Genomic DNA, 144179 nt, shown 5'->3' with positions numbered 1-144179 from the left:
AGGTGTGATAACAGGCAACAGACGTCTTTTAGAGAAGACAAACAGTCGATGTTGCTCAAGAGAGATGGACCTCATCAGGGACAGGAAGGTGTAGATGATGACCCGGCTCAGAGTCTCTAACCCCGTTACAACAGGTCAGTGACCTTCCACCGGTCAAATCGATGGTCAGCAGATAAAGACAGGATGGAGAGGAAGATGGAAGGTGAGGTTAACAAGGTTTGCGGAAGGACACAGTGAGGTAGAAAAAACAAAACAGAAGGATGAAAGTATTAATGCTATTTTAACATTTAACACAGGGACTAATGGTTGCAGTCCAGTGTGGCCCGTCCACTAACAAACACTTACTTACAAATGAAAGCAAACAGAAGGCCAGGATCAAAATAAAACTCTTATCTTAGCAACAAGATTATATTCCAGATAAATGGAGCACACAGAAGACAGCTCTGGAACCTAGTGACCTTCCTTAATACCCTGAAGCAGAAAAGCAGGTTACTGTAATCAGTCCTGTGTGTGTGTGTGTGTGTGTGTGTGTGTGTGTGTGTGTGTGTGTGTGTGTGTGTGTGTGTGTGTGTGTGTGTGTGTCAATGAGCAAGATAACTTAAAAAAAATGCCAAGATGGATTTTCACCACACTTGGTGGTGATATTAACTGAGCAGATATCTCGAGATGATTAACATTTGGAGAGGAGTGGACAAAGGTAAAGGTCAACAAAAACAATGTGTCGAAAACATATTTCTGCAACGAACACGGCTGGAGAGATTATCTAAAGGTTATATTGATCAGCAAGGTGGCTTCGTGGTTTGCACTGTTGCTTCACAGCAAGAAGGTCATGAGAGGCCTCCACACAGAGGCTTGTGGCCTTTCTGTGTGGCGTTTGCATGTTCTCCCCATGTCTGCGTGGCTTCCCTCCAGGTGCTCTGGCTTCAGGTTAGGTGGATTGAGAACTTTAAGTTGTGCGTGTGGGTGCAAATGTGTTTGTTTGTTTGCCTATATGTGGCCCTGCGACAGACTGGTGTCCTGTCCAGGGTGCACCCCCCCGGGACCCTTAATTGGAGCAAGTGGTTGAATATGAGTGAGTGATAAATAAATAAAACTACATAAATGGCACACAACTTTCCCTGTTCCTGCAAACACAAAGAGTCAAGGCATCACAAATGGGTATAATCAGGAGAAGTTTCCATAATCTCGCTCCATTTTTTTTAACCACTCTAATCAAATCAAATCAAATCAATTTTATTTATATAGCACCAAATCACAACAAACAGTTGCCCCCAAGGCGCTTTATATTGTAAGGCAAGGCCATACAATAATTACAGAAAAACCCCAACGGTCAAAACGACCCCCTGTGAGCAAGCACTTGGCGACAGTGGGAAGGAAAAACTCCCTTTTAACAGGAAGAAACCTCCAGCAGAACCAGGCTCAGGGAGGGGCAGTCTTCTGCTGGGACTGGTTGGGGCTGAGGGAGAGAGAATCAGGAAAAAGACATGCTGTGGAAGAGAGCAGAGATCAATCACTAATGATTAAATGCAGAGTGGTGCATACAGAGCAAAAAGAGGTGAATAAAAAGAAACACAGTGCATCATGGGAACCCCCCAGCAGTCTAAGTCTATAGCAGCATAACTAAGGGATGGTTCACTCTACAACTCTTTGCTTAGGAGCAGGCTTGAATATGGACAAGTGATATAGGGTTCATCGTACACTGGAGTTATAACCAAACTGGAGGGGGTTCAGAGAAGAGCAACAAAACAAATGGGTTTTAAAAATAGTCATACCAGGAAAGGCTAAAAAACTTATATTACTTATATTGGTTGGTAGACACAAAAGAGGGGATATGATTGAGGTTTATAAAACTTTAAATAATATAATATTTTTGACAGTGAATGTACTTTGGATTTTCCATTATCAGAAGATACCAAAAGGAGCACAGCAAGAAATTATTTAAAAGAAGTTTATGCTTGATATTGAAGAAATTTTTGTTTACAGTGAGAGTGGTGGATCCATGGAACAGCCTGCCAGAGGATGTAGCAACAGCACTGAGTGATGATAGTGAATATACAGTAATATGGACAACATGACATAATTCATAAAAGTCCATGTATATTAGATCTGGATCCTACAGCAACTTAACTTAACTTGGAAAAAAGTGTTTTAAGGTGGTAAAAAGTGGAACATTTAAATTATACTGTAGCTGGAAAGTATTCACTGCGCTTCAGTTTTTCCACATTTTGTTAAGTTACATCCTTATTCAAAAATTGAGTATTTTTTCCCTCAAAATTCTACTCACAACACCACATAATGACATCAAAAAAGATTTTTTTTTAAATTTTTACATATTTATTAAAAAACAAACGAAAAACTAAAAGTTTTTTCACTTTTACGTAAGTATTCACACCCTTTGCTCAATACTTTGTTGATGCACCTTTGGCAGCAATTACAGCCTCAAGTCTTCTTGAATACGATGCCACAAGCCTGGCGTCCCTATCTTTGGGCAGGTTTGTCCATTCCTCTTTTGAAGCACCTCTCAGGCTCCATCAGGTTGGATGGGGTGCACAGCCATTTTCAGATCTCTCCAGAGATGTTCAATTGAATTCAGGTCTGGGCTCTGGCTGGACCACTCAAGGACATTCACAGAGTTGTCCTGAAGCCACTCCTTTGATATCATGGCTGTGTGTTTAGGGTCATTGTCCTGCTGAAAGATGAACCGTTGCCCCAGTCTGAGGTCAAGAGCACTCTGGAGCAGGTTTTCATCAAGGATGTCTCTGTACATTGCTGCATTCATCTTTCCCTCAATCCTGACTCGTCTCCCAGTTCCTTCCTCTGAAGAACATCCCCCCCACAGCATGATGCTGCCACCACCATGCTTCACTGTAGGGATGATGCCTGGTTTCCTCCAAACATGATGTCTGGCATTCACACCAAAGAGTTCAAATCTTTGTCTCATCAGACCAGAGAATTTTGTTTCTCACTGTCTGAGAGTCCTTCAGGTGCTTTTTGGCAAACTCCAAGTGGGCTGGAATGTGCCTTTTATTAAGGTGTGGCTTCCATCTGGTCACTCTATCATGCAGGCCTGATTGGTGGATTGCTGCAGAGATGGTTGTCGTTCTGGAAGGTCTTTCTCTCTCAATTCAATTTATTTCATTTATATAGCACCAAATCACAACAAAGTTGCCTCAAGGCACTTCACACAAGTAAGGTCTAACCTTACCAACCTCTAGGGCAAGCACATGGGCGACAGCGGTAAGGAAAAACTCCCTCTGAGGAATGCTGGAGCTCTGACAGAGTGACCATCAAGTTCTTGGTCACCTCCCTGACTAAGGCCCTTCTCCCCCAGTCGCTCAGTTTAGATGGGCAGCCAGCTCTAGGAAGAGTCCTGGTGGATCCAAGCTTCTTCCATTTACAGGTGATTGAGGCCACTGTGCTCATTGGGACCTTCAAAGCAACGGAAATGTTTCTGTACCCTTCCCAAGATTTGTGCCTCAAGACAATCCTGTCTTGCAGATCTACAGCCAATTCCTTTGACCTCATGCTTGGTTTGTGCTCTGACATGTACTGTCAGCTGTGGGACCTTATGTGTAGACAGGTGTGTGCGTTTCCAAATCATGTCCAGTCGACTGAATTTACCCCAGCTGGACTCCTATTAAGCAACTCGAGGATGATAAGTGGAAACAGGATGCACCTGAGCTCAATTTTGAGCTCCATGGCAAAGACTGTGAATACTTATGTTCATGTGATTTCTTAGTTTTTAAATTTTTAATAAATTTGCAAGAAGTTTTTTTTCACATTGTCCTTATGGGGTATTGTGTGTAGAATTTTGAGGAAAAAAAATTAATTTCATTTATTTTGGAATAAGGCTGTAACATAACAAAATGTGGAAAAAGTGAAGCACTGTAAATACTTTCTGGATGCACTGTGTACTTACAGTGCCATTTCATTTCTTCAAGAAGAAGAAGAAGAAGAAGAAAAATAATACTTTGTCTGATATTGACCTTGAGACCTTTTAGTGTCAGTGTTAATCCCCGAATCCATAGTGAGTAACACATGGGAGTTTATGCCTGTGTCTCAATTCAGAGGTTGTATCCTTTGAAGGTTGCATTCTACAAAGATTTAGCCTTCCAAGACCTCAGAGATCGAACCACCCATTCTACAATGAGGTCCCACCCACTGAGCATATGGCCATCGGGTATTGTGAAGATGTACTGCCCATCCGTCTGTCCGTCTGCCTGTCTGTGTTCAGCATAAATCCAGTTCTATTACTGCCACAGTCTTCCAATTCACAGGGAACATTCTTGGGATACGGACCTTGGACAAGTTCAAAGATGGCTAACCTTGACATATCTTAAGAGGTATTTTAAGAGGTTAAAAAGTCACATTCTGTTTAAATCTGTTCTGTTTTGTTTTTGAGTGGTGGAGGGATGACAGCCAATCAGAGTAGAGCTGCACCGTGACGTCAGTGGCTGGTCTCATCAAAACCGCTTTGCTTTGCATTTATATGCATGTCCCTCATATATCATGTAAAAGCTAGCAAGAAATAAACACTCCTAAAACCGAAAACACCATTTTTGGAACCTAATAACTCCTCTGAACTTATTTTGAGAACGTTAGCATGGTGACGTCACAGGCTGGTAGCTCGCTGCAAAACTCTTTCGTTTTTGTGTAAATATATCCTCTTTGTCATATATTATGTGAAAGATAGCAAGAAATAAATACTTCTAAAACAGAAAACGCTCTGTTAGTAACCTGATAACACATTTTGTGGCGTTAGCATGCATGCTAACTTCCGCTAACTCAAAGCTAACTTCCTATGGAGTTAAATTTGTCTCATCAATACCAGCAAATGCACAGAGAGTGATCTACAAATACTCCTTGATTTGCAGAACGTCCGCTTTTGTCAAAAGCTCATGTACACACACACGCAAAGCCTCAAGCAGATGCTGTTGAAACGTAAATATTGTATTTGATTGACTGATTAATAGAGGGGCTTCATTGAACATGTACAAATTGTACGTAAGACAACAGGATCTTAATAATTAATTAAACAACTGCAAATCATAAAGAACACAAGGCCCATATGGCCGAGGGTATTTTAGCATTGCATTATATTTTAATATCTATTTATACTATACAGTCTTACAGACTTGGATTCTTTGCAGTGACCGAAGGGAGAGCATGCGCATTGTGTTCTGTGTTTGTCTGTTTATAATCTTCTCGCCCAGAAGAAAAAAGAGTGTTTACACAGGAGAGAAAAGTAAGAAAATGTTAATGCCTGTTTGAGAAAACTGTATAAAGTGTGTAGTGAGGGGTTTTACAGCCTTAAAACATCTATAATAATTAGAAAAAAATAACGCTGACTACTTTGCGGATTTTGCTTATTGCGGGTTATTTTTAGAACATAACTCCCGCGAAAAACGAGGGACCACTGTACTTATAAATGATGAATATGGCCCCTAAATTGAGACAGCCTATGACTCACCTTCAACATGACACCAGTCCAAGTGAGGGTACTTTCCCGACCAAGGATGGTTTCCATTTACAGCTAGGTGGACTGGGACAATGAAGATGCAGTATCTTGTCTAGGGAATCAGACAGACTGACTGACTGGAAATCAAACCCAGGTCTGCCTATTGGTAGATCAACTCCTTATATCAGTGATCTAACTGCTCTACAAACCATGAATCATGAAGGCCACATTAAATAACATACTGAACCAGAATTTGTATCGTCAGAGTTAACATTCATTAAACACAAGATCTCAAAGTCATTAAAATGGTAATAATTTGCCATTTAATTTTTTTTCTACAGTTAAATGTGGTAGGAATTACATGTTAAACACCTAGTCTAACAAGTATGTGCATGACTTTCAGCAGTAATTCAGCATTTGTCCAACTACAAGAACACCGTGGACCTGAAACAGGTCGTTTTGGACCTCTGTGACGTATGTCTCCACTCCTGCTTCCTCTGTGAGATACACCCAATGAGTCAGTCTGTGCGGAGTGCGTCTCACATGCACTGACAGAAAGCGAGACATGCCTTCTTTCTGACTCTATAAGTGGAGTGGGAAGCAGCAGTTTCTTTCCAGTTAAAGTGACAGACACACAAACAGCTGGTGGATTAGAGACCTGAAAACTGGTTCTGTTAAAGTTGCACAGCGTCTCTTTCTATGGGGTATTTTAGATGAATACTTGCTGAAAACGTGAATAATGCTTTGAACACAAAGTGCATTTAAGTATGACACCTGGGGCCTCATGTACAAAGCGTGCTTACGCACAAAGACCTGGCATATGTCCGTCCACGCCAACGATCAGGTGTATCAAAAGTGATGTGGGCGTGGAAATGTGTGGTGAATCATGCAAAAATCCTGGCTGGCGTACGCACGTTTCCACAGCTATTGTTCCTCCATGGACATGTAAAGGTGATGCTGGGAACCGTTAATAGTGTGAAAACAAGAAGTCATCAAAGTGATGTGCACATCAGAGATGCAGGGATGAGCAGTTAACGCAACCACATGTTTGCAATCATATAGATCGATATAAAAGCATGTGCAAAGTGATGCGTAAAATGGCACTAACAGTGGTTGCATTAGCGTTGTTAAAGCACCTTCCAAATGATGCAATCCGACGTGAGCATGTACTCAGGGAATTGGCTCATAAACCGATTTTGATTATCAAGACCACTGTTACTGGAGTTGCGCACAGAACGCGGCCGGCGAGGAGCCAGGGGTTGTCTGTGGCCACACAGGTGGTGACCACGCTGGGCATCTTGGCATCAGGGGCATTCCAATGTGAGCTGGCTGATCGGTCAGGTGTGTGCCAGTCAACATTGCACAGAGCCACCAGCTGTGCATAACGCAATCACCCGAATCATCCAAGTACATTCCAACATTACAGTGCATTTTGCAGCAAGAGCTGGTTTCCCAAATTTAATCGGAGCTATTAACTGCACACATATTGCTTTGAAGGCACATCACGAGTTTGTTTCTGTTAATAGGAAACACTTTGATTCCATCAATGTACAAATCGTGTGGTGCGCAAATGCACATCAGGCTGGAGGCTGCACAGTGCACGATGGGGGGTTGCTTAGTGGTTAAATAATTTATCTGTGTAATTGTTCCCAACGAAAACCATTTGGGCATGTGCACATTCAAATGTTTTTTTTTATCATTAATATGTTTTCTTTTTCGTGATGGTGGAATGTGTACATGACGCCCCAGGTCTCCTTTGCAAAAGAGGTCTTGACCTCAATGAGACTAACCTGGTTAAACAAGGATTAAATTAAATAAGGCATATACCTGTAAGTAGCTGATTTAACTTAATTTTGTGTTTACAGCCATTAACCCTCTGGGGTCCGAGGGCATTTTTTGGACAGTTCACTCGCCTGGCATAAATGTTTTATTATTGCTGTTAACAGCTCTCCCTGCATCCCACAATCAAGTTTTACATCTCTTTTTTTCAGGACAACCTGTTCTTTCATAATATATATGCTTTTCTTGTGTTTTATAAGTGTAATAAAGGTTTACAATCAAAAATAAAGTAAAAAGTAAAGCGAAAAACAATGTTCCATACACATTTATTCAAAACACACAGCAAAGTATAATAAACTGTTTTGACACTTTATAAAGGTAATTTGAGGTCTTGTGTGAAAGACTGTACAACAAAAAAGTTCAAACAATAAACACAAATGCACATTTTGAACAATATATACAAAATGGTCTATGCGTTTATGTTCCAGTCTGAGGAGCGGCCCCTCTCCCTCACCTCATTGATATGGTAAATATTGCTTTATGCTAGAGGGCGAGAGCCACAGAGTAATCCAGTAACATTCAAATGCAAACTAGTGGAGCAATCCTGACAGTTACACACTCTTTGTTTGAGCATGTGAGATTGTAATGCGAGGCTCTCCGTCTGCTTTCACTTTCGCTGTGCGTAATGGCGCAGGGCGCATTGGAGGAGTTAGGGGCTATTCAAATGGGCCAACTAGTAAGATATCACTCCTGAAAACCATCTTTGGTTTATCACGTGAGGTAAATGTTGGGTATTTTCTCCTCCAAACATTTTTAAACCTTTAACAAGACAAACAGAGTCAAGAAACACCAGTGAGACAGAAAGTCAAATATTACGCGCGGAGTGCGGCCAGGCTGTACACCAAGGCTACACTAAAGTCTGGCCTGCTTTTCCGCTCTTTTTATTAAGAGACGCCCTCATCACATAAACAAAAAACTTGTCCTAAGGGTGGGGGTGATGACGCAAGACAAGTTTCTTCCCGTAACATAAACGCATACGTCAATAAGTGCAGCTGTAAGGAAGGACACTTTCTTTTACACAGGTCAGCACATCTCGTTCGTCTGTTGCAGTTATCAGCTGTTCTGCATCTGCCTGAAGTGTCCTGTCCTTCACACTCCTTCACACTAAGCACCACATCACAACAGTCAAAACGTTCTCTTACTCCCAGTCGTTAAGAGGCTGCGAAAACAAAGTTATATTATAATAATAAGTACATCCAGCCCTTCATTCCCAGCTCAGATTGACCCCAGAGTGCTAAAACAAAATTGAATTCTCAGGCTTGGTTAAGACAGGTGCAAAACAGCACAACACCGTTCTCATGAGAAAGAAGACAAAGCTAAAACAAGGTTGAATAACACATACATTCTCAGGGTGAAGTGCAAACAGCACAACACCGTTTTCATAAGACAGAAGACGAAGGTACAAATGTTTAACAGTGATAACATATATATATATATATATAAAATCCTTAACAGTAAATCTGTCCTATGATTAGATTTTGGAAAACCAAGTGACGGTGAACCAATTCCGATTGGACACTCACATTGCGCACGTCATCACACAGCTTCTATGAGGAGTACAAAGATGGCCGACGGTGGATCAAAAGTCCACGGAGTTAACTTTTCAGCAAAAAAAAAAAAAAAGTATGTTTCTATCTCATATCATTAAAAAGTAATTTCGAATTTAGTAAAGCTTGGTCCCAGCCGTTGTATACAACAGCGCTGGCCCCAGAGGGTTAATGTGCAAAATCCTAATTTTACACACTGCTCCCTACATCACATTACAACCTGCTATCTGTTGTCTAGCTCATCTAAGTAAATCACCTGCAAAACTGTCTCCACCCCAATGTCCAAAAGTTTGGATTGTTCATGCAATTTTATGTGGGATCTTAGTAAAACAGGCCCCTAATTTGCATTGTCTCAGTCCACCCAGCTGTAAATGGATACCAGCCATGCATGTGATAGATTGGTATCTCATCCAGCGGGAGTCCCTCATAATCCAGATATAAGCACTAACGGGCCTCATGGCAACCTGTATATAGGACTTTCTTCTTCTTTAAGGCAAACATACATCTGACCTGCTTTAGGATCAGCATATGATGACACACCCAGCTGTCCCCACACTTTCACTGGCGGCCTGCTGGCACTGTGGAGAAATGTCACATGCATTACAGACATGTCTGGCATTCCTACCTCCACAAACCACAAACCGCGGTGAGCCCAGACTACAGCACAGGTGCTGGCGCAATCAGAAAGGCTTCATATCCAGGACAGGACAGCGATGACGGCTGCAACTGTGAGATAAGTGAGAAATAACAATAAAGACTCTATGATGAGACTGCGGTAAACTACCATTCCAGCAGCGCTTCTGCAGCCAAACAGGAACATCCGATCTCTCAACATAATTTTCATATCGTTTAACAGCAGCAGCAGCAGTTTAGAGGCTGAAATATAAGACTAAGAGCTTCACCACTTGGAAACAATGCACAAATGATGGTTAACAGATCAGATTTTAGCAGCACAACAGTCCTTTGAGCAGCCCCACATTCTCACTAACAGACCCGTGGCTGGATTTCATAAACCGATATTTCAAGTGACTCCAGTAAATGTAATTCTCGTACCGTGTGAAGATAAATTAGTTGTTGAAGTTGTCAGATTGTTGGCAGGCCTTTGTGTGCTCTCAGAGTGAATGGTTTGTTCTCTGTGCCGTCAGTCACCTGTTGCTCATTTCCGCAGACATGCCGGGTAGACGGAGGAGACCGAGGCAACTACAAGTGTTTCTATTTAAATATCCTCACCGCAGCTTTAACACTCGAGGCTTGTTTTACACCAATGCTTCATTCTGACGGAACTGTTGGGCCTCTTCCAGCATCCTCTTCTGGTGCTCCCTTGAAGACTGACAGTTTGCTCAGTTTTCACTGGAATCTTGTCTTACTACGACATATCATTTGGTGGATAATGTGACTGAGAGGCAGCCTGTTTGGGGAAAATTCAATATTGCTGTGAACACACATTGCTGCAGCAGGGGGAGAAGTGTCCAGATTAAATAAAATTAGGTTTTTAAATAAAGCTGTATGATCTGTTGACATCTACAAAAGATAAATGGTCTCAAACAAAGCGAGAAATGAACAATTATGACATTATAGGCTGTTACTATCATCTTTCTGACTGGGTTACTTGGAAATTACTTGCCTTAACTTGGTACTTGGATGTGAAGAGCGACCTGTTTTGGACTTGGATTGGACTTGACAAAGATGGAATTGACTGGACTTGGAACTATGGACTCGGAGCTAAGTCTGTGGGACATGGGTGACCATATACAGTAATACTGCATGCAGAGTCATTTTTGCTCAAATACACATAAAAACAAACCGTTTTCATGTTTTACAGGGCAGCGTGATGGCTAGTTTGTGTGCCTGCTTCTAAAGCAGAAGGTTCTTGCCTCCAGACCACCCTGCCCACTCTCCATGTAATGTGGACTTGCATGAGGAAGGGCGTGCAGTGTAAAATGTGTCAAACCAACATGAAGAATTCATACTGGATCTGCTGTGGTGACCCCAAGTTTAAAAGGGAGATGTCAAAAGGGCTTACTTTTTTATGTTCTAACTCAGCCACATGGGGTGTGCAGCCAGTACATTCTGAGTGCCGGTCCCAAGCCCGGATAAATGAGGAGGGTTGCATCAGGAAGGGCATCCGGCGTAAAACAAGCCAACCGAACTATGCAGACTCAGAATCGAATTCCCATACCGGATCGGTCGCGGCCCGGGTTAACAACGTCCGCCACCGGTGCTATTGCCCAACAGGGTGCCGGTGGAAATTGGGCTACTGCTGGGCGAAGACGACGAAGAAGAGGAGGAAAACGTTGCCACGAACAGCGGGAGAAGAAGAAAACTAGAAGGGTGGAAATGAGAGTGGGGACTTTGAATGTTGGTAGTATGACTGGTAAAGGGAGAGAGCTGGCTGATATGATGGAGAGGAGAAAGGTAGACATATTGTGTGTGCAAGAGACCAAGTGGAAGGGAAGTAAGAGCAGGAGCATCGGCGGTGGGTACAAGTTGTTGTACCATGGTGAGGACAGGAAGAGAAATGGTCTTGGGGTCATTTTAAAGGAAGAGTATGGTAAAAGTGTGTTGGAGGTTAAGCGAGTGTCTGACAGGGTGATGAGTGTGAAGTTGGAAATTGAAGGGGTGATGATGAATATCATCAGTGCATATGCCCCACAGGTTGGTTGTGAGATGAAGGAGAAAGAAGATTTCTGGAGTGTGTTAGATGAGGTGGTGGAGAGTGTGCCCAAGCATGAAAGAGTGGTGATAGGAGCAGAATTCAATGGGCATGTTGGTGAAGGGAACAGAGGTGATGAGGAAGTAATGGGTAGATATGGTATCAAGGACAGGAATGGGGAAGGACAGATGGTAGTTGATTTTGCAAAAAGGATGGAAATGGCTGTGGTGAATACCTACTTTAAGAAAAGGGAGGAGCACAGGGTAACATATAAGAGTGGAGGAAGGTGCACACAGGTGGACTACATTCTTTATAGGAGATGCAAGCTAAAATAAATCACAGACTGTAAGGTGGTAGCAGGAGAGAGTGTCACTAGACAGCACAGGATGGTTGTTTGTAGGATGACTTTAGAGGTAAAGAAGAAGAAGAGAGTGAGAGCTCAACAAAGGATCAGATGGTGGAAGCTGAAGGAGGAAGACTGTTGTGTGAAATTTAGCGAGCAGGTGAGAGAAGCACTGGTTGGAGGGGAAGCAAATTTTGGACAACTGGAAAAGTACTGCAGATGTGGTGAGGGAGACAGCTAGGACAGTACTGGGTATGACATCTGGACAGTGGAAGGAAGACAAGGAGACTTGGTGGTGGAATGAAGAGGTCCAGGAAAGCATAAGGAGAAAGAGGTTGGCGAAAAAGTTTTGGGATAGTCGGAGAGATGAAGAAAGTAGACAGGAGTACAAGGAGATGCGGCGTAAGGTGAAAAGAGAAGTGGCAAAAGCAAAGGAAAAGGCATATTGCGAGCTGTACAAGAAGTTGAACAGTAAGGAAGGAGAAAAGGACTTGTACCGATTGGCCAGACAAAGGGACAGAGCTGGAAAGGATGTGCAGCAGGTTAGGGTGGTAAAAGATGCACATGGTAATGTGCTGACAAGTGAGGAGTGTGTGCTGAGAAGGTGGAGGGAATATTTTGCAGAGTTGATGAATAAAGAAAATGAGCGAGAGAAAAGGCTGGATGATGTGGTGAGAGTAAATCAGGAAGTACAAGAGATTAGCAAGGAAGAAGTGAGGGTTGCTATGAAGAGGATGAAGAGTGTCGGTCCAGATGACATTCCAGTGGAGGCATGGAAATGTCTAGGAGAGATGGCAGTAGAGTTTCTAACCAGATTGTTTAATAAAATCTTGGAAAGTGAGAGCATACCTGAGGAGTGGAGACGAAGTGTGCTGGTTCCTATTTTCAAGAACAAGGGTGATGTGCAGAGCTGCAGTAACTACAGAGGCATAAAGCTGATCAGCCACAGCATGAAGTTATGGGAAAGAGTAGTAGAAGCTAGGCTTAGAAAACAGGTGAAGATCTGTGAGCAGCAATATGGTTTCATGCCAAGAAAGAGCACTACAGATGCAATGTTTGCTCTGAGAATACTGTTGGAAAAGTACAGAGAAGGACAGAAAGAGTTACATTGTGTGTTTGTGGACTTAGAAAAAGCTTATGATAGGGTGCCAAGAGAAGAGTTGTGGTATTGTATGAGGAAGTCTGGAGTGGCAGAGAAGTATGTTAGGGTAATGCAGGACATGTACAAGAATAGTGTGACAGCGGTGAGATGCGCAGTCGGAATGACAGACTCATTCAAGGTGGAGGTGGGATTACACCAAGGATCAGCTCTGAGTCCTTTCTTGTTTGCAGTGGTGATGGACAGGTTGACGGATGAGATCAGACAGGAGTCCACATGGACTATGATGTTTGCAGATGACATTGTGATCTGTAGTGAGAGTAGAGCGCAAGTTGAGTCTAGTCTGGAGAAGTGGAGATATGCTTTGGAGAGAAGGGGAATGAAAGTCAGTAGAAGCAAGACTGAGTACATGTGTGTGAATGAGAGGGAGCCCAGTGGAATAGTGCAGTTACAAGGAGTAGAAGTGGTGAAAGTAGATGAGTTTAAATATTTGGGGTCAACTGTTCAAAGTAATGGAGAGTGTGGTAGAGAGGTGAAGAAGAGAGTGCAGGCAGGGTGGAGTGGCTGGAGAAAGGTGGCAGGAGTGATTTGTGACCGAAGAATATCAGCAAGGGTGAAGGGAAAAGTTTACAAAACAGTAGTGAGACCAGCTATGTTGTATGGTTTAGAGACAGTGGCACTAACAAAAAGACAGGAGGCAGAGCTGGAGGTGGCAAAGCTGAAGATGTTGAGATTCTCTTTGGGAGTGACAAGAATGGACAAGATTAGGAATGAACATATCAGAGGGACAGCTCAGGTGGGACGGTTTGGAGACAAAGTCAGAGAGGCGAGATTGAGATGGTTTGGACATGTGCAGAGGAGGGACCCAGTGTATATAGGGAGAAGGATGCTGAGGATGGAGCCACCAGGCAGGAGGAGAAGAGGGAGACCAAAGAGGAGGTTCATGGATGTGCTGAGAGAGGACATGCAGGTGGTTGGTGTGACAGAGGATGATACAGAGGACAGGGTGAGATGGAAACGATTGATCTGCTGTGGCAACCCCTAACGGGAACAGCCGAAAGACAAAGAAGAAGATGTTTTTAAGACAACTAAGTCATCACATCTAAACCCACTCTCCCCTCAAACAAGTCAGAGGATGGATGCATGAACATTTCCAAGTCTCAGATACTGCATGTCTTCTGTGGAGAAGTGTTGATGGACCACTTGTCTGCCTGTGCAGTGTTGTTACCCAGGACAAAAACAAGTTCCATAAAGTGGCGAAGGCACCAATGTGGTCTACACGGAGCAGGCAGATCTCAAAAATTCACTGACCATGGAAGAAGAAGACCTGTGAGAGAAGCCTCCATGGCACCCAAGACAAATCTGAAGGTGTTAAATGAGCCTATCTTAGTGTGAAGCATGATTTGGTGCATGTTTACACCTCTTTACTGTTTAATCTGAGAACACTTGATAAACCCAGTGTGCAAAGGACTTGCATTTAGTAAATTTATTATGGGTGTATTTTGGGTAAAACATAAATTAAACCAATCAGAACGACATTTGCCATTGCCTTTAAGAGCACTGTGCACTCAGAACTGGTGCATCGCTATTTATAGGGTGGGCTCAGGTGGAAGGTTTTTTGGTAAAGAACTGGGTCTGCACACAAAGCTTTAAAGTGCACAAGAAGATCATACAAGGAAGCATCCACCAAAGCTCCCTGAAGTGAAACAGTAGGGCACCTCATTCCTGCAACAGCTCTTTGGAAGTAGGAATGGAGGCAGAGCATTTATCAGATGACTCAGTTCACATGATTGCAGATTATTTCACATGATTCCATTCCCTGGTACAGACTACTGGTTTGTATTGCAGTGAGGAGTTATGATAGTATCTTATTACGAGCACACAGTCAGCTTTGTTGGTACACATTTCTGCTGAAATTCTTTGAAAATCAAAAGTAACACAACATTGGCTCCATTAAATATTTGGCCTGTGGTTAGAATGTAGTAATAAAAAAATACAAATCAATACATGATCAGCTCAAATGTGTTTCGTCCATTCTTCTCATTTCATACCAACAAACAATGTATTGCAGTTTTGTCCTTTACACCATTAAAATGCTGGTCTTTGATTTCAGTTCTCTTTTTATCTTTCACAGTTAACAATAGAATAGAATAGAAAAATGAATGTTTGAGTACAATGGTAGAATAATTATCAGTTGAAAGATGGAAGATACCATTCAGTGAGGTGCAACCAAGTTAAATAAATCATTTGATTTTCCAGTGAATGAAAATATCCTTTCTGTTGCACAAATGGAAAGCATTCATTGTTTCATATGACATGTAAATAGATCCACATCATTTGATATTATGCTTAAAATTAGACAGGTGTTTCTTCTTGTTGCAGGAAGCGGAGAGCCGTGGGACATGACGTTGTCTTTGGATTACCAGCAGTTCACCCTGCAAGCGACCAAGGTTGGGTAGGATTACTTTGAAAGAATACATGTGGATTACATGTGTCTATGTACATACATTTGGATTACTTGTAATCTGATTACTTTTGGATTACATTTGAAAGTAATCCTACCCAACCTTGCAAGCGACTCGCTGGCACACCACTGAGCTCAGTGAACGCTACTGAAGAGTTTAGCTGTGTGTGCGGAGCACAAGTCTGCTTTCTTCAATCCAGTGAAAAATCTCAATGAGAAATAGTATGTTGCATAGGTTCTACCAGGAAGACTACTTTTCAACCTTTAATTCAGATTTGCCTGATCAGTAACAGCAGTATCGCTAATAGGAAGCATCTGGTCCACATTTTAGTAATCAATTCACAACCAATATACACTCACCTTTCTGCTGTTTGCAGTTGCTGGCAAGAAACATGACCTCTTCCACCCCAACAACCACCAGTTGGCTCCTCTCTGTTGCCAAAGGTACGCTCCATCTCTGCCTTCTGCTGATGGCAGGATTCAAGATCAATGTACTCCTTCGCAGTCAAGACCAGGACCTCCCCCAAAACCTGTCCTAATAATTTGCACAATAACTCTTTGAATTAAATGTTTAACAGCTTCTCATCTTAATGCCAGAACTTGCCCAATTCTTCATCTGACAGTGCATCTACAGCCATTTAAGATGTCCCAATGAACACTGTGGATACTGGATTTAGCTTCCTCAAATTATGGGAGCATTTTTACAAAAAGCTAATGGAGTCATTCAATAAAGCAAACCATGTGGGACAACAAATGCATGACAAGAACCAAAATACATGGTACATGATGTCACTCATACAATGGGTCAGTTAACGAATGTCACATGACATACAATCCATCAATCAGGTGACAAGGATCTCCTTTGGTGTCATATAAAATAGAATAGAACAGAACAGCCATACTGAATCATGCTGAGGCACGCATGACTAAATAAATACTTAAAAGTAAAAGCACACTTCTCATCCAAACACCTATCCATTTCCTCTGTCTGTCTATCCCATCTGATATCTGCTGACTCAGTGAGGTCATCTGGAACTGAATCAACAGGTGGCTTTGAATGGAGGCTGTCAGCGGTGCAGGGGGCCCCGCTCGGAGCCTCCGGGGCCTCCCTTCTCCTTAGCCACTCAAGGAATCTATCTCAGCTTTATTCTTATTGCTGTCTCCTTTTGCCATTTCCTCTGCGGTTCCTTTAATTCTCACAATAGCCTTTAGGCTGACTGTCACACGATATGGAAGTCCAAGAGGAAGGAGGCGCCTTGAGCAGTGGGTCATTCTACATGGGTGAGCAAATGGGAACATCTGCCACTCTGGCTTGACCCGTGCCTCCAATAAAAAAAAGAAAAAGGGAGGTGGGGTCTGAGAATAGGAGTACGTTTCAGCTCAGGGCACTGGAATGCTGTGATAATGTTGTGATAAGGAGCTGGATGAATGGTGCAGTGCATCTATTCTGCTTTTATTTTTTTTTTCCGGAAAGTACTGATCTGAAGATCAGTACTTTCCAAAGACAGGTCATCCTCCACAGTGCTACAGAGGGAGGAGAGATGGAAGAGGAGGAGGCTTTGAGGAATTGTTCCAGGACTGAGTCATATTTTGAATCCAAGGTTAGGTAAACTCCTAAATCACTGAGCTATAAATGGAAATGTTTTAATTAAGAAAAAAATATGGGCACAGACACACTGACAAGTCACTCTTTAGGAAAATACTAGCAAATTTTATATTTCAGCTCAATATACATCCACTGCGCTACTGAACCACATTGGGACAACAGGTAGGTGACACAGACTGCCGTCAGACAGCCATAGAAGGTGCTGCAGACTGCCTGAGGTCCAAACGTCTGGATGGCAAATACGAGACTGGAGCGCTGTGTTCCTCCCTTTGCACAGTCCCTGCTGGTACTAGACCGGACTCACGCCATATGTGTCAAAGTTGGCATGGTGCGACACTCACTCAGTCATGCAATCACATATGTGTTCGTCCTCCACTTCCCAGCGCTACTGACCTCCCGTGCGTGTGCATATGTGCGTAGAGCAGTGGTGCTGGACTGATGACATGACCACTGGGTGTGTGTGTGTGTGTGTGTGGTCACAATGGCTGAATGAGCAACTATGTGTGCACATGTGGACATGTGTGCGAGGGGCGCACGCGCGTGCCATTTCCAGCTGCTGGACACTGCTGGCAGTGGGCCATGCTGTCCCATGTGTCAGTCGCAGCCTTTCCAGGGATCTTTAACATCTTTTTTGTGTGTTTTGGCTCACTTCAGCAGCATAACACAACTCTGGACACTGCAATGGTTGGATGGTTGATTTATTTTTGTGTGGTTGATTCCAGCACACAGCAGCCAGGTGAGAGGATTTTAACCACAAGCTGTGCTGTGGCTCCACGTCCGTGCTGTGAAACACTCCTGGGCCGCTGTTGGAGGTGAGATTCATGTTTATTAATGCTGTCACGACCTGGCACAACAGTTCCATGTCATATCTCCTACAGAGTTAGAAGGTAATCATATATTACAGCAGTGAGATCTGCGTGCAACAATGCGTTGCTGCGCATGAGACCATGGAACCATGGACGCCTGTGTTATATACACATATGATGGAGACAATAGTTCATGTTATGTCCCCCATGGGAAGGTATGGAAAAATATCTGTACTGTAAGGTCTATTGTGGATATAACGGCCTGTTCAGATTTGCGGCGGCGTGTGCGCAGTAGCGCACGGTGCTTTTGGTTTGATAGATGCTGTTCACATTCGCTGTACATGATGAAGTGTGCCACATACATATCAACAGTTCATTTGCACTCCGGGGGGAGACATAGGATAGTGATCATTATTATATGTGGCACGTGCAGGTCATACCTCAGGCTTTGCCGCAACAGCTCCATCTCAAGGTTCCCTCGTACGTGCTCAAATCATTTCAGATACTGTTTTGCTGCATCAGAATATGTAAATTGTGGTCAGATTGGCCTGAGATTGCACATGGTGTCCCATCTCAGCAGCGCCCAGAGGGTTTTGAACATGTGCATCACACTCTGGGCTGTCGGCCAATTGGGACCAACTGTGTGGACTCTCGCAGATGGCTGTCAGAACATTTTTGAACTGCAACTGGACACTTTTCGGATGTGGGCCGAATCGTCATTCTGACGCCATTCTGCCTCATTATGGCTATATATGACGGGGGTATTAATTTCTCAAAAAATAATATTCCTCTCAAATTATAACTGGAGTCCTTCACTTTAAACAGATCCTGGACATGTTGTGGCAACAGTTTATTTTTTTTTAACTTTATACATAATTTGTATTGTGATGTAATCAACCAAGTCCCAGAATCCCAGAATTTTAGAATATGTAAACAGGCAAATTCGTTTCACCATATGATTTGTTACAGATAATTCTTATAGCTTTCTTTTGCAACAAAAACACTGCATTAGTATTGGATTTATATGTATTTCCCCAAACCTCAATATAATAGGTCATATATGGAATGAGCAATGAATGATATAAAATAGTTAATGAGTGTTGGGAAATGAAATCTTGTGCTTTAGGCAAAATTGCAATGGCTTTTGACATTTTAACAAAATTAATATGTGTTTTCCAGCTCAGTTTATCATCAACAGCAACACCAAGTGGAGCAATAATTTGTTTGACTCAAACTATTGTTTAAACTTCTGTAGATCCTTCTCCATCATGTCCAAGGTCTGTCTCAAATGATCCACACTACAAAACACCATCGTATCATCAGCAAACAAAATACAACACACACAACAACGGTCCCAGAACTGAACCCTGAACCCAATAAAAAAGGGGTGGGGAACGGGCATCAGACTTTATTTTTATTATAACTCTGGGATGCCTAAAATATTTGCACAGTACTGCAAGTTAATGTATATATTTAGATTTTTTTTTACTATAATAATAAAAATCAAGTCACATAACAGTCACACCCATGTTACTTGCTATTTATATTCCTGTTCTAGAAGGTCCAATATTCCCCGATAACTGTGTGGAAACGAGTCTCCATGCAACACCATGTTAGCATGCAACCTGAGCCACTCCATGCACGCAAAAGGATTGTGAGACACTGAAATCATCTATGGGAACAAGGTATTTTGTGGTTTAACTTGTTATATGTTGGTTTAGATGTTTACAGTACAGTACGTACCTCATTAAAGCCTGTGGAAAACAACCAATTTAAAGCCTGCTGCACCTTGTGCAACAAAACACTCAAATTACGGTCATTGAATATAAAGGTATCAACGTCACAGCAGAACTCATAAACACATAAAGCTGTCATAATCAGCAGACACCTGCCATCATGTAATATTGTTCAGAAATCACAGTGGGAACATCAACAAAGTTCAGTGGCAGAATGACCCACTCTGCACTATGGAACGACTAGTTGTAATAGTCGACCACGACTAGCTAACATCCGACTAGTCAACAATTTTTAATTCGACGACTGTTCGAAACCCATTTATTGAGTTCATTTTACCCTTAAAAGAATAGACCTGCTGGAGCCGCCACCGCTCACATCACTCAGTGGAAGAAAGTGTGTGAACCTCAGCAGTTTCACCATGAAGATTGGAAATTGGCTTAATTCATCCCATGTCAAATTTACTCACTGACTAGTCGACTAATGATTTTCATTAATTGTCCCAGCCCCACTCTGCACTAACATCAGCATCTCCGGCAACTCTGTCTCATATGGTTGTAAGACGTGGACACTAGACAGTGACCTCAGGCAACGAGCGGATGTATTTGGTACTTGATCTCTTCAGAGGATCCTTGGGGACCACTGGAATGACTTTATGTCAAACGAACGGTTACTTCGGGAGACTCGGATAAGGAGTATCACTTGAGTTGTGAAGTAGCATCAGCTGTGGTATTTTGGGCATGTGGTAGGTTTCTCTTATCATGATCCAGCACACAAATGCACTCAAAAAAAAAAAAAAACTTACTCAATGAACATAAGAAAATTATGTAACTTTGCTGTGTTGGATCAGCACAATTTATGCAGATCCATCTTGGATTTGCTGTGCAAACAAGCAAGCAGCCAAAGGGACTTACTGTTTTTTTTGTGTTACATTTACCTTTACTAATCTATTTGGCCTGAACCATGGTAATTAAGTAACAGTAACGCAAATTCATCATGTTGACCCAACAAATTTATATTTAGGTTGCTCAGAAAAATTGTTTCTGGCTATGTTAACGCATTTTACTTGGGTGGCAATACTATACTTTAATACTATAATTTTATTATGTTCACTGGGCAAGTTAGATTTTAAGTTGTTGCTTGTTATGTTAAAACTACATGATTTGAATGTGTTCACCCATAAAAGTTGATTTTATATTGTAGACGCTACATGTTAGACTTAGGTTCATGTAACTTAAAAAACCAACAACACCCATGTTATTTTTTTTTCAGTGTGCCAAGTCCAAGGGGACATCTACCTTTCACCTTGCTGTGACCAATAGATATGTATACTCAAAAAACTGATTCACTGGATTGGATTTCCATGTAATAAATATATGTAGTCCCAACTAAATTAAATTAAATTATCTTACATGGATGTGCTTTATTTGAGTTGGGGCTACATATATTTATTACATGGAAATCCTGCACATAATTGAATTGAGTTCATCCAATTAGTCATTTTTTGAGTGCACTTTGGAGGGGTGGGGATGGAACATGTGGCACCAGCGTATGCCCCCAGACTTGACCTGGCACACTAAAAAAAAACAAAAAAAACAACTCATTGAATGAACTCAGTTCAATTATACGCAGGATTTCCATCTACACTCAACAAAAATATAAACGCAACACTTTTGGTTTTGCTCCCATTTTGTATGAGATGAACTCAAAGATGTAAAACTTTGTCCACATACACAATATCACCATTTCCCTCAAATATTGTTCATAAACCAGTCTAAATCTGTGATAGTGAGCACTTCTCCTTTGCTGAGATAATCCATCCCACCTCACAGGTGTGCCATATCAAGATGCTGATTAGACACCATGATTAGTGCACAGGTGTGCCTTAGACTGCCCACAATAAAAGGCCACTCTGAAAGGTGCAGTTTTATCACACAGCACAATGCCACAGATGTCGCAACATTTGAGGGAGCATGCAGTTGGCATGCTGACAGCAGGAATGTCAACCAGAGCTGTTGCTCGTGTATTGAATGTTCATTTCTCTACCATAAACCGTCTCCAAAGTCGTTTCAGAGAATTTGGCAGTACATCCAACCAGCCTCACAACCGCAGACCACGTGTAACCACACCAGCCCAGGACCTCCACATCCAGCATGTTCACCTCCAAGATCGTCTGAGACCAGCCACTCGGACAGCTGCCGGAACAGTCGGTTTGCATAACCAAAGAATTTCTGCACAAACTGTCAGAAACCGTCTCAGGGAAGCTCATCTGCATGCTCGTCGTCCTCATCGGGGTCTCGACCTGACTCCAGTTCGTCGTCGTAACCGACTTGAGTGGGCAAATGCTCACATTCGCTGGCGTTTGGCACGTTGGAGAGGTGTTCTCTTCACGGATGATGCGAAGGAGATGTGTTGCACTGCATGAGGCAAATGGTGGTCACACCAGATACTGACTGGTTTCCCCCCCCAATAAAACAAAACTGCACCTTTCAGAGTGGCCTTTTATTGTGGGCAGTCTAAGGCACACCTGTGCACTAATCATGGTGTCTAATCAGCATCTTGATATGGCACACCTGTGAGGTGGGATGGATTATCTCAGCAACGGAAAAGTGCTCACTATCACAGATTTAGACTGGTTTGTGAACAATATTTGAGGGAAATGGTGATATTGTGTATGTGGAAAAAGTTTTAGATCTTTGAGTTCATCTCATACAAAATGGGAGCAAAACCAAAAATGTTGCGTTTATATTTTTGTTGAGTATAATAACTCAACTCAAAAAAGCACATCCATGCATGAAAATTTATTTTTATTTAGTTGGGACCATGTATATTCATTAGATGGAAATCCAATCCAATGAATCAGTTTTTTGAGTGTAGAATTAATGATGAATATTTTATCAGCAGCCGTATATGTGTCGCTGAAAATGTCAGTGCTGTAAAACCTGTCACAGCAGTCTTTAGTAAGCATGCATTCTATGTTTTATAACAGTTAATCTGACATCTCATGAGTCTGTGTTTAACGAAAAATGTTTTTTTTTCCCCTTTCCAATGTCTGTCCACGTTTAAAATCTCATTCCATATAAATGTTCTGCTGTGACTCATGAGGTCAGAGCTCCAGTTTATACTGGTTTACTGTTCATAACACATTATCAGTGAACCGCTCGGTGAATTTGTTTTCAGGGAAACATTGTGGTTTTAGTAAAAATTTCACAATGTGTTATTTTGAGTATCTGAACGTCATAATAGGAAATCACTGCAGAGGGGCGAAAATACTTTTTCATGTACACCTTTGAAGTAATCATTACAAAAATTACACTACATAAAATATGAAACGTTGACATTGAAATATTTCACGGCATAAAAAAAAATGTGTCAGTTTGAGCTTAGCGTCAGCTGTCGCGGGATGTTTCCCTTCAGCCTCTTAAGCTGTTTGAAATACAAATGACCGCACTGAAACAAAGCTCACATGGTGGTTTATATTACAGCTCAACACGGAGCTCACACACACCCTCCAGCTTCCCGACTGCTCAATAAGCACACCAACACCGCAACCACATAACCACCAATCTGTGTGTATATTAAATATACAGATTACATATGCACACTTTGTATGTTGATTCAGTTAAATCCAGCTGCCGTGTAGATTCCACCGTGACTGATGACAACTAAAGGGCACAGGCAATGTGCCCAATGTGAAATGAGTGATGTCTCTTTTTTGTTCTTAAATTAGTTTTGGAAGGACTAAATGAGAGCCATAGGCCAGGTGTTACCAAAAACCCATCATAAACTCTAAATATCAATATAACAACCAGTGATGCCGGTAACGCGTTACTCTAATCTGACCACTTTTTTTAGTAACGAGTAATCTAACGCGTTAATCTTTCCAAATCAGTAATCACATTAAAGTTACTTCTCCAAGTCACTGTGCGTTACTATTATTTTTGCATTGTGGGTCAATAGCAGCATTAAACTTGGTCCGTGGGCAGGAGGTCGGGGTTCGACTGAACTGCCCACTTTAAGTGAGCTGTGAGCTTTTCATCTGCGGTTTTCTACAGCAGCTACGACTCATCCTCACCTCTTAAAATGCGGTGACAACAGCACACCTGCACTGAGCTTTACAAAGACATTTTTATGCTTTTTTCTCCTTTATTTAGAATTCTGAGCTGAGCCGCTCTGCATCTGCTCACTAAAAACAGCTGATCCTCTGTGACGCGTCAACAACTAACACCATTTTCCACTCAAATGCACCTAAACTCTCTTTCTGAGGACCACATGATGTGAAAACACAATAAAACTTTCTTACCTGTAAATCTGGTCATGTTTTCTGCATAAATAAATGTTATCCATTCTTTGTGCTCAAACGCCAAAGCAGGGGCGAATCCAGATGGAATGGGGGCGTGGGGCAAGGATATCCCCCCCCACAACACCCCTAGATTAAAGGTCCAGTTTTGAAGCCTTTTTTTTACTACAACTACTAATACTACTTATAATAATAATAATTTCAACAAGTAAAATGTTTAGAGAGAATTTAAATGTTAGAAAAATGTTAGAATGAATTTAATAGTTACATTTATAAACAATGTAGGTTAGAAATTGCAAGTTTTACTGTTACAGTGCTGTCAACAGTTAAATATGAGGTCAAGAAAGGTCTTTATTTTACTTTTTATAAAACAAGTATTTATTTTCATTGAAGCCAAGAAAGGGTGACTATAAAGTGAGTTTTGGCAAAACAGGTATCATTGTCATGTTGAGGTGGCAGAGGGTTGTTGTCGGCAGCTGGGGAAAGTAACTAAAAAAGTAACTAGTAATCTAACTTAGTTACTTTTACAATTGAGTATTCAGTAAAGTAACTGAGTTACTTTTTCAAGGAGTAATCAGTAATTGGATTACTTTTCAAAGTAACTGTGGCAACACTGATAATAACGCAAGGAACCTACTTTGTAATAGACTTTATCCGTATCTTGGGAGAGGTCCTGCTTCCGGGAAAAAACAAAGCCAGGACAGTTGAATGCATTTCTGTGGGTGATCGACTCACAGCTACCTGTGTGCAAAAAAAAAAAAAAGAAAAAAAAAATCTAAACTATGTTTATAATAATAATAATAATAATAATAATAATAATAATAATAATAATAATAATAATAATAATAATATATTGTCAACTATATATATTTTGAAATAGTCTGCATGGATGATGTTTGCTTTATGGAAGACATACAAAACTGAAAGCTACCAAGAAGGATTAGCTCGGGTCTTTGGTCACATGTTCTTGCAGCCAGTGAATTTTCAGTGCATCAGCTCATTTAAATGTTTTTCAGATAAGATTTACAGGTCTTTTCAGTGGTTTTCAGTGTTTTCTATATTTTATTCTTATCCCAGTTTACAGATTATAACACATGAAAAACAGGAGCAATCAGAGATTTCTGATATCCGCCAATCCAGATCTGGATCACCTCTAAAAATTTGGTGAGAATCTGTGAAGTAGTTTTGACGTAATCCTGCTAACAGACAGACAGACAGACAGACAAATAAATAAATAAATGCCGATGATTTTGTTACATCATTCGTGGACATAATAAAACTGCATTTATTTGTAGTGCTGTTAGGGATTTTGTATATATGTTATCACTGTTAAACATTTGTACATTTGTCTTCTTTCTCATGAGAACGGTGTTGTGCTGTTTTGCACTTCACCCTGAGAATGTACGTGTTATTCAACCTTGTTTTAGCTTTGTCTTCTTTCTCATGAGAACGGTGTTGTGCTGTTTTGCACCTGTCTTAATGCAATCCTGAGAATTCAATTTTGTTTTAGCACTCTGGGGTCAATCTGAGCTGGGAATGAAGGGCTGGATGTACTTATTATTATAATATAACTTTGTTTTCGCAGCCTCTAACGACTGGGAGTAAGAGAACGTTTTGACTATTGTGATGTGGTGTTTAGTGTGAAGGAGTGTGAAAGACAGGACACTTCAGGCAGATGCAGAACAGCTGATACCTGCAACAGACGAACGAGATGTGCTGACCTGAAAGTGTTCTTCCTTACAGCTGCACTTATTGACGTATGCGTTTATGTTATGGGAAGAAACTTGTCTTGCGTCATCACCCCCACCCTTAGGACAAGTTTTTTGTTTATGTGATGAGGGCGTCTCTTAATAAAAAGAGCGGAAAAGCAGGCCAGACTTTAGTGTAGCCTTGGTGTACAGCCTGGCCGCACTCCGCGCGTAATATTTGACTTTCTGTCTCACTGGTGTTTCTTGACTCTGTTTGTCTTGTTAAAGGTTTTAAAAATGTTTGGAGGAGAAAATACCCAACATTGACTGGGGACTCGTCCGGGATCTCAACAACACCGGAGGTGTCCAGCGGAGGTCGTCAAGTCCAGACGTAAATCCTTGGCCAAGGTCCGATCGATTGATCGTGTCTGCAATTGTCGACCACCGTTGGCATCGTCTGGTTGACGAGATTTTCCCGAAGAAGACAGACAGGAGGTCGAGTCAGTGAGTAAAATTTCTTTGTAAACAGTACTGAGTGAGTGGTGATCAGATCACATAAACAGTTAAATTCCGCAAGCGATGATACAGAATCGTCTGTTAATGCAAAGCAGTTAAACTCTGTAAGGAGGGCGGACTCCTCTACGGTTGCGAGGGACGCCCGTAGTTAAATTCCGGAAGGAGGGTACGGACTCCTCTGTTTTAATACGTAAAGGAAATCCCGGGTAGAAATACGTGCACTGTAAAAAAGCAGTTAAATTTGGCAGGGACGGCGGAGTCCCCTAATGCAGGACATTAGTTAAATTTCACGGGAGGGCGAGCTCCCCTGGCATAAGAATACGCGTACGATTCTTAAAAGTGTTTCTATGTGTAAATAGTGTTTTGTGTAAGTGTAAATAACTGTGTGAAAGTGTAATACTTTGGACAACGTTAGTGACAACCGTGTGTGTGGAAGCAGCAGGCAAGTGATTCCGCTTCCTACGGGGAGGTGAAAGGAATCAACCACACGACGGCAAATTAATTGTCACGTCCAAAGAAAGTGTGAAAACTTCAGATTTAGAACAACCTAGGTGTGCCCCCGTCTGAAGTCCAAATTATAACAAGGGATAATAAAAATGGGGGGTAAGACGTCTAAAAATAAGGAAAATTTATCAACTGACGACTGGAAATTTATGGAAGCAAGAAATTGGAGACCTGGATAAATAAACATGACTTTGACGGACGACTGAACCTGATCAGCATACAAAAGCTGAAGAAGGAGTTAGAACGGGAACATAAAGGTGATGAGAAAAAGATGCAGAAAGTAGGGGCAGATTTAGTGGCATTTTGGGAGGAGGAAGCAGAGAACAGACAGAAAGGAGCAGAGAAGCGACGATTAGAGAAAGCGAGGAAAAAGAAAGCTGTAGGTAAGGCAGAAGAAGATGTGATAATTCAGCACAGAGAGCCAGAACAGCCTCAACAACCACCGCCGGCTGAATCGTCGGTGACAAAGAGACCTTTATCTCCTCTACCAGAGGATGACGATGTACCGCCACCACAGTATGATTTGGCAGTAAAACCTAAGGTAAAAAGAGAAAAACCAGAAAAACCACAAACACGCAGTCAAGCGAAAGTGCCTACAGCCCCTCCCATGGTGGAACATAGTGATCAGGGAGGTGCCTATCCTATGATAGAAGTACCAAATCCTCGTGCAGGAACAGCAGGACATCGATCAACCATGCTCGTATATCGAACATGGAATGCTGATAATATCAAAGCAGCAGTCGACATGATACCATCGCCACATGTCGACATTGAGGGATTTATGCAGGATATAGAAAACATTAGAAGTTCTTACCACCTTAGTGGACCTGAAGTCCAACAGGTGTGGATGAAAGCATGTGGCCCTAAAATGGAGTCAGATACGCGGAGACTGGAATCCTGCAGACCAGGATGGCGTACCATTGCCACATGATGATCCAGTCTTGAAAACAAGAGTGGAAGCTATGATTACACGTGCAAAAGGTGTGTTAGGACCAAAGATAAATTATACTGAAATTACCAGGACAACTCAGAAAGAAGGAGAACCATGGATAGAGTTTAGATGCAGATTTGAGAGTGTATTTAGAGTCCATAGTGGCATATTGCCAGGAACACCAGTGTATGAAAACAAATTGAAAAATATTTCACCTGTGAAGCTGACAATGACCGATTTGATTCATGATGGCAACTCAACAGCTGTCATAACAGTAACAGGTGCCACTGAAGATGTTTTAAAATTGAGATACACAGGTATGCCATTACATGTGTCACTTTGTAAACCATATTTGACAGAATGGCAAGAATTGGGACTGACAGTCATAACAGCTTTGTCAGCCACTGATTGGAGCAGAGTTGGACCACGAACGGAGTTCAGTCCATCAACTAAATTGTATAAAGTGCCAGTTAATGTCTCATTGGTGCTGACAGCTGGAACACACATTGATGTGTCCACTTCACAATCCTGAGTGTTTCAGTTGAGTCCTGAAGAGGATGATCTTCTCTCTTCTGTACCATCAGGATTGTGGACAACAGGTCCTTCAGACGTAGGACTGATAAAAAAATGCACAACCTGTAGTTATAAGACCAAAAACAGAATACAGACCATGTGTAAGACAGTATCCATTGAAACCTGATGCAATTGAAGGAATCAGGCCAGTAATAGAGAATTTATTAACAGCAGGAGTAATAGTGCCATGTCCAGATTCACCATGTAACACACCCATATTTCCTGTGAAAAAGGCTCCGCCCTCAGTGGGGTGGAGAATGATTCAAGATCTGCAGGCAGTAAATGCTGCTGTGATTAAAAGAGCACCATGTGTCCCAGATCCACACACCTTGTTAAATTCGCTGAGACCAAATTCTAATAGTTTCTCAGTAATTGACATAAGTAATGCATTTTTCTCTGTGCCAGTACATCCAGATAGTCAATTCTGGTTTGCTTTTACCTTTAAAGGACAACGATATACATTCACCAGATTACCGCAGGGTTACGCAGAGAGCCCAACTATTTATTCTCAAGTCATGTCAGCATGTTTAGCTAATTTCGTTCCACCGGCAGATAGCCAACTGTTAGTGTATGTTGATGACATTTTGATTGCCTCTGACACACGAGAAAACTGCATAACTGACACAGTAGCATTATTATGTTTCTTATTTGATAATGGCCACAAAGTGAGTAAAAACAAAGTTCAGTTGTGTAGGGATAAAGTAAAATATTTAGGACATGAATTATCAGCCACAGGGCGCACGATCCTGTCTGACAGGAAGGAAGCAATTTTGCACGCTCCAAAACCACAAACCAAAAAGCAGATGATGTCATTTCTTGGACTGACTAATTACTGCAGGGCATGGATTCCCTGCTATGCAGAATTGACTAGTCCACTTTCTGATTTGATGTACAAAGATGATATTTCAATGTCAACCGTGTTGGAATGGAACAAAGATGCTGAGGAAGCCTTTGTAAAAGTAAAGCAAACATTAGTGTCATCCACAGTTTTGGCACTACCAGATTATAGTAAACCATTCATTCAAACAGTTGATTGTAAGAATAAGTTCATGACTAGTGTTTTGGTTCAAGTGTATGGCTCAAAATTGAGGCCAGTTGCCTACTACTCATCTAAATTGGATGCGGTAGCAAGTGCTTTACCACCATGCGTACAGGCTGTTGTTGCAGCCTCTATGGCTGTTCAAAGTAGCAGTAATGTTGTTCTATTCCATCAGCTGACATTGAAAGTTCCACATGCAGTCTCTGCACTTCTGTTGCAGACAAACATGAGCCTTTTGTCCCCAGCAAGACATCTTTCGTGCATGTCCTTGCTATTATCACAGCCACACCTTACGATAGAGCGATGTACAACATTGAATCCCTCCACATTGATACCTTTACCTGAGGATGGTGAGCCGCACAATTGTCTTGATGTAGCAACAGTTTGTACAAAAGCACGCCCAGACCTCCGGGACACATCCATCCCAAACAGTACAATCGTGTATGTGGATGGTTCTTCCACCAAAAATGCTTATGGACAAACGCAATCTGGATATGCTGTCGTCACAAATTCAGAAGTATTAGATTCTGCTTCATTGCCATCGTCATTTTCAGCACAAGCAGCTGAATTAGACATTGTCTGGAAAGCCAGTGACTCATGCCACTCTCTTAACTGCCCTACTGCAAGCTGTGAAGTTGCCTCAACAAATTGCTATATGCAAATGTGCGGCTCACACCAATGGCTCTGACAGTGTTTCAAAAGGAAATGAGTTTGCTGACAGAGCAGCAAAAGAGGCAGCAGCAGCTCCTTCTATTTTTGTTGTACAGGAAACTACCCCAGAGCATTTGCAGTTGCATTTAGGTCATACACTGCTTGCTGACATGCAACAGCAGGCAACTGACAGAGAGAAACAAATGTGGATAGCTAAAGGAGCTACGTATGCGAATGGCTTGTACGTATGACCACAAAAGAAACCCATATTGCCAAAAAATATGTTTAAATGGGCAGCTATTATGAGCCATGGCGTGACGCATGTCTCATCAGGGGGTATGATATCGCAATTGCAATCTATTTTTTGTCTTTGTAAATTTCCAACACCACAATACCCCTTTCAAGTGATTCATATGGATTATATACAGCTGAGTAAACATGAAGGGAAGGAATTTTGTTTAGTCATAATTGATGCCTTCTCAAAATGGGTAGAATTGTTCCCTACAAAACATGCAGATTCACTTACAGTGGCTAAAGCATTATGCAAAGACATCATCCCACGATTTGGAATACCAGAAACAGTCTATTCAGATAATGGAGCGCATTTTGTTAATACAATAGTGCAATACGTAGGAGAAGCACTACAGGTTAATCTCAAAAATCATTGTTCTTATCATCCACAAAGTGCCGGATTAGTGGAAAGGATGAATGGAACAGTAAAAAACAGACTTAGAAAGACAATGGAGGAAACAGGCAGACCATGGACACATTGTGTAGATTTGGTAAAAATGTATATAAACATAACTAGTACCATGGGGTTGACACCGTATGAAACATTGTTTGGCAGAAAATATCGATTGCCATATTATGGACAAATTTGGGATGTACCTGAGGAAGCCAATTTGGCGGATTACATGAGAAAAATGTTAGAAGGACAACGAGGGAGAGTTCCAAACACTGATGATCCCATTTCTCCACAGGAGGACCCTAAAGTGGTACCTGGAGACTGGGTGTTGATAAGAAGCATCAAGAGAAAACACTGGCATTCACCTAAATGGGAAGGGCCCTATCAAGTACTACTCACAACACCCACAGCTTTGAAAATTGGGGAAAGAAGTACATGGATTCATTTAACTCACTGTAAGAAAGTCATTTCTGCAGACACAGACAAACAGTAAGAACAGTAGGACAAGACTAGTAATAGTGTGTGAGCTTGGTGTTAAGATCCAGGTTAGACACGAAAGCTAGCAGAAGACATTAAGAAGCCACTGTTCTGAACATAGGTGTGCTGTAGTGTGCAGAAATGGCGAAAGAAAAAAATAAAAGAACGAGGGTTTCTGGACCCCACGGACAGTCCTTGTTATGCTACTTTTCTTTTTTGAATTGGGATTATTATTAAAAGCCATGAGCACGGGACATGATAATAAGGATCACATCCGCAGATTGCAGAGACCAAAAAGAAGTAACAAAGACCCCAGTCCGATAATTAATGCCACAGTACATAGCTGTGATGGGAATAATGCATACCGATTTGGTGTACAAGCCTGCATTCCTAGAAATACTTCTGTGATCATCTCTGTACCATATAGTGCTCTTACCCATGGAATGCCGGATGGTGACAGAGGGACTAATTACGGAAATAGTTTCTCATGGTATATGACCAACGATCAACAAGATAGGAGATGGGAAACGTTGGTAGCCGATGAATGGAGTAGATGGACACCAAGATGGGCACAAACCGAGTGGGCTAAGTACCAGAGTCAAAGTCTCAAAATGTATCAAACAGATGATAAGCTGTCTATAGTGGTGAATACCACAGAAAAAGGAACCATATTCCCACCTGATATAGAGGGAGACTGTTGGTTGTTCCTCCTTTGGGTATACAAACAAGGAAAAGATCCGTATTTCCATTTCTTCCTCTGTGAAACAGATAGAGTACAGCAACCAATATTGACCGAATTAAGTACGTCAAAGGGGGTGTCCATACAAGCAAAGGGGGTGTCTGTACAAGGCACAAAAGACATGAAGGCAGATGACTGGTTCCTAGTAACTACTGGAATTAGTGGACAAAATAACAATTGGCTTTTAATGGCAGAACAAGCAGGACTAGCAGCAAAGAAGGACTGTGTTGTATGTATGGGACCCAGACCTATATTACAGGTAATACCGGCAGCATTACCCAAAGACTGTCTACTGACTGCTATGACACAGACATACATTGCGGCAAACAACAAATGTTCTAAGTGGGACAAGATCTATCCAGTGACCAAATTGACTAAGATTAAACCTTTATTCTCAAGCAAAGTTGGGCATGCTAACCATACATGTGTACACTTGACAGGGACAAGTAAGACTTTGGGTAGCTTAAACCACACCGCCTGGTGTAAGAATGTGGTCCATAGTACTCCCACATTCAAACCTGTCGGGAGGAGTGACGTATGGTGGTGGTGTGGGGATAACAGAATCTTTGACAGACTGCCACGAAATGTGTCAGGTTATTGTGCATTAATATCATTATTGTTACCAGTTGAAGCCATACCCATGACCCCTGAAGACGTTACGACATATGCAGCCTCTCTTATTCCTGAAGATTGGCAGAAAGGCATAGCCAGACATAGAGTAAAAAGAGATTGGAAAGGAGTGGGAAATCCAACATATATTGACGCAATAGGAGTCCCCAGGGGAGTGCCTGACGAGTATAAACTGGTTAATCAAATAGCAGCTGGATTCGAATCTTCCATCTGTTGGTGGTGTTCAATTAATAAAGACGTGGACAGAATAAACTACATCCACTACAATGTACAGAAATTAGGAAATTGGACTGAGGAAGGATTTAAGGCTGTCCATTCACAGTTAGAAGCCACGTCCCTTATGGCCTTCCAGAATCGTATTGCTCTGGATATGTTGTTGGCAGAGAAAGGAGGTGTTTGTGCCATGTTCGGAGAACAATGCTGCACATTCATTCCCAACAACACGGCTGCAGACGGCAGTCTCACTCAAGCCATTGACGGGCTGAGGACGTTGAACAGGAAGATGAAAGAGCACAGTGGAGTAAACACTGAAGGCTGGGATTGGTGGCTGGAAGGGATGGGAAAATGGAGGTCTTTGATTTCTTCACTATTAGTGTCTATAGCAGTATTTGCTGCAATTCTAACATTGTGTGGATGTTGTTGTATTCCATGTCTCCGAGGCCTTGTGAATAGAATGATAACCACAGCAATAAGTCCAGGACCAGGAGGGGGTCCGGCATCATATCCACTTCTGGGGACAGACGACAACGAGGAGGACGATGGCTCTCCTGACCTGTACCCAGACCAATGGAAGTATGATGACCCAGACACCGATGATGGTGACAATGACGACATCACCTCTGGGGTGTAAGCCTAGAGAGAGAACATACCATGACGAACCTCTTAGTGAAAATCTCAAAAAGAAGTGCTAAGCTGAGTGATGCCTACTGTATGTTTAACAGGCGATAAACAGGAGGGGAATGTTAGGGATTTTGTATATATGTTATCACTGTTAAACATTTGTACATTTGTCTTCTTTCTCATGAGAATGGTGTTGTGCTGTTTTGCACTTCACCCTGAGAATGTACGTGTTATTCAACCTTGTTTTAGCTTTGTCTTCTTTCTCATGAGAACGGTGTTGTGCTGTTTTGCACTTCACCCTGAGAATGTACGTGTTATTCAACCTTGTTTTAGCTTTGTCTTCTTTCTCATGAGAACGGTGTTGTGCTGTTTTGCACCTGTCTTAATGCAATCCTGAGAATTCAATTTTGTTTTAGCACTCTGGGGTCAATCTGAGCTGGGAATGAAGGGCTGGATGTACTTATTATTATAATATAACTTTGTTTTCGCAGCCTCTAACGACTCGGAGTAAGAGAACGTTTTGACTATTGTGATGTGGTGTTTAGTGTGAAGGAGTGTGAAAGACAGGACACTTCAGGCAGATGCAGAACAGCTGATACCTGCAACAGACGAACGAGATGTGCTGACCTGAAAGTGTTCTTCCTTACAGCTGCACTTATTGACGTATGCGTTTATGTTATGGGAAGAAACTTGTCTTGCGTCATCACCCCCACCCTTAGGACAAGTTTTTTGTTTATGTGATGAGGGCGTCTCTTAATAAAAAGAGCGGAAAAGCAGGCCAGACTTTAGTGTAGCCTTGGTGTACAGCCTGGCCGCACTCCGCGCGTAATATTTGACTTTCTGTCTCACTGGTGTTTCTTGACTCTGTTTGTCTTGTTAAAGGTTTTAAAAATGTTTGGAGGAGAAAATACCCAACAAGAGCCTACAAATAGCAGTGCCTACACAAACAAATTTAAAATGTAAAATACACGATCACTGAAAAATAAGTAACTAATGTTATAATGATATTAACCAACTGCATGTGTTGTGTGTTGGGGGGTTTGGCTGGATAAGGTTGGGTTGTTTTGTGTTTATTTTCCTTCCCAGGTGATTTGGGGCTGTTCTCTGAGGAAAATGTGCTGCAGAAGAGTCTCTCTCCTCTGTTACAATGATTGGCTGCACCTGTTGCATTCTCGTGCGGCTCTCTATCAGGACAATCCACGACACCTGTGATGTTCACGTGCAGATCTGAGGACTTCCAGCTGGTACCAATGTAGTGATGAAGAACTACATTTAAACCAGCAGTGAGTTGGATAAGATTGCCAGAGAATACGACCTTATGACGACCGTGTGGGGACACTGAGGGCCGTTTCAGAGTCTGACATCGCGCCTGTGAAGGAGGACGAGGGTGAGAGGCAAACGTTGTCAGCACACGACAGAGGTGAATATTCTGAAAGGTTTATCTGTGAATGTAAATTGGCGTTTATATGCAGCTATAAGTAATTATTGGTGAAAATTGTTTGGCGTGCTCCTCATGGCAGTGGCGTGCGGATTAATGATCCTCCACTAGCTGTGAGCAGCAGCCTCTTTGAACTAAGTTTGAAACCAGACCTAAACGTGTAGCTGATAAGTTTGCCTCTAAACAATATTTCGTAGTAATAAGTGTTGAATAATCTCATCTCTGTTCCTCCTTCGCAGAGTACAGTCTGGGAAAGTCACCTGGGGGGGGGGGGGGGGGGGGGGTGTTGGCGGAACTCCTGAGTCCTGAATGTTCGGACTGTTGAGACGCTGAGAGAGCGCGCCACCTTTTCACCACCTCACCAGAACTTAAATTATTTAGTATTTCATGTATAGCACAAAGGGAGAAAAATAAATGTTTTCTTTTTGGAACTGCTTCTGATTATTTCATGCTGGGTTCAGTCAGATACTGGACCGCTCCTCAATCCGCGTCTTATCCATAACAGCATGACTAACTTCAGTCTTTTATTTAAGGGTTGGCACACCCCATTTCCTGTTCTGGTGGTGGCTGAGGGTCGGCGTCTCCCATCTCCTGTGTCTTGCGGTGGCCCAGGGTTGGCACAGCCTGTTTTTTTTACTCTGGTTCCTGACCTTGTCACTGACTTGTCACTTATTGCCAGCATCCTGATAATCCTGATGGGTTTGCCTGGAGGCAAACTTTGGGGAGGAGGGGGGTGGTGTACTGTGAAGATTTTACCTTTTTCTGTTTGTTTTGTGAGTCTTAGGCTGACCTGTTTGCTACTCACACCTGCATTCAATCGTCTACTCCAGTGCAGTTTAAAAGACTGGCTCATTCATCTACTCCTCTGTAGTTTGTTGACTTACCTCCTGTGCCAGCCTTGTGCAGCTTTAACACCTTTTGTGCCCATGCTTAGCCTTCAGACTTGCTTACTTTCTATGCCTGATACACTTTGGACTGTTTAGACAGATCTCTAGCTTTTGAACACTAACTCTTCTGTTTTGGTAAATAAAATTACTTATTTCACCTAGTCACACTGTGGATGTCTGCATTTTGAGTCCAATTTATTCCTGAGCCTAACAGTGCATGCACAAATGAATATACTGACTGTCAAACAATGATTAAAAAGGTGAGAGATGCTAAAAAAAAAAAAGGGAAAAATAAAATATAATATAAAAGTGAGCTCAAATCAATGTGTTGCCGGAGTGACTGTTTTCCCCTGGAACCGCTATGAGTGGACGGTATAAGCATTCACACTTAAAATACAGATAAGGCCATTGTTAGCATATTTGCGATACAAAATGTCTAAAGAAACATGGCCAGGTCTGTGTATTTTATTGAATAAAATGGTTTATTACTTGGTCTTGTTGGTTTGTTTACCACAAAAATTGTTTACATTGAAAAAACAATGGACTAAGTTATATATAGACCCACAGGCCCGTTGCTGTCATGCTTATCCCTTGATTCCATAGCGTGAAGTGGATGAGAGTGAACAACTCTGAGGTGGGCCACCAGTCCGACATAGGTTACTTCCAAGGCTGGTACCCATTTACTGTTTGGGACAATGAGGATATCTGCCTGTGACTGGGAATCAAACCAAAGACTACATACGAATTGGGAGCCCAGTTCCTCGGATGAAGTCATCCCACATTTCATCCCACTGAGATACCTGCTTTAGATTTTTCATTCTAAAGATGTGAAATTTCAGCCACAGTTTGTCATTAGGCACATGGGAGACTCAAGCCAAGTTTGCTTTCTCTTAAAAAAAAAAAAAAAAAAAAAATCCTTCTATGTTGCACTTTACTATTAGGGAGGGTTGTTATTTCAAAAAATTTGGAAACCTATAAATGTCTGCATGGAATATGGAAATATACATGGAATAAACCATAGCAGGATAAATTTTGCGCCATTTGGTTCAAAAAACCCATATGGACGGAGCCAGTGAAGCTATCGGGTTCAAAAATCGCCAAAAATATTGACGAAAATGTCATATCTTGAGAACCGCTGCACCTAGAGACTTAAAATTTGGCTCCAAATGTTGCTTGACCCCAAGTTTATATACAACTTCTATAGTAACAATAAGCCTATCTGGTGTTTTTAAGAGTAATTGACAAAAAAACCTAATTTCAGTACATATGTTACGATCAATTGTAACAAACAAAATCCATGTAGTTTTTATTTCAGGAACATCAGTTGAGTATAAACATCACATGTAAAGAATGACATGGCCACAATGTACTAAATATAAGCAATAGAGTGGTTTTCTACGTCAACGGCACATATATGACACACGCGTTACTTCACATTTTCAAACGCTCCGTCCATATGGGTTTTTGGAACCAAATGACCCAAAATTGATCCTGTTATGGTTTATTCTGTGTTTCCATATTCCATGCAAACATTTATAGATTTCCACATTTTTTGAAATAACACCCCTCCCTATTACTATGAAGCTGTGCAACTGGTGATACAACACACATGCACAGTTACTTTATCCAAATTTTTTTGAAAAGGAAACACATGGGCGTCCGTGGGGCACTTGTAGTAACACTGTAAATGAACTCAGCTTGCATTTTTCTGAACCTTAAAAATGGGTAGTGTCACTAAGGCTTGTGCCATTACCTACGTCATACATTGTTGGTACTCATACTGGAACTTCCTGTGAAAACTCAGTGTCTTCTCTTGTTCACTGTTCAATATTACAATCATGATAGTAATATGAGTTGGACAGACTCCAAATGCTCTTGTGCTTTGTACCTCAGATCTATCATGCACCATCTAAATGATGAAGATGAAGGTTTTCTCTCACCCCCAGATTTAATTAATAAATGGTAAATGGACCACATTTATGTAGTGCTTTTCCAACTGCATTAGTTGCGCAAAGCGCTTTACAATAATGCCTCACATTCACCCCGATGTCAGACAGTCTGATGTGCTTCACGTGTTTTGTTCTCCTTATCACCCAGCATTAAATCTTAGAGGACTACTTTCCCATGTCAGGTCTCAGACACAGCAGGATCCGCAGGCTCAGGTGTTGTTTGTGGAGAGTCTATAATCAGAGGGACAAATGAGCCTGTATCCTGTGCTCACATGTGTTGGCTCGGGTCACACTTGCTGCAGTACATGTTTGTGTGCAGGAAACAATGGCGCTGCTGTTTGCTCGTTCAGCACTGCCGCTGTCGTTGTCTTACACCTGTGCTTGGCTGCCCTCCCAGCAACCCCCACCCTCCGACACACACACAGCCCCGATCTACCCCGCTGACCCCCCGTGCTCCCAACTCTCACATACCCCAATCCACTTTAGTTCTCGGTTTACATCCTGCATTAGCTCTCAGTGCTGCACTACAAAGAACAGTGCGTATTCAACAGGCTTACCAAGCAAGATAAAACACACGTGGCCGCTCAGGGGCGACTTACCATTTCATATCAACATAAAAAGGGGCACATATCAAAGGTGTGTTCATGCCTCTGTTCGTCTAAGTCCACTTACCCTATCATCAGCTAAACCCACGGCTGAACACACACACCCCCTCACACTCCTCTGCACAACGGAAGACGGTGTGAGAAAAGAAGGGAGGCGGTTGTGGAGATGTGGGCGAGTGAGTTTTAGGGGTTCAAACGCTCACAGAGATCCACTACACGGGTCTACTGCTGTTTGTGAGGACTTTGTGAAACGAGATCCCCACAGCGCAACGGGGAGGTTAGAGGCAGGGAGGGTACGGGATCTAAGCTCAAAGCTTTTCACACAGAGTCGGCACGGGCACAGGTGTGTGCATGAATGTGTTTGAGCCATCATGTCCAGTTGGTGACACGCTGAATTGTAATTATGAGTCACGGGAACAAGCTTGAGGCTCAGAGGTCAACACAAGAACATCCTCTGGAGCGTTCCGGCTTATCATTTCTGCAGACATTAGCCAACATATTGCCACAGTGATACTGGCAACAAACAACGAACCACAAGATAAATCCTGGCACCGAATTCCAGTAAGCAACAGTTGCTAGGCAAGACTTTTCTAAATTCCCCATATTCATAGTCAACACTGCAGCTCCCACACAAAGTAGAACCCTTTTTATCTTGACAGTTGCCAGGATGCAACATTTTTGGGATATTTTCCCATGAATTATGACAGATTATCAGCAGGCCAGCTGTACTCATGCGACCTGCTTTTCACATTTGCTATTATGTTGATATGAATGCATTTTACTTTGCCTGTCACATTGATTTGAACCCTGTACATGGCGACGCTCATAACAAAAGGACTTCAAGTGAAGCAGCTCTCACTCCCTCCTCCAGCCCATTCAAACATTTCAGTGTCGCTGCGTCCATGTTATACATCCAGGTAGGAAGACCACAAGGATGCAGCGTTCAAGCATGGCTCGTAAAGTTGAAATTAATTTGGACTTAAGGAGAGTGGTTGAGGTGTATGTGTGTAAAATAAACAGCATCTACATATTTTACATGACAGACATACACTTACCAGCCACTTTATTAGGTACACTTGTTAACACAAATAGTTTAATCAGCCAATCACATGACAGCAACTCAGTGCATTTAAGCATCTAGATGTGGTAAAGATGACTTGCTGATGTTCAAACCGAGTATCAGAATGGGGAAGAAAGGGGATTTAGGTGACTTTGAACATGGCATGGTTGTTGGTGCCAGACGGGCTGGTCTGAGTATTTCAGAAACTGCAGATCTACTGGGATTGTCATGCACAACCATCTCTAGGGTTTACAGAGAATGGTCCGAAAAAGGGGAGATAGCCAGTGAGAGGCAGTTGTTTGGAAGAAAATGCCTTGTTGACGTCAGAGGTCAGAGGAGAATGGACAGACTGGTTGAACTGGCGATTGCATGATGCCATCATGTCAATATGGACCAACATCTCTGAGGAATGTTTCAACACCTTGTTGAATTTATGCCACTAAAAATTAAGGCAGTTCTGAAGGCATACTCAAAAAACCCACATCGGTGGTGTTGTTTTTTTATCTTACATGAACCCAAGTCTAACATGTAGTTTTGTGGGTGACCTTATTAAATCATGTAGTTTTAACATAACATGCAACAACTTAAAAGATAACTTCCTCAGTGAACATAATAAAATTAAGGAAAGTATTTCCACCAACGTAAAATGTGTTAATGTAGCCAGAAATAATTTGGCAAAGTGACCTAAATGTAAATTTGTTGGGTCAACATGATGAATTTGCGCTACTGTTACATAATTACCATGGTTCAGGCCAGCTAGATTTGTAAGGGTAAATGTAAAAAACAAAAACAGTAAGTCCTGCTCACTTGTTTGCGCTCAGGTTTGCCACAGCAAATCCAACGTGGATCTCCATAAATTGTGCTGATCCAACAAAGCAAAGTTAAGCTGACATGCAACTGTACTATTTTAAAAGTAGCTGTAAGTACCCTAATAAATTAAGTAACTCATAATCATACCAAACACGTTTAAATGACCCAAAGACATTATATCAGTGTGTTACATTTACCCTTGCAAGGCAGTGGTGGTGGCCAAGTGGTTAGTGCACTTGGTTTCTGTACAAAAGGTTCCCAGTTCAAACCACAGTCCTGCCACATTTCTCCATGTAATGTGGAGTTGCATCAGGAAGGGCATCTGACGCAAAACCTGTGTGAATTAAGCATGCAGATCCACCTCAGATTTGCTGTGGTGACCCCAAGTGCAAACAAGGGAATAGCCGAAGGAACCTACCGGTACTTTTTATTTTTGTTAAATTTGCCCTTACAAATCAAGTTGCCTGAATCATGGTAATAAGGTAACAATAACGCAAATTAGTCATGTTAACCCAACAAATTTACACTTTAATCACTCAGCAAAATCGTTTCTAGCTACATTAATGCATTTTACTTGGGTGGAAATACCTTACATTATTTTATAACCTGGTACTAGCAAGGTGTACCTAATAAAAGTGGCTAGTGAGTGTATTTTATTTATTTCATATTGTTTTAAAAAGGATCAAATCAAGCCTAAAGGCCTCAAAACTGCATCACTGTCACCAGAAATCACCAATCCTGCTGTTGGAGATCACCTGCCCTGCATGTTTTCCAACGCTCTCTGCTGCACCCACTTCTAATTAACAAAGACAGGTGGGTGTGCTCAGCCAATCAAGAAGTTGGAAATAGCAGATTGACTAATTAGCTGTGGTTGCAGCAGATACATATGGAAAACATGCAGGATCGTTGTTGCCCTGGAGCCTGGTTGGTGACCCCTGACATAAACAGTCATCAGTCTATGTGCAAAAATAAATAAATAAAAAACTAAAAGAGCATTTTAATTGTTTTTGGTGGAAGTCGACTCATTCTCGTAAAAATGTCTCAATCATCTGTATATACGAGGTCTGTCAATAAAGTATAGGTCCTTTTTATTTTTTTCAAAAACTATATGGATTTCATTCATATGTTTTTATGTCAGACATGCTTGAACCCTTGTGCGCATGCGTGAGTTTTTCCACGCCTGTCGGTGACGTCATTCGCCTGTGAGCACTCCTTGTGGGAGGAGTCATCCAGCCCCTCGTCGGAATTCCTTTGTCTGAGAAGTTGCTGAGAGACTGGCGCTTTGTTTGATCAAAATCTTTTCTAAACCTGTGAGACACATCGAAGTGGACACGGTTCGAAAAATTAAGCTGGTTTTCGGTGAAAATTTTAACGGCTGATGAGAGATTTTGAGGTGATACTGTCGCTTTAAGGACTTCCCACGGTGCGACACGTCGTGCAGCACTCCCAGGCGCTGTCGTCAGCCTGTTTCAAGCTGAAAACCTCCACATTTCAGGCTCTATTGATCCAGGACGTCGTGAGAGAACAGAGAAGTTTCAGAAGAAGTCGGTTTCAGCATTTTATCCGGATATTCCACTGTTAAAGGAGATTTTTTTTAATGAAAGACGTGCAGACGGGTCCGCGCGTCGGGATGCAGCCAGCGCGGTGCGGCGGCACAAGAAAAACACCTCTGTGTTGATAACCATTTGTAAAATCCAGGCGGCTTTTGATGGCTTTCAGTGGAGTGAGTATATGAGAAATTGTTTAACAGCTGGACATGTTCCAACTTGTCCTTAAGGCTTCCAACAGAGGTGTTTTTCCTGTGGCGGAGCGTCGCGGCGGCTGCGAGCCGAGGCTGCAATCCGTCCGCACGTCTTTCATTAAAAAAATCTCCTTTAACAGTGGAATATCCGGATAAAATGCTGAAACTGACTTCTTCTGAAACTTCTCTGTTCTCTCACGACGTCCTGGATCAATAGAGCCTGAAATGTGGAGGTTTTCAGCTTGAAACAGGCTGATGACGGCGCCTGGGAGTGCTGCACGACATCTCGCACCGTGGGAAGTCCTTAAAGCGACAGTATCACCTCAAAATCTCTCATCAGCCGTTAAAATTTTCACTGAAAACCAGCTTAATTTTTCGAACCGTGTCCACTTCAATGTGTCTCACAGGTTTAGAAAAAATTTTGATCAAACAAAGCACCAGTCTCTCAGCAACTTCTCAAAGGAATTCCGACGAGGGGCTGGACAACTCCTCCCACAAGGAGTGCTCACAGGCGAATGACGTCACCGACAGGCGTGGAAAAAGTCACGCATGCGCACGAGGGTTCAAGCATATCTGACGTAAAAACATATGAATGAAATCCATATAGTTTTTTAAAAAAATAAAAAGGACCTATACTTTATTGACAGACCTCGTATACATGTAATGGCTTTTGTATTAAGTGATAAATGGACAACGTTTGCATAGCATTTTTCCATCTGAATCAGAAGCTCAAAGAACTTTACATTGATGCATCACATTCACCATCTCAAACACTCACTAGTACAGCAGATAACTGGATATTTACAGAGGAGTACTTCAAATGGTGATACAAGCACCAAATTTTTTGAACTCTGGCAAAATAATTTCCTTCAGGATAAATAAAGTTGATCTTATCTTAAAACAACAGGAATGATGACAAAGGTCAATTTCAGTTTGTACAGGGGTCAAAATTTAGGGCCCCTTCATACATAGTACAAATGTGATCAAACTGCGCATGAAGCAGGAATCGTATGCAACACGTGTAAAATCGGAGCTGCTTCTAACGCCTCGTACACCTGTTGCAACAACTATTTGCGCACACCAGCGGCTGAAAGACAGAGTGTGCGCTGTGAGAGCCCATTCGATCCCTCTCGCGGCAGGTGTCTGTCAAATTCCAGGTGACATGCATGCACATCTAACAGCGCTCGCTTGTCACTTAGAAAATGTGTGGCCATTTGCGCTATTAGCACGAAAATATTCAGCAGACAATCACTGTCAAGCTCATGTGAATTTTGTCTAAGTGCCCCCATGATTGTGTCTTTGCAAACAGCAACACTAGTGTGGTCTGCATGTGTATCGCACGTGTGCCTGTGTGTCATGCTACCCCCTGAACACATGTGGCATACGTGTGGTTCACGCCTCCCTGCTCCCCTAACACATGTGGCATGCCAGGTGGGGGGGCACACTTGCAAAAAATGCTGATATATATGCTGTACAGACATGATCACATGGAGGCCGGACAGGCAGATCAGAGTGCACACAGCACAGCGAGGAGCCTGTCAGCTGCTGACCAGAGACTCACTGACAGCTCACATAACACAGACACAGTGACACATTGGTGTGTGCATGAACTGACAGGGGGTGTGTCGGCCTACAGGAGCAGCTTTGGAGATCTCTGGTTCTGGACATCACAGCTGGAGAACACGTACCGTGTTTGGATGGACATGAACTAACAACTGTCCACTGTGACACGTGTGTCTGCTTGCTGTCCTCACGTGGACATACATAAAAACATATATCGCCATTGCAAGGACTGCAGCCAGCGAGGGCACAGCGTGCACAATGACAGGCTACCCCAGGTGATACTGACCGATGCACGGGTGATCTAAATGTCACATCACCCACGTGAGCTCTGTTCCACATGACGTGGTGTCTGTCCTGTGGCGCACCATCCACAAGACACTTGTGTCAGGCCGGACAGATGTGGACATGATAAGAGCATCCTGCTTCTCATTCATGTTATTTCATGATTGTACGTCTGTGACCATGGGTCATCTACAGAGGAACAGACGGTTCATACCTGTATTGCCCGCTTGATAAGAGGAATTTAATGAAATGCAGTGTTTTTATATGGTGTGGTTGTATTTCTTTGTAAATACATAAATGTCCTTCTTGATAACAAGCATTTTCCTGTACCATTTACAGTACAGCGATGGTAACTCAGTGGTAAAGTTGCTGGCTGGCAATCAGATCTTTTGGAAATTGCAGGTTCGAATCCCGTGGGTGGCATGTATTTTTATTTTTTCACAGCAGCTCGCACTGTCTTCCCGTGTGCACGAAACCATCGCAGCGGCATCATTTTTGTGGTTCAATGTTTTCGTGGTTCGCTCATACGAGCCGTTCCGCCGTGATTCGCCCTGATTTGTACTTTTATTTGTACTATGTGTGAAGTGGCCCTTAAAGTTGCTTCAGTTTTGGTAAATAGTGATGCAAATTATTGGTTAATAGTTTGCACCATCTGTCATGCTTAGTTATCATGTTACGGGGTAACATGACAAACAACAGTCAAAACTATTCCATTTATTTATCCTATTAGTTCAACCAATAATTTGCACCACTTTCAACCAAAATTGGAGCAACTTTAACTTTTGATCCCTGTACAAACTGAAACTGACCTTTGTCACCATTTTTAATGTTTTACCACATAACTCCATAACACTCGGTCATAGATAGTCCAAACTATACCTTTTTAGAATCTTTTTGCTCAGACAAATAATCTGGTACAGAGTTCAATATCATTGTGACCCCTGGGTTATTCTTCAATAGATCCCTACCTGACCGAATGTTGAAAATTCAAGTGGCCAGTCGTTTTTTTCAAAAGAGTAATGTCTAAGGAGTATTTGTGCTGAATTTGGTGCTTGCATCGCCATTTGAAGGAGTGTCTCAGTTATCTGCTGCGCTAGATGTCAAGGTGCTGCCACCCAAGGTGCTCAGTTGCACACCGGGAGCCACTGCAGGATTCAGGACCTTGCTGAAATACCTTTAGTGATTTTTAGGTCTGGCAAGAATTTGAACCAAGGATTCTTTGGTTTCAAGACCAGCACCTCCCCCTGCTCCATATCTCCTCCCTCAGTTGCCTGCAATCATCATTTTTTTCTGTGTAGCAACAGCTGTTGAAGGTCTCGGTTTTTGGGACCTTTGGGTGGTGCTGGGGTGTGCATAAAGGGGAATATACTGTACATACAAGTCATACAGCCCGAAGTCAGCTCACAAATAGGGGTGCAACCATGTCATAACATAAATACAGCATAAACCCCTTTTTGCATAGAGTGGAACCTTTAAGCTCTCCATGCACAAAGAAAGTTGAAATTCCATCACCAAGCTGACAATTCATAGACTAAATTTATAGCCATAATTCACCGATATATAATGTTTAAGATGCTGGGGGACTGTGACATCAGATGAAATCGGTATTCAAGGGGTCCTGTCATCTGTACCAGTTTGTGTCGGGTGCTGATTATCAGATAATGGATCATCACTGCCCATAAGTTAATGATAACCCAACAACACTTCATGTGTCTATGCTGCTAACAAGAGAATTGAATGAGCATCTTTCATCTGTTATTGCTCTGGTCTGCCTGTTTGATTTTACTGCAAAGAGGAAAATATCTTCTATGTGGTAAAAATTTTGATTTTATATCGCCAAATAAGGTAACAAAAATGGTTCTGACACATACGTAAGCATGTGTTTTTGTGCATGCAGTTTTGTTGTTGCAATTTCAGCATTTTTTTCTCCAGTATGTGTTGAATTTCAAGGTGGCATGTTTGAATGGAAGAAAGAAAGAAAAAAAAAAAGAAAATGGGAACAGCCAAAAGAATCAACATGAACTTGAATACAAACTACGGTTTCACATCATGTATATTATCCATTTTACATTTTATTTGAATGGGAACATGTGACCAAACCTTTGCATCAGATAGATCCATGTCAAGTCTGCTGTGGTGACCCCGAGGGAAAAGGGTGAAGCTGAAAGAACTTACTATAGTGCAGCAGATAAGTGAAACAATCATGCAAATGGTGATAAAAGCATCAAATTCGGCAGAAATACTCCTTAGACACTCCTCTTTTGAAAAACCAATTGGCCACTTGACTTTTCAATCGGTGGTCAGGTAGGGGTCAATTGAAGAATTACACAGATGTCAAAATTAAAAGATGCTTCAATCATATTGAAAAATATTCCACATTATTTGCCTGATCATAAAGATTCCAAAAAGGTATAGTTTGGACTATCTGTGACTGAATTCTATGGAGTTACGGGATAAAAACAGCAAAAATGGTGACAAAGGTCAGTATCATTTTGTACAGGGGTCAAAAGTTAAAGTTGCTCCAATTTTGGTAAAAAGTGATGCAAATTATTGTTTGAGCTAATAGGATTAATAAATGGAATAGTGTTTACAGTGTTGAATGCTTGGTCTCTCTATTGGATTCTAGGACATGTGACATGTTACCCTGTAACATCAAATCAAATCAAATCAATTTTATTTATATAGCGCCAAATCACAACAAACAGTTGCCCCAAGGCACTTTATATTGTAAGGCAAGGCCATACAATAATTACGGAAAAAACCCCAGCGGTCAAAACGACCCCCTGTGAGCAAGCACTTGGCGACAGTGGGAAGGAAAAATTCCCTTTTAACAGGAAGAAACCTCCAGCAGAACCAGTCTCAGGGAGGGGCAGTCTTCTGCTGGGACTGGTTGGGGCTGAGGGAGAGAACCAGGAAAAAGACATGCTGTGGAGGGGAGCAGAGATCAATCACTAATGATTAAATGCAGAGTGGTGCATACAGAGCAAAAAGAGAAAGAAACACTCAGTGCATCATGGGAACCCCCCAGCAGTCTAAGTCTATAGCAGCATAACTAAGGGATGGTTCAGGGTCACCTGATCCAGCCCTAACTATAAGCTTTAGCAAAAAGGAAAGTTTTAAGCCTAATCTTAAAAGTAGAGAGGGTGTCTGTCTCCCTGATCCGAATTGGGAGCTGGTTCCACAGGAGAGGAGCCTGAAAGCTGAAGGCTCTGCCTCCCATTCTACTCTTAAAAACCCTAGGAACTACAAGTAAGCCTGCAGTCTGAGAGCGAAGCGCTCTATTGGGGTGATATGGTACTACGAGGTCCCTAAGATAAGATGGGACCTGATTATTCAAAACCTTATAAGTAAGAAGAAGAATTTTAAATTCTATTCTAGAATTAACAGGAAGCCAATGAAGAGAGGCCAATCTGGGTGAGATATGCTCTCTCCTTCTAGTCCCCGTTAGTACTCTAGCTGCAGCATTTTGAATTAACTGAAGGCTTTTCAGGGAACTTTTAGGACAACCTGATAATAATGAATTACAATAGTCCAGCCTAGAGGAAATAAATGCATGAATTAGTTTTTCAGCATCACTCTGAGACAAGACCTTTCTAATTTTAGAGATATTGCGCAAATGCAAAAAAGCAGTCCTACATATTTGTTTAATATGCGCATTGAATGACATATCCTGATCAAAAATGACTCCAAGATTTCTCACAGTATTACTAGAGCTCAGGGTAATGCCATCCAGAGTAAGGATCTGGTTAGACACCATGTTTCTAAGATTTGTGGGGCCAAGTACAATAACTTCAGTTTTATCTGAGTTTAAAAGCAAGAAATTAGAGGTCATCCATGTCTTTATGTCTGTAAGACAATCCTGCAGTTTAGCTAATTGGTGTGTGTCCTCTGGTACATGACATGATAACAACATGATAAGTAAGGATGATACATGGTCCAAACTATTCCTTTTTAAAACCGTGTTAATTCAACTAGTAATTTGCATCACGTTTTACCAAAATTGGAGCAACTTTAACCTTTGACCCCTGTACAAAATGAAACTGACCTTTGTCACCATTCTTGCTGTTTTTATCCCGTAACTCCATAGAATTCAGTCACAGATGGTCCAAATTATACCTTTTTGGAATCTTTATGATCAGGCAAATAATGTGGAATATTTTTCAATATGATTGGAGCATCTTTTAATTTTGACCTCTGTGTAATTCTTCAATTGACCCCTACCTGACCACCGATTGAAAAGTCAAGTGGCCAATCGTTTTTGTTCAAAAGAGGAGTGTCTGAGGAGTATTTCTGCCGAATTTGATGCTTTTATCACCATTTGCAGGATTCCCCTCTAAATATTCTCTTATCCGCTGCACTACTACTTACGGCTGAGTTGAAAATCCAAAACTTGTGGCTGTAATATTTTAGCATGTGCTCCATCCAGGTTGAACTTCATGCTTATTTGTTTCATAATAATAACAATTCATACTAAATCCCTTTAGAGAAATTAATCTCTGCATCTAGCCTATCCTAATCAGACATTAGAAACACCCTCATTGCTGTTTTATTCTTTAAGACATCAATAAGGACAAAGCCTCTTATGCGTCACAAAGCTTCATCAGCACATTATAATAGCCTTGTCCTTCTACGTGTTTACTAGCGTTTCTTTCAGCCCCCCGGTATGAAAGTACTTAGAATTTCCACATTTACTACAATTTCCCTTTTCAGCATCCATCATGTCTGGTTGGTTGGCCAACAGCTGTTTGTCTGTCTAGAACTTGAAGTCTCACAGCATCTTAGCTCTGCTGTTCCCAACCACCTTTGATGGTTTTCTCCACTTGGATCGTAAAACTCTCAAAATCAATTTTTTTTTGTACATTAATAGGTGGTCAAAGCTCTGTCTACCAAAAAAAATCATGCATTTCTGACATTTATAAATGCCCTTTTTACTGAATTTTTGGGTTCTAAGTAGGAAATGTAACAGAAACCCTGAAATGCTCAAATTGGCTGCTTGATGGTGACAAAAGCTGCTCAAATGTGTGGCAAGGTCTCGACTGTTTAGTCATTTCAGAAATTAACTTTTTGCAAAACTAAAATGGGCTGACACCCAAAAATCATCTTACAGTTGTGTCCCTTACCCTCATGAGCAATTTACTTATCTGAATAAAGAGAGCACAAGAATGTCACCACATTGTATACTTTTTCTTCAGTTTCTTTCAACCTCTTGAACCACATTCTGTAAAAGAGACTCATGTGCATGTCACGGGACAACTCCTTTTTTTTCTGGCAATTGAAACACTTAAAGATTTTTTTTCGGAACACTTAAAAATCTCTGCTGACTGCCTGGACATTTATCCATCTGAATGGTCCGTGGAGTACGTCACAGATCTTACGTAACTATGCAAGTGGTGAGAATGCACAGAAAATTCCACCTGTGGAGATCTGTGGACATGACTTGACATGATGATTTGAGGAAACAAGGCAGGCCAGTTTGTACTGTTTACTGCACCACTGTTTATTTCACTACAGCTTTGTGCAATGCAACCTATTTTTTCTATCTCAATGTGCTTTTACTGGAATTATTCTCAAATAAAACCATTTTCTTTCAACCAAAAACAAGAAGTATTTTTCAGAATTTATTTTTCAAAAATATGCTGAAAACAGGGTTTTCTATACTCAACAAAAATATAAATGCAACACTTTTGGTTTTGCTCCCTTTTTGTATGAGATGAACTCAAAGATCTAAAACTTTTTCCACATACACAATATCACCATTTCCCTCAAATATTGTTCACAAACCAGTCGAAATCTGTGATAGTGAGCACTTCTCCTTTGCTGAGATAATCCATCCCACCTCACAGGTGTGCCATATCAAGATGCTGATTAGACACCATGATTAGTGCACAGGTGTGCCTTACACTGCCCACAATAAAAGGCCACTCTGAAAGGTGCAGTTTTGTTTTATTGGGGGGGGATACCAGTCAGTATCTGGTGTGACCACCATTTGCCTCATGCAGTGCAACACATCTCCTTCGCATCATCCGTGAAGAGAACACCTCTCCAACATGCCAAACGCCAGCGAATGTGAGCATTTGCCCACTCAAGTCGGTTACGACGACGAACTGGAGTCAGGTCGAGACCCCGATGAGGACGACGAGCATGCAGATGAGCTTCCCTGAGACAGTTTCTGACAGTTTGTGCAGAAATTCTTTGGTTATGCAAACCGATTGTTTCAGCAGCTGTCCCAGTGGCTGGTCTCAGATGATCTTGGAGGTGAACATGCTGGATGTGGAGGTCCTGGGCTGGTGTGGTTACACGTGGTCTGCGGTTGTGAGGCTGGTTGGATGTACTGCCAAATTCTCTGAAACGCCTTTGGAGACGGCTTATGGTAGAGAAATGAACATTCAATACACGAGCAATAGCTCTGGTTGACATTCCTGCTGTCAGCATGCCAATTGCACGCTCCCTCAAATCTTGCAACATCTGTGGCATTGTGCTGTTTGATAAAACTGCACCTTTCAGAGTGGCCTTTTATTGTGGGCAGTCTAAGGCACACCTGTGCACTAATCATGGTGTCTAATCAGCATCTTGGTATGGCACACCTGTGAGGTGGGATGGATTATCTCAGCAAAGGAGAAGTGCTCACTATCACAGATTTAGACTGGTTTGTGAACAATATTTGAGAGAAATGGTGATATTGTGTATGTGGAAAAAGTTTTAGATCTTTGAGTTCATCTCATACAAAATGGGAGCAAAACCAAAAGTGTTGCGTTTATATTTTTGTATATGTACAGTGGGTAAAATAAGTATTGAACACGTCAACATTTGTCTCAGCAAATATATTTTTAAAGGGACTACTGACATGAATTTTTCACCAGATGTTGGTAACAACCCAAGTAATCCACACATACAAAGAAATCAAAACAAATATGTACAGCAATTAAGTTATATGTAATAATGTGAAATGAAACAGGGAAACAATATCGAACACTTGAAGAAAATGAGATGCATAAAGGCATGAAAAGCCAGGACACTAAAATCTGTCAGCAATTAGAAAGCAATCCTGCCCCTTGTCAGTTAAAATTAATATAAGCTGGTTCAGTCCCAACTGATGGCCAATAAAAAGGTGTCACAGAAGTAACTCCTCATAATGGGTAAAAGTAAAGAGCTCTCTCAAGGTCTTCGAAACCTTATTGTTGCAAAACATATTGATGGCATTATTTAAAGAAACATTTTTAAACTTCTGAATGTTCCAGTGAGCACTGTTGGGGCCATAATCTGGAAGTGGAAAGAACATCATGTCACCAAATACCAGCCATGACCAAGTGATCCTCACAAGATTCCTGAAAAGAATTATGAGAAGAGTTGTCCAAGTGCTAAGGGTCTATTCCGGAGGAGGAACCACACGGAGTTCACCTGTAGTTCCGGTGATTAGTAGCTCCCGAAATCGCCTCTTTCATGGAGGAGGAGATGGCTGGAACTGGTGTCGTGGGGTTGTATGTAATGCACTCAACATGACCTGTATGGACGCTCACCATGCAAGACTCCATTGCTGAAGAAAAAGCACATTGAAGGTTGTTTAAAGTTTGTGGCTGGGAGAATATAGTCTGGTCAGATGAGACCAACACTGAACTCTTTGGATGCCATAATACACTCTTTGGTGGTCATATGGCACTGCACATCACCCCAAAAACACCAGACCAACAGTGAAGTTTGGAGGTAGGACCATCATGGTTTGGGACTGTTTTTCAACAGACAACACTGGCAAACTTCACATAACTGAAAGAAGGATGAATGGAAAAATGTACTGAGACGTTACTGATAAAACTCTGCTGCCATCTACCAGGGTGATGAAGATGAAACGAGGGTGGACATTTCAGCAAGACAATGATCCCAAACATGCAGCCAAGGAAACTCTCAATTGGTTTCAGAGAATGAAAATAAAGTTGCTATAACAGCTTTTGACTTCAAGAGAAAATCTATGGAAAGAACTAAAGATGAGAGGTCATAGAAGACGTCCATGGAACCTTGAAGACTGTTTGTGTGGAAGAATGAGCCAAAATCACACCTGAGCAATGCATGTGACTACACAGGAAATTTTGATGAGTAAAATTTACTCTGCTGGGATAACATTTGGTCCCAGTCTAAATAGAGTTAAATATACTCTACCACAGGTCTAAATCAACTTAACATAGTGGAAAATCAACTCTTATTGGAGTAAAACCATTTGCATTGACAAGACAGTGTCACAGACTGAACGGTCCCCCCTAAAAATCGGTTCACCCTGCCTTCACTGCGCATGCGTCATCAGCCGCGGTTCACCGATTATCACCTTGTTTCTGCTTAAAACTGCACTCCAGTCATCACCTATCTCAGCGACAGATATCTGAAGCTTTTGTACAACAATCATTTCCACATAAATTCAGCATTACATCATCATATAAGGCGGAGGAAGTGATCACAGCGCCACAGGCTGCCAGCTGTTGCGTTCACTGACCGTCTGTCATTTCAAAGCATCATCGATTATCGCTTCGTTTCTGCTTCAAACGGCCTTGTTTCTGCTTAAAACTGACTTTAGAATGATTTAAGAGGTTTTACGTTGTCATCTGTTAGTCAAAAATCTCATTAATCCACTTGATTGCTGCGGGTGAAGACAGTCCGTCCACAGACCATCTGAGCTCCAAAATGAGGCATGCGCAGTGGAGGCAGGGTGGGTGAGGGGGGCGGGGTTGTGAAAGTTTGGGCGACAACACTGGAAGAGCTGATTTCACTCTACAAGAGAGTGTTTTTTACTCTGTTTTGACTGGGATCAAATGTTATCCCAGCAGAGTAAATTTTACTCAGTAAAATTGACTGTGTAGTTTCTCCATTCTCCCTATATTGAGATATTCCATAATCCCTTGTGCCAGAGTCGCTGTAGTCAAAACAACATAGAGAATCTACATGACAATTGCAAACGAACATTATACTACTAAAATATAATTTTTTTAAGCTTTTCATCACGTTAATAAGAGACTGCTGCATGAGACCCTGAAAACTTGCTAAAACAAATATTCCAAATAATCCGTGTCTGCTACGTTTTGCTGAATTTAATAAATGCAAACCGAATTTCAGACATTTTGTATGTATTACTCTGAAACAAACCGGACAAACAGTGCTGTAAAGGACAATAATCAGGATGTTAAAGAGCAAACTTCACTTTTCCCCAGAAGGACATGAACAGGAAGCCATCGCGGCTCACAGTGAATCCCATTAAAAATAACGGAGGAACAACCTGACATTCTCGCATGTTTACATAAAACAAACACAATAACAACGTGTAAAAACCCAGATAATACGCGTATATTCACGAGAGTTTTAGGCACAATATACAAAGAGTTTTATGTTGCAATGTTAATGCTGTTGCCCTTGTGTAGCGGTTAAAGTTCAACCTTATCAGACTGACTCAATGCATTTCTCAATGTTACTGACGTCTTGCAGCGTGGCGACCTCTCCAAAGTTTTGTGAGATTTTGCGGGATTTGAAACCTCAACAGGGTGAATACAGGAGACGTCTTGAAGCCTCATCACCAACAAAGGCTTTTGTATGAACTGTTGAATAAATTTCAGCAAACGTGTTCAATACTTTTTCCCTGTCATTCCATTTTGTTACACATAACTTCATTTATTATTATTAAGTATTATTTAGTATTATTATATATTATTTTATATATTATTTAGTATTATTTAGTATATATATATATATACACACACACACACACACACACACACACACACACACATATATATATATATATATATATATATATACACTGTATAAATTATACAGTATTTTTTGTCTTTCTGATGCCTGATTCTGTTTTTTCTCTCTGTTTAAGGTGCAGCTCCATCCAGAGATGGGAGTTGTATTTGTGTTGGCGACCCTCCTGTCCTGTGCACCAACAGCATTTCTTGTATATTCGTCCGTGAATTGTTCTGTGAATTGTTCTGTAATTTATGTCTGTAGCATGGCCCAAGCAGAGGGTCACCCCTTTGAGTCTGGTCTGCTTGAGGTTTCTTCCTCAGAGGGAGTTTTTCCTTACCACTGTTGCTCTGGGGGTTAGTAAGGTTCGACCTTACCTGTGTGAAGCACCTTGAGGCAACTCTGTTGTGATTTGGCCCTATATAAATGAAAATAAATTGAATTGAAATATATATATATATATATATATATATATATATATATATATATATATATATATATATATATATATATATATATATATATGTGTGTGTGTGTGTATGTGTGTGTGTGTGTGTGTAGTAACACTCTCCTTTTGCTATAATTTCTACAAATATATTTATATATTTACACTGTTAAAAGATTTATTTTGAACAATACAGATGTTTCTCCAGTAGTAATTTTTTTTTTTAAAGTTGTGTGCAGTAATGTGCAGCATTCATATTACAATCATTTATCTTTCATAAAGGAGAGATCTTCTAATCTTCCGTTTTGTACCTGACTTTGTAAAGTTCCAGTCTGATTGCAAAGTTTGCACATCTGAAAATTTAAAATCTCATACACACACACACACACACACACACACACACACACACACACACACACACACACACACACACACACACACACACACACACACACACACACACACACACACACACACACACACACACACATTCCAGCGGGCGGAGTCGCGGTGACGCGCGCGGCGCTTTGTGAATGGGCTGCAGAGCGCACGGTGCCACAGCCGCCAAAGCGCACGAGCGCACAGCCACGACAACTTTCCCAAATGGATTTCTTAGTCGGCGTCAGACTGCTGCTGTTTTCTTCTGTGCTCTTTAACGGTCTGATACTCACGTTACAAACGAAAGAAGGTGAGTGTGGTTTTATTTTGTCTGTGGATCTTACTGCGGCCGTGCACGCGTCACACGCGGAGCGTCTCCTCTTTTCAACTAGGAGGCAAACTTTCTGGCGCACGCGTGACAGAAACAACATGTCGCTATAAGTGTCAAATTGTACTTTAAAAAAAAATGACAATACAAAATACAAAAATCGTCTGTCCGTGTGTTTTTTTTCCAATCGCTCACACGGAGCTCGTGCGCGCTGAAAACTTTGGAACACCAGCAGGTGAATTAAAGAGAAAGTAGTTTCCGATTTTCTGTTTCATATTTCAGTTTGTATCGATCTGAACACAAATAGTGTCCTTAGTGCTCATGTTATGTGTGCGTGCTCTCGTTTAAAAATCAGTTCATGAATCTACGTCCGCTCACACAGCAACACGCCAAAGTAACAGTAAGGAAGATTTGTTCGTGACGTTTGCAGCAGAACCACATGTACATCATTTCGTCAGACAGCAGTAAAAGTCGCTGTGTGCGAGGTTCCAAAGTTTCAGATCTCACACACACACCGTGTGCGTGTTGTCCGTCACTGAGCTCAGAGGGTTGTGTGTCTCCACAGAGGTCCTTCTGGATATGAAGTCGACCGGAGCCGAGCTGGGCTGGCTGACCTGGCCCTCAGATCAGCTCGACAAGAGTGGGGTGAGTGTCACACTGTCCCCTCCGAACACTCCCACCCAAACCTGCAAGTCCACCCTGAAGAACCTGGTTTAAAGTCGGCTGCGTGCACATTACCACTTGAAATGACATGAAGCTGACTTCATTTTTATTTGGTGTATTTATTTATATATTTTGCACGCGTGCACATTCCACAGGTCTGATCTTTTTGTGAAGTCTGCACACAGCAAATCTATTTAAATTTTTCATATCGTATTGCACATGTGGGTGGAGTTCTGTTTTCTATCTGATGTGTGATTACATGGCTGCTGTGAGAGCAATCAGAGTCGTCACAGATGATCAGATTTTTGGTTTCTTTTACTTTGGACAGTTTGCACACAGTGGGTTAGACACCGACCTGATTTATGGATCCATGTTGATGTTGTGAGAGCAGGCAGAATTTATACACATCACTTACACAATGGATGTAAAAAAAATCTAATCTGAAAAATAACAAAAAAAAAATTGTAAGTAATATGAATATAACTATAGACTTACTGGTATTTTTGCTGTGCAAAGTATTTGACTAATTCTCTCATCTGGACACAGACAGTCCAGTCTCACAGCAGTTTGTGATGGTATTATGAAAAGTACATTCATCTATTAGTTCATGACAGGGGCAAAAAATGGGGTGCTTTTTGTGACAGGGACCCAAATTCATTTTGTGACAGGGGAACAGAATGTGGGGTGACGGGGGTCTGGGGGTAAGGGTTAGGAGAAGGGGGAGGATTATAAAGAGCAAAAAAAAAAAAAAGTGTTATGAAAATGGGGCACTTTTCGTGAAGGGGCACAAAAAAGAGTGTAAGACTGGGCTGGCACTTAAAAACTTTAAAAAAATTCTGGCAAAATAAATGGAAAAAGACAAAGACAAAATTAGATTCAGATCTTGTCATGCAGTAATGTTGTCATAGCTGAACCATGACCAGTACTTTTACTATGCAAAGCATTTGACTGTTTCTCTTGTATGGTCACAAGTAAATCACACAATGGATGTAAAGCTTAACCCCCCTCTCCCCCCAAATTCAGATAGAGTCATTTAATAACATGAACATAGCCATAGCCTTCACAGTACTTTTGCTATATAAACTATTTGACCACTTCTCTTGTTTGGTCACAAATCATTTACACAATGGACATAAAACTTAAGAAAAATAAATACGTAAAATAAAATGTGGTAAACAAAAAATATAAAAAAAAACCCTGAAAACAAACAAGCAAAAATCTGATTCTGATCCCATCAGGTAATTCTGTGAACGTAGCTGTAGCCTCTCTGGTACTTTTACTATGTAAAGTATTTGATAATTTCTCTTGTATGGTCACAAGTAAATCACACAATGGATGTAAAGCTGTAAAGCTTAACCCCCCCCCCCCCCCCCCCCAAATTCAGATAGAGTCATTTAATAACATGAATATTACCATACCCTTCAAAGTACTTTTGCTATATAAACTATTTGACCACTTCTCTTGTTTGGTCACAAATCTTTTACACAATGGACATAAAACTTAAGAAAAATAAATACGTAAAATAAAATGTGGTAAACAAAAAACATAAAAAAAAAATCTGGAAAACAAACAAACAAAAATCTGATTTCAATCCCAACAGGTAATTCTGTGAACGTAGCCGTAGCTTCTCCGGTACTTTTACTATGTAAAGCATTTGACCAGTTCTCTTGTATGGTCACAAGTAAATCACACAATGGATGTAAAGCTTAACCCCCCTCTCCCCCCAAATTCAGACAGAGCCATTTAGTAACATGAACATAGCCATGGCCTTCACAGTACTTTTGCTATATAAACTATTTGACCACTTCTCTTGTTTGGTCACAAATTTACACAATGGACATAAAACTTAAAAAATAAATAAATAAAATACAATCTGTAAACAAAAATATCATTAATAAAAAAAAAAGGAAAAAAAAAACAACAAAAATGTGATTCCGATCCCATTAGGTAATTCTGTGAACATAGCCGTAGCCTCTCCGGTACTTTTACTATGTAAAGTATTTGATCGTTTCTCTTGTATGGTCACAAGTAAATCACACAATGGATGTAAAGCTTAACCCCCATCTCCCCCCAAATTCAGATAGAGTCATTTAATAACATGAATATTACCATACCCTTCAAAGTACTTTTGCTATATAAACTATTTGACCACTTCTCTTGTTTGGTCACAAATCTTTTACACAATGGACATAAAACTTAAGAAAAATAAATACGTAAAATAAAATGTGGTAAACAAAAAACATAAAAAAAAAATCTGGAAAACAAACAAACAAAAATCTGATTTCAATCCCAACAGGTAATTCTGTGAACGTAGCCGTAGCTTCTCCGGTACTTTTACTATGTAAAGCATTTGACCAGTTCTCTTGTATGGTCACAAGTAAATCACACAATGGATGTAAAGCTTAACCCCCCTCTCCCCCCAAATTCAGACAGAGCCATTTAGTAACATGAACATAGCCATGGCCTTCACAGTACTTTTGCTATATAAACTATTTGACCACTTCTCTTGTTTGGTCACAAATTTACACAATGGACATAAAACTTAAAAAATAAATAAATAAAATACAATCTGTAAACAAAAATATCATTAATAAAAAAAAAAGGAAAAAAAAAAACAACAAAAATGTGATTCCGATCCCATTAGGTAATTCTGTGAACATAGCCGTAGCCTCTCCGGTACTTTTACTATGTAAAGTATTTGATCGTTTCTCTTGTATGGTCACAAGTAAATCACACAATGGATGTAAAGCTTAACCCCCATCTCCCCCCAAGTTCAGATAGAGTCATTTAGTAACATGAACATAGCCATGGCCTTCACAGTACTTTTGCTATATAAAGTATTTGACCACTTCTCTTGTTTGGTCACAAATTTACACAATGGACATAAAACTTAAAATAAATAAATAAATAAAATACAATCTGGTAAACAAAAAAATCATTAATAAAAAAAAAAGGAAAAAAAAAAACAAAACAACAAAAATGTGATTCTGATCCCATCAGGTAATTCTGTGACCGTAGCCGTAGCCTCTCTGGTACTTTTACTATGTAAAGTATTTGATCGTTTCTCTAATATGGTCAGGCCGCATGTGTCCACGCCGTGCTTTGATGACGTTTGGTCACGAGGGTGAAGGAGAGAAGGCGCGCTGTCAGGAGCCGCTTGGCTGCACCAAAGCTGACACAGACAGAACAGCTCTCAGCTCTCAGCAAGCAGCACTTGTGGCTTTTTAAGGTTTTAAAGCTCCGGCTGCACAATTGTATGTTAGAGTGCAATTAAATTTTAGAGTTTAGCCCATGTGGTACCTCTTTTCGGGGGTTGGGGGGGCGATACACTGAGCACCATCTGCATGTCTGTGATTAGAGATTGAGTGAGGGACTAATACCCCAAAACTGAGGTTATCTCTTTGCCATGTGCATAAAAGTATCTCCCTTTCCTCAAAGTGTGGTTCCACGGTAAATCAACAGTCAGGCTCATGCAAATTCACTGCAAAGATGCAAATTTCTTGTACTGATGACTCAAAGGCGTGCGTGGGCATGTAGTTCACAGTGTGTCAGCCAACTCTACCAGCAAGTTTCACTGCTCCAATACTAACAGTTACACTTTGAACCACTTCCCTGATGTTTTGTTATTGTGTGTGTATATTACAAATTTTCTCATCACCTAATAGTTATTATAATAGTTATATATATAATAGTAATATTTTATGTTTTGAGCACGTGATATAAAAAGGTTCCCTGGCTATTTAATGGATGTGTCGCTCCTGCTGTTGTGCATCAGGTTTATTTGCAGAACTGCACACTCAGCCAACGGTGCATTCCTGTGATTAATAGTGCAGCGTGGCAAACCGCAGCCCAGGAGCATTGAAACCTACTGTCACTTTTTTTTTCAGGCGTATTTGTGGCAGAATTTGGCATGTGAGGTGCGGCGCTGTTTTGGGTTTAAATCCAGCAGGAGTAATGCCATGTGAAAGACAGAAGCAAGCTTAATTTGGAGTTTTTATAGTGTCGGAAATGTCTGCTCACATGCAGAATTCATGGTGACAAACGCTCATAAAGTGGACTTTTTCACATTGTAGAAACGTGTTATGGCTGTGAAGGACAGTTGAGGACACTAATTATCGCTGTGTAAGTGTGTGGGTTGCCACGCACACTGTTTTTATTTTCACATTCATATTGCACCGTTATGGCTCCCACTTGATTTTTGCCATTTCGGGCCCTATCTTGCAGTTGGCCCAAAGCCGCAGTGAACGCAGAGCATGTTATTGCGAGTTTCTGACCAATGCAATTAGCATTTTCACACCCATGCTGTAACAAATTTCTGTTTTAATTTACAGTAAACTTCCAGAAGCTAGAATTGCCAACATTACATTATTATTCCACAGTGTGCCTACTGTAACATATAAAACATTACAGCACAGTACACGGTCAAATTACAGCAAGCTGCTGTGGTTGCCAGACTAATTCTGTTAACGGAAAAAAAAAGTAAAATAATTGAATGATGTTTCATTTGGTTTCTTCTATTTTGCTCAGGGTCACCACAGGAGGTTTGGTTCGGGATACACATGTTGATTTGATTTTTCTAACACAACTCCAGCTGTACAAGGAGAATGGGACATGGCCCGTCTTGAACCATGGATATTCTGTTGGGGAAGCAAGTAGACTAACTGAGTGCACCGCCATGGACTGTGCAATACACTAATGTACTAGTCAACTTAACAGGGCTGTTCCATAGAGCGCGGTTCCCTTCCATTTAATCCCAAACAGCTGGTCACGGCACTTTTTGAAGCATCATAATAACGTCTTTATCCATCTTTGTCAATCTCAAACAAACTTGGTATACATAGTAGTTATAGCCATCGTCTGCACCAGATTTGAAATCGGGATCCAATTTTTGAGGTGTTCAAAAATTTCATCCCAGTTGGCGAAACTGTTGCTAGTACGTGGTAACCTCCGGGTATTCATTTTTTTTTCTTCCCTACCTTCTGGTATTCATAATCTTAATGACTTCAGTCATGTTTGATCTTCTTTAAAGGGGGTATTTGTAGTGACTAAGGCTTGAAACTTGTTTGATTGTGGTCCATCAGGGTAAAAATTTGAAGCCGAAGCAGTGTTTGTTGTGGTTCTGGTTCACTGTGTAGTTCCTTTTTTGTTTTTGTTTTTTGGGCACATTGGTTTGCACTTTATAAGACAGCCATTTAGGAGGCAAACCAGATTAACCCTCTGGGGCCGACGCCGTCGTATACGATGGCTAAGACCAAGCTTTACTAAATTATAAATAACTTTTGAATGATATGAGATAGAAACTTACTTTTTTTTCTGAAAAGTTAACTCCGCGGACTTTCAAGCCAGCCATCGGCCATCTTTGTACTCCTCATAGCAGCTGTGTGATGACGTGCGCAATGTGAGTGTCCAATCGGAATTTCAGGAGTGATATGTTACTAGTTGGCCCATTTGAATAGCCCCCTGAGTGCTCCAATGAGTACATACTATTAGGACATACTCAGTGCGCCCTGTGCCATTACGCACAGCGATCAGTGAAAGCAGGAGCACACAGAGAGCCTCTGATGACAATCTCACATGCTCAAACAAAGAGTGTGTAACTATCAGGCTTGCTGCACTAGTTTGCATGTGAATGTTAATGGATAACTCTGTTGCTGTCTCTGCGTAAAGCAGTGTTTACCATTTCAATGGACAACAAAACACATAGACCATTTTGTATATATTCTTCAAAATGGGCATTGGTGTTTATTGTTTGAACCTTTTTGTTGTACAGTCTTTCACACAAGACCTCAAATTACCTTTATAAAGTGTCAAAACAGTTATTATAGTTTGCTGTGTGTTTTGAATAAATGTGTGTGGAAAATTATTTTTCACTTTATTTTTTCCAAGCCTGTTTTTGATTGTAAACCTTTATTACACTTATAAAACACAACAAAAACATATATATTCTGAAATCACAGGTTGTCCTGAAAAAAAAGAGACATAAAACTTGATTATGGGATGCGGGAAGAGCTGTTAACAGCAATAATAAAACATTTATGCCAGGCGAGTGAACTGTCCAAAAAATGCCCTCGGACCCCAGAGGGTTAAGTTGTTTCATCCCTTTTTTTTACACTTTTTTGATGGTGTCCGATCGTAGTTGAATGGCGCCCTGTGGAATAGGGGTGTAAGTCACTTGTTTTATCCTTTATGCTTACTATAATGTAACTGTTGGACAATACTGCAATCATTATACAGTAAAAAACTATTTGTTACAGTAGGCACACTGTACAATAACAGTATAATGCTAGTGGTAGTTTCAATGACTCATGGGATTCTTCAGCCCGTGAAGGATACACCTGTTGCGTCCTTGGTTTTCAGGGGAAAGAAGGCTGCATTAACCTACAATATTACAAGCAGTCTTTGAAATGGACCTAGTCGCCCCGCTTATGATGTATGTGGTTAACGAAAGCAGCCTTAGAAGGATGCAGATCCTGAATTGAGACACAGCCAGTATTTGTGCCACACTCGTAATGTGCATTACTAATCTTCCGATTTTCTGTGATTCTATTTCAGTGGGAAGTCGTTCAGAAGACCCTGAATGGCTCGCTGTTCTATACATATTCTGTCTGCAATGTTGGTGAACGGGAACAAGACAACTGGCTGCGCACCACCTTTATCCAGCGCCATCCAGCAGCCTCACGGGTGTTCGTGGAACTCCAGTTTATCATACGCGACTGCAACTCTTTCAATGGTGCCTCACTGGTCTGCAAGGAAACAATTAGCCTCTTCACCTCGGAATCAGATGCAGATGTGGGCACTACCTTTCGCAAGGGCCAGTTTAAGAAAGTGGCTACGATAGCTCCTGATGAGATCACCACCTTAACAGAGTTCAAGATCAACACTGAGACACAGATGGTGGACAGCTTGTCAAAAAAAGGTTTCTACTTGGCTTTTCAGGACATCGGCGCTTGCGTCGCTCTTCTTTCAGTCAGGGTCTACTACAAAATTTGCCCAGCTACGGTGGAGAGTCTGGCAACTTTCCCTGAAACTGTGGCTGGAGGTGAGAACCAGGCGCTGAGGGAAGTGAGTGGGATGTGCGTGGAGAATGCTGTCAGCGAAGAACTGCCTCGCATCTACTGTACTGCAGATGGAGAGTGGGTGGTACCAGTTGTACAGTGCCAGTGCAAACCAGGATATGAAAAAGTCAAAGACACCTGCCAAGGTAAGGGTGTGAGCTTAAACCTTTGGTAATTTTTGAGGCTTTTTTGCCCCTGAGCACTTCTTCTAGTCTGGGTGTCAACTCGGTGCAGTTCCCATGTATGTGGTTTTGATACTGCAGTTTGGTATTAGTCACATTCAGTGTTACTTTCAATGCTATGGGCTGTGAAACTAGTGGTATGGCAGACTGCAGGTATTTGTCAAACGTGTTATTATCGTTTTACTTTGGAATTCTGCCCTTGGCTAACACAGGTTCTTTGCATTGGAAGGAATGCTCAGACCTAGTTGCACATGCCCCGGCATCATCCCTGACCTTGAACCACCACCTATAAAATTGGGAACATACTTTAGGGCTGCACCTATTATTTCAATATGAACAATTGTGTTAAACATTTGGGCACTCTATGGTGACTGGTTTGCACTTCGTGCAGACAGAGATAGATAGATAGATAGATAGATAGATAGATAGATAGATAGATAGATAGATAGATAGATAGATAGATAGATAGATAGATAGATAGATAGATAGATAGATAGATAGATAGATAGATAGATAGATAGATAGATAGATAGATAGATAGATAGATAGATAGATAGATAGATATCATTCAGCTGATCACATTAGGTTTTTAATTTTAAATAGTATGAATAGTATGAAAATGACCTCTCCTGAGAAAAAAGTTTCATATCATTAAATGTTTAAATCAGTGGGCCAAAACGTGCAAAAATTTAGCGGGTGTACAAATCTCCTATGTATAAATGAGTTCTATTTTAGCTCAAACATTGGTGAACTTTGAACATTTTAAGCAGTTGATTGAATTCACTCTGTCACCTTCCAGAACAGTTCACCTTATTGATACCTGTTACATCAGGTAGTTTCCTGTTCTTTCATTATCAGCTGTTCGCTTATCTTTTTATGGCTTTGCTTCATCGTCCACCTATAATTGCTTAGATTGTATAGTTATAACAGTTGGGTTTTACTACAGAGTTGGACTTGAAGTGAGAATGGATAATTTCTGATATTGTAACAGGAAAAGTTAATAAAACACTCACAAAGTCAAATGTTGAGTTGTGGAAGCTGACCACCATTTTCTAATGTTTGCTTTATTAACGTATAATAAAACAGTTTAGCTTGTCATATAAATTGTTCAGCAATGGCTTCAGTAGAATACAGACACCTTTATTAATTAGCTAAATCTCACTTGGCAATAACTTGAAATCAGAGGGTCAAAATATTCAGAGTCAATGCTGCTACAGCTAGCTAGTTAGCTAACAAGCTAGTTTCTTTAGCAATAGCTGTTCTTAAGGGTCATTCTCAAATGTTTTTACAGCAGTGCTGTTAAAGTAAATGGTAATTGAAGATAACATTGTGTATAATATTAAAGTCACTCTTTTAATGAATTTGAAGACAGATGACAGACGGACAAAATAAAACATTAACTTTCATGGAGACATCTATGTTGAAACCAGTGCAAAGGTTGCATGCCTTTGTAAATACAGCGCACTGTACTTCCTTAAAGTGTGTTTTTTTTATTGCTGTGAGAAGGGACTGACTGCTTTAGGAAGCCATGGAGTTAAGTGTTCTTTGATAGATGAGCATCTTCATGGGTGAGAATGTGAGGGGTGAAAGGGAGGAAGGTTTTTGCTGACTTTATTCATCTGAAGCCTCACAGAAGCAGAGGCCCTCCTCATGCTGACTACACATTCCTCCTCCTCTTCAAACTTCCCTTTTCACCATTTTATGGAGCTTTAGCGTTAAGTGTGTGGAGTCACTGCGGCAGCAGCCCATGTGAACATACAACACAGGCCGACATGTAAAGACTCGTCCGTATCTGTTCAATGACAGAACATCTTCAGTCTTCCTTCAGCCCAGTGCAAAAGGGGAAACTTTTTCCAAAACTGCTCAGGTTTGGAGTTCAGTGTCTTGCTCAAGGACATGTCAATGCTTGGCAGCAATTACGCATCATCCTATGGCCAACCTGCTTTTCCAGTAGTAGCCTTTTAAAAAGATAGTTTTCCCTGACATCATCACATTTGAGCAATTTTAACCATCTATGATGAAGCTGAAGTGAGACATTAGAACAGTGAAAGTCAGCGGAAAGTATATTTGAAAAGAAAGAAAAAAAAAACATTGTGCTTGTGGTTCAAGATTCCATTTGCTTTCAATGGCGTGATTGTGTTCTGCAGTGGGTTGTTAGGGATCACTTGAGCTAACGTTAGCAAGCTATAGCAGATAGTTCTCCCAGAAGGAAGTGGTTATTTACAGCCTCTTTTCATATGGGACTTGAGTGTGATAGATGAAATTATATTGAACCTGCATCACCCTGCTGTCAGTTTTAGGCACCATTCCATACAACATTAGCCTATTATCATTTAGCAGAGTAAACCCAATCAGATCCCTACACAAAAACATAGTTTTCTTGCTAGCTATGCTGTTTCTCCCCCACCCCCTAACTGTATAAGTTTGTTTGTACAAGACCAAAATTGCTAAAACTAATGTTGACAATGTTGGCCAAACAAAGCAGAAGAGCAACATAATGAGAATGCAGCGCAAATGTGTTGAGGCGGTTGTGCAGGCGAGAGAACACAGCTACTCTGATTAGCTACTCTGAGTAGGCTAACACTTACTGACAACCTCTTTCATTTGCCTCATCTTCCCTTCTCGACTGGGAACCGAAAAAAAAACCCGGCACTTTCGCAGTTGTTCAGGTGAAAGAACACAGTGACTCTGGTTAGCTGTGTAGGCTAACACTTACTGACACGACCTCTTTCATTTGCCTCATCTTCCCTTCTCTACTGCGAACCGGAAAAAACCTGCACTTTTCGCAACTGCTTCGGTGCTGAAAACAAAACAGTTCACCGTTTTCCCATTAGAATTGACACTGTTTGTGGGAAGAGACTAATTCCTGAGCGGAGTGTGAGAGTGTCAGCACAAACCATTTGGCGGATGGGGGTTTCAGCGGAAACCGTTTGAAACCGGCATGTCTTAAACTGGCACATCCGCAAGGTGACAGCAAGTATGCTTTTAAATTTACCGAGCCGGGCTACATGGTTTGTGCTGAGACTCCTACCCTCCACCCAGGGATTCTCTGGCGTGTTCGTGCCGGTGTCGCAGATCGAATGATCCCCCTAAAAATCGGTCCCCACAATGACGCGGTTCACGGATTAACACCTCGTTTCTGCTTCAAACTGCACACCAGTCGTCATCTATCTCAGCGACAGATATCTGAAGCTTTAGTACAACAGTCATTGCCACATAGATTCAGCATTGTTTTTAATAAAAGGCGGCGGAAGCGATCAGAGCTCCGCGGCTAAATGACGATATCATGTAGGAGTTCAAACCAGACTGTGCTGCCCTATTGAATTGAGTTCATCCAATGAGTAATTTCCTGAGTGCAGGTACTGTGTGTTTGTCCAGGTAAAACTGGAGTTGTGTCAGGAAGGGAATCTGGCGTAAAACTTCCCAATCCCAATATGGAGCTCTACTGGAGCTGCCAAAAGACACATAACATCTTTCCTTAACTTTATGACTACATGAAGTTCAGTTCAATTTCCTTTGTCTGGAAAAATAATTGATCCTTGTTACCCCTGCGTTGGATTACACCCTCTGAGTGAAGCAAGATATTGGGAAATTACTGTCATCTTTCTAATGAGGTCTTGGCTTTGTCACCATGGTAACAATCAAGTGTGTTGGAAGGCATCTTACTCTATCGCTTGGAAATCAAATTCACTGACAGCTGCGCAAATCTTCACATTACCAGTCCACGATTTAGTTGATATCCCCGATGTATAAGCATTGAAATCCGTTCACTTTGCCCTTTGTAGAGCCCGACCGATATATCGGTCAGCCGATATTATCGGCTGATATAAGCCCTTTTTAAAGTACTCACTATCGGCCGAAATTTTGCTGATAGAACACCGATAATTTCTCATAAACAGAACAGTTACTGAAATAATGATTGTGTCGGCAGTGTAAAATGTCCTTGCACCGTTTGTCTAGTAGATGGAGCTCTGACTCCATTCAACTGAGAGCTGCTTACACCCCTACTTAAATGTGTTCATCACCGGCCCCCGTAGTTTGCTGTCACACTGCACTGATCGGCTGACAAAAGCATACAAGTATGTTTATAAGGATCTATATCCTTATTCTGAACCTATATCTAAGTTGCAGCAACAAGAGGTACAAGATCAGATGTATTTCACAACTCTTTTTAAGGATATGTATTTGCTAATTTCACAAAGGTTTAATTCTTGATTGCATTTTTGAACTTGAAAATTCTTCTCTGTTATAAAGTTAATCAATATGAGGACAAAGCTTCAGCTTTTAGCTCATACCTTTTTTGTTAAGGGTCCAAAAAAGATTATTTTATTCATTAAAAAAAATATCGGCTGATTTATCGGCTATCGGTAAATCAGCCGATTTATAGATTATCGGCATTTTTTTCATTCAAATATCGTTATCGGCATCGGCCTCAAAAAATCCATATCGGTCGGGCTCTAGCCCTTTGTCCATCTTCAGTCATTTCACAACTTTTGTTCCAAACCTGTTCAAAACTCTTCAAACACAGATGTGCAAGTAGGATTAAAACACGACCCTATTATGTGCTGCCGCTGCACACAGGTGTGAAAACAAAACAAAACCCTATTATCTTACTGTCATAAATCAGTATAATGTCTACAGCAATAGATGTGCTCTGGCAGTAAGTTCACTCTCATCTGTAACTGTAACTGACGAAGGTGATGAAAAATGTCGTCAGTCCACCGTTTTTACGTGTGGGAAAATGCCAGGTAAGCTGATGAGGGAGGAGGAGCGCTGACAGAGCAGCAGAGAGGTTGTGTTTAGTGGAGCGCTGTGATTTTAAAATGGATGGAGGTGAGGAATGTAAAGGTAGCAGAACAATGGAGCGCTGTGTGTTCCCTGCCAGGCCCTCCTCCACCGCCACAACCGTCCCCTCCTCTCGCCCTCGGTTGGTACATTCCTGATCAGTTTGCCAAGGAGGAGCCTCCCAACATTACTCCAGACCTGTGGAATTCCCAGAGGGGAGAGCAGCTCTGGGTCAGACCATCACATTAAAGTGACTAAAGAAAGAAACCCCCTGAAAAACTGCAGCACTGAAGTCAAACGGGAGGTTGGGGACACGAGGAGGCAGACGCAGGTGAAGCTAGACATCAATCACATGGTTAAGACCAACGTTCTAAGAGCTTAAAGTGGAATCTCAGAGACACACTATTCATCAACCCCCCCCCCCTTGTGTGCAATGCATGTTCACGATAGGTACCACAAAACTCTAATTGTGGTGTATTTTCATTGCCGGGTTGAAGGTTTCCATGTTCAGTCAGTTTTATGACTCCTCTGGCCCTCGGACCCCATTAAAGCAGAAATCTGTGACTCTGTCTGGTTTATGTCTCCATCTCTTCATCAGCGCCCGCTCCTCTGGTGTATTTGTGGCACTCAGAGGTGACTCAAGGTTTCTGTAGGTGGCGCTCTTCTTGTGGATGCTGTCACGACTGAGTTACTAAATCTAAATTATGACTGAAATACTCTCAACAATGTGTTTACAACATCAAGTGTAGAAATAGTTATGCATTAATTAATAAAACTTTAAAATATCAGTCAGAAGCTCATGATGGCATTAAAAAAAATCAAATGATTTATTAGATTCATTACAGTGCCTGTAGAAATGTTAATGCCCCTTTTTCACAAATTTTATGCTGTCATATATATATATATATATATATATATATATATATATATATATATATATATATATATATATATATATATGCACACACACACACACACACACACACCCATATACAGTGAAAATAAGTATTTGAACATTATTTTGAACATTATTTTTTTATTTTGCGATTTTGCAAGTTCTCCCACTTAGAAATCAAGGAGGGGTCTGAAATTTTCATCTTAGGTGCATGTCCACTGTGAGAGACATAATCAAAAAAAAAAAAAAAAAAAAAAAAATCTGGAAATCACAATGTATGATTTTTTTATTTGCATGTGACTGCTGCAAATAAGTATTTGAACACCTACCAACAAGCAAGAATGTTAATTTTTCTTTAAGAAGCCCTCTTATTCTGCACTCTTTACCTGTATTAATTGCACCTGTTTGAACTTGTTACCTGTATAAAAGACACCTGTTCACACACAATCAATCACACTCCAACCTGTCCACCATAGCCAAGACCAAAGAGCTGTCTAAGGACACCAGGGACAAAGCTGTAGACCTGCACAAGGCTGGGATGGACTACAGGACAACAGGCAAGCAGCTTGGTAGAAGACAAAAACTGTTATGATTATTTATTAGAAAGTGAAAGAAACACACGATGACTGTCAATCTCCCTCGGTCTGGGATTCCATGCAAGATCTCACTTTGTGGGGTAAGGATGATTCTGAGAAAGCTCAGAACTACACAGGAGGACCTGGTCAATGACCTGAAGAGAGCTGGGACCACAGTCACAAAGATTACATTAGTAACACATGATGCTGTCATGGTTTAAAATCCTGCAGGGCAGCAAGGTCCCCCTGCTCAAGCCAGCACATGTCCAGGCCCATTTGAAGTTCACCAGGGACCATCTGGATGATCCAGAGGAGGCATGGGAGAAGGTCATGTGGTCAGATGAGACCAAAATACAGCTTTTTGGAATCAACTCCACGTACCATGTTTCGAGGATGAGAACAACCCCAAGAAAATCATCCCAACCGTGAAGCATAGGGGTGGAAACGTCATACTCTGGGGGTGCTCTTCTGCAAAGGGGACAGGACGACTGCACCGTATTGAAGGGAGGATGACCAGGGTCATGTATTGCAAGATTTTGGCAAAGAGCATTGAAGATGGGTCATGGCTGGGTCTTCCAGCATGACAATGACCCCAAACACACAGCCAGGGCATCTAAGGAGGGGCTCCATAAGAAGCATTTCAAGGTCCTGGAGTGGCCTGGCCAGTCTCCAGACCTGAACTCAATAGAAAATCTTTGGAGGGAGCTGAAACTCCAAACCTGAAAGATTTGGAGAAGATCTGTATGGAGGAGTGGACCAAAATCCCTGCTGCAGTGTGTGCAAACCTGGTGAAAAACTACAGGAAACGTATGACCTCTGTAATTGCAAACAAAGGCAAATAAATACATACAAATAAATTATTAAAAAATCATACATTGTGATTTCCAGATTTTTTTTTAGATTATGTCTCTCACAGTGGACATGCACCTAAGATGAAAATTTCAGACCCCTCCATGATTTCTAAGTGGGAGAACTTGCAAAATTGCAGGGTGTTCAAATACTTATTTTCCTCACTGTATATATATATATATATATATATATATATATATATATATATATATATATATATAGATAGATAGATAGATAGATAGATAGATAGATAGATAGATAGATAGATAGATAGATAGATAGATATAGATATACACACAGGGTGGGCCAATAAAATGTTACCGCTTTTTTAATTCGTACAATTAGAGAGTGTACTACAACAGCCCACAGACCATTGAGGCCCTGTAGACCAACATCCATTAGGAAGTTCGGAGAATCCCTCCTGAGATGTGTGGCAATGTCATCACAAACTTCAATGTGCATGTTGAAGCTGTATTCCACAGAAGAGGAGCGTGGATTGAACATGTCATCAATTATTGAACTGTGCGGAAAACAAGAGGCAAAGTGGGAAACCTTTGGTATCAAATGTTAATTTGATGCTTCTGCTACAAGTCTGTAAATAAGATTTTAGAATAAGTTCTCATTTCAAAAACTTGTGTACGATCAAAAAGTCGTAACATTTTATTGGCCCACCCTGTATATGTATGTATATATATTTATATATTTCTCTCCACAAAAAGATTTAAAAAATACCTTTTAATCTCAAATTGTCAATAAATCCATTCAGCATGATATAAATTGAATAAAAATAGAAAACACTGAGCTAATGACTTGCAGAAGCATTCTTTAATAAAACAACTAAAATCCACGCCACACATTTAATTACTGCCAGGTCCTTGCTTGTGACAAATTTTCCCCCACCCTACCTTTACCCATAATCCTCCCTGCTCCAATAGAATGGGGTAAAGTGTGGCACCTACAGAAGAGCCGTTACCTCGTCTTGGCTGTCTTTGGGATTGTGATAAACTGTGCATGGCTGAGACACTGGTCTGAGTTTGGTTTCCTTATTTAAAAGGAGACATTATGTGGAATATTTGACTTGCACAGGGTAGTTTTTGTGTTTTGGCGAAAATGGTGGTGGAACAACTGTCCACTGACTTCCAGTAAACTTGTTGTTCGTCTCTCCACAGAAGTTCCAGGAAACCATTTCCTCTCCCCTCCTTGTGTCCCGGTGCTCATCCTGAGCCGGTGGAGTTGTTACTGAGTGTGCTGGAGTTGTGTGACTGTACTGTGGTGACTGATTTGTGTGGGTAGTAATTGACTTGGGTGTGTTTTGTTGCTTTTTAAGCAAACTAACTACTGGTTTTGTGGGCTGTCCTGTTTTTGTGCAATCTCTCTCTCTCTCTCCTCTCTCTCCCCCCTCTGCTCTCTCCCTCTGCTCTCTCTCTCTGCTCTCCCCCCCCTCTGCTCTCTCTCTCTCCCTCTCTGCTCTCCCTCTGTCTCTCTCCCTCTGCTCTCTCTCTCTCTGCTCTCTCTCTCCCTCTGTGCTCTCATCACTCTTCTCTCTTGCCCTCTTCTCTTCTACCTCTGCTCTCTGCTCGTCTCCCCTGCTCTCTCACCTCTGCTTCTCTCTCTCTGCTCTCCCCTCCTAGCTCGCTTCTCTCTCCCTCTTCCTACGTCCCTGCTCTCTCTCTCTGACTCCCTCTGCTCGCTCCTCTCCTCCATCTGCTCTCCTTCCTCGCCTCTCTGCTCTCTCTACTCATCTCTCCCTTCTCTCCCGTACATCTCTCCCCCACTCTTCCTCCCCTCATCGCTCTCTCCTCTACTCTCTCTCCTCTCTCCCCCCCCTCTGCTCTCTACATCTCTCTCTCTCCTCTCTCTCCCTCTGCTCGCTCTCTCTCTCTCTGCTCTCTTTCTGCCCCCCCCCCCCTCCCTCTCTCTCTCTCTCCTCACATCCTCTTTGCCTCCTCACAGACTTTCTATTTTAGCCTCAGGTTTCCGCCTGTCGTCTCTTATTTATTTGACAGTTTCTTATCTCAGCACATCTCTCTCAGTGCCATTTTTAGTGTTGGGTTCCGTTTACCGACGGGGGGAAACTCTTGTTGCCCAGGCCGCCCCAAACTCAACACACCAATTGACAAAAAATTTTGAATGTGTTGTTTGTGTTGTGTGGAAAAGCAGAATGTTGTCTCTGATCAAGAATTCAACACCAGCAGAGATTAAACATTTGGCACTAATACTTTCCTTCATGATTGACTTGAAAAGCTAAATAGAGGCTAAATTGGAACAATGCTGCCAATCTGAGAGATTGCGGTGGAAAAGGAGAGATAAACAAGCGTTCACGTAGAGAGGCATAAACACTGACAGAAGGTCATCTGAAAGTCAAACACATGTGAAGCTCTTATCTTGTGTCCCTGTTTGAAATACACGGCTGACCGTATATTTTATGACTGTTTGTATATTTCTAAATCCATCTCCCTTATCAACCAGAAAACATTTTAATGTTTGATCACTGTTCACTGCTGTGGGGGGCGTGTCCTCTGAGTGCATCAATCAAATCTGATGATGACCAACAAAGCCCTCCTATCAACCATCCGTTACCTCCATTATCATAGCAGACAAGCTGAAAGGTGCCAAAATTTTTATTTTAATTTCCCATATTGCCACAGTTGTAAACTTGTGCTCGCGATGCAATTATGCCCCATGTGGCCGATTACGGACTAGACACTTTCAAAAACACATGGCACCTCTGGAAGAGAAAGGGAGAAAATAGGCCTGACTCTTATCCAGTAAAATAACATTTGCTATGTTTACTGTCTTGTTTGTAAGGATTCCAGAGAAGATTTGTCTGAGACAGAGGAAGAGAGAGAAAAAACCTGATAAGTGACTGGAAAAGGAGATAAAACAGCAGAAGGGCAAATTGGCTTTCAGCATGACACAAATCGCTTGCACTGCAAAAAACAATATCTAAGAAAGTAAAAAAAAGACTTGTTTAAAGAAAATTTGACTTAATTTTGGTCTAAATAGAAAAAATAATCTTGTCAAGCATTTTTTACATAAGAAAAAATGTCTTACTTTGGTAAAAAGTATCTCACTTTTTCTTAATAGATTTTTCCAGCTAATATATTATATTGTATTATTATATATTGTATTTAACCAGTAACAAGGAAAGGCAATTGATTTCAAATCATCCATGCAAAGGAACAAGATTGTTTTCCTTATTTTAAGACAGAGGCTAATCTTAAAATAAGAATTCTGTCTAGTTTTAAGGCACATTTTGCTCATTTGTGCCTAGACATTTTGCTAGTTTTGAGAATTCTAACCAAGTAAAAAAAAAAAAAATTACCCCACTGGCTTTTTTTTTTTTTTTTTTTTGCTTAGAATTGATTTCAGATTATTTGTCTTATTTTGAGAGGACAGTTTGACAGTTTTTGCAGTGTGGAAGTATGTGTGTGTGCAGTAGTGATGAAAGAAGGAGACTGCTCCCACCCCACCCCCCCCAAAAACAAACAAACAAAACCCACAGGTAATTTTTTCAAGCACAATATTGCAATCTGTCGTTTAATTTCATTTTCTTTTGCAGCTGTACAAAGGTTGTGCTCCATACAGTGTTTCCCTTAGAGTTTATTTTGGGCACAGAGGTAATCACCCAAACATCCACCTCCTCCCCACCACAATTGTGAGGTGGGATGTGTGGATGAATGTGAGGTGAAAAACAAACAAAACAAAAAATTCACAGAGCTATGCCCAAGAATGTTTCAAATTAAAGAATATCAAAAGACTCAGATCACTCAGTTTCATATTCACCAACCACACCATTAACTGCACTGGTGCAAACAATATATTTGGGTACAAACAATTTTTTTTGTGCATCTTTATTGTTAGAATCACCCAATTATCACTGACAGATCTCAGAGTGCATGTGCACCCACCTTCAAAGTGTAAGACTAGACCCCTGGTAAAGCATGCCCACACAAAAGAGGCTGGTCCTTATGCGGCCCACAGGGCGCCAGTTAGTAACCCTCATTCATGCAGTGTGATATGAATTGTTACAAACATTTAACAGCATTAACAGTGAGAGAGCGTTTCATTAAAAAAATGTGTGCAGTGCACACGTGGTGGTGGATTTGAAGTCCTCTGACTAATGTCTGACTTTTTCTTTATTTAATTTTTAAACTATTCAGTCTGTGGAGTAGATGTCAGATTCTGACCCCTGACACCTTCTGTTGAAAGCTCTGACAGCACTAATGTGGGTCACAGCGGGAACTTTAGTCACTCTGCTGTTAGGTGACCACCAGTAAGATTAAAAACAGGAATAACTAGAAGCACTGAGAGAGTGCAAACCTCCGCAAAGGCCATGGGGTCACTGACGCCATAACATCTACTCGCCGTGGAATCACTGAACCTAAAAAAGTCTAACAATGATGTTTGCTCAGTAGTAAAAAAGTTTCATCTGCTGTGACTGGATAGCATGTATCCTTAGCGCTTGGCATCACAGTTTATTGCAACTTGCACCTTTCCCAGAAGCTACTGTCATCTGAGCACTGATATTGATATTGCATGTGCTTATCGACAAAAACAAATAAGAGACAAAATTCAATTTATTATAAAAATTGTATATAAAATTGTATATAATAATCATTAGATTATTAATATATAAACAAAAATAAATTCAATAAATATTACAATTTGAAAACAAATGCACCCGAACGTGATGACAGCTGCAACTGCTTAATGCTAACTTTTAACATAGAAAATGCCATAGACATGCTAACATGTTAGCATCGGGATCCGGATCGTGATCCGGATCGTGATCCGGATCACCACTAAAATTTAATCACTTGTTCCTCTTGTCATTTCCAACCACTCCACAAAATTTCATCAAAATCTGTTCAAAACCTTTTGAGTTATCCTGCTGACAGACAAACAAACAAACAAACAAACACGACCGAAAACATCCCGCAATGGTGAAGAATCCTTTAAAAATTTCCTGGATCCGGATCGTGATCCAGATCACCACTAAAATGTAATCACTTGTTCCTCTTGTCATTTCCAACCACTCCACAAAATTTCATCAAAATCCATTCAAAACTTTTTGAGTTATCCTGCTGACAGACAGAGGGCTAACCCTAAACAAAAATAAATTTAAGAAATATTACAATTTGAAAACAAATGCACCCAAACGTGACAGATGCAACTGCTTAATGCTAACTTTTAACATTGAAAATGCCATAGACATGCTAATGCGTTAGCATCGGGATCCAGATCGTGATCCGGATCACCACTAAAATTTAATCACTTGTTCCTCTTGTCATTTCCAACCACTCCACAAAATTTCAACAAAAATAAATTTAAGAAATATTACACTTTGAAAACAAATGCACCCGAACGTGATGACAGCTACAACTGCTTAATGCTAACTTTTAACATTGAAAATGCCATAGACATGCTAACGCGTTAGCATCGGGATCTGGATCGTGATCCGGATCACCACTAAAATTTAATCACTTGTTCCTCTTGTCATTTCCAACCACTCCACAAAATTTCATCAAAATCCATTCAAAACTTTTTGAGTTATCCTGCTGACAAACAGACAAACAAACAAACAAACAAACGCGACTGAAAACATAACCTCCTTGGCGGAGGTAATTAAATGATCAACGTGCTGTATAATCACGATAAAAATAAAATTTACTCCACAGAAGACTGTTTGTGTGACAGAAAACCAAAATCAGAGGGCTTTGGATGCTCTGAAATGATTATTGACATACACATTAATGGATATTTTTAGTGTTTTTCACTGGTGTTATTAAAAAGTAACTCTGGCTCTTCCATTTCCCTTGACATACCACTTTTTTTTTTTTTTTTTTTTTACCAAAAACACAAATATTGAACTCCTTGTAAAGGCTTCCAAATCTAATCATTGTAAAAACACTGAGTGTCAGCACTTCAAGGTCAAATCGTATCTCACATCATCGTGTGTGCAAATAAAATGAGTTTCTTTATTTACTGCACCTGAGACAGTCTTTTACATTGTCTTTATGGTGCAGGCTTATATCTCGATTGATTGTGGGCTGGAGTTTGGTTAGCATGCCTATTTTGCGACAACAGTGTCCCTGGTTCATGTTTATATATATTCACGGTTTTAGAGTATCCCAGAATCCTTGGTGTGCTGGGGAAGGAAGCTTGATAATGGCTCAGCTTAATGCTAACTTTAACATTGAAAATGCCATAGACATGCTAATGTGTTAGCATCGGTCCCGTTTTTAAGTTATAAAATACATCTATCAACTGTTTCAGAAGACCATAACAGGTCGGTTTAACATAAAAAAGGTAAATATTACTCACAGACACATGATCTTCAGGGTTTTAGCGGGGGAAATTAAGATAAAGTGAAATAAAACAAAGAACCAATGAAGCAGCAGATTGAAGCACTGCTTCATTGATTCAAGGTTCAAAGCAAAGCTGCGCTGCAGAAACGGTTGATTATACAGACCCGCTGTAGGGTCTGTAATCAATGTAGAGAAATTATCATTTTCCTGACAAACACCCCCAAAAACAACGACCACTCTGAAGGACCAATAAGGGAAAAGACCAATAAGCAAAAAGGCTATTGATGTCAATGGATCGAATCATCTCTTAAGGATACCCGAAAAGAACCGTTTTCCAACACGCAACCTTAACAACAACATGCTTTTTTTTTTTTTAGAAAACTCACATTAAAGACTCATGATTATCTTAGTTAAACACCTAAATACATATTTTGGTTGAACTCACCTCCATAATGACGCAATGTTGCAAACAAGTTGCCCCAAACCCTTGTTTACACTGAAAACAAAATCTTGGCCTCCCAGTGAGAACGTGATTACGTGCCAGATTTGACACCGTAAAAGCTTATATATATATATATATATATATTTTTTTTTTTTTTTTCCCTGAAACACCACCTATGTGGTCATATGGATTGGATGACTTTTTGGAAAGAAGCTAAGAGCTGTGAGTGTCCAGGCCAATCCAGGCTGCAGATCTAAACTGAGCCTCACACAGTAGAGAACCGAGTTGTTGAAGTGTTGTTAGTCCACGTTATAAAAAACCCCACCAACTTTCAGTTGGTCAAATCAAATCCGTTCAAACTCACAGCCTAAATATTGTTGAGACCAGAGGAGTCTGAAATACCTGCTCATATGTGGAGCTGACTAAGGTATTGTGTATTTTCATGGATTACTACACAGAGAGAAACACCAGGTTCATTGATCTCACTGACTGATGGTTGACTTCACAGAATGGAATTATCTTGCTCACAGTGGGTAATCCCCTGGTCCAAATTTTCTGCTCCGCTGAACTCCCTTAATTCTTCATCCCAGCAGTTAGTCGTAAAAAAAAAAATCAAACCTCGTAAATTACGAACTAATCAAATTGTGCTGCTCATTGAGACACATTGGCTGGATGGAACCTCTTCTCCTTCTGTCTAAAACGGGTGGTTTTGCCAAAGCCACTGTGATTACTTTGAATTTGTGAATTCCTCAGATGTCTTGCCAAGGTAACGTCTGCCCGGCAGGCTGAACTCAAGGGAGTTGGTTAGATAATGGGGACACTCTGGAGCTGGTTGCAAGTGGTGTCATGCTCTGTCTTGCTGGGCTGTGTTTGGATTGAACACAATGCTGAGAATTTCTGTGAAGAAGATGGCAGGAAATGTAACAGAATTACAAGTGCATGGCCCTGAAGACTCTTTAATGTGGATTAGAGCAGCCACACTGTTGTGGTTTAGAAGGCTGATCGCTGTGATTGTTGAAGCTTTGATGGTCGTGAGAATAAACCGTTATATGTTCTGTGGATTCACTCTGCATTTAGTGACAGATAGTTTGACTTAGTTAGATGGATTACAGCAGAGACTGAGAGAATGAAGGATGGGTGCAGTGTGTGAACCCACGTACTGAGCTGTGGCATGGCACTGAGGTCCTTTTGGACATGCTGCACACTCCCCAACTCATAACTACACGTCACCTCTTCTGCATGATGAGCTTGAACCACAACAAAACAGGATACAGTTGCGTTCGGATGTCATGAAAAGCGGCATGGTGGCATACTGGTTAGCAAGGTTACCTCATAGCAAGAAGGTCGTGGGATTGCTTCCCACCTGTGACTTTTCTGTGTGGAGTTTGCATGTTCTCCCCGTGTTGAGTAGGTTCCATTCGGGTGCTTCGACTTCCTCCTGCACTCAATAAACTGACTCATTGGTTTGGATTTCCATCTAATAAATATATGTAGTTCCAACTAAATTAAATTAAATTATCTTGCATGTATGTGCCTTTTTGAGTTGGGGCTACATATATTTATTAGATGGAAATCCTGTACATAACTGAATTGAGTTCATCCAATGATGAGTTCATCCAATGATGAATTTTTTGACTCTTCTTCTAAAGACATGCAAGTTCGGTGGACAGAGTACTTTAAATTGTCCGTAGGTGTGCGTGTGTGTGAATGTGTTTGTCTGTCTATATGTGGCCCTGTGACAGACTGGCGTCCTGTCCAGGGTGTTCCCCGCCTCACACCCTGTGACTGCTGGGATAGGCTCCAGCCCCCTGTGATCCGTAAATGGAGTAAGTGGGAATAGAAAGTGTTCGGATGGAAATATCATGAAAGTCAGATGAATTTCAGCACACAGAACTAAGATGGGCAGCACGGTAGCTTAGTGGTTAGCACTGTTGCCTCACAGCAAGAAGGTCATTGGTTCGATTCCCACCTGTGGCCTTTCTGTGTGATGTTTGCACGTTCTCCCCATGCTTGCATGGGTTCTCTTCTGGTGCTCCGGCTTCCTGTCCCATAAGACGTGCAGGTTAGGTGGATTGGAACCTTTAAATTGTCTGTAGGTGTGTGTGCGGGTGTGATTGTGTTTGTTTGTCTATATGTGGCCCTTTGACTGACTGGCGTCCTGTCCAGGGTGTACCCCACCTCACGCCCAATGACTGCTGGGATAGGCTCCAGCCCCCCGTGACCCTTAATTGGAGTAAGCGGTTAAAGATGAGTGAGGGAGTGAGAAATAAGATGCTATGCTATGCTATGCTAACAGGCTGCAAACTCCTTGATTTTTCTTCTGGCCTTTTTCTAAACATTGCTTTCTGGCACTATATCTGGCACTGCTCCTGGTGCTGAACTGCAAAAGCGAGCAGTCACACACGGTCAAGATGGCAGAAAGTAAAAATGAACCCCATATTCAGGCTGTATGTTTAGCACTGAAGCTACTAGCAAGAAATCGCAACACAAACAGCAAACCTGACTTGGTGAATGTCATCAAAAACACTCTCTCTTCTAGGGATGGGTATCGAGAACCGGTTCTTTTTGAGAATCGTTAAGAAATGATTTGATCCATTGACATCAGTAGCCTTTTTGCTTAACGATTCCCTTATCGGTCCTTCAGAGCAGCCATTGTTTTTGAGGGTGTTTTATTGGGAAAATTATCTCTTTTTTTTAACATTGATTACAGACCCTGCTGCGGGTCTGTAATCAACTGCGTCTGCAGCCTTAAGTCACTAACTGGGACTCTTGTCTTGTTACGGGCAAGAAACGAGAATCGTCCTCTGTTCCGTTCGCACAGCTCCAAATGCTGCGCCACTCTGCCGAGTCACATTAGACTCCGGTCAGAATTAATAACTTCACCTCTTTAATAACTAACACCTCTTTCCAAATGTTGTAATACAGACAACAATCTACAATCGACCGTCACATTTTTTTCCTCCCAAAATGAGACGTCCTCCGTTTTTTATGAATTACATTGATTTTGACTTGCAGCCGGCTGAGCTCAGCTCTGAGGCTACGGAGTGACATTTATGCTGTTTATTTATGTAAGACTATTTATGTAAGACTCGATAAAATGTTGCTGACATAGAAAACCTGTAAAGCCTACTTTTAGTACACAGAAAATTCACAGGAGGTATTGATAAGGGAATCGATAAGCAATTGAATCGATAAGCAGAATCGATAATGGCATCGATATCGATAAAATCTTATCAATAATCATCCGTAATCTCTTCTTATTGCTGTAGTAATACCTGATTTTTTTTGTCACTCTGAAGTTGCTGGTGGGTGGGTAGTTTATTCTCAATAGATTTTTCAGTTGTCAGACATAAACATTGCATTGAATTCAGTGTGCTCGTGTTTCATCTCAGATAATAGCATTAAATGACTCGGATTGGGATTGGTTGGGGGTGGGGGGGGTGGGGATGGGGACTTGATCATCACATCCCTACTTTTAATGAGTGGTTCCTGTATCATTACAAACTAGTATTACTTTAGTGTGAGCAGGTACTGACTTGTCTGACAGGAACAGCACACAAACCTAAAATGCAGCCCTGCACTTTATAAAAGTCTTGTTAAATACCTTCAGTCAAACCGTTCTGAGCCGTTCTTTCCTTTTTACTGTGTGTGTTATCGCTGGCAGTGGGGTTTTCAACACGTATTTCCTCTCAGTGACATTCCTGGACCTCGAGGTTGCGCCTGTGTGTGTGTGTTTTGTCCACAGCAATGTGAGCACATTGTATTGTACGGCTGGTGTGTGAGGTCAGCACTTTCTTCCCCTCCACACCACCCACATTCCACCGCTAACAGGACGAGCCGGAGCTGAAACCGGAGGTCACCTAATCCCCCGCTGACTCCCCGATCCGTCGGCTCGGGACTTTCTATTGTCGCTCAGCGTTCAGCAGCCTCGCTCCACTTCTTTCAATTTTACCGACCTGCCCGATAAGTCTTTTTTTGTTTGTTTGTTTATTGGTGCATTTGGCCACATTTTGGCTCTTTGCTTGTAGCCAGGAAGCAGACGGCCGTTGGTCTTCAGTGAGCGGCCTGTTGCCTTAGCGTGCTGTTGTCAAATGCTGTTGTGTTTGGCACCTGGCTGTCTGGATTTGAGCTGGAAGAAGGTGGAATTTGACCAAATGATCGTACGTGGTCCGGCTAAAGCCACTTGAGGCTGTCAGAGACTTTAAAATCGACAGGAGCTGATTTCTTGATGTTATTTCCGATGGTTTGATTGCACATTAGCTGTGTGTCACTCCTCCTGTGTGTGAGTGGACAGAGGGAGTGTGAGGAAAAAGGGGAACGGGGAATTTATTGTGATTGTTAACAACCCCAGATGAAAGCCTGGGTGCAATTGTAAAACAGATGTAATGCCCTTACAGCTGCTCCATTGGTCAGCTAATCCGTTTGACTAATGCCCTCCCCCACCCACCAGCCAGGCACACACTCCCATCAGCCCCTACACCTTCAGTGCCCCCTGCTCCCCTCTGCTCTCCCGCCCCTCCTCTACCTTGGTGACCCTTGGCTTATGTTACCGGTTCACCTCCCCCATCAGAGACCCCATTGTTCCACCTCCACCCAACTCCCCTAAAATGCTAATGACATGTTGTCACTCTACATACAAGCAAAATGACATGACATATTGCAATTATGGTCTGACCAACACGGGAGAAACCCTGCGGGCGGGAGGGGGTCGGAGAGTCTTAACATGTTTTGTGAGAACTCCATCGTCTGCTGAAGTCCAGACTTTTGACGAGTTCTTCTAATATGATCTACAAGACAGATTTTTGTGAAACGAGGTGAAAGGTTCGGTCCGATCATAGTATACATTCCAGTACATGCTGAGGTGGATTTGGAAAAAGGGCAAGAGCCAGAAAACAAACAAAAACACGCGCACACACACACACACATGCAGCAATCAGGTCAGGAAATAAATTCCATACACGCACCCCCTCCAACCCTTTTTCCTCAAGTTCGTAGAAAATGTTGGGTTTAGCCAAGAGTAGATATAATTGCATTTTAGGGCCAGTCTTAATTGAGGGGCAGAGCTAGAAAATCAAAAGACAATTTTTGCAAACATAGCTGTGTCACATGTCAATTATTTTTGTAAACGTTTTGGTCAAACAGTTGTAACTTCGAGCAAAAAATATAAGAAAAAATAAGGTGGAGTCATGAATATTTGGCCTCTACTAGCCAGTTTTATGGTTCAGCCAAATAAATGCAATATGTCATTTTCCAAACCATACATCTGGAATGGTACAGTGAAAGACAGTCTCTGAGTGTCTTTGGATTCATTTAATGTTGCTACATGACTGAAATAAACCTACTGATACTTGAAACGTTGCTGAAATAGTTGATCCATCATACGAACCATGCCAGTGTCACAGACCGAACCGTCCACCCCTAAAAATCGGTCCACCTTTTGCATCTGCACATGAGTAATTTCGGACCACAGCAGCACATCTGAGATGGCGTCTCTTCACCCAAAGCGATCAAATGGATTAATGGGATTATTAACCATCAGATGACAAGGTAAAACCTCTTAAATCATTCTAAAGTCTGTTTTAAGCAAAAACGAGGTGAAATTCAGTGATGCTTTGAAATGTCCGATGCATAGTGAACGCAACAGCAGCTCGTTTAGCTGCGGCGCTCTGATCGCTTCCGCTGCCTTTTATGATGAAATAATGCTGAATTTATGTGGAAATTATTGTTGTAAAAGCTTCAAATATCTGTCACTGAGACAGATGATGACTGGAGTGCAGTTTGAAGCAGAAACGAGGTGTTTATCTGTGAACCGCATCATCGGGGGGTGGGGGGGAGCATTTTTAGGGGGACTGTTCGGTTTGCAACACCGGTGTTTTAAAAAGTTACATATATTTTGACTTCTATTGTGCAATAAATACTCCAGAGTGAGCAATCTGAAGTGTAATTCTGGCTGATGTATTCATGTGGTGAACAAGTCATAACAGATTCTCATATTCTGCTGCATTGTCTTTATTGTGAGAAGTCGAATGCCGAAGAAAAACACACACCCAATGAGGATTTACCAAAAAAAACAAACACAAAAGATATAATGAATCATGAGTCTTATTGGCACACTCAAAAAATAAGACTCATTGGATGAACTCAATTCAATTATGTGCAGGATTTCCATCTAATAAATATATGTAGCCCCAACTCAAAAAAGCACATCCATAAAAGATAATCTAATTTAATTCAGTTGGGCCCACATATATTTATTAGATGGAAATCCAATCAAATTAGTCAGTTTTTTGAGTGCACACAAGAAAGAAAATAAGTCTTCATGATCTCAGTTGTATATTTTGCTTGTTATAGTCACCAGTAATGTTAGATATATGCTAATAGTATTTTTTATTTTTTTTGCTGTGGGTCATCACAGTAAATCTGCATGCTAATTTGGTACATGTTTTACACTGGTTCCTCTTCCAGATGCAATTCTAGATAAACATGGAGTTTGGAACATCAGGGACCTTCTATTTGAGAGCCAAGCACACCAACCACCTGCACCACTGTACAAAACATAAAAGTAGATGGTACTGTTTTTAACATCCACGTCCTACATACATGATTCTTGACCACAGCATTACCACAACTATCATATTGTAGTACTCTCACAGTGAGTCTTGTACGCGTTTGATAAGTCCTGATGATAGAAGATGTTGCTACAATCAGTTTTAAAACTGATGTGAGCTGTCATGGAACTTTTATAAATCTTGTTGTTTTCGACAAAAAATTTTTTTTACCATAATCTTGCTGACGATCAAACCGTGGTGGCTCTTGGGGCTAGTTTTGGTTAGTCTTGGACATGGCAAAACCTGCCTCCAGGACAATTTGGAACTATTTTAGTAAACTGTTTTCAACTGTTATGGAACTTTTTACAAATCCTCTTGCTGTGGACCTGCAGTCTTGTCTTGCTTTGCTGCCATCTTGAAGACATTCTTGGAAATTTGTGGATGGGACTGTACCACGATAGAGCTTTGATAGAGTCTCAGTAGTGTCATGCTAGATTGTGGTGGTTCTTTTTTCAGGCATGGTGAATCATCTACGTAGCAATAAGGTCATGGTGTTGTCACAGAGAAGTCTTGTGAGTTATCAGGATGTGGTTGGCATTCATCATGATAACTTTGATTTGGTGTACTTGTGGGCAAAAACCGTGTATATGGGAAGGGGGTGTAAATAATGGCTGCTCTTGGTTTAATACTGATGAATCACCTTGTACATTCTAAAAAGGTCAGGGTGTCGTCACAGCGAGGTCTTGTGAGTTGATTTTTTTATAGACTGTAAAACTCAATGAGTTAGTTGAACTCAAACCATTTGAGGAAACCAATTGCCTTAAACCTTTTGAGTTTGCCAACTTAAATAAAATAATTTTCAAAAATTTAATTGTTAAAGTTTTAGTAACTTAACAATTTATAGTTAATTAAACTTATGGAAATCTAGTTTATGTTTTTCAATAAAAAAAAAGACAAATTTCTGCCTAAAAAAATTGTGTTACATTTTGAATTAGATTTTTTTTTTTATGCATTTTTGGTTTACTTGTTGACTCTGCATTGTGTTGTTATGACTCCGCCCATTCGCTCTCCTCGGGACGCAAACTCACGATCTCCGGCATGCAAGTCGGACTCTCTAACCAGAAGTCTAAAACCCAGAGCTCTGGCCTTGTGACCAGAGAATTCTTTTAAGCTGTTGGGAGTGAGGTTTACTAACTACATATGCACAGCGACACCTGCTGGCCGCCGTTCCATAAACTCAATTAAAATGAGTGAATGGAATGTTCTGAGAATACATCACCAACACTTAAATGCCCCAAAACTTTAAATGCACTTAAAGGAACTGAGTTGTTATGACAACAATTCATTTTTGAGTTAGTTTAATTAATGGAAATGAGTGACTATAACTTTTTCAAAGTTTGAGTTGCATTAACTTAATTATTGTATTAAAATGGAGTGTTCGGTTTAACAGTGGTCAAGATTCATCATGATAAAGCTGGCGTGGAGTCTTCATGGACAGTCATGGTCAAAATTGTGGATTGATTTGGGTTTTGACAAAAGTATACACTCTAATAAGTTCTGTTGTACTGTTATGGATTTACATTTCAGAGATGTTTTGTTGTTCACTGGTAATACTCCTGAATTTATCTTCCTTCCCCATGAGACAGGTCGTTGGCAGTGGTTGCTGTTGCTCTTTGCTCCTCCTCCGCCTCCTCCTTCTCACCGTAGCATGTGTTTGTTTTAGTTGGCCGGTGACTCCCTGTAAGCCATGCACAGTTTAACTCACATCTACCCTTAGGCAGACATGACCTTTCTGCCTTTAAAACCCGAGCACTGGTCTGGATTGTAAGGGGCTCCCTGCCACTTAGTCCTCCAGTCCTGAGGGGAGTTTCCGCCATCAAGCCCCCATGTTACTCATTCATCTATCTATCCGGCCATACATTCATCAATGTCGCAATCTCATCCATCTTTATGTCTGCTGACAAACCGGCCGCCCTCAGGGCTCCCACTCGAGCTGCTTGACTCCCAGAATGCAGCAGGCCCTGTACTCGCTCTCCATAAACAAACACAGAGCCACTCCAGGCGCACGGCGCCTCTCAAATGACAAACAGCTCCTTGATTTGCAGTGAAGGGAAAAAGAAAATGGATGTGGAAGTTTGTCACATAATTTGACTCAGAAGAGACTGAAAGGTTTTTTTTGTTTTGTTTGCGAGAGCAGGAACCTGTTGACCTCAGGAAGCCCTAACCGGCTTTTTCTAACGTGTCCTTGGTGGGTCAACACATATGGGTTTCCTTTTTAGTTATTATTCTGTCACAGGACTGTCGTTGTATTCGCAGTGTTCTTCTCTGAGTCACGTTCCATCGTGTTACCGCGCTTTGATTGGCCGCTTCAGGAAGGAAGCGCTGCGTCAGCCTTGCACTTCCTGTTTCCTGTTGTGTCCAGCAACAATCCAAAGTCAAGCCTCCCCTTTCCCCAAAACCTAGTTTGCTTTTCACATATTTAGCTGTGTTGTGGGGGAATAATGGCGTTGGTGAGTGCAACGCAGAGAAGCTGAAGTTGCTGTGAAGGCGCGCCGCTGCTGGCCTCCTGTTGGGTGGTGTACACTGGAATGCTTCTTGATTATAGAGGCGGCTCACTGTGTAAGGCCATCATCTCCACAGGCCTGACCACGAGGCATTGCAGCCGCCACTGCAGCGCCAAAAAGAGGCTAGACCGTCTCTGTTCACTTGCCATGTGGCATTTGGGCTATTCTCATTTTTCTCTCAGCACCTGAGTGGCATGGCATTCTGCTGGCCTTCTGCTCAGTGGAGAATAGAGTTAGCTGGGAGGCTTTTTACTTAGGAATGGGAGGGGAGAAGGGAGGGGTGGAAGGAATTTCGGGATTACGAGGAGGTAAGGCTGTGAATTGGGGTTTGGGGCAGCAGCTGTTCCTTCTTCTCAAAGGAAGGGTTCGCCTGCTCTGGCTCTTTTCTTTCTGCCTTTTTTCTTCAGTCCTCAGCAGGATACAGTATTCCTTTTTCTTTCTTGGACCTTCTGTTGCTTCATCTCTTCTGCCTCACCCGTCTCCTGCTTAGCTTGTGTTAATGAGTAGCTGTGGCTGTTTGTCAAACAGCTGGTGAAGATGCAAGATGCTGCCTTCAGGGGATGACTGAGGAACACACTGGACAAATGTTACACAATAAATTCTTCTCACTTTGAGAAGTTTTTCTGTTGCCCACTGTTATCTCATTTTTAAAGGACCATAGCCACCATTCTCTATGTTTGAGTCAGATATACACAATTTGCATACAGGCTACATTATTAACAACCATTTTTTAAAATGGAGTGGGTATACGCCCAACCGTTGGTTCAGTAAAGTAAATATGTGAGCATATACGCCCAACCACAACTGACCAATGAGCGCGCTTGTAAGCTCACTTCCGGTTTCAACACGGGAGGGAAAAAAGATGGATATTTTTTCGCCGGCTGCAGGAGAGTTCGCACCCCGCGGAGGGGCTGTGATCTAAAGCGGTTCTGTTTGGCTCATCACACCCAGGGAACTGTGTCAAACTAACATCATCTTACAGCCAACAAGCAGCATTTTGTTAAAAAACTGTTTCGTCGTTGTTAACAGCCATTAAAATGCTTATGGAGTTTGTCTGTTTTGATCCATTGCGGTGTTTTCGCAGTAATTAAACATGACGCTGTTAACTCATTGAGTGCCAGCCATTTTCATAGTTTGCCAAGATTTCTTCAGCATTTGAGTGTTTTTTCAAGACCCATAGAAAATTGAATTCTATGTCCATGTCAACAACAAACATACCACAAGAAAAGAAAAGAGAAGAAAAGAAATTGGCTCGATGACGCGTCTTTGGTGCGGGGTGTTACTATCGGAAAAGACGCGTTTTAGAGTCAATGGCATCGAGTGAGTTAAATGTGTCAAACTTTCGCCACAATAAAAAGTGGTGTAAAAAACGTAGTTTAGATGCACAAAATGTGTCAAATACACGATCACAGTTGGGCAAATATGATAAGACATTATATTTATCTGCCCAACGGTTGTGCATGTAATGTTCAATGTATGAATTATCTGCCCAACTGTTGGGCAGATAAGGTTAGACATTATATTTATTTGCCCAACGGTTGTCAATCAATTCAATCAATTTTATTTATATAGCGCCAAATCACAACAAACAGTTGCTTTAGCAAAAAGGAAAGGAAAGTTTTAAGCCTAATCTTAAAAGTAGAGAGGGTGTCTGTCTCCCTGATCTGAAGTGGGAGCTGGTTCCACAGGAGAGGAGCCTGAAAGCTGAAGGCTCTGCCTCCCATTCTACTCTTACAAACCCTAGGAACTACAAGTAAGCCTGCAGTCTGAGAGCAAAGCGCTCTATTGGGGTGATATGGTACTATGAGGTCCCTAAGATAAGATGGGACCTAATTATTCAAAACCTTATAAGTAAGAAGAAGAATTTTAAATTCTATTCTAGAATTAACAGGAAGCCAATGAAGAGAGGCCAATATGGGTGAGATATGCTCTCTCCTTCTAGTCCCCGTTAGTACTCTAGCTGCAGCATTTTGAATTAACTGAAGGCTTTTCAGGGAACTTTTAGGACAACCTGATAATAATGAATTACAGTAGTCCAGCCTAGAGGAAATAAATGCATGAATTAGTTTTTCAGCATCACTCTGAGACAAGACCTTTCTAATTTTAGAGATATTGCATAAATGCAAAAAAAGCAGTCCTACATATTTGTTTAATATGCGCATTGAATGACATATCCTGATCAAAATTACTCCAAGATTTCTCACAGTATTACTAGAGGTCAGGGTAATGCCATCCAGAGTAAGGATCTGGTTAGACACCATGTTTCTAAGATTTGTGGGGCCAAGTACAATAACTTCAGTTTTATCTGAGTTTAAAAGCAGGAAATTAGAGGTCATCCATGTCTTTATGTCTGTAAGACAGTCCTGCAGTTTAGCTAATTGGTGTGTGTCCTCTGGCTTCATGGATAGATAAAGCTGGGTATCATCTGCGTAACAATGAAAATTTAAGCAATGCTGTCTAATAATACTGCCTAAGGGAAGCATGTATAAATTGAATAAAATTGGTCCTAGCACAGAACCTTGTGGAACTCCATAATTAACCTTAGTCTGTGAAGAAGATTCCCCATTTACATGAACAAATTGTAATCTATTAGATAAATATGATTCAAACCACCGCAGCGCAGTGCCTTTAATACCTATGGCATGCTCTAATCTCTGTAATAAAATTTTATGGTCAACAGTATCAAAAGCAGCACTGAGGTCTAACAGAACAAGCACAGAGATGAGTCCACTGTCTGAGGCCATAAGAAGATCATTTGTAACCTTCACAAATGCTGTTTCTGTACTATGATGAATTCTAAAACCTGACTGAAACTCTTCAGATAGACCATTCCTGTGCAGATGATCAGTTAGCTGTTTTACAACTACCCTTTCAAGAATTTTTGAGAGAAAAGGAAGGTTGGAGATTGGCCTATAATTAGCTAAGATAGCTGGGTCAAGTGATGGCTTTTTAAGTAATGGTTTAATTACTGCCACCTTAAAAGCCTGTGGTACATAGCCAACTAATAAAGATAGATTCATCATATTTAAGATCGAAGCATTAAATAATGGTAGGGCTTCCTTGAGCAGCCTGGTAGGAATGGGGTCTAATAGACATGTTGATGGTTTGGATGAAGTAACTAATGAAAATAACTCAGACAGAACAATCGGAGAGAAAGAGACTAACCAAATACCGGCATCACTGAAAGCAGCCAAAGATAACGATACGTCTTTGGGATGGTTATGAGTAATTTTTTCTCTAATAGTTAAAATTTTATTAGCAAAGAAAGTCATGAAGTCATTACTAGTTAAAGTTAAAGGAATACTCGGCTCAATAGAGCTCTGACTCTTTGTCAGCCTGGCTACAGTGCTGAAAAGAAACCTGGGGTTGTTCTTATTTTCTTCAATTAGTGATGAGTAGTAAGATGTCCTAGCTTTAAGGGAGGGCTTTTTTATAGAGCAACAGACTCTTTTTCCAGGCTAAGTGAAGATCTTCTAAATTAGTGAGACGCCATTTCCTCTCCAACTTACGGGTTATCTGCTTTAAGCTGCGAGTTTGTGAGTTATACCACGGAGTCAGGCACTTCTGATTTAAAGCTCTCTTTTTCAGAGGAGCTACAGCATCCAAAGTTGTCTTCAATGAGGATGTAAAACTATTGACGAGATACTCTATCTCACTTACAGAGTTTAGGTAGCTACTCTGCACTGTGTTGGTATATGGCATTAGAGAACATAAAGAAGGAATCATATCCTTAAACCTAGTTACAGTGCTTTCTGAAAGACTTCTAGTGTAATGAAACTTATTCCCCACTGCTGGGTAGTCCATCAGAGTAAATGTAAATGTTATTAAGAAATGATCAGACAGAAGGGGGTTTTCAGGGAATACTGTTAAGTCTTCAATTTCCATACCATAAGTCAGAACAAGATCTAAGATATGATTAAAGTGGTGGGTGGACTCATTTACATTTTGAGCAAAGCCAGTTGAGTCTAATAATAGATTAAATGCAGTGTTGAGGCTGTCATTCTCAGCATCTCTGTGGATGTTAAAATCGCCCACTATAATTATCTTATCTGAGCTAAGCACTAAGTCAGACAAAAGGTCTGAAAATTCACAGAGAAACTCACAGTAACGACCAGGAGGACGATAGATAATAACAAATAAAACTGGTTTTTGGGACTTCCAATTTGGATGGACAAGACTAAGAGTCAAGCTTTCAAATGAATTAAAGCTCTGTCTGGGTTTTTGATTAATTAATAAGCTGGAATGGAAGATTGCTGCTAATCCTCCGCCTCGGCCCGTGCTACGAGCATTCTGGCAGTTAGTGTGACTCGGGCGTGTTGACTCATTTAAACTAACATATTCATCCTGCTGTAACCAGGTTTCTGTAAGGCAGAATAAATCAATGTGTTGATCAATTATTATATCATTTACTAACAGGGACTTAGAAGAGAGAGACCTAATGTTTAATAGACCACATTTAAGTGTTTTAGTCTGTGGTGCAGTTGAAGGTGCTATATTATTTTTTTCTTTTTGAATTTTTATGCTTAAATAGATTTTTGCTGGTTATTGGTGGTCTGGGAGCAGGCACCGTCTCTACAGGGATGGGGTAATTAGGGGATGGCAGGGGGAGAGAAGCTGCAGAGAGGTGTGTAAGACTACAACTCTGCTTCCTGGTCCCAACCCTGGATAGTCACGGTTTGGAGGATTTAAGAAAATTGGCCAGATTTCTAGAAATGAGAGCTGCTCCATCCAAAGTGGGATGGATGCCGTCTCTCCTAACAAGACCAGGTTTTCCCCAGTAGCTTTGCCAATTATCTATGAAGCCCACCTCATTTTTTGGACACCACTCAGACAGACAGCAATTCAAGGAGAACATGCGGCTAAACATGGCACTCCCGGTCCGATTGGGGAGGGGCCCAGAGAAAACTACAGAGTCCGACATTGTTTTTGCAAAGTTACACACCGATTCAATGTTAATTTTAGTGACCTCCGATTAGCGTAACCAGGTGTCATTACTGCCAACGTGAATTACAATCTTACCAAATTTACGCTTAGCCTTAGCCAGCAGTTTCAAATTTCTTTCAATGTCGCCTGCTCTGGCCCCCGGAAGACAATTGACTATGGTTGCTGGTGTCGCTAACTTCACATTTCGCAAAACAGAGTCGCCAATAACCAGAGTTTGATCCTCGGCGGGTGTGTCGTCGAGTGGGGAAAAACGGTTAGAAATGTGAACGGGTTGGTGGTGTACACGGGGCTTCTGTTTAGAACTACGCTTCCTCCTCACAGTCACCCAGTCGGCCTGCTTTCCCGGCTGCTCTGGATCTGCCAGAGGGAAACTAACGGCGGCTAAGCTAGCTTGGTCCGCACCGACTACAGGGGCCTGGCTAGCTGTAGAATTTTCCACGGTGCGGAGCCGAGTCTCCAATTCTCCCAGCCTGGCCTCCAAAGCTACGAATAAGCTACACTTATTACAAGTACCATTACTGCTAAAGGAGGCCGAGGAATAACTAAACATTTCACACCCAGAGCAGAAAAGTGCAGGAGAGACAGGAGAAGCTGCCATGCTAAACCGGCTAAGAGCTAGTAGCTGTGCTAAGCTAGCAGATTCCTAAAAACACACAAAGTGAATAATGTGTAAATAATTTAGAGGTGATTCAGCAGAGGGAGTGCTTTAGTTAAGGCACGTGAAGATTACACTGTGAAACAAGTTGTTATCTAGTTAACTAGATCAATCTAACTGCGCAGATTAAACAGCTAACAGATACAGCAAAACACTGCTGTGCTCCGGAACAGGAAGTGATACAATACCGCAGTGAGAGCCAACCACCAGTAGAGGCAAGCAAGAGCTCGAAAGCTGTGCATGTAATGTTCAATGTATGAATTATCTGCCCAACGGTTGGGCAAATAAGGTAAGACATTATATTTATTTGCCCAACGGTTGTGCGTGTAATGTTCAATGTATGACTTATCTGCCCAACGGTTCGGCATATAGCCTTTGCCTTTTTAAAAACAATATAACTGAAAAGAATGAGTTAAAACTACTTTTTTCCAAGTTCCACTGACTGGAGTTCATTCTAGAGCATCGTTAAAATCAACTACTAGGGTGTTGCCCATGGGGATCCATGGGCTCTTGATTGGGTAGTGTTTATAAAATAGGTAGCCAAAATGTTTCAAGGGTGGTAATAAATTATGCAAAGTTTCTATAATGAGTTGGAATGTGTATGAGTCCAGAATGTTTTAGAACCTTAGACCTCAACAGTTTTTAGAAGAAGAACTCAACCCTTTTATTTCCTGTTAGTTACATAATTTTTAATGTTAAGTTATTGTCTTAATGTATTCATAAATGTTTTAGGTTCTTGTTATAGTCACACCATTATTATTATTATTATTATTATTATTATTATTACTTCTATTTTGTCAATTTGATTTTTAAATAGACCACAATGGAAATAAGTGTTTTCACGTTCTTGTGTCATCCACGTATTTTAATGTATTTACAATTATATTATGTACTTACATTGAACTTATTAAATAAAATCATGCACGCACGCAACAACAACAAAAGAATAAAAATAAAAAGTCAGAAATACAAATTAAAACATTCACAGAACAAAACATAAGTGTCTGTGAAAGTATTTAATATATACATACAAGCATTGGTCCATTGGTTTGTACATACTACCCACCCATTACTGTAGTACATATGAGCAGTGGGTGAATGAGTAGTATGGACAGAATTTGGATGTGCTACACTGCCACTATTTTACCTGTTCTTTGACTCTGATATTTGTAGACGACACCTATTCACTTGCCCACATTTGCCCTGAAAATGTCTGTTTTTCAACCGCAGACCTTTTTTTTCCTGACGTATATTTGTTCAATGCCATGGCCTTTTTGACACTAAGCTACTATTTTCATGTATGTCCACTGTCTTCTTTTCCTGGGAGGATCTTCTTCTGTAACCAGGCTCCAGCTGCATCATGGGTTAGTGTAGTGTAGTCCATTTTTACACTTTACAAGTAGTAAATCATGTGGGTACCATTTTGATAAAAAAAAAAAAATGCATACTAAGTATTTGGATACCCTCCTGATTGTTCTGCTTTTTGCCGAGTGTGCGTGTGTGGGGGCGTAGCTAGTGTTACTCAAGGTTTATAGGCACATTTTTGTTTTTCTTCCAAGGTCTGCACACTTCTAGCTCAAAGGTTTTGAAGAATAGTCCAAATGGCCTTGGCTCAAAGCTCCACCTCACAATTCTGTTGAAGGAAGGTTTGGGCTTTAAGCAGAATGAGAAAGGTGGATGATGACATTGTTTAAAGCTGTTTTGTTTATTTGAGTGGACTTTTAAAAAAAAAGATGCTATAAATAATTTAGTGCCAGAAGAAGTTGCAGTAGCTCCATCATCTTAGGATCAAAACACCAGCTTTCCTATTCACCTACTCCTCCCCACTGAGGAACAGGGGTGTAGGCAGAAATCATAAAATGGGTGGGACCAGAAAAAATCAGACGGGCCCAACCTTTGGGGTTGTAGGTAAGGTGTAGGTATTATAATACACAGTTTGAAAAAGTATGCCTCGTTTGGACATCGCAAGCAACGTTATCACTTAACCTACAGCACTGGCAAAGTGAGCACACAGACGCGACACGTCAGACACAAGTACTCTTCATGGATAATGCAAGCTGCAGTGCAGCGCCACACACACACACACACACACACACACACACACACACACACACACACACACACACACACACACACACACACACACACACACACACACACACACACACACACACACACACACACACACATTCAGTGCAAGTCTGATAGCCTACTTGGCTCGGCCTAAACCCAAAACGTCAATAGGTCTTTAAATAAGGCATTGTTTCAAACATGAATTCCAAGTTTAATGATGAACACATCTCAGCCAACTGCACAGATGCTGTGTGCACAGTTACACAGACGCAAAGTGTCAGACACAAGCACTCCATGGACAATGCAAGCAGCAACGCAACGCTTAGTCACGTAAAGTCCTTTAAAATAAAAATTAAAAATATATCCGCAACATGAAAACAGGTTGGCTCGGCGGCCAAATTATGAAATTGATAAACAATGGAAACCATGGCTCAGCGGCCAAATTAAAAACCATCAGACCAGACACCAACATGATTCGTGGCAGTTGCAGTATAATATTAACAATTAGGCCTATTTAGAAGAAAAAGTAATCTCACACTTATATTTGATGATTCTTTTTAATGCTACAGCAGGAGACTACGGGTTTTTGTTGTTGAACTCTCTTATCACGTCATCATAGTCCAACGATTCAGTCAGTTCTCTTTCAAGGGAAAGCACGGAGAGTGCATTCAGTCTGTGAGTCAACATGGATGTTCTGGTGGACGTTTTAATCCGATTAACAGTAGAAAACAGCCGTTCAACGGCGCATGTTGTTATTGGCACTGTGATGAGGGCCGGCAGAAGACTATTTATTTGAGGAAAAATGTGCTCCCTCGTTTATCGCGGGAGTTACGTTAAAAAATAACCCGCGATAAACGAAATCCACGAAGTAGTCAGCGCTATTTTTTACAATTATTATAGATGTTTTAAGGCTGTAAAACACCTCACTACACACTTTCGCAAACAGGCATTAACATTTTCTCACTTTTCTCTCTTGTGTAAACACTCTCTTTTTTCTACTGGGTGAGAAGATTATAAACAGACACACGCAGAACACAATGCGCAGCTCTCCCTTCACTCACTGCCTCCAGAGGTACGGATGCGGGACCCGCAAAGAATCCAAGTCCTCTCTCGGTGGTCACGGAGCTCTGCGGCTGCGGTCAACATCCGGATCAAAACAGTGAGCGTAGTCTCTGGACCTGTTGCCAGATGTGGCGCAATTCCGCACAGCAGACAGCAGGGCGGCGGTTCGATTGGCCCGCTGCAGCATTTACTGGGCCCGAAAGCGCATCGGAGGCAGTGAGAGCAATCGCGGTGATGCCGACCGGTGCCACGGCTGGCCCACCTGATAAGGACGCAGAACACAATGCGGCATTAAAAAAAAAAAAATGCAAAATTGCTCTAAAAAAAATCTGAGAAACTGCGAGGCTGCGAAAGGTGAACCGCGTTATAGCGAGGGATCACTGTACTCTGAAAATGAATTAATAAAAATCACAGAAGATGAACCAAAATTTATTAATTGTCGCTCAGTGCTAATGCAATACCATATCATAGGAATGCAATGAGGCAACAACAGGTGACTGTCGAGTGTTGACACAGCCTTCTCATTGGATGGGGCGGGCCTGGCTGACAAGTGGGCGGGCCCAGGCCCATCCAAGCCCACCCTTGGCTACGCGTAAGCTGAGGAGAAAGAAAACACAGGACAGAGGTGATGGTCTAGTGGTTAAAGGGTTGGGCTTGAAACCAGAGGATCCTCAGTTCAAATCCCATCTTGACCTTGGGCAAGGACCTTAATCCCCTAGTTGCTCCCAGTGTGTAGTGAGTACCTTGTATGGGAGCACCTTCACACCGGGGTGAATGTGAGGCATTATTGTAAAAGCGCTTTGAGTGCCTGATGCAGATGGAAAAGCGCTATATAAATGCAGTCCATTTATTTACAGCATTTACTTTTACAGCATGAGCTCAATTTTGAGCTCCATGACTGTGAATACTTATGTACATGTGGTTTCTTATTTTTTTTTATTTTTAATAAAGAAATAAAGTTAAAAAACAATGTTTTTTATGTTGTCATTATGGGGTGTTGTGAGCAGAATTTTGAGGGAAAAAAAAATTAATTTACTCTATTTTGGAATAAGGCTGTATCATAAAATGTGGAAAAAGTGAAGCGCTGTGAATACTTTCTGGACGCACAGTATATAAACACCAGAAAACCTTTAATTACAACACATGCAGAGAGAGTTATGTTTCAATCCCTGTGCAGGATGTTATTATGCCACTAAAGCTTTACACTGAATTTATGGTGGCTGGAAAATTGCTTAAAATTTAATTTATAGTACCTTTAACAAACCTCAACAATCCATTTTATTTATTACTTTAATTGTGTGATTTTATTAATTTATTTTTTCATTTTTACTTTATTTTTTTACATAGCTGTTCCCATGTCCGAATATTTTTTCAGAATTAATAGTGCATTGGTTTGAAGGAGCAGTGCAGTGTCATATAGCACATTATTTTGATGTGTTCATTGCTGCCATAAAGGTTTGACACAATAGGAACACGTACAGCTGCAACATAATCACGTTGGGAAATAGAACACAGGGAAAAAGACCAGATATGAATCTGAATCATCTCAAAGTCAAATTGATTAAACAGGAGTGGTGATATGAAATACTTTTCTCATGCCTCCAGGCTGCCATTGGTTTCTGTTCATTCAGGAATTAAAATAAACTTGTTAATACTTGAAACCTTTGTTGGATACGTACTCTGTCACAGTGAGTAACTTTCTTAATGTAATCATGTTGGAAAACAGTTTTGCAAAATCAAACTTGAAACAGTCTTTGTTGCATAACTGTTCTTCTCTGTTCAAGTTCCACATATTAGTGTGAGGCAGCTGAAATTCCTGAACCATAGCATGTGAATGCATCACCAGGAAATCTTTTCATATAGTCACTCTGCATTATATTGCTTTTACCAAACCTCTGAAATGACATGTAATGCTGGCGAATGAATTGTATGCTATGATGGATTAACGACTCATAGGAGAGATGTGTATATATTAGGAATGTCAATCTCATCACTGACAATGATTGTATACACATCTCGATACACAACCAGCGATACGATACATGTTGCGATACATGACGATACTGATGATACGATGCGACGTGATTCACCCCCGTTCCTGATTTGATTTGATAGATATATTTATACCATGGTCAGTGAGGATTCCATGTCTAACTGGCGTGCATTATTTTCGTGTAGACGCACACGTAGTTCGGCGAGTTAAGTCACTGTTCTAATCACTCCGCTCTGGTGGTCATCATAGCAACGCGCAAATCAGTTGGCGCAGGTCAGCTGTATTTTGACAGGTGAATGACAGAAACACGATAAAACATGGATTTCCAAGTGAATTTTAATATTTTTGGCCAAAATCAAACGTTTGAGGAATTGAAAGAGAAGGAGAGCAAACGAGAAGAACAACAAAAGCAACAGCATAAAGATCAAGATTGTAGACGGGAAAGAAGAAGAGAACGGTTGCCGCTGACACTGCCTCCAGTGTTACCGTTGCGGGGTACGGATGTGGGACCCGCAGAGAATCCAAGTCATTAAAAAGATACAAACCTCTCTCTGTGGCCACGGAGCTCTGCGGCTGCGGTATACTGAGACCCTGCGGCTCTGCGGATTTTTCTGCAAGAAGTCTATCCTTGCAGGCTGCCGGAGCACTCCGCATCAAAACAGCGTACGTAGTCTCTGGACCTGTTGCCAGAGTCGGCCGCAGTTCCACACAGCAAAGAGGGGGGCGGTGTGAGTGGCAAATAACTTGAGACTGACATAAAATAGTCCCAAATACTTACGCATTTTTATCAAGTTCTGTTAACTTAAATATTTGTGTGTTAGCTCACTGTGTGGGACCATGGTATAAGCAGATTGAACAATGAGAAGTTGTACATTATACGGTTTGAATGCACTTCGCTGAGTAACACCACTTCGCTTCGCGTCGTGGTGTTTTAGACTCTGCGTCTTGCATTCAAACCGTATAATGCACAGCTTCTCGTTGTTTAATCCTTATATATATATATATACGTGTATATATATATATATATATATATATATATATGTGTATATATATATATATATATATATATATATATACACAGTGTTGGGCACAGATAATCAAAAAATTAACTTCGATAACAGATAATCAGATAACTGAAAAGTTATCTTTGATAAAGATAAACCACCCAAAAATGTATCAGAAGTTATAGATAATCCATAACCAATAAATTCCAATATTGGCTCTGGTACATTTGCAATTACTAAGAAGCTGAAATTGAGGTAACATGATCGCTTTTGAAAACATCAAAAGACCTAAAGAACGAGCCAGCATTTCTATGTTAAACCATGCTGCTCCCTGTAGAAAGCTGCACAGAAGAATCCTGAGAGCACACACAAAATGAGCTCTTTACTAATCATAATGCTCCGGTCAGGCGGAAGTCTTGAAAAATAAAGTCATACTAACTTATGGTTTTGTGAAAATACTGATAGAATAACTCCATTAATGTCAATTCTGTCATTTGTACAAAGTTAAAATATAACATATATCTTTTAATGTTGAATAATGCACTAATTCTGAGGTTTTGTAACAAACACAGACTGCAAAGCATTCTGGGTAAAAGTGCCCTGCTAAACTCTGATTGGTTCAGTCATTCATTATGTAAACCAAAACGTTAATGTGACGTGTGTTGGTTTAAAGATAAATGTGCTTTTGTAAAATATTCCATTTTTATTTGCTGAAGTGTCATTGCAAAATGTTTTGCATGTGGAGAGAATGTTTGATGATGTGCGCACGTTTTATGATGGTGTAAAACGTGCACTCAATATTAGTAAGTAAGTAAGTAAATTTATTTATATAGTGCCTTTCACAGACATAAGTCACAAAGCACTTCACAGGTTAAAATGCAATAATAAAAACTTAGATAAAACAAAGGACAAGGTTAACAATTGGTCAGTTCTGAAAAGCCTTATCTTGACACATAAATGTTGGCTTTACACTGTGCGTGTTTTGGCCATTTTTCAGATGATTTTTCATTTGTGCGAGAATTTTTTGGACCGAGTTTCAGGTTAATCGTGCGTCCTGCATCGTGTAATGGAGTAACAAGCTTTAACATCTGACGACCACCTCCTGCTGCTGAAGAGCTACAAAGCATCCAACCGCAGAGCTGTCTTGTAATGTTTTTTTTTTTGATGTTGTTGTTGTTTTTAAACTTAATTTGTAAAAAAAAAAAAAAAAAAAAAAAAGCCATTTGCAAAGCCAAAAAGTTGATTTGACCACCATCTGACATAACTGGGTCAAAATAAATAGAACACTGCCATCTACTGGTGCCCAGACGCTTATTACCTGGGGCGAATACTGCCATGAACACTACTGGCCAGTAGATGGCAGTAGAGACCTTGAAAACTTGCCAAACAAAATTCCAGATAATCCGTCTGCTACATTTAAGATGCATGGAATTTAACAAATGCAAATACACTAACGTCTATAAACCCAGAGAATATATTCACGAGAGTTTTAGGCACTAGAGTTTAATGCTGTTGTCTATGGAGCCTGAACAGAGTGTCTGAAATGCATTTGTCCTGTCGTGAACGTCTGAGATTACCTTATGCTACCCATAATGCACTGCTGCCGGGCACATCATGTGCTCACAAAACCTTAAAAATTAACAAATTACTTTAAAATGAAAACATATATCTGATATTTTCACTTTATAAAACTTCAGACATGACAATAATTTTAAATAACTTGTCCAAAATGAGTAGGTTGAAATTTGAACCATAAGTTAAAAATGTATGCCTCTGGATGACTTGGGTGATATTGCGGTTATATCAGTATGGTATTAAAGGAAATTTTTTTTTTTTTTTTTTTTGCATCACCGGTTTTCCTTTGCTTACAGAGGATTGAGTAGTTTTTTTCTGAAAAAAAGCTCTCTTCTGTTTGCAAAGGGTAGAACGATATATCTACTAGAAAACTTTTAACAGGTAGGTCTCAACTGCTTTTAAGTTTTCAAAATGTTTTTCACTGTTTAGCTTGGTTTATTACGTTATCGGTCTAAAAGTTATTGGTCGGCAAATCATCGGAAGATAATTAGTCCGATGATGGTTTTTAAAGTTATCTAAAAAGATAATCCTATAATGAAAACGTTATCTTCGATAATTATCTGTTATCGGATTATCGGAAGTGTGCCCACCACTATAGATAGATAGATAGAGTGAGAGAACTTGTCAGTAACTGTACCAAACAAATTCCTTTTATTCAAATGATCATAATGCAGTTATGAATTAAATCTAAAATTCTCCACTGTAAGCACATCTTGATTGTTTCATTTCAACAAATGATTGGCTTAAACATGCAAATGAGCTGGTTTTGTTTTTAAAAATGTGCCATGTTTTTTCCTCTTTTCATAGTCGTAATGTGATTCACTGTAGAGATGGATGAAGCTGAACGGAGTCCAAGTGAAACATTGATTGGATAAATCCCTGATGTTAGGACCTAAATGGAGCAAGAGCCGTTGTTTTAGTGTGCGGTCACTTGTGGCTCTGGAATGAAGTGGATCCATGCAAACCGCAGGGAGCCAAAGACTGAAGCTTTATCTCTGAGAGAATCTGATATTGGCGTGTCCTTGGCTCACTCTCCGGGTTTTAACTTGCAATCAGACTGTGAAAGTTTGTCTTTGATTTGATGTTGCATTTCTTCTCATAGGTTGTTGGCCTGCATGTCGGTGACTCTTTTTCTCTGAATGCTTCATTTGCTTCTTCCATCACATGATCATGATACTTGGAATGGTCTCTCTCTCTCTCTCTCTCTGTCTCTCTCTCTCTCTCTCCAGCAGGCATCTTATCTCATAACCACACGAATTAGAGCTCATCTCTCTGGCATGATCACACACATTTGACCTTTCAAAATTGCTTAGCATTAACTCAGAACCTAACTGAGCTGCAGTGTTTAACCAAAAATAAAACAAATAAAACAAGCAATTTGTCCTTTACGTTTTCTTTTTTTTTTTAAATACTGATGTGCTTTCTTTGAGGTCAAGGTTGTGTTTCAGGAAAACATCCTTCCATAGTGACATCTCAGAAACTCTGTTATCAATGTGGGTCCAGATGCATGCGGTGAGATTGGTCACAAGTATGAAAATATTCATCATCTTGACCTTTTTAAAGTCAGAGTTTATGGAAAATGTCCAGATAAGCAGTTTTTTGAGGTTTATCATTTCCTTTCTTTTTCCGGTTTGAAGTGTTCTGTTGTATTGTCTTTTAGGCCACGTTTGCTTCTAATCTTATGCCTTTGGGATGGATTTCCACATACTCTGCATTCTGTCTGTGGTCTGTTGCATGTGTGATATGTGTACGCAGCTGACAGACACCACTCAAATCAATGCTACCTTTTCCTGCGGCTCCGCATCGCTACGTCTCAGTTGCATCCCAGTTACAGAACTATGTACCGCAACTAATAAGGATGCAGAACTGTCAGACCAGATGCATGTGGAAACCAGAATAGAGAAATAGGAATGATGAGCAGAAAACACAGTGATTACAGGAGAAGCAATAACAGACGTGGGGGAGAACCGTGGAACAAAAGAGAAGGAACAGACAGAAACTTAAACACACAGTGATCGTGTGTGGTTCATGTACGTGAGGCTTGGACAGTGACAGTCAGAACTGAAGGAGACACCATCTAATGTTAAAGGATTATTAATCGACTGTGAGATCTGTATCAGACTGATGTGTTGTCAGTACGGACCGAGTGTCAGCGATATCCCCGTACAGACCGAGCAAGTGAGGTTAATAATTTGTTTATTATACGGCTATTATATATATAAACCCACAAACTTACAGTATCGCCCGAATATGAAAGCTGCTGATGGCTCATGGTCCGACCTGTTTGCTTCACCTCCATGAAGAACTTGCTAACAGATGGGCCGGTGTCGCAGACCGAACGGTCCCCCTAAAAATCCATCCCCCCTGATGACACGGTTCATGGATTAACACCTCGTTTCTGCTTCAAACTGCACTCCAGTCATCATCTATCTCACTGACAGATATCTGAAGCTTTTCTACAACAATCCTTTCCACATAAATTCAGCATTATTTCATCAAGGCAGAAGTGACCAGAGTGCTGCGGCTAAACAAGTTACTAGCTGATGTGTTCACTGCGCATCAGACATTTCAAAGCGTCACAGAATTTCACCTCGATTCTGCTTAAAACTGACTTTAGAATGATTTAAGAGGTTTTACCTTTATCATCTGATAGTTAATAATCCCATTCATCCATTTGATTGCTTTGGGTGAAGAGACTCCGTCTCAGACGTGCTGCTGTGGTCCGAAATGACACGTGCAGATGCAAAAGGCGGACCGATTTTTAGGGGCGGACTGTTCGGTCTGTGACGCCTGTCGTTAGTTGGTAAGCTTTCCAATTTATGTGTTTTTTCAGATGCTGTTTAGATATTTATGGAGCACATTCATGTCTAACTTTGTTTTTGTAATCATGATTTTGGCTTCCTGGTTTGTAATGAAAATACACGTTGTGGACCGATTGTCATGGAAACCGGTCCTGATATGGGAAAATATCCAACCAGTTATCAGCCAATCAGCAAACACGCGTCGCAGGTCGGTGTAACAAAAGCCGCAAACAGCTTGTTAATTTTTTGCTTTTTAAAATATAGTTTAAACCAGCATGTCGAGCAGGTAGCTCAGTGTCTGTGTTCTTGGACAAAACACTTCATCCACATTGTCCCAGTCCACCCACCTGGAACGAGGTACTGGCCTTGGCTCTGGACTGGTGAGTCACCCAGGAGGACTCGAAGAGTCTCATGTGCTTCATGCTAAAGTATCTGGAAGTAAACACAGGTACCAAGGGGCCTTGTGGCCTGTGGACCTGCTTCTTCTGCTCATCTCAAATCAGTGTTCCAGTACAGCATTAAACACATTTCAAAGCAGCTCAAATCTGGATGCAAACTCAGTTTAGGTCATTTAAAACAGTTTAGATATAGAATGAATTAAAACTATTAAAGTGACTTTAACATATTTTACCATTAGAGCAGCACAGTGGATTAGTGGTTAGCACTGTTACCTCACAGCAAGAAGGTCATGGGATCGATTCCCACCTATGGCCTTTCTGTGTGGAGTTTGCATGTTCTCCCTGTGTCTGCATGGGTTCTCTCCGGGTGCTCTGGCTGCCTCCCACATCCAAACACATGCAGGTTAGGTGGACTGGAATCTTTAAATTGTCTGTAGGTGTGCGTGCGGGTGTGAATGTCTATATGTGGCCCTGTGACAGACTGGCATCCTGTCCAGGGTGTACCCCACTTAACGCCCTATTACTGCTGGGATAGGCTCCAGCCCCCTGTGACCCTTCACTGGAATAAGGGTTTGAAGATGAGTGATAAGTGAGTATTTTACCATTAGGATAATGGGATAATGGTAAAATGGTCAAAGAGGTTTAACCGTTATTATCAAAGAACACAAAAAGGAGAAAGTAGAATCAATCAACAAATTTTTTCTTGCTATAAAAAAATGTAAATCATACTTTAGTGTCACTCGGGTGGTCGATTAATTGACTAGTAGCTTTGGGTCTTGTGTTGGTGTGTATGTGTAGTAATAAGCTGGAGTGACATCAGAGGACTTAACCTCTCTTCTGATGTCAGATCCAGCCATGCATGTATGTATATTTTGTGCATACGTAGGGGCACGGGTGTATGTGTGCAGTGTACACATGTACATGTGTGCAGATGAATGTGTGATGGTGTGCAGACATGAGAGGCAGTCGCTGGAATGCTCCTGTGTAGGCGGTGTGTGTGTGTGTGTGTGTGTGTGTGTGTGTTGGGGGGTGCTCTCCTCCATGGCGCCATCTCTCAGAAATTTCACACCATATTAAGTTCATATTTCAGCACCGCTACGCACAGCTGGATCCTGTACCTGCTTTTCTTTACTCAAAAGCTTCAGAACTGGATGTGTTAAATCTGCTGTCATCTAATATAAGTGATATAGTTTCACAAGTCTGCATGAGTGAAAACGGATGCTCTGCTTTTGGCTCCATTGCTTCTAAGGCTGTGGTCACACAAGGGCTTGGTCAAGCAGTCCCTTGGAAGGGGCAGAGCTTGATGCTTTATCACATAGTGACATCTTGGGGATTTCAGCTATTGTGTTTTAAGTATTGTGTTAATAATCACACACAGAAATCTAACATTAGAAATGTAATGTTAAACTATTTAATTAGATATAGCTTAACGCAACCCCATCAGCGCATGTCATGAACTTGGACACAATCATGCAGGACACAATTGCAAGACTTTCCAAGGTGAATAGTGTGAGAAAAAGAGTGTAATACAAAGCCAAACGGAGGTCGGTACACAGGAAGGCAGGCAATAAACAGCAGCAGTACCCAAATCATGAGACAAGAAATGAGGTAAAAAAAAACAGGCAAAGGTTCAAAAACACAGTGAGGCAAAACAAGGACTATTACAAAGGCTGGGGCAACGACACAAAGGGACGACAAACTGGCAAAGACATGAGGAATACAGAGGGCTTAAATAATGCAGGTGGTGATGGAGGACAATGAGGGACAGGTGTGAGGGAACATTCAGGAATGGGGTGTGGCAAACAGATGGAAAGACACACCCAGACACAAAGCCCAGACATAAGACAAGAGCATACAGTGAACATGAACACAAACCAAAAACAAGCAATACAAAAACCAAACATGAACACAGTCCCGCATGACACAGATGCAGGATTGGCTTTTTAAAGTGAGTCAGCAGGTTTGTTTTTTAGAATGCTACAAGTACAGGCTAACTAGCTAAGTTAGCATGGAAAACCAATATAGCAGAACTAGATGCAAGGCCTTGGAATAGTAGGCTTTTACATAGGCATATGGAAAGCCTATGTATGCACCCCATAAAATGCAGTGAAGGGATAGATCAGGGGTGGGCAACTTGTTCCAGAAAGGGACAAGAGGGTGCAGGTTTTCTTTGCAGCCACTGACTCCAACAGGTGATTTCACTCATTAACTGATTCCAGCTGCTCAAAGTGAGATTAATCAGTAAAATCACCTGGTGGAGTCAGTGGCTGCAAAGAAAACCTGCACCCTCTTGGCCCTTTCTGGAACAAGTTGCCCACCCCTGGGATGGATGGATGGATGGATGGATGGATGGATGGATGGATGGATGGATGGATGGATGGATGGATAGATGGATAGATAGATAGATAGATAGATAGATAGATAGATAGATAGATAGATAGATAGATAGATAGATAGATAGATAGATAGATAGATAGATAGATAGATAGATAGATAGATTGATTGATTAGTGAAAATTTTGACCTATTGTGACCCACAAAGTGGGTTGGATTGTAATCTGTGCAGATAGGGGCTAATATGCATCTTTTACTTTAATTTTACAAATTACTTTGTTTTTTATTTCATTACTGCATCTTGAAGTAAATATGTTCTGCTTCATTGTGGATTGGGCTGTACAGTGACTCTGATACCAGGTTAAAATTACAGGTTGAATTTAAAGTATAATGTAGGTTGTCTTCTGTTTTGAGGCTGAGTGATTTCACTGACTTGAGCAGGCAGCAGGTGTGCACATTGGTGTGCAGTAACTGTGCCCCAGAGGAGAGTAGGGAGATTAGATGTACGGCAATTCAGCCGAATATACGGTGGCACCAAGCTGAGGTGTACAGCACCGCTCATTGCACCATGCATCCATTTTATTTGTACAGATGGCATTGTTACAGATGACTTTGTTATTATTTCATCAGTGCCTCTTGTAATAAATAATGTCTGCTTGAATGGCGAATGGGCAGCTCAATTATTTTGATGATGCCAGGGTACAATCTAGAGAATGAAAATACAATGCAGATTGTGTTATTTGTGACGTGAATGTAACAATCAGTATGTGTGCAGTTCAAAGACTCGCTGACCTCTTTAAATCTCCTCTGCAAATATCAATTCCATGGATGGCACGCCACGCACTTCAGAAGAACATATTTTTCAGATGGTGACAGATACATTTTAGCTTAGTAACATGTTGTTGCACCTCAGGTATTAGTGTATATGTGCACAGTACCATTATGAGCCACATGGAGCTGCTCTCAATGTCGTGTGTAATTGGCAGTGATCTGGGCCTCACGTGCAAATGTATCAAAAGTGACATGAGTGTGGAAATGTGCAGTGCGTCACGCAAAAATCCTGGCTAGCGTACGCAGGTTTCTACATGTAGAGGTGATGCACCCACATGTTTGCAATTATATGGTTGGATATAAAAGCATGTGCAAAGTGATGCATAAAATGACACTAACAATGGCTGTGTTAGCGTTGTTAAAGCGCCTTTGCAAATGGTGCAATCTGACATGAGCGTGTACTCAGGGAACGCGAGGATTTACTTGGAAATGATGATAATTGGCTCATAAACCCATTTTGATTACCAAGGCCACTGATATTGGAGTTGCGCACAGAACTGTGGCCGGTGCAGAGCGCAAAACGGCGAGGAGCCAGGGGTTGTCTGTGCCCACACAGGTGCTGACCACACTGGGTGACCTGGCATCAGGGGCATTCCAGTGTGAGCTGGATGATCGGCCAGGCATGTGTCAGTCAACCTTGCACCGAGCCACCAGCTGTGTTGAACGCAATCATCTGAATCTCATCCAGGTACATTCCAACATTACAGCGCATTTTGCATCAAGAGCCGGTTTCCCGAATGTAATCAGAGCTATTAACTGCACACATATTCCTATGAAGGTGCCAGCAAATCATGAGTTTGTTTTTGTTAATAGGAAACATTTTCATTCCATCAATGTTCAAATTATGTGTGATGCGCAAATGCGCATCAGGCGTGGTGTGTGATGGGGGGGGGGGGGGGGGGTGCTTGGTGGCTAAATAAGTTATCCTTGTAAATGTTCCAAACGAAAACCAGCGTGGATACATTTGGGCATGTGCACATTCAAACTTTTTTTTTGTATTACTATTAATATGTTTTGTTTTTCGTGATGGTGGAACTCGAGAGCCTCAGCCCCCAACTGTCTTCAGTATTTGTGAATAAAAGTGTGGTGTAATGTTAATGTCACACACTATCAGCCACCATGCACCTAATACCTTTTTACTTCAATGCGTGCGCGCAGCTTAGTTCAGCATTTACATGCAAATGTACTTATTTAATTTCCATTTTACATTACAGCAAGCTGAGAGAACAGCAAAGCAATCAAACCACAGCTTTTGTTGTTTTTGCACATTGTTTCTTAAAGTTGTTTAATTTTTACACAACACACAGACGATGGCGGGTGTCATCAAACACACAACACTTTACACTTATGGTGCCATCAGTGCGACACAACCAAACTATTTGAGTACATTTGCATATTCAGATAGAGGCGTGGCCAGGGAGGAGTTTGGTGCGTCTGCACGTGTACTTGATTACACGTTCAGTGGGATGTACAAACCAAATGTGTGTGGATTCATGCCTACGCATACATCTGGATATATTTGTGCTTATGCCTGATTTAGGGTGTTGGCGTATGCCAACATTTAGTAGAAAGTCAACGCAAGTCTTTGTACATGAGGTTCCTGGTGATTACAAGTTTGTGTGACAGACAACTGTTGACTGCTGCCTCCAGTTGGGAATCAGTATGTCAATCAGGCCCAAAAATTGGTAATGGGAACCTGGCTTAAGGTACAAAGTGAACAGGGTCTGTACTAGGCAACAACTGTTTTCACACAAAAATTTGACATTGTTGACATTCTAAAATTCAAATAACACAGTCACAAGTTTACCTGCAGAAGGGATTTGAATGGATGAAGCAGACCATTTTTTTCCCTTCATTTCCATAATCTAGATCTGATTTACCAACAAGGCCACCACTTTTACATGACATTAAATTAAAGTGCGTCTAAGGTCAGCAGCAAGTGGCTTGTTGTTCTGTTTCCTACAGCATATTTATGGGTATTCCTCTACTGCCGTATGTGTTTCTACACTCTAAAAATATGAGAAATGGAAGCGACAAAGTCAAGAGGGCGCACACAGTACAATGTAAATAAAGAGTTTGTTACAATCTACAACAGGTTGAGAAGCTGTCAAGGACCATGAAGCTATCAGCAATCAGAGGGAATACAGTAGAAATGGCAAGCAAATGCCGAAATGCCTACATTTTTTTTAATCTCCATGGCTTCCACAATATTCCTTTTTAAATGATGTACACAGACTAGTGCCACCTACTGGCATGGAGGGTTTTTGCATGAGCAGAACATACATACTAGATGGCCATTTGCTATGTAGTCTTACCTGTTTTTTGGGTCACTGTCTGGACAGCTGTGAACTCACAAATGATTAGAGTTTCCACGGCGTGTCAGATCCTTTACTTTCTCTTGGTGAGACTGTGACTACGTTTACATGCCATTAATATTCAGGTTAAGGTCAATATTCCGGTTTCTGAATCATTAGGAATAACCCATTTACATGCTTAAGCAGACAGAGTTACTCCTGTATACATGGTCATTGGTATCATTTGGAATATCCCCATCTAAACAGCGACGCACGTCTTCCAAAACTGCAAATCCTGCTTCGTGTAAAACCCCTCACTACACACTTTTCTCAAACAGGCATGAACATTTTCTCATTTTTCTCTCCTGTGGGCTGCCTCCGCATCAAAACAGTGAGTGTAGTCTCTGGACCTGTTGCCAGATTTGGTGCAGCTCTGCACAGCAGAGGGGGGCGGTGTGAGTGGCCCGCTACGGCGTTTACTGAGCCCGCAGACTCAATAAGCGCATCGTAGACAGAGCAATCGCGGTGATGCCGATGCCGGTGCCGCGACCGGCCCGCCTGGTAAGGACGCAGAACACAATGCGCTGTTTATCTCTGCTTCTGTGGTGACCTGATATTCGGGTTAGAAAAGGAGTAGCCCAGGGGTCTTATTCGGGTTTTTAAAAACCGGAATATGAGCATATTCGGGTTTTTGCAGGTGTTTACATGGCCGTGCGCAACTGGGTTATTGCTAGTATTCCGGTTATGAAAGGGTTATGAAAGGGTTATTGGCTGCGTGTAAACGTAGTCTATGTGTCTGTTAGAAGAATTATGTAACAACATTTATGGGTAAGGTAAGAACCATGGGTTAGTATTCTCATGACTGACCACCCAGGGGTGAGTTACATGTCTCTACATGGAAGTCATCCGTGAAATTTGTGATTGGACAATGGGCACTGATGTTTATTTGCATGTCAAAGTTCACAGGTGCTGTGCAATGAGCTCCTCGCCTTGATCAAGCACATATATTACTCTCTTTTTAAATTTCTGTTGAATTGAGTACTGGCTTAATGTGGTGGAATGTAGGATGACTGGTTGTGTTTGTTGAGAGACAGATTTTAAGAAAGTAGGGGGGTGGGGGTAATGGGGGGTGGGAGTACCGGCTCTGCAGGGAGTCACATTTTTGTGATGGTTGATTTGAGCAGCACTTAGCTGGGCAGTTATTTTTTTTTTTTTTTGTATTGTGCAGAACCTTCCCTCTCATATCTCTGTCACTTCTCCAAATTTGACCTTTAACGCTGACATAATAATCTGTCCAATTACACTTGCAATTTTGCACACAAAGTGAAACGTTCACAGGCTTCAACAAGCTGGAGGAACTGGATTTGGACTTGGTCTGAAGTCTAAGCTGCCCTGATTCACCTGCAATTGCAAAAATGTCTTCTTGTGTTTGCAGAATGTCAGCCTGCGTTCTTCAAAGCCACAGCGTCCAGTGACACGTGTGAGCCGTGTCCTGCCAACAGCCAGAGGCTGGGCTCTGGGGCGTCAGTTTGTCCTTGCATGGATGGCTTCTATCGAGCTCCAGATGATCCCCCTACTGGACCCTGCTCAGGTGAGGAGTCCTCTAGAATTCAAACAAGAATTTAGCATGAAATAAATTCAGAAATACTTGTTCCCACTGATTTGTTACCCTGCACGTTGGCACAGCGACAATTGCAGGCATACAGTAACCCAAAAAATGACTGGACAGAGTTCCTTTAAACCTAGTAGGAATATTACTTGGATAGATATGCAGCAGTGATTACATTTTGGAGTAGTATGGTTAAAGGCCATGGTCAAGGATAACATGGTCCCAAAAATCACTTTGTTTATTTCAACAACCCAGATGGATGATCTGAAGCATATAGTGATAAGCAAAATATTTGTGATTAAATTGAACTGTGCATGAATGACTTTATGATGAAGACCTGCAAAGTCAAAAACACCATTCATGATGTGCTGTGTGGAAACTCTGGAGTTACTTTTGTTTGAAGTTGGAAGTGTGAACAGGGACATTTTATTATTATTATTCTCAGTACTTTGATGAATGACCAGAATTTTCTGAACAGAATGAAAATATTGTGATTTATCTGGAATAGCAGTTACTTAAATAGGAAAGAGATCAACAGAAAGAGGTAGTTGTTCTTTCTTCAGGTTTTACAATTGTGAAATAGGGTGTGGTCCTTGAAATGGTTTTCATAAAACGTCTGGACAGTGTTGAGTTTGCACTAGAATTGATTCCACCGTGGTGTGGATCTAGATGTGGGGTGGAGCCACGAAGTTTTATTTATTTTTTAGATTGCACAAAACGGAGTTACGCGTACATTGCATCTGGAAACTATTCACAGGGCTTCACTTTTTCCACATTGTTATGTTACAGCCTTATTTCAAAATGGATTAAATTATTATTTTTTCTTCAACATTCCACACACAGTACCTCATAAGGACAATGTGAAAAAAGTTTAGAGATTTTTGCAAATTTACTAAAAATAAAAAACTAAGAAATCACATGCACATAACACTAACACTCACAATCATGTTGTGGTAAAACAAATACTTCAGGTTACAACGGGAACTCAGAAGATTGCATAAAAGACATAAAGAACAGTACATAAACCACATAACATGCGAGAAACGGCATTAACTGGTAGTTTTATCAGTAAAAACGCTAACCAGTGCATGCTGGGAAAATTCCACCTTCCGCTACCGCACCACACTACATTATGTGAAACTGAAACAAGGAAATACTATGAGTGTGTTTTATTTACAGTATAAGAAATGAACAATGGACACGGTCAAATAATTTCGCCAAGCAAATACCAAGAAATGTGTTTGTTTTTTGACTTCACTTGCAAAATCTGCGATGGGACTGAGCTCCTGGTGATTAAGTGATGCTGTAGAGCTCAAAATAGCTGTCAGTCAAAACGGAATTCAGCCTTTCGACTGATCCTCCAATCATCATGTGGTAGCTCAGTGCCCAAGCCCGCCCACAACTCCATTCACCCTCAAAGATGCTGAGTGTTCGGCGGGGGGAAGTCATGGCATTCATCCAATTACCATTGAGTTTCGAGGCAATGGATAAACTGTTCCATGCAGTCCCATTGAAGTGAATGGACGCTCAGCTTCTACGGGCAAATGCACTGACCACATGCCGAATGAAAAAACGATTTCTTGAAATCTCTGGCATTGTCACCACAGGAATGTATGAGAAGTTAACAAGGTTGAGTCAGTCGATTTGTGATAAGCAGCTAATTCTGAACAAAGTCGTCTTCGAGATGAATGTGTTTTAATGCATTTGTAGTCAGTGACATGTTACACAACCGTATATAATTAACCATTTAGTTTTTGACATTACAGGGGAAGCTGAGTTTCCCTTGCAGTCTTATGCCGCGTTCACACCGGGCGCGACGCGAGTGATGGTGGCGACAGGTTGTCATGTAATCCCTATGGAAGGATGCGTTGTGGCGCCACAAGAGTTCAAGCCATGCAACGTGATGTGATGGACGCGAATGAAGCGACGCGTTTGTGGCGCGATGTCACGTCGCGTTGCATTGCCCTCCTCCCCAAGTTGAAAAATCGGAACTTTTTCGTCTTGTCGCGCTGCAATGACCAATCAGGGACTGGATATGTAGTAACGTGGAGATGTCTGGAGTTTGAGTTGGATGTGAACATGTCCTGTCTCTGATAGCCAGCCTGTGAGCAGGACTTATGTCCCTTTTGCCCTTTATTTCACAATTATGACACAGTTTTTGGGGGAAGAGCGAGCAGCAGCCCTGCAGCAGCGGCAGCGGACAGTTTTCACGTGCGCACACAAGCGAGTTGTGAATGCGGCCGTCATCCAGGTGCAGCTCTTGCAGCAAATAATGAAACTCCCCGTGAGGATGTTGTGAACCCAGGGACAGTGCCGTTAGCGACGTTTGTGAGCTTTCCACAACAATTCAGTGCACAGCAACTCGCTCAGTGTGATCAAGGTCCATCATGTTAACTTCACTGACAACTGGAGCCGGCGAGCGGAATGGAAGCTCCTCCTATGTATTTGATGATGCACTGGGGCGAATTTTTGCAGTGACAGCAGAGCGACACACCGGGCGATGGTGGCCACGCAATGGACGCAAATTTGTGGCGTCGCGTTGCGCCCGGTATGAACACGGCATTAGAGAAATCGCCTCTGGCTATAACATAACAAAATGTGGAAAAAGTGAATCACTGTGAATAATTTTCCAGATGCCCTCTATATTAACAAACTGATTTTCATAACTTTAATGAACTTATTTGATCTAAACTGTAACATAACTCATTAAATTTTGGTGTGAAACTGTTGCAGTCTCATGCAATACTTTTAAAATTGTACATGTTGTTGTTAGCATTGTGAATGAAGAACCATCTCAAAATTTGAGTTTGTCGAGGTTGCTTTTCTTAACCGTATATCACACCATCCTGTGGGTCTCCTCTTTCCACCCTACATCTGACACATCAGCATATCATACTCCCATCTGTGCTCCTCAGGCCTCCCGTCTGCCCCTAAAAACCTCGTGGCCACCACCACCCAACTGTCCACTGGGAAACTCCTCCTCTCCTGGAGCCCACCTGAAGACACCGGCGGGCGCAATGACATCACCTACAGTGTAGAATGCTCGCAATGTGAGGACACTGTATGCCAGGTGTGTGGAGAGAAAGTCCGCTATGACCCGGCCAGCGCCGGCCTGACTGACACTAAGGTGTCGGTAAGTGAGCTGGATGCTCACCTCAACTACACGTTCACCGTAGAAGCTCACAGCGGTGTGTCTCAGTTTGCTCATTGGGATGCAAACAGACTGCCTTCCACCAGCGTGCTGACTACATCGCTGCACTACACAGGTGAGTGAAGCAGATATGAGGTTGGGGTGATCTGCAGTCATGACACATGTTATCTATGATACAGTGACAGCTGTGTGGAAAGAATGAATATTTTTAAATCAGTCTTAAAGTATCCCTCAGCAAGTATCTTCTACTTTTCCTCCACAGACCCACCCAAGATTACAACTATGCGCCTGGTGGAGAGGACACCCACCAGTTTGTCCCTGTCCTGGGCCATTTCACCCCGGCCACGGATCCAACCCCGCCCCATCCGCTATGAACTTAAGTATTGCAAGAAGGTAAGAGGGTGTAATACCCAAACTATAAGCGGGGGGCATCATTGTAGATATGACACAGTGTTTCGGGATTTAAAGCCAAAATGTGATTCTTAAACACCTTTTCTACAGGCGATCACATTTTACTCATGTTACTGCTCACACACACACACACACACACACACACACACACACACACACACACACACACACACACACACACACACACACACACACACACACACACACACACACACACACACACACACACACACACACACACACACACATCTTCAACCTCTTAGTCCAGTTAAAGTGGATATGACACTTAAAGACAACATAGTCTTATTACATGTAACAAAGGTTATATAATTCGGTCAACCAAAGGGTTTTGGGAAAATGGACGCGGTTCTCCCGTTATATACAACATTTGAACATCCCACCACTGAAAAATGTGCACGCCCTGTGATCTGCTTCCTGCTGAGCACCAAACCTGAAATACGTCACTGCCTGTAGACCGTATCGGCTGTGTGCCTGGCGGCCATTGTTTACACTTTTTTTAGCGGCAGAAACTTTGATTAAACACAGCTCTCAGGGACTTACTTGTTTGTTGATATGCCTGACCAGTGTGTCGCAGCATTTTGCACAAACACAAGGGCGAAAGGTTTTAGCCTTTTCAAGTCCAGGCAGATTGATCGAAAGCCACGGTGTTGTGCAATGCACGAAATGTCAGGCTGCCGCTCGCTCCGCTTGTACACCCGCATTTGCTCCCGACAGCAGACACTTTCCTCTACCATCTCCATGTTCTCGCACCGCTCACAGGAACACATAAAATGTCAACCGCAAATAATATGTTCACAATAATCTTGAAATTGTCAAGGAACTTGTAAAAATATCATGTTTACTGTTGTTTTCGTCGATCTTTTTCTAAACTTTCGCCGTTTATTTCCTATTCTTTCATGAAAATAACGTAACTAAACATGGATGAATGCAATGCCGAAGGTAATGATGGTGGTCCGCAAGTAGTAGCTACACTATCGCGGCTCCGGAAAAATGACAAAGGCAGTAAACAGACGCTAGAATTGAAAATGCTATAATTATAGTGTTAGAAACAGCGGCAACAAAAATCAAAGCTTCCCTTACCATTCCGTATTCTGCAGCCTTTCAAAATCCATCGGAATTGGCACGTCTCTTGCCTCTACTTCGGCTCCTCCATAAGCACCGTCGGCATTATTTTCGCTGCCAGAATGCTCCTGGTTTGAATGTTCACGGCTCCCATCCGTAGGGTCTAATCACTGCTGCAACATCCTCAGGATCCGAGTCAGTCTCGAGTCAGCAAAAACACTGTAACCAGAGCAAAAACAGTGGACAAGAGACAGGAGTCTGAAACAATAACAAAAGTCTGTAACATGGAAAACAAATCCTGTAACATAGCACGCTAGATAGTACAGAAGGAATAGAACAGAAATAACTCTGACACAACATTTGACCAAAGCAGAAACACAGACGTCAAAACTTTGAATTTGTGCTTGTTGATCAAATCAGAGTAATAGGTCTGTTTTGTAGCCAGTAGTGCATTCTTTGTTGGGGAAAGTGTAGGAGCACGGACCCACAACAGGGGGCGCAAATGAACGGACAATGGATAAAGCCAAATACAACACTTTACAACAGATTACAATAGTGAGTCAAATACAAGATGTCATGTGGGCAGGCTCGAAGATAGGAGACATCAGTCCGAAGTCGAACCGGAACCACACGATTTCCTCCGCCACCAAACCCCGGGAATACTGGAGCCGCCAAGTCCCGAACTCCCAGGTGGCCACTGCCTCCGCGTGTCGGATCTGGTACTGCTGGCGAGGAGCAAACACAGTTAGAAGTGGGTGCGTGTGCACCCAGCAATACGTACGGTGGAAAACCACCTCCTCCTCTCGTCGAATAAAGAGTTCACAAAAAACGCTCAAGCAACAAAGGGTTATTATCTCACAACCAGCTGAGGTACGTTACCTTCAAGGTAGAACGATATCTCGGCAAAGAGGTGGAGATGTCGTCTGGCTGATATACCAATGCTGATCCTGTTGAGTGGTGACAGCTGTCAAGGATGATGAGCGTCAGCTGTCACCCTGGCTGCTCCTGTTAGGCGGCAGCGCCCTCTGGTGCCTGGAGCCCGCACTCCAGGCAGGGCGCCCTCTGGTGGTGGTGGGCCAGCAGTACCTCCTCTTCAGCGGCCCACACAACAGGACCCCCCCCTCAACGGGCGCCTCCTGGCGCCCGACCAGGCTTGTCCGGGTGGCGGCGGTAGAAGTCGGCCAGGAGGGCCGGGTCCAGGATGAAGCTCTTCTTCACCCAGGAGCGTTCTTCGGGGCCGTACCCCTCCCAGTCCACCAGATACTGGAAGCCCCGGCCCATCCGTCGGACATCCAAGAGCCGGCGCAGAAGCGCTGCCGGACAACTGCCACGGTTCTTCGCACCCCTGGATGACAGGAGAGCTTAGAGCCGTGACAGAAGTCCAGGACTGCAGCCCTAGCTTCTGGTGGGACGTATAGTTTGTTCTTCGGCCCGGTTCCGGGGTCCGGGCTTCGTGCCAGGGCCTCCCGGACGGTTCTCTCGACGTCCCAGGTGAGGGTGGCCACGATAGCGGACTCTGGGATGATGGGTTCCGGTGGATCCGACAACTCCGTTTTGACTTCGTCTTCATGTACCCGGGACAAGGCATCCGATCTCTGATTTTTGGTCACGGGACGGTAGGTGATCCGGAAGTCAAAACGGCCGAAGAACAGTGACCAGCGGGCTTGCCTGGGATTCATCCGCTTGGCGGTCCTGATATACTCCAGGTTCCGGTGGTCAGTGAAAACCGTGAATGGCACGGTCGTTCCCTCCAACAGATGTCTCCACTCTTCAAGAGCCTCTTTCACCGTAAGGAGTTCTCGATTGCCGACGTCATAGTTCCGTTCGGCCGGGGTCAACCTGCGGGAAAAATAGGCACACGGGTGAAGGACCTTATCGGTCTTCCCGCTCTGGGAGAGCACAGCTCCTATCCCTGAGTCCGAGGCGTCCACTTCAACCACCAACTGGCGACTAGGATCGGGCTGCACCAGAACAGGTGCAGACGAGAAGCGCCGTTTCAACTCCTTGAACGCGGCATCGCAACGATCCGACCAGGTGAAGGGGACTTTTGGTGAGGTCAGGGCTGTCAGGGTGCTAGCTACCTGACTATAGCCCTTAATGAACCTCCTGTAGAAATTAGCAAAGCCGAGGAACTGTTGCAGCTTCCTACGGCTAGTGGGTTGGGGCCAGTCTCTCACCGCCGCAACCTTGGCCGGATCAGGAGCGACGGAGTTAGGGGAAATGATAAACCCCAGGAAGGACAAAGAAGTGCGGTGAAACTCGCACTTCTCGCCCTTCACAAACAGCCGGTTCTCCAACAACCGCTGCAGGACCTGACGTACATGCCGGACATGAGTCTCAGGATCTGGAGAAAAGATGAGTATATCGTCCGGATATACGAAGACGAATCGGTGCAGGAAGTCCCGCAAGACGTCATTAACTAATGCTTGGAACATCGCGGGAGCGTTTGTAAGACCGAACGGCATGACCAGGTACTCAAAGTGACCTAACAGGGTGTTAAATGCCGTCTTCCACTCGTCTCCCTTCCGGATCCGAACCAGGTGATACGCATTTCTAAGATCAAGCTTGGTGAATATCTTGGCTCCATGCAGGGGCGTGAACACAGAATCCAACAAGGGTAAGGGGTATCGGTTACGAACCGTGATTTCGTTCAGCCCCCTGTAATCAATGCATGGACGTAGTCCGCCATCTTTTTTCCCCACAAAAAAGAAACCCGCACCCATCGGGGAGGTGGAATTCCGGATCAACCCGGCAGCCAAAGAGTCCCGGATGTAGGTCTCCATTGATTCGCGCTCAGGTCGTGAGAGGTTGTACAGCCTGCTGGACGGAAACTCAACGCCTGGAACCAAATCAATGGCACAATCATACGAGCGGTGCGGGGGAAGGGTGAGCACCAGATCCTTGCGAAACACCTCCGCAAGGTCATGGTACTGCACCGGCACCGTCCCTAGATTGGGCGGGGCTCTGACCTCCTCCCTGGCCTGGGAACCGGGAGGAACTGAGGAACCTAAACATACCTGATGGCAGGTCTCGCTCCACTGAACCACTACCCCGGACGGCCAATCGATCCGGGGATTGTGTTTCAACATCCAAGGGAACCCTAGAATCACACGGGAGGTGGTCGGAGTTACAAAAAACTCGATCTCCTCCCGGTGATTTCCCGACACCACCAGGGTTACTGGTGGTGTCTTGTGAGTGATTGGAGGGAGTAGGGAGCCATCTAGTGCCCGCACCTGCACAGGCGAGGTAAGCGCCACCAGAGGGAGCCCTATCTCCCTGGCCCATTTGCTGTCTAGCAAATTCCCTTCAGAGCCCGTGTCCACCAGTGCTGGGGCCTTCAGGGTTAAATCCTCATAAAGGATTGTAACTGGGAGTCGTGTGGCGATGTGGGTGTGTCCCACGTGAATGTCTCGGCCCACCCCTAGCCCAGTTTCTAGGGGCGGGCGTTGGTGTTTAACCGCTCGGGGCAGTCTCTTAGCTGATGCTCTATCGAGCCACAAACAAAACACGCTCCGCGGGCCAGCCTCCTCTGTCTATCTGGTGCCCTAAATGTGGCCCTGCTCGTGTCCATAGCTTCGTCAGCAGGGGGAGCTGTGACCACACATGGCGTGGGGGCCGTGGAGCGTGGGGAGGGCGGAACGCGATCAGAACCGGAAGGGAGAGGGACGGCGCGTGCCCGGCCACGCCCTTCGTCTCGTTCCCGACGGCGTTCTTCTAACCGATTGTCTAATCGTATGACGAGATCGATAAGCCCGTCTAAATCCCGCGGTTCGTCCTTAGCCACCAGGTGCTCCTTTAGAACCAATGACAGTCCGTTTACAAAGGCGGCGCGGAGGGCAGTGCTATTCCAGCCGGACCTCGCAGCCGCGATGCGGAAGTCGACTGCATAGGCAGCTGCGCTCCGGCACCCCTGTCTCATTGACAGCAGCACGGCTGAAGCGGTCTCTCCTCTATTTGGGTGATCGAACACTGTTCTGAACTCCCTCACAAACCCATCTTATGTCTGAAGGAGCCGTGAATTTTGCTCCCAGAGCGCTGTAGCCCAAGCGCGTGCCTCACCACGAAGCAGATTTATCACATAAGCTACTTTGCTAGCATCAGTCGCGTACATGACGGGACGCTGTGCGAAGACGAGCGAACACTGCATAAGGAAATCCGCGCACGTCTCCACACAGCCTCCGTACGGCTCTGGAGGGCTTATGTATGCTTCCGGGGAAGGTGGGAGGGGTCGTTGAACGACCAGTGGAACGTCACTGTTACGCACAGGGTCGACGGGAGGGAGAGCCGCAGCGGCGAGAGCCTCCACCCTGCGGTTCAGGAGGACGTTCTGCTCGGTCATCAAATCCAACCGAGTCGTGAAAGCGGTGAGGATCCGCTGCAACTCACCGATCACCCCTCCTGCGGACGCCTGTGCGCCCTGTTCTTCCATTGGCCGTTCAACAGCCGGTTGACGCCCCTCGGGATCCATGACGCTGCCGAGATATCCTGTTGGGGAAAGTGTAGGAGCACGGACCCACAACAGGGGGCGCAAATGAACGGACAATGGATAAAGCCAAATACAACACTTTACTGTTGTGAAAATGCACAACAACAACAACAGATTACAATAGTGAGTCAAATACAAGATGTCATGTGGGCAGGCTCGAAGATAGGAGACATCAGTCCGAAGTCGAACCGGAACCACACGATTTCCTCCCCCACCGAACCCCGGGAATACTGGAGCCGCCAAGTCCCGAACTCCCAGGTGGCCACTGCCTCCGCGTGTCGGATCTGGTACTGCTGGCGAGGAGCAAACACAGTTAGAAGTGGGTGCGTGTGCACCCAGCAATACGTACGGTGGAAAACCACCTCCTCCTCTCGTCGAATAAAGAGTTCACAAAAAACGCTCAAGCAACAAAGGGTTATTATCTCACAACCAGCTGAGGTACGTTACCTTCAAGGTAGAACGATATCTTGGTAAAGAGGTGGAGATGTCGTCTGGCTGATATACCAATGCTGATCCTGTTGAGTGGTGACAGCTGTCAAGGATGATGAGCGTCAGCTGTCACCCTGGCTGGTCCTGTTAGGCGGCAGCGCCCTCTGGTGCCTGGAGCCCGCACTCCAGGCAGGGTGCCCTCTGGTGGTGCTGGGCCAGCAGTACCTCCTCTTCAGCGGCCCACACAACATTCTTATAGTCTAGAATACCATCGCCCCACGCAAGATGGAATACTTCTAGTTTTGAACTATGCCATTTTCACTCTAGACCTCTGCCCTTATGCTCAAGGCCATGTAAGTAATCAAGGAGCCAAGGCGACTTTGTTTTGGGGGGTGGGTGTGATTTTAATATAGGTGGAGTGATCATGTCTGCTGTGGTTGTGAGTGCTGAGTTTAAGCTGTCCACAAGGCTGTCTACTAAATGGTCATTTTCCAAAAGTGACACTAAGATATCATGCAATCTGCCTCCAAGTTCAATTGTAATTGAACAGGTGATGTGTCACCATAATGATAAATAAGGCTCTTGTTCCAGTAAACATGGCAACAAGTCTGTAAACGTAATAAGTGAGTGATCAGAGACCACTGACACAAGAGGCATGAAATAAATTTACAGTACAAATACATTTATGCTGCATACTGTAGTTGTTAACTTCTTTTCTGGTTAACTGTACTAACCAGCTAGTTCATAATCAGTGTGTTCATTAGCAGTGGTGGGCAAAGCTAACCAAAAAGTTAGCTTCGATAACCATTAATAAGGTAACTGAAAAGTTATATTTTATGACAATAAACCGATAAACTGCTAAAAAATGTATCTTTATTACAGATAACCGATAACTATTAGTATTGATTTGGATGTCGCCACATCAGATTACACTGTTGGCTTCTGATAAATCAGTTTCACTTTATGTGTCGCAGGGGCTGCTGGGTAAATTCAAGTATCACAAACACAAAGAAAACATGAAAAATGAATAAAGAAATTAAAAAACAAAACAAAACTGTCATCATCTTTCAAAAGCGGTAAAACACAGTATTAGAAGTCACAGTTGATCTCGGTATTAGATACACCATCATTTACGAGCGAAAAGCTGCTGCTTTTTTCGCATGCTTTGAACCCTGCGGCTTAAACAACCGAAATACGTCCATTAATGCATTGATTGGCAGATTAAAATACACGTAGTAAATATAAATTCTTACCTGTTACTTTCAGTGGGATTCATCTGAATAAATAATCCACATAAAGCCTCCCTTTTAAAAAGAAATCCAAAACAGTGTCTAAACGTGAAGAAAAGTCCCTTGGTACACACAGCTGCTCTGTGAGAACTCCCCTCCCCCAACCGTGTCTTGGCAATTAAATTACAGCCACAAAGAAATAAAATAAAAAATGTTAAAATTAATCTGTTTTGTTTTTGTGTCCGCAGCACATTGGCTTAGTGGTTAGCACTGTTACCTCACAGTAAGAAGGTCATGGGATCGATTCCCACCTGTGGCCTTTCTGTGTGGAGTTTGCGTGTTCTCCCCGTGTTTACGTGGGTTCTCTCCGGATGCTCCGGCTTCCTCCCACATCCAAAGACATGCGGGTTAGGTGGATTTTAATCTTTAAATTGTCTGTAGGTGTGCGAGTGGTTGTGACTGTGTTTGTTTGTCTATATGTGACCCAGTGACAGACTGGTGTCCCCTCCTGGGTGTACCCCGCCTCGTGCTCTATGACTGCTGGGATAGGCTCCAGCCCCCGTGACCCTTAATTGGACTAAGTGGTTGAAGATGAGTGTGTGCATTTTTATGATGAGTGGACAACTCACTGTAACGTCCAAAGTGAACCTGAACTACACTACCCACAATGCTCCCTGTGTCGACCTGCCAGTCACGTTTTGCGCTTAATGATGACATCATCAGCAAGCGACAGGCAGCCAGTCTGCAAAAACACACAACAGACGAACTAAAATGTTTGATTTTAGGGTTTACAAACGTTTTTGACCGTTAAACTTTGCTCACTTTACCAGCAAAAAAAAAAATGTTATCGGAACTAAAAGATAATTGGTCCGATGATGGTTTTAAAACTTATCTGAAAAGCTAATCCGATAGAAAAACTTTAGCTTTGGATTAACTGAACTGTGCCCAGCACTGTCCATTAGATCATGTTAGGATAGTTAGTGTTTTTGCAGAATCCATTAACGCTACACTCATGACATTCAATCAGCACCCACAGCAGATCCTGCAAAATGTGTGTGCATCATAAAACCTCTATCCCCGCCCATTTTATATGAGCCTAGAGAACTTTTAAAATTTGTGTCGTCATTCTACAGCATGACTACAGGCAACATTAGTGAGTCATATCGAGACTTGACCCACCAGTAATTGTAAAAAAAAAAGTTTTATCTGGAATTCTCCTCTGATATACCCAGTGGTGGGCACAGTTCCTCGAATCTGCTAATTAGCGAAGCTCTCAGCCCTCCCCCAGCAGAAGATGGCTGGCTGGCTGGCTGGCTGGCTGGCTGGCTGGCTGGCTGGCTGGCTGGCTGGCTGGCTGGCTGGCTGGCTGGCTGGCTGGCTGGCTGGCTGGCTGGCTGGCTGGCTGGCTGGCTGGCTGGCTGCAAAAAAGTGAAATTTATTTTCCGCATACAGACATGGCAGGAGACATGAAACGCAAAGCACTTTTCACTTATGGTTTCATTTATAAACTAAACTAATTATGGACAGTTTATATACATTAACATTAACAACACTGTCAATTTTACAAAGTATTTACAAAGTAAAAATACTGCACATATCTTTTAAAATAATGCGCTAATTCTGAAGGTTTGAGCATTAACCGACACATGTGCCAGAAGGAATTATGGGAAATGAGTGTCCTCTCATCACCCCCCCCCCCCGCCCCGTCAAATCGCATATAACACTGCCATCTACTGGATGGGAGTGTGAATTAATGACAGATACAAGATTTCCAGCAGTTGTTTGACTAGTTCCTTTGATGTTCAGACCAAATTAACATGAATTAGCATATTTTGAGCCCTCCTATTGTTCTCTATTTTAATGTTATTCCTGGGGTATACTGTATCAGAGGAGAAACCCACATGAAACATTTTCTTTTGTAATTAGTGGTGGGCTGGAGCCTTAAATTGACTGGACTACTCTTTCATTCCTCACATCATAGAACAACATAACAACAAAATAATCATCAGATAGCGTTATTTTCCCTTTGCAGTGTTAAAAAAAGTTGTCTGGTGGTGTTGGTTACACCGTGCAAAAAAGTGTCCAAAGGTACATACATCCAAACCAGTTATTGCTCTCAAAAACACTCTTCATTTACAGACCAAGTCAGTGATGTCAAAAACAAAAAGGATCAAAGTGCAATTAATTAAGATTTTTAATTAATTGCACTGTACACACTATAGCTGCTGTAATTAATTATTCTAAATTAATGCATGATTTAGCAGTCATAATGTCTTGTAATTGAAGATAATTTGGGCCTTGTTGGTGTAACATGCTAAATTTGGGCTCCGTCTGCAAAATAGTGTGAAGAAACGGGAAACTTCATCCAGTGTTGTTTATGAGGATTTTATAGATTATTTAAATGTTGATGTGACTATATTTCTTGTTATCATTTCCACCTATCAGGACCACGTGGGCGAGTGTATATCAGCTGTTATTCTTGTGATGTTTCTGTGTTCTCTGTAGCTACAGTGATAAGAAATAAATTGGACTATGGAAACAAGAGCCATTGTGGAACAAATTCTACTTTTCCTTCCTTCATGATCTTCACAGGATGATAACTTGGATGTGACCACTTACACTGTGCTGATCCTCGAAAAGAACTCAGTGCAGATCAGCGACCTGACCCCGGCCACTGCCTACCTGTTCAAGGTGCAAGCCCTCAGCAATGACGGCAACACTGGAGGGTTGAGTCTGGAAGAACAGTTTGAGACCTCATCTGAAGGTAGCGAGGAGAATTACCGTTCATGACACTGTTGGACTGTGAGTTTATCAGATGCCTGTCTATAATATTTGATGTTCCTTCTCTTTTTTTCCAGCTCAGAATAACATACCAATCATCTTCGGTGCTGCAGTTGGAGGAGCGGCCATGTTGGTCATTGTGATCGCGGTCCTCTTCCTACACAAACGGTTAGTAGCTGCCCCTTGGTTTACCTTACATCAGCAGCACTGAGGTTAGGCTGCAGACAGCTGTTGTCTCACAGATAATCACACCATTCACACTTTAACCGTTTACCATTTATAAAATCACATTTTATTTGTCTTATGTGACTGTTCTGGTTCAACAGCACTTCAACACTGGTATTACACTGTGCACTACAATCAAATCAGATCATTTTGCTTTAAAATACTGATTTAAACCCTGTGATTGACTAGCATGCAGTCCATAGTACCTTGCGTCTCACCCAGTGGCTGTTGGAATAGGCTTCACCCTATGGATGGATGGATGGATGGATGGATGCTGATTTGAGTACAAACAGATTGTTTACTAGTAAAAGACTATTTTAAGACTATTGTGACAGTAAAGTTTTTTCCCACATTCAGTGTTAACCTATTGCTACATTTCCACTTAAATTCGTGATTCTCTCTGTCAAGTTGCCACTATCTTCATTATTTGTCAATCCACACATCGTAATAATGGAAAGCTTCGGCCAATAAATTTCAATGTTTGATGAAATGTAATGTGTTTAGTTGGGGGAAGTCACTAATGCCGGTTCACACGGCAGGATAATTAGGCCGATATCGGACCCGATCTTCCCCTTCCAGGAATCTTAAGGACACCCCGACAATCGTGATGACGTTAAAGATAATCTCATCAGATATTCCTCTCATGTGTGGTGTGTTAAGAGTGCTCTGATCTGCTCAGAAGGACGTCAGGAGCGCTCCGATCGCAAATCGGGGATAATCAACATGTTGGATTGTCTTGGCCCGATATCGCAGTGTGTGTTGTGTCCTCCAACCACAAACGAGCATGCAGCCTGCTGAATGTGATGTGTAGCCAATCAGGAAGCGAGGTGACGGACACACAGAGCGGAATCCAAAATCAGAACAGCTGTTATGGCGCACCAGAAAATCCGATGGTCGTGCTGTCTCCACTCCTTTAAAGAACGCCTTTTCTTTTTCTTTTTGTGTCGTTTTTTCCCCTCTGTTTTAAATACGAGGTCTGTTAGAAAAGTGTCCGACCTTTTTATTTTTTGAAAAAGGAGAGGTACAAGGAGCGGTTTAAAGACGGCAGCACAACACCTCTTCCACCATTCGGAAGATTCAGACGGCTTTCGTGGCTTTTCAGTCGTGTGACTATCCGAGAAATTGTGGAATAGCTGGGCATGTCACAACATGTCCTGTGAGACTTCAACGCGGTGGCGCTTTTGTTCTGCCATCAGCTTCATGCCGATGAATTTCGCCGCCACTCTTTTCATGGCAAAATCTTCTGTCACAGTGGAATGTGCCGAAAAAGTGCTGATGTCCACCTCTTCCACAATTTCTCGGATAGTCACATGACGGTCCCACATCACCACAGAGTTCACTTTGGAATGATCCGGTCATTTCAGCGTGTTGATGGCTGACCGGAGCACGGCGCACTCTCCACCGTTGTGCAGACGTCTTTAAACCGGTTGTACCGCTCCTTAATCTGTGTGATGCCCATAGCATCGTCACCGAATGCCGTCTGAATAATCCGAATGGTTTCCACCTGGCTGTCGCCCAGTTTCTGACAAAATTTGATGCAGTCACGCTGCTCCAGTCGTTCCGCCATTTCCTTGCAAAGAAAAAACGACGAGAGACTCCACCCATCCTCACACAAAGGCTGCTTACAAGCAAATGACGCAACCGACAGGTGTGAAAAAAATCATGCATGCGCATTAAGGTTCAAGGTTGGCTCCTGCAAGCACATGTGATTCAAATCCATCAGGTTTTTGCAGAAAATAAAAAGGTCGGATACTTTTCTAACAGACCTCGTAGTCCACAAAGTATCTCCGTTTGTTTACTCTGAAGTCACCTTTAATTTTTAAAGATTTCCTGTCTGACCTGGGAATATTTGTGTGTGAATTCTGCTCGTGTGTGGTGTGTTGACTTCACTGTGTGGCTGTGCACCACACACTGTACGACTAAACCTGTTAGATCTATGACTTATTATCTCCATGTGTGTGGTCTCTCAGGTTTTAGAAAGCTACAGATAATTTTATAATCCTTCCATGTGAACCAGGCTTAAGCAGAAGTGTTTGGCGATGCCAATACCTTTGCCAGAGAGTGAAGGTACACGTCTTCAGTGTCCTGGTGCTCCCTGTCTTACTGTCTTACTTGTGAGACATGAATGCTAACCAGAGATCCAAGGTGACGACTAGATGTCTTTGGTACTTGGTCTCTTCACAGGATCTTTGGGTACCACTGGAATTCATTTGTATCAAATGAATGGTTAACTAGTGAGACTTAGGTGGGGTTACCACTTGCACTGTGAGGGAACATCAGATAGAGCATTTTGGCCATGTGATGCATTTCTCTGGGTGTGGTCTAGCACATGTGCACATAAAACATAGCGCTAAATAGCACTAAAAGTGTTTCTTTGGGTCATAATGATATGGGAACCACTATATAGATATAAAGCACCTAAAGGTGCTCTATAGCACCAAAAGTGCTGCCTTTGTGTTGAGGATTCCTCAAAGAAGGCCAAGCGGATGTTCACTTTTCATGTGGTTGCAATAGATAGATGACTCTTTTAGAGTGGTGGGGTGGACCAATTATCTGGCACTGCACCACTGCATGCTCCCAGACCTGACCTATATTCTTGAATTGTTGGATAACAAGTCCGAGATCAATTTTAGGCTAATTGGTACCACTTAAGGGGACTTAACAAAATGTACAATCCAGTCTCAGTTTGCCCCATGGCCTATACTGAAATGTGTGGCCATTCTGGGGTGGCAGCTACAGCAAGGTAGGTGTCAGTGAGGTCAACATTTAAAGGTGCTCCAATCATATTGAAAAGGATACCACATTATTTGTATTTATGATTGATTGTCCTGGAGTCACGGGGTAGAAACAGAAAAACTGGTTACAAAGATCCATTTCAGTTTCAGGTCAAAAGTTAAAGTTGCTCCAAGTTTGGTAAAAAGAAAAAGAAAAAGAGATGCACATTATTGGCTGAGTTAACATGATTAATAAATGGAATAGTTTTAACTGTGTTGAATGGTTGATCTCCAATGTAATGGTCAAACAAGGTCCTTTGGATTCTATGATATATGACATGTTAACCCATAACTTGATAAAGAAGCATAACAGATGGTGCAGACGGTTTTAAAATCCTATTAGATCTTTTTTTTTTCTTACCAAATTTGGTAACTTTAACTTTTGATCTCTTTAGAAATTGAAACTGACATTTGAAACTATTTTTGCTGTTTTTATCGCATAACTCCATAACAATCAATCAGAAATACTGCAAAGTGTAACTTTTTGGAATATTTGTCATCAGACAAATAACAGTACACTTTTCAAGATGACTGGAGCATTTTTAGATATTGACCCCTGTGTGATCCTTCATTGATCCAAACCTGGCTATATCTGCCACCCTGGGATGGCCACCATGTATTTTTGTGTAGGTCATGGTACACTGAGGCTGGATTGTAAGCGTTTTTGAGTCCCTTTAAGTGGTACCGAAGAGGTGCTTAGCCTACGGGCTAAGAAGCTGTTTAACTATGAGAGGGAGGGAGACTAGCACCACATGAGGAGTAGCAGGTTCTAACTGTTATTTGTCAGTTGTGTATTTTCTATTATTCTGGCTGTCATTTTTCAAAAATGAGTTGAGTCCATTGTGGATAAAACCCATTATTAACCTTTATTTAACCAGATAAAAGCCCCTTGAGCTCTAAACCTCTTTTGCAAGGGTGACCTAGCCAAATGAGGCAGCAACACACACCATAAGAAAAGTTAATAACATTTAAGATAACATTAAAATAAATAAAATATAGTCATAAATAAATCATATTAGTCAACAGACATGTTTGCATACATGACACTTGAAATTTACTTTCAAATGCCTGTTTATACATTTAGTACAAACAGTATGGCTACTGGTGTTCCACCACTAAATTACTTCATCAAGTAAAAAGCTGTGGTGCGACCACTGTCAGTCAGAATTCACCCGCCGTCTCCTGCTTCCTCTCTCATTCTTTTGCCTTTCCTTTGTGGGGCCTCCAGTGGCCTCTCTCCTCACCTCTCTCTTTCTCTTCCTTTTAGACAACCCTCACTTTCTCTTTATCTGGATCTGTGTCCCAGTACTCACCAGGGAGGAATTTGTGTTGAATGCATCTTGTCATTGCTCAATGGCTATATTCTACTGAGTGTTGGAGGCTTTGAAAGGAAATTTGTCCAAAGTGGTGCATTGTTGGCGATAAGAGGCATTTGGCTCCATCTTTACTCACCCGTTGGAACTTTGTAAAGGTGACCCAGGTCTGTACTGTAGCCGACGGTCTGTCCACGTCCCACCCCACCCCTCCGCGCCACCAGCCCGCCCGCCTGTCTGTCTTTCTTTAAGTCGGCTTTGCAAACACAGTCTATCATCAGCCTTTATCAAAGAGCCGCTTCTCACTGAATAAACGCCTTGCAGCAGTACTGGGAGCCTTTGGAAAGCCTGAAAACTTCTTAAAATGGTTACAAAGGTTGCTATGAGCTATTGATATTCAAGTGGGAAAATAATTTTAAAAAGGAAGCGCCATTGTTTGATATATTAATGCACAGTTCTTTTTATTTAGAAAGGGAAATTCTCACACAAGGCAAGGACCAGAGGACACCTACTTCTCCAGCTCAGGTAAACACAAACCCTTCTCGTGTCTGGGACACTTTATGCTCATGACAACACTTGTATTTTTAATTTACAAGTGTTTGTTTTGCAGAGCAACTGAAGCCTTTGAAGACATACGTGGATCCACATACATATGAGGATCCCAATATAGCCGTCCTGAAGTTTGCCACTGAGATCCACCCCAGCCACATAACCAAACAGAAAGTCATTGGAGCTGGTGAGTGACATCCTGTTGGAACGATTTGCTTCAGAGATTAAAGCTGAGATGTTGAAAGATTTTCCCAATCCCCATTTTCACTGTTTAGATTCTTGCCTTTTCCGCAGTTTAACAGGTTGAGTGACAGCAGTTACTTACTGAGATTAATATTTGTGCAGCTGAAAACTCATACAACAAGTTTAGATATTTTGTTGTGTGGCAACTCTTGGCTTACATACCCGTATTTTGACTCATGCTGACAAGAATATTCACACGTGAAATGAAACTATTGCAGGCACCATTTTGGTAGGATATCAAAGCACTTCCTCAGGCTACTGAGATCTTTCATTTACGATACATTTATTCAAGTGTGGCCACCTTTACCCTTTGAACCATCAGCTTTTTTCCCCCAATGTCCTCTCCCTCTGGAGTTCCCACAACCTCCCCCTCCACCACTCCTGTGACAGCTGATTCCCATGCTCCCACACCACAGGCCATCCACCAGTTACACAACATGTAACCAGTCCACACCTCTGTGTCAAGTCCTACAGCTAAACAACTTGACAGGCTTCCTTATTTTTCACCATGTAGCTGGAGAACGAAGATGTATGAAGCCACTTCACTCTCACATCCCATTTGTAATCAGTTGTCCTGTTGGTGCTGTTTGCCTGCAGGAGAGTTTGGTGAAGTTTACCGGGGTATTCTGAAGGCACCAGGTAGGAAAGAGACTGCAGTGGCTATTAAGACCCTGAAACCAGGCTACACAGAGAAACAGAGGCAGGACTTTTTGAGTGAAGCCTCCATCATGGGCCAGTTCTCCCACCAGAACATAATTCGTCTGGAGGGGGTGGTCACCAAATGTAAGGACCTTTGTTAGCTTTCCTGTCATTATTATTGCTTCACTTTTAGGATTGTTAGGAGATGAGTAATACATGTGTATGTTTTACAGTTAAACACGCCATGATTGTGACTGAGTATATGGAAAACGGAGCGCTGGACAGGTACCTCAGGGTAAGTCCACTACAGAAAGCTTTTTCTGTAGCCACCTTGACACTTGCATGAATTTGAGCCACGTGCTGGCACGCGATCTTGCGTACCAAAGAGCAAATTCATCATAAACTGTTCTAAGCTGTGCATTTTGAAATGTTCAAAATTTCTGGCACACATAAATTTCGTGCCACTTGCGTGAACTAGTCGTAAACATTGTGCAACCTATTTGCAAACACTGCGTGTCACAGCGCATCTGAATCCGAAATTAGATTATGAAGAGATGTTTCATTTATGATAAGCATAACTTTTCAGATACATTATCTAAGGAATGAAAATGCAACTGTTTTATGAATCCATTACAATATATATTGTAGCAGGCAGCACGGTGGATTAATGGTTAGCAGTGTTGCCTCACAGCTATAAGGTCTTGGGTTCGATTCCCACTTGTGGCCTTTCTGTGTGGAGTTTGCATGTTCTCCCCATGTTTGTGTGAGTTTCCTCCAGGTGCTCCGGTTTTCTCCCACATTTAAAGACATGCAGATTAGGTGAATTGGAAACTTTATAATTGTAAGAGATCTTGATCTCAGTGGGACTAACCTGGTTAAATAAAGGTGAAATAAATAAATAAATGATATGAGACAAAATTCCAAATGTGTTCTCCACCGCACAATGAGCACAAGACAACCTGTAGTTGCAGATACTTTCTCTGATTTTGGGAGCGATGAGAGAATGTTTTCATCAGCCAAGTTCTGAGAGCAAATGTGTCATCGGCTACAAAATGATATGGCACAGGCTTTATTTTATATAGTGTGGTGTCAAGCGGGACGCATTGCGGGACGCAATTATGCGGCAGTGTGGGGATCAAATTTGTGCAAGTGTCAAGGTGGCATATGATGAGGTTGTTTTAGTGCTTTTTAGGAGGATCTTTCAAAAGTTAATACGCCAATTTTCAGAAAACCTGTTAAGACTGTTGTGTCATAACTTGAAAAAGAAGTCCTATATAGCCCTAAGTCCCATCCCCACTTCCCCAAAGCTTCTGTACCATGAAGCAAATGAGAGTCGGTGGTTTTCCTTGGATGGGATGCCAATCCAAAGCAGATGACTTCCCCAGCTAAAGGCTGTGCCATTTACAGCAATTTGGACTGAGACAATGCAGATGAAGACATGAGCTGGGATCAAACCCAGGTCTGTCCATTTGAAATCCAGCTCCTTATCCCACTGGGCTTCCTGCTCAGTGCACTTCACAGAGATGACATTATATTTTCAGATGTAGCCACAGCAAAGTGGAACAAACTAACTTATTTTGACTATCCCAGAAAGTTCAGTTTGTCAGATTGGGAACCTGTTGGATGAATAAACTAATTGTCACAAGGCTGCTCAGTTTCTGTAGCAGCGGCTGCAGGGGGTTTTGTCCATTCCCATCAACTGTCTTCTCTGTGTCCTGTCCTTAGTAGCTACTCCGCACGCTCCACACAATTAAAAAAGTTATGCTGTATTCGTTGCACTAAATATTGTGAGTAACATGTTAAACAGAATACATTTGTACAGGATTTTCTATTTGCTGTAGAGGCTGAAAGCACCGTGTACACTTTTGTTTTAACTGAATAAATTTTGGAGTCTGTGCTGTGTTAAATGTATATGTAGGCTGAACTTGAGAAGATAAGTTGAGATAAGATTTCCAGTGATTCAACGAACACAGCATCAAGTGTTTTTTGTGTCATTATCCCAAATAACTGAGCTGTGGATTTATGTTGAGCCATATGTGTGTTAGAAAATGTATCGCTGTAGTGAGAAGAAATTTCTTCTTACTACATAAATTCATTGTTTTTGTAGCAGCAGTTCACATGAATTTACATGAATGTAAATTCATGTGAACTTGTGACCTCTGCTTCTCCTTAATGCAGTTTGTGGAAATTCTAATTCAGTAATGTTGAGTTGTGGTCAGGGGTGGATTAGAGTAACTTTGGGCCCCTGAGCTACTATGGAAACCCCATAATAATCATAAAATGTGGATGAATCACGTTCAGTTCAAACTCCGACCACTTCAAGACATTAAAACAACTGAAAGCATCCATTCAAACTAAATTCTGTTTTGTAAATTTTATTTACGAAACTTAAAAAAATATTATTGCTTCCTGATGTGCATCATTTCCCATCATGCAGTGAGACAGTGTTCTATTCAACTACTGGTATACTATAAGCTGGTAGTGACAGTATTGATTATTTTGTGTTGTCTTTCTGTTCGTATTCTTATGTGCGCTGTCCACATTTTGGTGGACAGTAATGTGACTTTGGGTCCTGACTGGTCTTCAGTTCAGACACACCAGTGCATTGATCCATACCTGATTCTGGTTATTGATTGATCCAAGTGGTACTTCAGTCACAGCTCCAGCAGAGTTTTTATTCAACATTTTGAGACCCTCAGTGAGCTCTATGAAGTGTTAACAGCTGTAGTTTCTTTACACAGTTTCACCTGTGTACCTAAACAGAGTGCACAGCTCTGACAGGTACTATGTAGTGCAGAAGCAGAGTCTTTGACTTCTTCCCAGTGAATTCTGATGTTTGTCAGGGATGTGTTCCGTCTCTGACAGTGCTTGCATGGACTGGGTGTTGCGTAGAGTTGTGTGGACCGGTGGCTTAGATGACTCTGTCAGTGAGTAAAGGTTTACCAGCCATGACTTTGTGAATAATTCTGTGATCTTTGTAGAATCAATGGATATGTTGATCGCAGCACTTGAGAATCTGAGCAAGGAATCAAAGTATTTGGGTTTTGAGTTCTCCTGGATCAAGACTACGATCCAGGCTTTTGATGACTTCCTGGACTCAGCCATTAGAGGTGTATCTGCATGTGATGAAAATGTTGAACTTGTAGAGACATTCACTTATCTCGGCAGTGACATTCACCACTCTGGGTCCTCTGCCTTTGAGGCTGAGAGGGAAGAACTGGGAAGAACTTATGGAGTCATGAGTTCAATGGACAGAGGTTTTTGGTGATGTCGATATCTCTGCAGGAGAACAAAGGTCCAAGTCTTTAGGGTCCTGGTGAGTCCTCGCTTACTGTATGGTTGTGAGATTTGGATGCTAACCGGCAACCAAAGGAGATGATCAGATGCCTTTATTACTTGGTCTCTTCAGAGAATCTTTGGGTTCCCTGTGAATGACTTTATGTCAAAGAATTGGTTATGTAGGGAGGCTTAGATTAGGAGCATTGCATCATGGGGGAGCATGAGCTATGGCATTTCATGCAATGTAGTGTGTGTGTCTGTGCATGATCCAGCTGCAGGTACCTCAGTGTTGAGGCCCCCTGTCCCTGGAGAAGGCCAAGGGGGTGCCCCCATTTCTGGCTCTGACAGATAGATGGTTACTTTCAAGAGGTGAAGAAGGACCGGTTGGTTGCTTTTTAGGATCAAAAGTGGTTCTGCTGTGATGCATCACCATCAGCACCTGCTCCCAGACCTGAGCTGTACATATTAAACACACAGCTGTTCTGAGTTAACAGCCTAGTGTGCACATTACCGTGCATCCTCCATCACCGCAGAACCAAAAGAATCACATTTTTACACAATCTTTTATGATGCTTACTTCTGCTTTCACAAGAAAATGACTTTATAATGATGTAAGTCCATGAAAACAGTGATTAGCAATAGTTTTATGTGAGCACAGATATTTGTGCAGAAAGTGCAGAGCTGCGATCTTCACCTGTTAACAGCAAGAAACTCTGTATTGAGGCATTAAAATATTCAATGAAAAAAAAAATCTGTGTTTTAAAAGTGGGATGTCCGCCGACCACACAGCAACACAATGCAGTGCATGAAGATCATTTCTTTAAGTCAGACTTTTGTGATTTCATAATTATTCAAGGCCATATTATGGTTTTGACTGAAATTTGATCAATTGCCAAGCCCCAACCTCTACCTGTGAAACATGAGGCACAGCCAGAAGAAGAAACCGGTGTAGTTCCTTGAATGACCCCTTGAGGTTGGTTCCAAAAGGAAGCAGATTGCCACAGAAGCCAACATTAAAATGTCCAGCTTTAGAGGAGAAATAAACATGTTTACAGCCTGGTCTCTATAGCCAGTTTTTCCCTCCATGACAACTGTACCAAGGGTGAATAGGCCATAAAGTTATGCATGTTGAGTGACAGCTAGTGTGGTGCTGCTGAGTAGAGCTCAGACCTTCAATAGACCAGAGAGGACGCTAGCTGTGACTGCTAGTTGTTGTAGAGAACTGTGTCTGTCCTTTCTAAGCATTTTATTAAAAATATCTGTGTTAATATGGCTTGTTTTGCAATTAATAGTCCTACCAGGTCAGATGTCTGTGCTTCAGTATTTCCATCAAGTGAAATTTTCATGTTATTAACTCTGTTTGCTAATGTAGTGAGCACTTTTAGCACTTGACACAGGGTTTTTCCAGTATATATATTCTGTGTTAACTGCATCCTCTATTGAGTTGCATCACAGCTGAGCTGTATACGTACAGCAAATTTTGCAGAGTAAAATAGACTCTGCAGTGAGTACGTGGTCACACTACAAATAGTGCTAACTCTATGATAGCATAAATAAACCCCATTAGTTACTTTAAGTTAATTTAACACTGTGACAGAGCTGATTTGCTCACTGCAGTTGCCAGACATCAACCTGTTCCACCTGCACTTACCATAATAAGACATTTTAAAATCCTTCCTGTTTGTAATGCAAGGTATGTTGGGCCTTGTTGGTGTAATATGCTAAATTTAGAGTCTTTCTGCAAAAAAGAGTGAGGAAGTGGGAAACTTCAGTCAGTATTTTCATGCGGATTTTATAGTTTATTTAACCATTGATGTGACAATATTTCTCATTATTATCTCCACCTACCAGGACCATGATGGCGAGTTTTCCTCCTTTCAGCTGTTGGGAATGTTGCGTGGCATTGCAGCAGGCATGAAATACCTTTCTGACATGAGCTACGTTCACCGTGACCTGGCCGCCCGCAACATTCTTGTCAACAACAACCTGGAGTGTAAAGTGTCTGACTTTGGCCTGTCTCGAGTGCTGGAGGATGATCCTGAAGGAACATACACCACCAGTGTGAGTAGACAGATAAGTAGTTTGGTCTAATGCAGTGGCTAATGGGAGTTTTAGGTGTTGTTCAGACTGACAGTGAAAATCCAGTTTAAGTGCGTATTCGGTTTGAATCTGATTCCATGTTGCAAGTCTGAACAGTCAAAAGTTGCGTAAAATCCATTTTTTTTTCAAATCAGTTTCAAGTTTCATTTATACACAGTAAAATCACCAGTGTAAAATTAAAATTAAAATTAACACTGACAGTGTACATATGGTCCTACTCTGGCCAGAGTGGGACCATATGTTCACTGTCAGTGTTAATTTAACACTGGCAATTTTACTGTGTAGGTGGTTTGAAATGTTATTCAAATTGCATTTTTGCCAACCCGTTTTGGTCTGAATGCTCACATTGGATTCCGGGTGTGTTTTGTTATGTCTGAGACTTTTCATGCTGTGTAAAGCTCCACATGATGAGCTCTATCCAGTGAGAGGTGTGGTGAGAAAACTCATGCACTTGTCGGACATTTCTCAGACACAGTTGTTGCATATATGTGTACAGCAGGCAGCATTTTGTAGTTGTGCCACTGCTCAGTCTTTCCACCTCGTTAATGCCCTTTATTTTTTGGATGTGAGTTAGGGTGCAGTCATTTTTTGTATGTGTGCATCCGTCACATGGCTGCAGCACAAATATACACATAAATACAGGTAAACTTGTCATCAGATGTGATTATTTTTATAATCCAGATCCGGTCAGTCAGAGCTCCATGTGAATTTAGTAGTAGCATTTGGAAAAAGTTAACTGCAGAGTGACACGGAGCAGGAGTCATGTGTCTTTTTCCATATGCATGACTGCATTATTATAGCAACCAATGTGGATAAGAGCCAAATGAGGGTTGTCACATGGACACACAGATCAGATCTGGTCATTTGCTCACTACCGTCAAAAGTTTGGACACAGTTTACCATTCATTTGAACTTTTCAGGCTGCATCTAATTTGAAGAAGTTCTGTTTCATAGGGAGGTAAGATCCCCATTCGTTGGACTGCTCCAGAGGCGATCGCTTATAGAAAGTTTACCTCAGCAAGTGATGTGTGGAGTTTTGGAATTGTCATGTGGGAGGTCATGGCCTTTGGTGAAAGACCATACTGGGACATGAGCAACCATGAGGTAAGCATCAATTTTAAAGTTGTCACACAGTTTAAAGTTTCTTGCCTGCTTAATGTTTGCCTCACAAACAGGTGATGAAGGCTATCAATGAAGCTTTCCGCCTGCCGGCGCCAATGGACTGTCCTTCAGCAGTTTACCAGCTGATGCTGCAGTGCTGGCTCCAGGATCGTTCCAAGAGGCCGCGCTTTGGCGACATTGTCAGTTTGCTAGACAAGCTGCTGCGAAGCCCAGACTCCCTGAAGACCATCGCAGACTTTGACCCACGGTGAGGTTTATTTACACACCAGGCTAAACCAGCTAGAATGTGTATTTTTCTAGCATTGGATGTGAAGAAGCTGCCACTATCAGCAAACAGTACTTGGAAACGTTGTAATTCCCACAGCACTGGAAATATAATCCACATGAATGGTTGTCTTTTCTATTATTTGCATTCTGCGTGTGGTGCATGAAAACTTGGCTGTATGTGTTCAAAATCAACCCCTCCCTCAAACACACACAGACGCACACACACTTAGTACAGACTTTCTCACATTTACCTTCAAAGAAATAAAGGAACCGTGGCAGATTGGGGGGAGAAGAGGAATAGCTGTAAGATGGTTCCTTTCCAACATTAAAGAGCACACTGACACCTTAACAGCTCCGCTAATGAAAGAAACGTGCCTGTGCTGCTGTTAGGGGAGCATTAAATCACTGCTGTCTGTGATTTTGTGCAGAATGCATTATTTCTTCTTTCGGAGGGAACATTAACCCAGAAAAGGACAAAGATCTGTAATGTTTGTATCTGAATGGGCCCTCATCCTGATTGCACCAACTGGTTTTTATCACCGACGTGTTTCCTGCGCAGTAATTACAGCGTTCTGTTAGCTGCCTTTGTTGTGGCAAAGCCTGTTGTTTATTATCATTTGGATCTACTTTTTTTTGCAGCGTATCCATCCGCCTCCCCAGCACTAGTGGATCTGACGGGTCCCCCTTCAGGTCGGTATCTGAATGGCTTGAATCCATCAAGATGAGCCAGTACAGCGAGAACTTCACCTGCGCCGGAATCGTTACCATGGATCAAGTCCTGCAAATGAAGAATGAGTAAGAAAAATGATTTGACTATAAAAATTGACTCCCCTCAGTATGTGTTCTCCTCAGGTTATATCTCATTGATATTTTATTTTTACTCCACACTGTGACGGATGTCCTCATTTTTTCACAACTGCACATTTTTCACAGTCATCTTGTGTAGTGTTTAAATTGCACTTTGAACTTGCTTGGAACATGAGTAGGGTGAAACACAAGAATTTAGCCAGGCCAGATGCAGAGTTGGTGGGTGGAGCTTGAAAAATTATTTGTTGGCTCCTACATTCTTTAATGGGAGGGCAGGAGAAGATGGGCAGTTAGGTTAATGTCATTTTTAGAAGAATGCTTAAAATGCCTTAAAATTGAAGAGGGAAAAGCTCCAGGGATCAATGATCCCAACTGATGACCAAAGGAAAGTGTGATCACCTGGACTGAAACAACTTCAGGGGTGTTCTACTGCTCTCTGTGCCGAGAAAGGTACTTGCAAGGACTATTCTGAACAGGATGCAGTCCCAGGTTCTTGGTGCTCACTGGCTGGACCAGTCTGGTTTCATGTCTAAGAAGTCAACTGTTGACCATTTCCAAGCTCTGCAAGTAGTATTTGAATGCAGGTATCACAGTATCACAGCTGTTCCTGTGTTGATTTTCACAAAGCATTTGATTCAGTTGTTCTCTGGGCATTCTCAGAGTAAGTGGGCTCACCAATAAGTTGCTGGACCTCACAAATGGCCAGCACACAGGGACTGTAAGTGCTGTGCATGGCATGACCAGCAAAAATACCTTGGGCTCCTTGAAAGGCACGATGTTGTTTTTTGTTTTTGTTTTTTTTTTTGGGGGGGGGGGGGGGGGGTCATAACAGCGGATCCAGCACAGATCCACATTGGGATTTGGCAAAAGTTTTACGTTGGATGCCCTTCTGGACTCAACCCCAGTTTTACTTGGAGAAACACACACAGCCCCTGGACTTCCGAAGAGGTCTCCCATTCATGTACTAACCAGGACCCACTCTGCTTAGCTTATGAGATCTGACACGATCAGGCTCACGTGGAGAAGGCTGGCTGCTTGAAAGGCACTAAATAAGTCATAATAACAATAATAATAATAACCATAATAATAACATTGCATGTATTCAGCACAACATTTTTTTTTTGTACTCATGTTTTTATTGTAGTGTTTCCAACTTTTTGGTTCAGCAACCCATGTTCATCTGAATCAAATAACATCCAGTATGTTGCCCATCACATGTTTATTTGTCCTTCTTGCTTATTTTTAGAATTTAACTGCCCTTATGGTACACACCACAGGCTGAGGACTTCCTGAATGAATCCACTAGTCACTTCTTCATTTGTGTCTGTCTGATTTCTCTTGTCCAAACCGTGTCATATAACATCTAGTATGTTGTCCAATGCATCTTTAATTGTCCATCTTGCTTTTTTTGAATTTTAAAAGTCCTTATGTTTAGCAACAGCACATGCTGTAGTGTGCACATGTGCTGCTGAGTTCCTGTCTGTTGTTAAACTTGCTCCCATCAAAACGCTGTGTTAAAAAGTGAGTCTCACATACAGATAAAGTGCGTCTTATACCCTGGAAAATACAATACTTTCCTCCTAATTTGAAGCCAGTTTTAAATGTTCTCCTGCAGTTGTTTGGTTTCTTCAGAAATAGTTGCTTTTTAACAACCAACAGAATAGATTGCACTCATGTCCATCCTCAGTTACAACCTGAGAAATGTTGGAGATGGAAAAAGTAATGGAGGGGAGGAGTAGGCTCATTTGTGGTAGACTGGTGACGGCAGCTTGTGGTCTGTGCAGTCCTTATTCTTCTTTCCTCTTCATTCTTTCTTTCGTCCCTTCACTCACACACTCGAGGCTTCACTTGGGCATCACTTTTACCGAAAGCAGCAGTTGTGCCCATTTAGGGTGAAGGCCTCTGTAGTTTCTGCAACAGGAAAGACGGTGGATGAGGGAAAAAGCAGAGGAGATTAAAGACGCCAAAGAGATGGATGAGATTTGAAGCCAGAATCTCATCGTGTTTGTACTTTTAGGAAGACTAAAGAGGTGCGCTCACAATTTCCCACCTCACTTATCACAGTGAGTTTTAAAAGGGGTCATATTATACACCTGTTAGTGAGCTAATGTAATTTAAAACATGCCTGTGAAACAGTCCACAGACACTGAGGTGATGCATCCAAAAAATATGACCCCTGTAAGGTGAGCGCGAATGACAGATGTGTAGGACGGCTTCAGGGGATTTAATGAAACAGACTCAACCTTTTGGAAAAAAAAGGGGCTCAGTGAAGCACATAATGGAGGGTGGTTTGGGGGTAGTAATGAGGGCCAGAGATTTTCCCAACCACATGTGCAGCCTAAATGGTATGCCCCCCACCCCCCACCACCCCCGCGCCTTCTCTGGGGCATATCAAAGTGGGTTTCAGTTGTGATTTGGGAAGATGGTCAGTTTGTAAAACAGACGACAAACCCGTTTGAAGTATTTGTCACACAGAATGGTGTGCTTTCATTCCTCGTCTTTCCATCTGAGGGCATCTGGTAGCACTCTTGGAAAACCAGCAGTTATTTACGACCCACCCTCTGCTTGCCAGACAAGTGATTCATGGTCAACGGGGAGAATCCTCATTAAGTAATTAAGGCTGTAATTAAGGCTTTGACTTTTGTAGGCCTGTTGCAAGTTTGCATCATGTGCTCGCAAGGAGCAAATCCTCCAGTATGACTCTTTAATGTTGGAGAGCAGTGGAATCCTTGGCAGATCACTCATTTGGAACACGCTCCACCTAATCGTGGTGGCTCAGAGATCAAACTCGATGTGAATGGCACCGGCTTTCGGCTGACGTTTTATCACTTGTGATTACTTCACGGGAAGAAAGCAGGAAGGGCATGTGTGGGGAAAAAAAATGTTTGGGGCAACACTGAAGTGTGAGTCCATTTATGGCTCCTCTCATCATCTCTCCTGTGTCTGTTTTCAGGGATATCAAGAACATCGGGGTGAGGCTGCCCGGACATTTGAAAAGAATCGCCTACAGCATCTTGGGCTTAAAGGACCAGACGAGCACTCTGAGCGTGTTTGCAGTGTGATCCTGACAACGAAGGGAATTTAAACGGGTTGCTGAAGCAGACAGCCCTTTGAACTCTGAGCTGAGCTGGAGCAAAAAAGGCAGGGACGGCTTTGGATTGGCAGAACCAGGCGGATTGTCGCTTTCCACAGAGCCGACTGAATCAGACTGACTGACTGTACATTTTGAGATTCATAGCAAGTTTCTTCATCTACTCCACATGGGGATGGAACACATTTTCAGCAACAGACATATGACATAGACTCTGTATATTTAGTCGTCTCTTTTTGCTATCACTCATGCATTTATTTACATTTCTTCATATCACATTCCTGCTTCTTAAAACTCGACAATCAAGCTGTTTGTGGGAATGCTTCCTGTGACGCCCTGAGCTTTGTTGCATTGACTATCAGATAAATAATCAGAGTAAGTGTGATTGTAGGGCAGCAGTGGACTTGGCTGAGTTGGTGGTTGGAGCGGATCTCACGATATCTCCCTTTAATTGGCACTTTGGTCTGTTTCTTACTTGGACCAATGAGAAAGGAGCGTCAACAAAGCTGACGTGAGCTTGAGCTGGCCAAAAGTTAAAGAGACGTCGTTGCTCAGGAGTATAAACACAGACAGAAGTCGTTTTGTTACCGGCTGCTGTCCAGAAATTAAGCTAGATTCATATAAGAGATGTTATATGAACAGAAAGGATATGCTCATGGTACTTTTTCAGATTTAGCAGACACTTTTTTGTTCATGTTTGGCAAACTGTCTAAAGCATTGAGCATAAGGTGTAGTGTAGCACTTGAATGAAGTGGTGTTGATTTAACTCTGAACTACAAGAAAACATGACAAGTGTTGGAACTCAGTGGACGCCATCGACCTGAAGTTGTGTTCACATTACAGAAGAAAAACTCTTTACTCTAGTGCTCTGGGCACATATTTAATAGTCCAGAGAAGTCGGTGGTACTTTGCTAAATTTCATGTTTTGTTTCTTGAGACACACAGCTACACTTTAGCGATAGTGAGGCTACATTAGCGGTGCTTACTTCAAGCTTTTGGATCGGAATGTTTCTAAGCCTGAAAGTCGCTTTTTGGGGATCTTTGTTGAATTTTGTTGAATAGAGCAGCGCGGTCTCATTTCAACCCTGTGTGATATCGCGGGATTTGACCACTTATGGGGACAGCTGCTCCTGTTGCGCAATATATACACAGCATCACTTCACACGGGAAAATGGTGTACTGTTTTGTTTTTGGCAACAATCACCGAAGCAGTCGCGAAAAGTGCAGTTATTTTCGGTTCCCAGTGGAGAAGGAAAGACGAAGTAAACGTGAGAGGTCGTGTGGGTAAGTGTTAGCCTACACAGCTAACCAGAGTAGCTTTGTTCTCTCGCCTGCACAACCGCCTCGACACGTTTGTGCGCCGGGTCATAAACAAACCACTTTCCACCTCATTGTTACTTTTTCTTTACATTTTCACTTTCTTTGCGTGTAATTTGCCCAAAAACCCGTGTTTCTGTCCCCGGAAGTAGAGAAATTACATCATATTTTACCCCTTTAGCGCTCGCCCTCAAACAAGACTACGCAGTCCAATTACCTGTCTCCGACTGTTCTTGAATTTGTTGTATTATTGTATAAATTCCATAGCCTGGTAAACCAGACCCATAATTCACTTTGCTTTATGAAAAGGGTCTGGTCCACCTCCCATTCATGGTCATTTCCTTTCCGGCGAAAACAGGCCGGGCCATTCGCAACTTTTTATCGCTTTATGTGTTGACTCATTGAAAAGGGCAGAACATCCACTGTTCCACATGGCTCCCGCTGATATGGAGCAATTATTTGAAAGAGCGCTTGCTTCTGTTTTGAACTACCTAGATAATATTAAGTCTGTAAAAGAAGAACAATGAACAGTTCTAAAAGCTTTCCTTTGTAAGACAGATATGTTTGCTTAACTCCCGACTGGACTCGGGAAGAGTTTATTTTATCAGTTGTTGTCGCTCTGCCTACATCACATGCTTTGTTGCTCTGATTAGTTGTATATCTGTCCAGTAGTGTCCAGAAGCAGTTTTGTCTGCTTCCGATACTCCTGCCCCTGGAAACATGAGTGGAGAGGTGCCAGGCTACAAATTCCAAGAGCACTTTACAAGCTTCTGATAGATTCTGAGCTCAAAACAGTAAATGCAGTTTGCTCTACTTACCACATATACAATATGGAAGAAATGTAGGAAGAATAAGTTTTACTTCAGTAATGTGAACACACTATATGTACACTGAGTTCAAATTTAACATTTTGTGCCTTACTGCAGTGTTTGTTTGTTTTTTTTTTTTGGCTGGTGATCCTTTTTTGCAGGAAAAAAGGGACAAAAGTCTGAAAAATACATTTAAGTTTGTGGACCAGATTTGGTTTTGTATTATTTTCGTTGTATCTCATGACCCCTAAGATTCACCACAGGCTCTGTCAGAAAAAAAAGCCTTAAAAGATATTTTGGTGTGTAGCCTCACAATGTTTCTCTTTATCCCTGTGATGTTCCTGTGATGCCACGTACATCCAGTGATGGGCACAGTTCCAATAATCCGATAATTATCGAAGATAATGTTTTCATTATCGGATTATCTTTTCAGATAACTTTGAAAGCCATTATCAGACTAATTATCTTCGGATAATTTTTAGACTGTTAACGTGGTAAATAAAGCTGAACAGCTACAAACACTTAAAAAATTTAGAATCAGGTTGAGCACCTACCTGTTAAAAGTTTTGCAGCAGATGTGTAGTTCTATCCTCTCCAAACAGAGAAGAGCTGCTTCTAGAAAAAAAACACTCTATACTCAGCAGGCAAAGAAGAACTAGTCACCAAAAAAAAAAAAAAAAAAAACCTTAATTTCTTTTAACCCCATACTGATACATGGGCAATATCACCCAAGTCATCCAGAGGCATACAGTTTTAACTTATGGTTAAAACTTTAACCAAACTACTTTTGGACAAGTTATTTAAATTAACGTCACTTCTGAAGTTTTATAAAGTGAAAATATCAGATATATGTTTTAGTTTTAAAGTAATGCACTAATTTTTAAAGTTTTAGTGTGGACATGCTGTGTCCAGGTGCATTATGGGTATGATAGGGTAATCTCAGTACGTTCACGACATGAGAAATGCATTTGAGACACTCTGATCAAGCTCCACAGACAACAGCATTAAACTCTAGCGCCTAAAACTCTCATGAATATATTCTCTGGGTTTATAGACGTTGTTATTGTGTTTGCGTTTATTAAATTCCACGCATCTTAAACGTAGCAGACACAGATTATTTGGAATTTTGTTTTGGCACGTTTTGGGTGGTTTATCATTTTAACTTTATCAAAGATAACTTTTCAGTTATCTGATTACCTGTTATCAAAGTTAATTTTTTGGTTATCTGTGCCCACCACTGTATACATTCACAAAACGTATGTTTCCGACTTCCTGGAAGCTTCAAGCCTTTGAAACCAACAATCCAACTTTATCAACAGTGACAAAGCTAAAAAAATTATGTAGATTGGATTCATCATTTCTTAACATTTTAACACCAACTAATGAAGTGACTTCATAAGTTCACCAAGTATTAACTTGTGTTAGCTGGAGTGAATAATCTAATTTTATAAGTGCCTAACTTATGGCTTCAGTGAAAAACCAAGAATGAGTGGCCATGCTACACACAGCTCTTAACCTATGAACAATGACTCAATAATAGCCTTCTAGGGGGTCTCGTACCACAGGTTGGGAACCAAGGCTTGACAATACCTCAAACAGTTGGTGCGTAAAGTCACAGAACTAAATACTAATGTGATTGAGAATAGATCAGGGACTCTTACTGCCAGTAAGAATTTACTAACACAATTTTCAGCTGTTGATGCATCTGTTCAAAGCAGAACAACAAAATCCTGATTAGTGATATTGACAAAATAATATTTTATTACTCAAAATTTTGGTTACGGCATGCTCTGTTTTGGCAAAGATTGGCAGTGGTGAAGCATCATGGGAATAAAGTGAAGGATGATGGGAATATGTGTCTTGAATCTTCTTAAGACTTTCACATCAGTCAATGGGGGTTTGTAACTAATGTCTGAGATTTACTGTTCAGCTGTAGTGAAATGCAAAGGGGTAACTTTATAAAAATGCATATTCCACAAATAAAAAAATAAAAGGCTTGTGGTTGCAAACATTTCAAACATCTCTGTTTGGTTTGCATTTTCAACCTTTCTTAAATTAGTAGAAGCTGTAACAGGATGAAACTATACGCTTTGACAAATTGCTTGAATTGTTAGAAATACATAAATTGCCTGATTACAGGACAGCGGTGGGAGACTTTTTCCAAATGTGTAATGAAGCAGTGTCGTGGGAAGTGTATAGTGGATAGTTTCTCTAGTTCATTTAATTGATGACTGCAAATCATTGTATCACATTGTTTTTCTTTCTTTACTTGAATTTTTAAAACACATTTTCAAATGTACCAATGATTCTGTAACTAGTTGATCCATCATTGGAAAAGGGACTTTTTTTCTATTAGTTCTGGTTTGATGATGACAACATATTTTTTTGTACATTTTGTATGATTTGACAATTCATTGTGTAATTTTTTAAATGACTCCACTTTCCTCAAAGGATGTTTCCTACTTTTGCTTCCTTTTCAGATTATTAAGTGGTCTTTTTTGAATCAAAAAGCTACTCTTTCAGTTTTACTTTTTTATACTATATTTAATAGTCTATTTATTATTACTTCTATTTATTTACCCTGGAAAAAAAAAATTGGATTCTAATTGAAGTTTCACAATAGTCACAATAGAAGAAGTTGTAATGTTTCCATTTTCCTGCAGAATTTCCAGATCATCAAGTTTTGTTCATTTTTCTTTTTTGAGCAATAAAATCTCATTTCAACTTTAAGTCCCCCCCCATTCACTTCACCTCAGCACACAAAAATATGGTATTTGAATTAGCGCAACTAACTTCTCAAAGTCCCGATTACAGGTCATACCAGGAAATGGCAACATCAAATATGGCGATTGGGTATTGCGAAGACTTTGCATCCATCGGCCTGTCTGTGCTCAGCATAAGTCCAATCCTAGTACTGCAAGAGTATTCAAATTCACAGGGAACATTCTTGGGACACAGACCTTGGACAAGTCCAAAGATGGATAACCTTAACATATTTTAAGAGGTATTCACATAGGTTAAAAAGTCACATTCTGTTTAATTCTGTTCTGTTTTTTGAGGGGTGGGAATGACAGCCAATCAGAGTACAGCAGCACCGTGATGTCAGTGGCTGGTCGAGCTGGCTGCAAACGCTGTTTCATTTGTGTGTAAATATGATGTCTTTGTCATATATTATGTAAAACCTAGGGAGAAATAAACACTTCAAAAACTGAAAACTGTTTGTATAAACTGTTAACACCTCTGGAGTGATTTACAAGATGTTTCATGGACTACAGCGTGCATGCTAACTTCGTTAACTCAAA

General features: G+C 41.8%; 1 protein-coding gene across 1 annotated transcript; it reads left to right on the top strand.

Moving 5' to 3' along the window:
* Positions 1-54228: 54228 nt before the first annotated feature.
* epha2b (eph receptor A2 b) lies at positions 54229-140159 on the top strand. Its single transcript, XM_034171956.1, has 17 exons — positions 54229-54313; positions 54897-54976; positions 61547-62195; positions 108599-108754; positions 111688-112038; positions 112186-112316; positions 122154-122325; positions 122420-122510; positions 127124-127179; positions 127265-127390; positions 128044-128229; positions 128319-128380; positions 133216-133425; positions 134419-134568; positions 134640-134833; positions 135493-135648; positions 138614-140159. The coding sequence occupies exons 1-17, from the start codon at positions 54229-54231 to the stop codon at positions 138720-138722; spliced, it is 2964 nt and encodes a 987-aa protein (XP_034027847.1). The 3' UTR covers positions 138723-140159.
* Positions 140160-144179: the final 4020 nt, after the last annotated feature.

The sequence above is a fragment of the Thalassophryne amazonica genome, chromosome 6 (genome assembly GCF_902500255.1).
Source record: "Thalassophryne amazonica chromosome 6, fThaAma1.1, whole genome shotgun sequence".
Taxonomy (NCBI): Eukaryota; Metazoa; Chordata; class Actinopteri; order Batrachoidiformes; family Batrachoididae; genus Thalassophryne; species Thalassophryne amazonica.
This window is presented reverse-complemented; position numbering and strand designations above follow the sequence as displayed.

Excerpts from the sequence above, each read along its gene's own strand:
- epha2b (XM_034171956.1), top strand. The coding sequence starts at position 54,229 with ATGGATTTCTTAGTCGGCGTCAGACTGCTGCTGTTTTCTTCTGTGCTC. Across the intron at positions 127,391-128,043 it reads ACAGAAAGTCATTGGAGCTG|GAGAGTTTGGTGAAGTTTAC; the intron begins GTGAGTGACATC and ends GTTTGCCTGCAG. Across the intron at positions 134,834-135,492 it reads ATCGCAGACTTTGACCCACG|CGTATCCATCCGCCTCCCCA; the intron begins GTGAGGTTTATT and ends TTTTTTTTGCAG.